This window comes from Sceloporus occidentalis, unplaced genomic scaffold (genome assembly GCF_023333645.1).
Source record: "Sceloporus occidentalis isolate IW3139 unplaced genomic scaffold, rSceOcc1.0.p SCAF_437, whole genome shotgun sequence".
Taxonomy (NCBI): Eukaryota; Metazoa; Chordata; class Lepidosauria; order Squamata; family Phrynosomatidae; genus Sceloporus; species Sceloporus occidentalis.
The window spans coordinates 70,465-192,612 of NW_028317417.1; the positions used below are offsets into that span (position 1 = coordinate 70,465).

Below are 122,148 nucleotides of genomic sequence, written 5' to 3' on the forward strand. Positions count from 1 at the left end.
ATTCCTAAAAAAGTCAAATTGGAGACTTTCTTTTTTTTTTTTTAATGTCTACCATTTACAGAATACAGAAATCTTGTTTTTTTTTTACTAAAATCCCTGCCAAATTAAATGCAGACTGAGAAAGTTAACCCCATAGAGGATGACAGCAGGGCGAGTACCCAGGGCTCGGGTGCCGGTGGGGATAATCTCCCTTGGTAATTCCGCATTAGGTAGAGAACACGCGTGTTACATTGTTACCAAAACACAATTTGCATTTTTTTCATTAAGCGTGTCACAGGAAGCCCGATCTCCCATCGATGCGCCAATTGAAGCCTCCGCCAGCCGAGTACTTGTGATATTAATTAACATCAAGGATGACGGAAAGATAAAAAAATAATAATAATGAAAAAAATAATAAAAAAAATAAAATATAGAACAATCTTCTTGCTCAGAGAAAAAAAATGACCTTTCACAAGTGTTTGTTCTGCTGTAAGAACCGGTCATTACGGGAAATTACGGAGTATTTGCAATAAAGCTTCAATAGCGGAGTCAATTTGTGATTTTAGACACAGAGATATGTTTTGTAATGAACAATCTGCTTTTATCAAAGGCCTGACTTTATCGCAGCCAGGAGCCGGTAATTCTCAAAGACAGATTAAAAAAACAAAAGGAGAACGGATTCAGCCGGCTCACCCACCACCGGTACTTGCGTTTGATATTTGGAGCTCTTTACATGAATAATCTCAGCATCGATCGTCTTAATAGTGAAATGTTTCGGGGGCCGGGGCGCCGTAAAGAAATGATCAGGGTCTGATTAATCTCCGTGGGGACGGGGTTGATTCCGAAACGTTCTGTTCTAATTGAAAGGCATGATCACGTTGCAAATAGTTTGAGGCATGGCTGTATGGGGAGGAATTATTCCACTGCGCTACGGAATGTGCTGGCGCTATATAAATTAATGTGATGCGATGAGGAAGCGATGATGAGCCCAACTTGCTCCATTCTGTGTTCTCTCTATGAAGCCCCCTTTTTAAAGGTGTAGAGAAGCTTTAAAACTTCAAATTAAAGCCGAGGACGTAGAAACATAGAGCCCCCCTCTAGACGCCCGGTTTCCTGTCGTAAAGACGCAAACCTAATCAGTACTTTGTCTTGTCTTAGATTCAGGAGCTGTATGCCTATCCCACCCATGTTTAAAACCCCTCACTCTACCACTTCTGCTGGGAGGCTGCTCCACTCATCTTCCACCCTCTCCTTACATTACAGATTACGGCCTCTTGTTCTAACATCTCTCCTCCTTTGAAATAAACTTTCCCTTTATGTATTCAAAGATTTCTTTGAAGAGAAAAATAGCAGATCCCCCCAGGAGATTTAAGAGGAGACAAAGGTCCTTTTAAACCCCTTTAGTGGATACTGATGGCAGCCTGTAAGGACCAAATCCGTTTTAAGGTCTTTGCGTCGTATTAAGTCGGACTTTATCTCGTGGGGTTCGATGTTGGAAGCCTGCCCCCAAATCCACCGGCCCTGGACCTCATTGTCACATCGTCGACAGGTTATAATGTCTCTTCTGCACGAGATCAGGGGCGGAATAATTCCATCAGCGCCAAAACAGGCAAATAGATGCAATCATATCTTTATTTTGAAACACTGCTGACTACTTCCACCTTTTCGTTTGAAGTAATTATCACAATTCCATGAGATTAGGCTGAACTTGTACCCCAAGCGCCAGGACTCTGTTTTAAGCGAGTAATACGTAGGCACAAAATTGAGACATAAGCTGTGGCCATTAGCGGTTATTAACAGACATTTCATTTCAGTGAATAAACCTTAAGAGGCACTTTTAAATCCCCCCTGCAACGTCCGCGTCGTTATCATTCATTGTACGAGGCTCCGGCTAAACGTTCCTTCAACTTGAAGTCTTTTTCTGATGTGCAGGAAGGACAATGAACAGATTTAAGAACAGGGGATAAAGACTTCTGATAGAGCGAGGCACGGAACCTCTATTGGGTCCTACGGTTCTTCGTAGAATTAAAGATAATCGATTGGTTATTGGCGAACGAGCCGGTTAATTGCGCGTTTGCGTAATATCATGTTGTGAAGATGGCCCGATGGATCCTCGGGTAGAACGGCTTTTCATTAGACTTGGAGCTCCGGCAGAAAGTTTGTGTTTATTTTTGGGGGAAAATGTTTCTTCGTATTCGGCGAAATTTGTCCATCTCTGTCTTCTGCTCGGACGAAAGCCCATTGGTCCATCCAGGTTGCCATGGAAACAGGAAAAACACATAGAAACAAATGTGCAAGTCTACTATTCATACAACGGTGAGTTTTTCTTAACAGGCCCTTGCTAGTGGGGTCCTACGTCAATACCTGTTAGAGGATATGACCTGTTAAGAGTTTCCAGAAGAAGGGCTACAACCATCTCTAATGGGCGAAGTCCTGACGAGTGGACCAGGCGACAAAGCACATTTCATCTATAAAGTAGGACCACCATAACACACAATGGTTGTCAAGATTTTTTAACATGTTATGATGGTGTTGGACAATACCGAAAAACAAACGTTCACTTGTTCATTCATTCCATATGGTGCACACTTAGATAAAACCCCATACTACTATACAATACAGCGAGGGAATTTAAACATGCATATGACTCCTGAATCTAAGACAAGACCAACGACTGATTAAGGTCCAAGTCCTAACATCAGGAAAACAGGGGGGGGGAATGGGGAATGACAGATAAATTCTTTATTTCTGTTCTATATTCATTCACTCGCATTACTTTGTATGATCTTGGGAACCACCATAAACTGGTTTCCAAAGCTAAAGAACATGACTTAAGTTTATTGGGCAAGGTTGTGCTGCTGTTAAGTTTCCCCACTGCTACAGGTCCATCTAGGCAATACATTGAGGACTCGGTCAAATTTATATTCCCATTGACTACCACACCGTTGCCCGCATCCAGTGGGCAAAAAATAAAAGGTTTTGGAGAAATTGGGTAAGCAAGAGCAAGAAGAGACTGTAATTGAACGTAAGTGTGGTTAAACAGAAAAGTGAGAGCCGTGCCCTGGTGGCTACATGAGAAATCACTAAAAACAAAGCTTTTAGGTGTTCCCAAGAACCTTTAAATGAGAGTTGCCCAGGGGCAATTGGTAAATTATCATATTGCTTCACACTAACTCTATAATAGCCTATAACAGGGGTGTCTAAGTTTTTTCTGCAGTGGGCCACTTCATCCGTGCGAGGGCCGCACTCGTTTTTCACTGTGAGAATATATGGCCTTTAATAAGATATGCAGATTAAAATAAAGTAAATGACACAAAACCTTTACTTTTCCTCTCCCTGATTTCTGGGCCTAGAAAGTTTTGTGATTACAAATTCAGGATTCTGGATAAGTAAAAATAAAATAGTTCTATTTATTTTAGGGATGCACTAAAATGAAAATTCTGGACCAAAACCGAAAATTCAGGGTTCACTTAGCCAAAACTGAAAGTGACCCCACATACACTTTTAATTAAAGTAAGTTACACACCAAAATTGTACAAACATTTTTATATATTATGATCAGCAATCTCAGGCATACCCAGATTCCAGCATGTACTGGTTGGCTGGGCATTGTATTTTTTGTCCAATTTTAGTGTGTAACCATGCTTTTATTAAAAGTAACACGCCACAATTGGACAAAACAAAATCAACAATATGACTTGGCATGATAGGAGTGTGATTGTTAACAGCAAACACACTCTTTTCATACCCAGGCAACCAGTAAATGCTGGAACCTAGGCATGATGGGACTGTGATTGCTGTTAGCAATCACACTCCTATCATGCTAAGTCAGCCAGTACATGCTGAAACCTGGCTAGCTGCCCCCCTCTAGGTTCCAGCACTTACACATCCATGCTATCACACACACACACACACACTCATTCATTCATATACTCATTCATTCACACATTCATTCCCTCACAGACATACTCATTCAAACAACCTCCCCCACCCCCTTACCTACTACAGCTCTCGATGCCACTCACAGACTTCAGTAGGGGGCGCGGCCTCCCTCGTTCTCCCCACAGAGGAGGCAGGACAGGAGCAGAGAATAGACCCTCCCACAAGTAAGCAGCAGGGCGTGTGATCCTGCTGATCTATGGACTAGATGCGAGAAAAACATGCTATATTTATATATAACAATTTATCGTTGAAAATAAGAAGTACCGGTGTATTAAATTCAAGGTTTTACCTTGTTATAGGCCAGGGGCGTCCAACATGCGGCCCGCGGGCCAAATGCGGCCCGTGTGAACTCGAGGTGCGGCCCGCGGGCCGCATGTTGGACGCCCCTGGCCTATAACAAGGTAAAACCTTGAATTTAATACACCGGTACTTCTTATTTTCAACTATAAATTGTTATCATATATAAATATAGCATGTTTTTCTCGCATCTAGTCCATAGAGACCCAACACTTCCCTTTTAAAGTTGTATTTTTAGTTTATTTCGCAAATTGAGTTCTCGAATAATTACTGTTTCCTGATTTACATTTAATTTCTTGTCCTCAGTCTTCAGCTCCTTAATAATGATTTCTAGTCTTTTGTTCCCAAACCAGCTTTTCTGACAGCAGAGCCCAGAATGCATCCATTTAGGGCCATCATATCATTTCATGTTATTCACAGTTTTCAAATCAGTGAAGCCAGAACACAGGAATGGGGACAATGTGACCTTTTATTAACCAACTGAACTGTCAAGTCACCACAGGCACAGAACTAATGGCGACTCAATGGTGTTCTGGAAATCTGACATCTTAAGGAGTTGTGTCCAAAACACTTTTTTTTAGCTTTTTTTCCCATTGAGTGTTGAAAAACGCTGGAAAAAAAGTAAAGATTTTGGATGTCTGAAAGTCTGAAAACCTAATTATAATATGGTCCTTGCAGATGTTCTTTGTCTTCTAAGACACAAGCTTCCTCATCCCTTGGGTTCTACTCCAGAAGTGGAAGGGCTATGACATCCTATCCCAGAGTCCTTTTTGGTTCCTAGTACCTAATAATTTATCTGCCTTATTATTCGGCTCCTGAGTTCAGTTACTGATAATATTCTGAGGAACCTGCTCATAGATGGGTCTACAAACTTGGGAAATAGTCAATTTGCCCAAATAAGCCCAATACCAGGAGTGCTTGTCTTGGATGCGTCTAAGCAGGGACATCCCTAATACACAGAAGAACTAGTAGGTAGCTACCTGGGGCACTTCATTAGAAAGGCCTTTCCTACGTTAACAAGAAAGTATACTCCGAAGGAGCCACCAGAAACATAGTTTGTTTACACCGGTGGGAGCCATGGCGTCAGAGGTATGTTTAGCAGCATCGTGACATTTTACAGCCAATATTTTTAATATTTCCTTTTTCTCACAATTGTTTTAAAAGAACACATGGCTTGAGAAATGAGGCGATTACCGAACAATAAGATTGGCGACTCTCACGTGTGCTCGCCGTAAGCAATCGTGACAGCTACAAAGCCTTTCGATGGAATTGTCGCACCCGAGAGAAAACATAATGGCGTGCATCCATGTACAAACGCACGCCTGTAAGCGCTGCTCTTGTACTGAAGTCTATTAAACATTTTACACCTGAAACGGTCAATTTGGGGATTTTGGAAACAGCATTTTTCATTCGGTCTGCTCCATGGGACCAAGAGTCATAGTGCAACACGTGGAGTACACGCCATCACGCCAGTCGCCATCTTATGACCCACTTTGCACTCGGACCCAAGAAAAGTATAGGGGATTTGCCAATTACAACCACATTAGAGGGACTTTGTCTTGAAAAAAGCTTTACTTTTAACTTACATTTAACATGAAGGAGTTAAGTGTGCAAATAATAAAAAAAATGTTTACCTTATTTTTCCTTGCCTTTCTTTCGCTCAAACCCATTTGCTTCTTTAGAGCCTTTACACGGAGGTCAGAGGGGCATTTTGTATTTAAATTAATAAAAAACAATTAAAAAAAAAAAATAGTGATTTGAATTATTTATATAATTTACAGCAATGAACGCAACAAGACAATTCACTAAAGTCTGACATATACTGACTTTTGGAGTAACATTAAGGTTCAGTTTAAATGGGGGGGGGGGAGATGTAAACAGGAAATTTCTCAAGATATTTAGAACAAAGACTTGTGTGCAGCTTTTTTTTTTTTTTTTTACATATCCTATATTAACAATGACCACTTATAGGAACATGTGACCTTCGGAGATTTTAAAAGCCCCCTAAGTCCCTGATTTTTTTAATTGAATACTCAAACCACAGCTTTTTGTGCTTCCGCTCATGACTTTTTACACCCCATCCCAATTTGCTGAAGGATTCTACCCCTTAAAACCATCAATATATACCACAAGCACATCTAAACACATGTAATCCTCATTAAATACTATATATATACTTGTATATCAGCGCATTGTAAAGAAAACCCCAAAAGGAATTGATTTCAGGAGAAGCGGGTCCTTACAGGGCGCTCTGCGTGAAATGCGTTGGATGCGCTTCATTTTCTGACAAGGCCAAGTTTCTTCCTGGAAAAAAACTGGAATTGCCGTAAACCCAACTTTGGTTTGTCATCGAATTACTTTCTCTTCATTTAGAGATGTTTTAGCGGACCAGCAATCGCAGAGTAATCTGAAGGTCTCATCATCGGTTGGAGCCTCCAAGGTTTTCGAAGCTTAAGTTGGCTTCATGTTGCACAAACTTCTTTGGGCAATCTCGACGAAGCGTGAACATGATTGCAACACGTGAACAGCGCACTTGATGAAAATTAGATTGTTTTGTTGCAAACATCTTTTTTTAAAATGCATATTTTGGAAAATTTCTCCGCACTATTGAAAGTCGGTAGAACTCTCCCACGGCGCGACTCCGGGAAGGATACTTTTGGGTCCTGATGTTCAATTTGTCTTAAAACAGAAGAAATTCCATCCATCTAGAATGGAAATAAACTGCGAGATGCATCCATTATTTTAAGCAGTTAATACGTTTCGAGAGCCATCAAGAGTTCTTTATCAGTCTTATCCGGTGAGGAACTTTCACACTTGAAATCATTGCTACAGCGGAAACGAGGTAGAAGGTCCTTAAAACTAAAATAATCACACTTCACAACAATATTTATGACATTGGTTAGACCTCCTAAAAATAACTAGTAGACGAAGTAAAATGTTTTTCAGTTGATTAACCAACAGAAAAGTAAGAAGTCTTAAAACTTCTTGCATGGCCCATTAGCATTATAGAGATCATTAGTGAGATCTTAAACCGTACCAAAGAAGTCTGCCTCGTGTCATCGACTAACCCAGGGCCAGACTGGGGAGGAAAGGGTGGCCCTGGCACGTTAGGACCGGTGGCTGCTGGAGCTGATCGGGGTAAGTATGGAGCCATGTCGGCAGCAGCCCACTGGTGTAGCCAGTCCGGTGACAAATTGGCGAACCGACGAGGAGCAAAGCAATCAGAACACGACAACAAGATAATTTACGTTTCTTTTAATGAGGAATTAAAAACACGGGGAGCCGAGGAGCAACCTTTTTTGAAAACAGTTTAATGCCTATGGTTTCGGAGGTTTTTTTGTAAAACGCTGCCAAGCCCCCCAATACTGATGTGGCTAAAGCTTTAGTGCAAAACCCGTAAGCCTCCGAACTCCCAGTGACCGGCGCTGCCTACGAAACAATGGTAATGGTGAAGACCAAGGGTTGTCCAACCAGCGGCCCTCCAGCTGCTGCAGGACTACATCTCCCATCCTCCGCAGCCAGCCCCTTCGCTGAAAGAGCATTATGGGAGATGTAGTCCTGCAGCAACTGGAGGGCCGCCGGTTGGACACCCCTTGTTGTAGACCCTCTCAAAATATTTGCACTTCAATAAAGGGTTCCGCGTTAAAACGAGAAAAGGCCGACCTCTAAAAGAAACGCCTGCAAACATACCAGCTACTGTGCGTTTTTCATCTGAAAAATAAAACGTAACCGAATTGCCGTTGTGCCGTCTAGTTCTCTTTTGACCTAAAAGGGCCAAAAACGAAAGCCGCCGAGGGTAAAACCAGAAAGATTACTAAATCTAAAGAGCTCACCAATGGCCCATCATTGTAAACAAACCAGAAAAAAAATCCATATTGGATTTTTAGGGGGGCTTTAGCTTCTCTTTTCTGTGTGTGTCGAGCCAGCCTCTCCGAAACAGAAATGTTTTACATTGTAAGTGAACTAAAAAAAATAAAATAAAAACAAAAGTCATAAAAGCAGCAACATTTTTCTTTCTGCAGAAAAGTTAACAAGTTTACAAGGAAATACACTGACGCCAGCGCGCGGTTTCATAAACTTCTGTTTTAATCTCTTTTTGAAAGTCCTGCTTATTTTCACAATTGCACTTTTGCCTCTTCGGTACTTTCTGAAGGAAAATCTTTGGCGTTCTCGTTTTGCGTGGCGTTTCTTCCCGCGAGGACGTTCTCGTTCTCGGGTTTGGTCCCGTTGGGTAGACAGTCCTTTCCGTTCACTAAACCGTTCTCGGAGATCTGGGAGATGGCGATGGCTTCTTGGATCTTCAGATCCCCCTGACCCGCGTCTCCCTCCTCCAGATTCCGCAGCACCAGAGGGAGTTTGGAATCGCTGTTCTCGAGAAACGCAATGTTGCTCTCCTCGTATTTTGGGAGCGGAATTCCTTCCTCAGAGTTCTTAGTAAACAGCTTCCGATTGTCAGACGCACTTTTTACGGCTTTTTCTAAAATCTCCTTCTCCACCAGACGCAGCTTGATGGCCATCAAGGAATGAAATGTCAAGTCTCCCTGCTTCAAAATATATTTATCATCCTGGAAATAATGAACAGATTTGAGAAACTGCCATTTATCCCCAGTATTGCAATATTAATGGAAGCCGATACCTTTTATTGGGCCAACAAAGAAAAACATGGTATACCTCATACGATGGAACAATAGCTACAATATAAAATACATGAGTGAAACCCAGCAACGACTGCATAAAATAACCGGCCATTCCATGGGAAGAAGAGACCTTTGTGGTCCTGAAATCTTCTGTAGCTTTATATCTTCTTCTATGTCAGCCCAATAAAAAGAATAAACTTCAACAAAAGGCTCCGGTTCCTCTTTGGTCAATATGATGAAATCTATGGTTCTCATGGACATTACAATTAGCAGTACATTTATTCCGAGAGATAGATACATATATATTATATATAAAAGCAGACAAGCAAAGCCTTGGGGTTAATGGGAGGACAACTGCGCAGGCTAAGGGTGTTTAAAGATACTGTACTTCTCTTGATTTTTTGGGGTGATGCCACAATAAAAGATGGATATCCTTGCAGAACATAGAATTCAATTTGGTCTTTTGAATTAGAAATTGTGTAGGAAACGGCTAGTTTAAAGGATATTTGTCACATTGTCTAACACAGCGTGGCAGCCACCAAAGGCGCTACTTCATCCCCGACTCTGTTACCCAAGGACAAATATACTTTGGAGGATGTTGCATATGGTCTGGCGGTTAGGATTCCTGGTTTTCACCCAGGTTCTGACGCCTGGTATTGGAATTATTATGGGAAATGATTGAAATAAATGCATCACTTATTAAAAAACGCATGGGATACGCATATGAGTATCCCGACTATAAGCCAAGGCCAAGGGCTGATTAGATGGGCCCAGTTGTCCCTAACAGAAAAAAAAAAAAAAACAGACATGGTAATAGAAGAGCAACATGACTGGGACCCAAACCATGTATAAAGCATTACCTCTACTGTGGTTTTATATGTTTTTAAGAGGAGAGAAGCCCTGGCTTCGAGGAATGTCCACAGCTTGATCTCATTATCCCAGCTCACTGGAAAGTCGGCATTCCCAAGGGTGAAGATTTTATCGATGGCGTGGTCTCCTATCAGATGTTCTTTCAATTCATCTGCAAAAGATTCCAAACAGCATGAGGGTCCCTGCAACCCAACAAACGGCGCATGGAGAAAAAGCATTCACATGCAATAAACCCTGACACGGCTGCAGCAAAACGCATCCCCTTGAAACATAATTGATAATTGTTCCTAACGTGGTTCAGGATCTCCTCGGATGAGCCCTGGTGGGTCTGCTCAGGGCTGCCTTAGGACCCCCCTGCCCACGTGAACAGAAAACAACCTGCATTGTTGGAGAAGCTTGAGGGCCAACGTTGATCAACTTCTCCTCCGGTAACTCAAACTCGACCAGGCTGGAGATCATTGTTGGGTAGAAGCAGTATATCTTTGGTCATTAAAGCAGCGCAGGTGCTCAGAGGATCGTGGCAGCCTGATATGTAGTATTTACCCGACGGAAGGAGAGCATGATCTTTAAAATGAGTTATTGATTATACGTTTGCCTGGCACAATGTGTAGGTGGAAAGTTACCTCCTACAAATATCTCTGGTGTCTGAATGACCAGACAACTTTCTACGAGTGCCTTACCCTGAATAATTGTCGGGGGGGGGGGGGTCACACGGCTTAGCCGCTATTTAGACTGATGCCATATTCGTGCCCCATTGCGACAGATGGATGCCAGGAAGGCTCAATCCTCAACGCCGCTCTAGGGAAGAGTACTTTGGGGCCATGAAAACATGAACCCCAACCACTGTGTACGGGTGAATAGTATTATCGGCACATACTAAAATATAGATTAATCGCCATCTTTTGCCTGGTCCGTGCCAACATTAGCCGACTCTACAGAACCAGCATACTTACCCTCACTCATACAGAAGACCCGAAGGAAGGCCAAGAGCTGGGCCGAGATCGGAGGCTCCGTGATATGCAGGGCAAACACGTTGGATCTAGAAAGATAAAAGCCATTGGAAAATTACCCCGGGGGCTAAAACGCGCTATAAAAGCAGGAAAAATGTGACAACAAACATATTCGGGTACACCGGATCATAGACACTCTTACAAACAGCAATATAAAACGATATTTCTGCTCTTCCGCTTACATAAAAACTTTATTGGCGCTCTCTGGTACGCAAATAAACCTTGGTGGATCTGCCATTTTATTTTTTCCTCATAAATTAGGAATTAGAGGAGGAAGCAGGATGGAGTGATCTGGAACCCAAGAAGGGACTGCTCTATCAAAAGAGGGACACCTGGGAGATATGGCAAACACGATACAGCCACAGAAAATGTAGATCTGCTTGCAGACGTATTACCCAACGTTAGCAGCAGCTACTATATCACGGAAAGCTTAAGCTGTTAACTTTGCTAAGTAACCCCGGTGCGGAGAATAAAGGATTCCGTTGGCGTTTCCGTTGAAGCCGTTATCTGCGGGAACATTTGTGTCTCGATGGTATCGCGAGCCGGTGTTACGGAGCCTGTCCCTCCTCTATCACAGAGTGTGTGACGTTCCTCCAGACACGATGTACACGCACACCGTGGGGCTTGATGGATGAGCGGAGCTCGGCACAAGAAGGATTAGTAACTGCGCTTTAACACAGAGCTGTGCTTCTCTCTAAGCGGGCCGAAGCCCAGCGCAGACGACGGATATCAGCGGGGGGAGCGGGTCGCACGCGCTCTGCTCCGATCCTGGAAGACTTCATTTTATTTCATTATTGTTCATACAGTGAGGGGGCATAAGAAGCAACCGGCTTTATGGATGGAGGGGCAGAAGCGCATGGCTAAATACAATGTGGGCAAGTACCCCACAGCGTATTCAGGACGCAGCCTCGGGGTTCGCTGTCCACCTACAGAGCCAAAGAACGCACAGTTTGGAAAGCAGACTCGCCTGTGATGTTTTTCGTGAATGGAGCCTCAGCCAGGGCTAGAAACATAAAACATAGAATTTGACAGCATTTAGTAACCAAGTCCGATCTCAGTCCTTGGACTCGTCTTAGACTCTCGAGGTCTTCTCGTGTTGGATTAAGGGTTCGTATAACCGCCAGTCCTCCGACGGCCAGAAATAGAAAATGAGCAGAACGTTTCGACCATGTGTGAAAATGAGTATTACTTCCAGCTTCTGACATCATAAAGCACGAAACTTCTCAACTTTTTAAGGGTTTTGTTTTATGTTTCTGGTGGTCTGCGGGGGGAAGTTATTGGTTTCTCTCCCCTTTCCAGTTTGTTATCTCCCACAGGAGTATTTTTCAACTTTTCACCGAAAAAATCTTTTTCACAAGTTAATAGCCTCTCTTCAAAACAAGGAAACGTGTTTTGTTTTTTTTGATCACTTGTGCCGACAGCTCCAATAAGACCCCGGCCGCTGCCAATTTTTTTTTATTAAAAAGCCTCAGTATGTGACACTTACGGGGGGATGCCAGCCCGGGCGAGGACTTCGGCCTTCATGGCATACAGCCTGTCGCTCTTACTGACGCCCAGCTTTATTTTCACTCGGTCGTGCGAGTTATTTTCAAAGAAGAAGCCGTTGTGGATCACAAACTCAGCGTTTGAACGAGTGCCATAAAATATGTAGATCTGCGGAAGGGGAAGAGGAGATGCCGTCCAAATTAACGTTAAATAAACAACCGCACGAAAAAGGGCTAAAGCCTTCCACTAAAAATGGGCTCTCTCGTGTTCTCTGGAATGGAATTAGAACTCCCCGCAGCTCTGTTTATCCAACTGTGATAGCAAAATAACAATTATCTGCCTCCCACCCCATAAAAATGATTGTGCCGTTTACGCATTACCGCTCGGCCGTTTTTTTTATTCCGTACATGGCTACCCCTGCAAGGGAAACGGCGGCCAGCGAGATGTCTGCGCGCCGTGCCAAGTGGGCAAGCCTGCTAGACGTGTAAATAATGACCCTGGAACACAGGATCAACCCTCACCCGCGTCCCACAACACATCAAAAACCATTAAACTTATACATGAGCTCGGAAACGGCTTCTCTCCTGCGGGCACAGAAAATAATCCCACTTTACTTTAACTGTTTGGACGCCGTGCTACTCCCTTTAAAACGTCCTATTCAACAGGCAGACAATGAATAATATATATATATATATATAAAAAAATACACACACAAGTATATATATATATACACACACACACACACACATATATAAGATATAATAAATTACACACAGCCAATACATGAACAGCGTGCGCCCGTCAGCAATACGTCGTCAGTAAGTGTCGCAGCGGCTCTTACCTGTTCGCCTTCTTTAAAGTCCTGCAGCGCCACGCACTCACATCGGTCATCCTCTAGATTATAACCTGTAGTTATCTAACAGGGGAGAAGAAACAAAAAAAAGGAGCAATAAAGATCTCAACTCGTTAGACGCTTTTACCTGAAGCAAAATCATAAAACATTCACGAAACTCATTGAACACGCGGGTCTGTTCCACCCGACAGGTTTCCAGCTCAATATTTTATGAAACCCACCGGAGAGAACAAGTACCCGGGACGTGAGAGCAGCCGAACCGTACCCCATTCAGCAGCTGCCCCCCCATCTCACCGAAACGCCGATATCAAATCAGCGAGAAAAGGAGCGCTGGCGATACAATCTATTCCCGTCGAGGTATTCTATCGCTCGGCAAAGTCCGCATGGTGGGCAAGTGATGCCTGTGAGCCGCTGAATGGATTCTGCACGGTTTGGGATCGGTTTGGGTATTGTGCGAGACCCCGGGTCAGGTGACCGCGTGGAGCGATGCGGTGGGCGGCAGTGAGTCACGCGTGTTATATATATAAATATATATATATATATATATATACACACACATACACATATACATACATATATACATACACACACATATACATACACACACATACATATATACATACACACACACACACACACACACATATACATACACATATATATATATATATATATATACACACGCACACACACACACACGTTATTCGCCATATTATATATTAATAAAAATAGCCTTTTGACTTCTCCGCAACCCTGCGGGGGCCGCGAGAAAGCCTCGGGGGATTTAAATGGCAGGCTTAGAACCTTGTAATTAACACATTTTGATTAAAGAACACAAGAAGAGTCCCAAAGCTGCCTCAATTCTGTGTCAAAAGACAATTCGCAATGGGGAGAAGTGAGGGGACCGCGTGTTAACCCTCTGAATGCCGCCTGTGGATTTACAGATATGATATATGATGGTGGGGTGGGACGTGTTACTATTTTAAAGGCATGAATACACTCCATAAAGGTAAATAGGGCAGGTAAGGGGGCGCTCGCTTCTTATTCCGAACGCCCGCCACTTACCAAGCCGTTGGTGTGATTGCACATATCCCAGAGCGGGATCAAAGCCAAGGTGACCCGACTGCCGTCCTCCGTCGGGATCTGATTCTGCCGCGTCATGACGGAAGAGACGGCCCACCTAGGACAAAAGACACGGAAATCCAATAAAACATTCCCGACCCGCAGGGGACACGCAATACATTTATTCCCACGGAACGCGCTTTATAACAATATTATTAAACGAGACACATTTCCAGACTACGTGAAGGTGAGGAACAGCTGAACCGTTCCAAAGTACGGCATAAACCGATTTTCACTTTCTTATATTTATATAGTTACGTCTTTGTATTCTCCGTGTATAACAATACGACCGTGGTTATATGTCACGGGACGGTTCAGAGACTGCAAGCAGGGGCCGGATCCTATTATAACAGAGATGGTTCCGTAACTGCAAGCGGGGGCCGGCTACTATTATGGCGGAGATGGTTCAAGCGGGGGCCGGCTACTATTATGGCGGAGATGGTTCAAGTGGGGGCCGGCTACTATTATGGCGGAGATGGTTCAAGCGGGGGCCGGCTACTATTATGGCGGAGATGGTTCAAGCGGGGGCCGGCTACTATTATGGCGGAGATGGTTCAAGCGGGGGCCGGCTACTATTATGGCGGAGATGGTTCAAGCGGGGGCCGGCTACTATTATGGCGGAGATGGTTCAAGCGGGGGCCGGCTACTATTATGGCAGAGATGGTTCAGAGACCGCGAGCAGGGGCCATACGCTAATATGGCGGAGATGGTTCAGAGACCGTGAGCAGGGGCCGGATACCATTATGGCGGAGATGGTTCAGAGACTGCAGGCGGGGGCCGGATACTGTTATGGCGGAGATGGTTCAGAGACTGCAGGCGGGGGCCGGATACTGTTATGGCGGAGATGGTTCAGAGACTGCAGGCGGGGGCCGGATACTGTTATGGCGGAGATGGTTCAGAGACTGCAGGCGGGGGCCGGATATTGTTATGGCGGAGATGTTTCTGGGCGGGAAATGTGCTTAATATAGAAATTTAGGAAACACAAAATCTGGTCCAACCTGTAATCGTCAAAAGTGAAGGAATCCTTCAGCGGGAGCTTCGCGGCGCTGGGGTGCGTCTGTGGAGGGAAGAGAGAGGAGAATAAACATCAGAAAACATTTCACTTCCGAGTAAATCCTAACAAGGGGCCAAACGAAGCAGGGGGGCCCCCGAAAACGTTACACGGGGATCATCGCGCCGTTCCGCTCCCATCCATCACCGTCACTTTAATTTGCGGTGCCCAGCAGCTGCCATTAATCTGTGTCTTCGTAGTCTGAGGCTGGGGGCTGCAGACATCGGGGGCTTTCGCGATATAACGAGGGGCAGCCATCATTTACACACGTCTGGAATTAATTAGGCAGCGAGCCGCGCTAAACGATTTGATCGGAACGCCTGACGATCGCTCGGCGGCGGCGGATCGGCACCGTTTAGCCGCCACCCTCCGTGTTTAGGGCTATCTTGTTCGCTGTTGTTCTGAGTATCGCCGGGGGTTAATGACTTAACCCTCTCGGTGCCAATGGCTATGCACATGTGCTGGAGGGCGGACGCAAGGGTGCCGGACGCCTCCGCTCGCCGCGGGAGGATTTGCATCTGAGTGGAAGGTGATTTATCACTCACTGTAATGTACTCGCTGGCACCGAGCGCAGGACAGTAGGGGACGAGGCAGAAGTGGCTCAAACTATAAATCAATTAGAAAACAAAAGCCTGGGCTCTGTGCGCCATTTAAAGGGAAATTATACCCTGCAAGGGCTGCCAATTGGGTGGGAGATCTCGGCGGATTCCCCCCCCCGTTCCTTCCCTCATTACTTAAAGTATTACAGAGAGCCTGGTTATTATCTGTAAATTACCGTACCTTGTATTTGCATTTACCTAACTTTAGAGAGAGTGTGGAAGGTAAGTGGAACAGCCTCCCAGCAGAAGGGAATATAAACATGCATGTGATAGGCATGCAGCTCCAAGGTCTGTACAGGCAGACTAGATGGGTCAAATCTGCCGGCATTGGCAGGTAGAACTGGTTTGGATGTTGGTCAATTGGTAAGGGGGTTAAAAATGGCTGCCTTATACAGTACGAGGTGGGGGGTGCATTGGCTCTGCATTCACTGATAAACAATTACAGCTCGATGGCCATTTAAATCCCAGACAAAGCCCACGCTATTTCAATTTAAACATATACATAACCCACAGGAACACCGACAGCAGATAAGACCCATCGCTATATTAACGTGTACCATTTCTGCTGGGAGGCTCTCTCGCTTATCCACCACCCCACCAAGAAGGAAACATTGCATTTCCGTCTGAGCCCGACGGGCCAGATTTAGACCACGACCTCTTGGGTGTGTATATTTAATACATACAATACGCCACGACCTTTGTGAGAGTAGAAAACCTTTTTTGGAATTATGTTTCAGCTAGAAATGTCCTTGTTTTCCATGAAAACAGCGGAGTGACCCCAAAACTTATAGAAAAGGGAAAAGATAGGATGTAATTTTATTTTTTACATTTAAATCAATCAAGAGGGCTGGAGTAATCAGCAGGAAAAGGGGTGAAATAGATTGCAATTACACATTGGTGGTGTTCTAGCGCCCTCTAGTGGGATAATATTACAGCAACAGCACCGTAATCCACTTGTTTATCACGGGGACGGATTGAAAAACAGCCTATGGACACAAAACAAAATCAAACCGCGTCTGTTTCACTCAGATCGCATAAAAAGTTTCACATGTAAAAAGGTCGACACGTGTTTTTACCAGGTGAAAAAAAAAAATTTCTATTAAATTCACACCCCGGGGAAGTCCCAGGTTTTTAGGCTTCCGTCCCTTTAAGTGTACATCAGTCACTTGAATTCTGTAGCAGGACTGGAACAATGACGACAGGACAGCGAGTTGCAGAGTACAATATGTAGAGCTTTGCAAAATGTGGCAACGCCAAGTTAAAATTATAAATTACACGAGCGTTTTCCATACAATTCATTTTTTTTTTTTTTTTTAATACTATCTTTTCTTTAATAAGACTTTTAGCCATTATTAATCTAATTAAAATCCTACTCCTAGAAACCGCCTGATAAAACTATACTGACCCAATACTGCCGATTTCTAGTGGGAAAAGCATTTACCCTTTCAGTGCCAATGGGGGCAAAATGTATTGCAAAAATCCACCGGCCCTCCGAGCTCATGGAGATTTGATTTAGTTTTTTGTTTTTTTATTTATTTATTTATTTTTATTACTTGCGCTGTCGCCAGACGCACTCATGTAACATCTCAAGACTGGGTTTGGGAGCCGCAGCTGAAAGGTTTATGAGACGATAAATCCATTTTTTATTAAACGAGAGCACCTCTACAACGTCGGAGAGTAATTTGGTAAACACGAGCCGTCTGCGGCACGCAGAGACCGGCTCCCCCGCAATCGGCATATTAAATGGATGAGCTTACGTCTCGTAAACAGAAAAACACACATCTCGGGGCCGCGTCTGCAGACCGCGACGTACCGCGCGATGCTACATGGCTGGGTATCGATTCATGGAGCGCAATCATATGCCACGGCGCTGTACAACCAGTAAAGGAATATAAAGGCGACAAACGGTGCTGCTCCAATAACCTCTATATTTTAACAAACGACCAAATCACCCACATATGACGCTCAACGCCTGGCACGTATACGCCATGGCCCGTCCATACATAGAACACGCTAGACTTGCGCATTCGTTTTCATACAAATGCGTTTTCAAGCTGAATTTTACAGTTTTGGCCATTTGTCTGAAAAACAAATAAAGAAATGCAACATTCGACGAAAAAGAAACAAAAATCTTCATTCGTTTGTTAGCCGCCGCGGCCGCCACTTTATCTGCACTAAGAAAGAGAATCTCACCCTTTTAATTCAACTTTTTCTATGCGTTTATTTCTGGATCCCATGGCAACCGGGACGGACGAATGGGATTTGCCAAAACAAAAAGGTTGGCGGAATTTCGTCGGAAGAGAAGAAAATTATTTCCCCCAAAAACGAACACAAACCTTCCACCGGGGCCCAAAGTCTAGAACAGGGGTTCTCAAACTGCGGCCCTCCAGCTGCTGCAGGACTACATCTCCCATACTCCTCAGCCAGCCCCTTAGCTGAAGGAGCATTATGGGAGATGTAGTCCTGCAGCAGCTGGAGGGCCACAGTTTGAGAACCCCTGGTCTAGGACATACTTCTCAACGCAGCTCCCAATCGCGTCGGAAGCCAGAAGACTCGATCAGCTGGGAAGGGAGTTACAGAAATTCCTCAAGCCCAAAAACAAGGAAGCATAACGGGCATTAAAACCCACAAGAGCTTTTCCGGATATAAACGGATAGGCCGAGGAAACGCTCTGTTCCGGAGCACCGTTCTGATGACTACCTAGAACTCTCACAGATACGCCATGCCTGGGGTGCCGTCCATTATATCCAGGAACGGGAGAGTCTAGACCAGGGGTGTCCAGCTCCAGGACAGATTCTCTGGATATCCCAGCACGAGCTTTTTAAAATCACTTAAAGATTTATGACCCCCGGGGAGTAGATAAAGCAGCATATTCCATCCTCGTGATCAAGAACGCGAGCGGTTCTCGATAAACGTTTTAAAGACTGTACGTGCATAAATAATACCGACTATTGGGATACAGCATGTCTATACCTATTGATCTGCCATGGCCGAGTGTTGTACACAGGCCAAGAGTCCCTGTTTAAGAGGGATAGTCCCTCTTTTGGAGCCGCTCAGAATGTCTGCAGGGTATGAGGGTATCCCAGGGCGCTGCAGCCACCCAGACCCCTTTCTTTAATGTAGAAATATTGATTACAATCAGTGCTTGCATTTACATCAAAACGACGCAAGCCACGTCCTTATGTTACACAGAAATATATAAATATATCATTTATTTTAAATGACTTAAGGTATGACGACAGCTGAATAAATCTGAATATATGGCGAGCGCGGTATGGAGTTATGGAAGCCAGGACCCTTCGCACAGGACACGCGGCGGAATGGGGTATTTTAGATCGGGTATCAAATGAAGACATGGTGGACTTAGGAACGGATGTAATACGGGCGCCGCTCAATCGCCTTCATTCACGTCCTCAATGCTACAGACATCAGAGAACGGGCCGCTACTGTCGGAAAATGGTTAGTCTGGGGGGGCAGATTTACCGTTATAATCTCTATTATTACATAGCGCATAGGGGTATATTTTCCATCTAACAGAAACACTGCAAAGTCTTGCATTTACATAAAGTGGCACTTAACTCTTCTTAACAGACTAATCGATGGCTCGGAAACAGACGTATATAAGAGGAAAATGCCCGTTTACCACCGACGTCCAGCCAAACCACACCGTGACGAGGAGACAACGGAAGCAGCTTATGATTGCAGGCGGTCGCCCGATCTCGGTGCCGCAGAATGATAAATCAGCCATCCCTGGGAACGGCTGATCATGTCGTTCCTCGGCCTACGTTACTTGGAGTGAACGCTTGTTGATGACGTGACTGAATACCACAACACGCACTCCCCAAGCGGGATGTTCTGTTCCTTTTCTGGCCATCGTGGTCTATGTTGGCAGCTATTCTCATCGATAACTTTTTTGTTACCTTGTTTAGTTTACCAGCTGTCAGGACCTTCACCCACAAGGCAGCCGGCCACCAAGCCACCAAGGAAGGAGCCAAGGAGCTCCGCAGAGCATTTCAAGAGGAAACCCTTCTTTACTGATCCTCTAACGCATCGCCCGCAATAACTTGTCGATAGGGGCCTAGAATTAGCCCACGCTGGTTTCGGAAGTGAAGTGAAAATACTCCCTAACGCTGAAGCCAGGTAGTTGCCCCCCCCCCCCCGAGCCGTGAGTTTGATTTCTCCGGTGCCGTTTCGCACATGTTTTTTCTCATCGCCTCGAGCTCTGGCAGTGCTTCGGAACAGCAGGTGAAGGATAAACGCCGCGCCGGGGCAGTTGACATCCCGTTGAGGTTTTGTCGGCGCTCTCTCCCCGCTGAATACGGCCATTTATGGGCAAGTGGAGAAAACAAAGCCCAGAGCCGGCTGACTGTTTAGAGGAGAACAGCATCTGGAGCAGGACGGTCTAACCTCTCCAGACCACAGGCTGTCACATTCACATAATGCAGCTCGAACGCAGCGCTCAAAATCACCGACACGCAGAGAGAGGGGCGCATCGCTGGATGACACATACGCGGGTGCGTGTATACGAGGGGCAACCTCCCCGAATTAAGTACGCGGCAGAAAACTGTTAGTTAAATTAACGCTGGCATCGTTTAAGGATTCCAACATATAACATTTGATCAAGCAAATTAACCATATGCTGGACTAGCAGAGTTTGATATAAAGGGTTGGGCCGGCCCTGTATAAAGCACACAAAAGAGACAGCGTATTTTTAATCGTTTAAAGTAACGAGGTGCATCTTCTCAGACACAGCCCATTTTCTGTATCCGTCCGACTGTCAGCCGAGGGGCCGCATACCCACGCTGACATCATTAGTTCACTACCCAGCTGAGATCGGGGGGCTGATCATCTCGCTCTGTCCCTCTGTCGAGGGCGGCTCGCAGAGTGGATCTAATTAAGATCCTCTCCCCCTTTTGAAAAAGCCCAAATTATTTTTATTATTTTTTTAAAGGTTACCGGCACTTTAATAATTGAAAGGTTCTTGAAACGTATCTCACTTATTTAACTGGATTACGAAGGGCCTGCTGAGCAAGCCTCGTAAGAGAAGCATGGAGGACTACGCCATACAATATATATGACTGTAGGCATAGAGCATTGCTCCATAGTGTTAGAATGACCTGGCCGCTAGTGACAATATCTCACAGAGCATTGCTCGAGTCCCCTGTCTGGCAGAGAGGACTAATATATATGCACACACACACTGTCTATACACACTATATTATATATATATATATATACACACACACACACCGTATTGGCACGGATATAGGCCGCACCCTAAAAGTTTGGTGCTTCTTTAAAGAAAACATTTTTTTCTTTAAAAAAAGCACCAAAAAAACATGCTGCCACTCTGTCTCCCCCCCCCCCGAGATATGCTGCCACTGTCCTCCCCCCCGAGATATGCTGCCACTGTCCTCCCCCCCGAGATATGCTGCCACTGTCCCCCCCCCCGAAATATGCTACCACTGTCCTCCCCCACCCCGAGATATGCTACCACTGTCCTCCCCCACCCCGAGATATGCTACCACTGTCCTCCCCCACCCCGAGATATGCTACCACTGTCCCCCCCCCCCCGAGATATGCTACCACTACCCTCCCTCCACGAGATATGCTGCCACTGTCCTTCCCCCCCCCCCCCCCGGAATATGCTGCCACTGTCCTCCTCTGCCCCCCCCCGACTTACCGGAGCAGACTCCCGGGTGTCTTGCGGGGCCGGCGGGGTACATCTACGCAATACACATATACAACTTCCGGTGCGCACGATGCGCTCAGACAACCTCCCGTGCCGGCACCCCCCCCCCCCCCCCCGTGGGAAGTGCTGGCAGGGGAGGCTGTCTGACCGTATCGGGGAGTAGGATGCAGGTCCCCGAATATAGGCCGCACCCCCACTTTAAAGACTTAAAGTGGGGAAAAAAGTGCGGCCTATATTCGAGCCAATACGTTATATATATAGATAGATATATATATATGTCTTAGGGTATATAAAGAAGTCCTTTCCTCTATACCTTGATACAAGATCTACATTGCAATACATGGAAATAGAGCTAAACAAGGGAAAATCCACAATAAAAGTTTTGGTGTATTCTTCCAAACAGTGTATTTTTTACAAGGCCCTACAGAGTTGTAACTAATGCAGTGAGATGAAATTTTCAACTCAAAGTAAACTTCTGGTTTATTAGATATGATCCTAAGATATAAATAGTAAGAATTATTATACAAAACCAGTGTGTCCGAGACTGGGGTGTGACGCTACTAGATTAACCATCATATATTCAGCATCGGAGTACCGACGGTGTTTCGCCTTCCCATCAAATAAAAATTTTGGGTCGTTTTCTGAAGGCATTTTGAATATTGTGCCGATCGTGTGATTAGAATATCCAGTATGTGAAGCGCGATGGGTTATACCAATTTCACAACCCGATTCTCTTGATTTGTATAAGGTTTCTGCCGTACAATAGTCGATCTCAACATACCTGAATGACCTTGTAGAAGTAGGCATACTGGCGGGCTGTGTTCTTATACTGACTGAATACGTCGTGTATGGCTTGGGTCGACTGGAGATGCTGAACTTCGTCTTCCTCGAAGTACAAAGGGGTGTCATACTCGCTGGGGAGGGTTTTAATGTAAGGAAGCCAGAAGGAATTGGGGTCGGCTCGCTCACAAAGGAGGTGGAAAGCCAAAGTGATATTTCCCATGGCCTGCAAAATCCGGTCTTGAGAATAAAGGGAACCTACACACACAAAATTAAACGGTGTTAAGGAGCAACCACAGCCGTTTAACCAAAATGAAAGCTAAACAGTCTATTTAACTAATGAGTTAGTAAACATATTAATTGCTTCAGTCCATGATCTGTAAATGCCATTTGGCGAGTTAATTTAGTGTATAGAGCAGGTTTCTACAATCCGTTTTAAAACATAACAAGAAATCATTGGTAATAAAATGTCACATGCTGGAAAATATTAAAATGTTAATATTACTTTTACTTTTTGGGTACGCTTTAATTACTCTTGAGACAGAAAGGTTAAAGAAATCAATCTGAGGAGCCTTACCCAACACCGAGTTTTTAGCAGATTCAACAGTCATCAGTATTTTCCTGGGGACCCAAAGAAATAACTCTTCAGCCTGGGAAAGAAGGGAACATAAACTCAACTTCTTCAAGAGGAATTCTCACACACGGACAAAGAAAGCAACAGGAGACAGTCCCAGTTTAAATAAGAGGGGCTGCATCATGTAGAGAAAAGTATCTACTATATTATTGTTATCCTTAGTGCTACCTGTCTCTTAAAAAAACTGTTTAAGAGTTTATTAAAATCCTACAGTTGCCTAGAAATAAAGTCCTGTCGTTTCTCCTCTATGTATTACATCACGTGCGTGCGGAATAGCAAAGCTTTACGGATCCTAACAGTGATGGCCAGAGATGGGGAGTGAGTGCGATTGGGTTAGTTGTCTTGTGTGATGGGTGTGGTAAGAGTTATGTGATTTGTGAAAGGTGTGAGGTGTTTTATGTGAGTGAATGAATGAATGAATGAATGATTGAATGTGCAAGGTAGTCTACCAAGGCTTCCTTTAACATACAAGCAGAAGGTTACCTTTTTAGCCCTTTCTACAGATCTTATAAAGAAAGGCATTGTTAAAACATCATACATCTTAAGGTAACATTTAGCAGGCCGCGAACATGGGGGAAAAGCGAATACAAATATAAATGTCTTGGGATGAGGATTCCAGCTGTTGTAAAACCAGACAGCCAATGTGTGCGGCCCCTCTTTACATCGCAAACCTCTTACCTTTATTGCTTTGGTAGCTTTCAAGCCAAAGCCTTCAGCAGGAAACTCTACTAATTCAAAGCCATCTGTCCAAGAGCCGTTCTTTTGGGCCCATTCCATTAGTTCTGGAAAATAATCCTCCCTTTTACCTTCAAATACAACAGATAAACCTGGAAAAATGAAACAACGAGCACAGGAGTTAGCAATCACTAGCATCTTCTATATATATACATTGTACTGGGATAGGTTTATTGGAGCAGATTGAATGCAGTGACTTTTCTGTATTAATAACCTCTCCTAGCCTCCCAATCTGCCCGTGTAACCCTCCATTCTCTACCGACTTTCTTTCATGTAAATTAGAAAAGTACGTTTTTGTTTTTTTTATATAGCCAATAATTTCCAGTGCTATATTTTACTGGGCACATTTTCGTAAACCGGGTTCCACAAAGTGAACACGGTTTGTTTCTCTGAGGTTTGTTCGAACTTCGAAGTCCTGATTTGAGGCAGAAAACAGCTTTTGTTAAGTGCAAATGTGCAAATTATTGTTTTAGACTAAATGTTAATTTAACCAATTCTTCTGTAAGTCTCTAAGTGCGGTCACTTCGGCAGCAACCCATAATCTATATTCCTATGTTTGATAAGCAAGTGCTTTACTATTTTTATTTTTAGTCCTTTAATGGATGTGAGTATAAAGCAGTTTGCCGAATATCACCTTGGAGTATCTTAACCTGGGCGCTGTGTTTTAACTCCGCGAATATATATATATATATATATATATATATATATATATATATATATATGGCATGGATTTAAATATTAGGATACAAAGAACAGGTAGGAATGAAAACCTGTGTTGTAGCACCTTTACGTCCTTTAAGTAAAGGCGTGAAGGCGATTTGAAAACAGCTAAGACCCAAGAACCACCGACCTTTCTGTTTTTTGCGGATTCGGTCCACAAGTCCTCTGATCTGCACATATTCCTCCCATTCTCTCCCGGGAACGGAGTTCGGGTTGGTGCACTCTACAGGAAATACAATGTATGAAAATATGTATTAAAGAAAATTCTAAATAGAAAAATAAGCAGAACATACACATTTCCAGATATATGACCCTGGTAGAAACTATTGTTTATTTTTTTTGTGGTGAAGGGAGTTGTAGTCCAAAACCATTTATACGCCTGCTTTTTAATAAAACATGGCTTGGATCAATCAGGTTTGTCAAACCTTTCTCAGAACTGATTGTTGCGTGATGCGAACACAAGGCATCTATAAGGGAAGTCTTGCACGTACGCAGGTGAGATGTCTGCACCCCTACATGGCAGAAACTATTTAATAGCGATTGCCATCAAGCCCTGGCTCCCAGCTTGTGCACCGTATGCTGCCGATACTCTACGGGTTTAGACAGAAGTCTCTGCAATAAACATTGGCTAAGACAGATTAGTGTTTCCCGTGGATCACTTACTCTGCAGCAGTTCACTGACCAGGTTGAGCATTTCTTTTGGTGAAACCTGCGCTGTGGCTCCGCTCCCCGACTTCTGCGTTTTCACTCTGCTTTTCACTCTGCTTTTCTTCCCCATCTCGGAGTGCTGGCTGAAACAAAACAGGCTTTTTAATGCGAGTAACTAACGAGACAGTACGAATCCACCAGCGCTCACCACACACACACACAACTGGCTTCAACAAATAAGAAAAAAACACGGTAAAAGCATACAAAAAATACGATGAAACGTTCCGTAAGACCCCAGTGTTATAGACCATCACACAGCCGACGTGTTATTCCGGTCTAAGCTCGCGGACTTTAACACATCAGGCATTAAAAAGTTGTGACAGAGGGCACTGGATTGGGAAATTCACAAATATAGGAATAACTATTTTCGGGATCTGCGCAAAAAAAAAAAAAAAAAAAGGCTTTTTTTTTTTTATAGAAAATATAAATTTGTACGTTAGGCGTTTCGCGTTAGATACAAGAACCCCGTTTAGTTCCAGCTTAGAAAAGGATAATTATTGTGTCGCCAGCTCCATGGAAACAGATGAAGGGGATTATTTAAATATGACAGAGCGGGTCACAGCATATAACGCTGAAATAAGGGAGAGAATTGGCGTCTAAATGGGGTTTTATTTCTTTATAGAACAAATTCTCAACCCCCCCAAAACAACCGATCTGTGTATAGGCGGATTAGGATATAGGCCATTTCAATGCACACAAAGTAAAATCCCTCACTGTATTGGCCACTACCACTTCTACCGAGAGGCTGCTCCGCTTACCTACCACTATCCGTAAAGTTAAACTATGTTACATTACATCTAAGCCTCTCGCCCTCTAGATTTGGATTATTGCCTCTCTTCCCCTGCTATAGTTTTGCGACACCTGACAAGATTTACCAAACACTCCTGATCTGTTTACACCAAAGGTTTAAATATTTGGACAGATTGTTTTATTTTCCTCAGTAGCAAAAAAATAACAGCGACGAAACCAAGTAAACTATAGGAATGAGGGTAGCTGGGCTTATAGCCACGCCGGGAGGCTACCGGCCCGCCATTACCTTGGGGGGAAACAGCTCAGTTTGACTACGGGGCGTCCACCCAAAAGCCGCGTAACGTGCTACGATAGGAGGGAAAACCTTAAACTGCACTCAGAGGGTTAACGTGAACGCCTCAGAGAACCTGAACTATAAATGTATTGGGGAGAAATCTACTAAGCAGCTGTTCTCATCATTAAATGCCATAAAGCGGCGTGGGGTGAAACGTTGTTCCCGGGCGTGTTCACAGCTTCGAAACCCTGAACATGTCAAACATTAAGCCGCATTTATTTGGCGTGAAGTAGCCTCTGCGGGACTGGTAGCTGCCTCCTGTCATCACGCGTTCAGCATCGAGGGGCCGAGTGGGCCAGACAAATGAAGCCACTGCCACGTTATGCCACCCCCCCCACAACCTCCTAAAAGGACACCAACCGCTCAGCCAACTCATTTCCAAATGCCACAACGATGCCTTGGGGAGTAAATGTGAAAACAAAACCTATCATCATGAGCCACACACACACACATATATATATATATATATATATATATATATATATATATATATATATGTACGGGTAACGCTATAGTAAATTCAGTCTTTGGAGTTTATTCACTAAGAGGAGAGTTGTCGGGAGAGTCAGGGCAGCCCCCATTCACTGCATTAAAAGCTGCCACGTGCCTTTAAGACATGAGGACTGGGATATGCTGGCACAGAGTGTCTGTGCGTAGAACCGGCACAGGGTCCATAATGTACACGGGCTCAGTGACCCCCCCCCCCCCCCAACTGGCAGCGGACCTGGGGGGACCTGATCACCCAAGACGGCGATCTGCCCCCCATCTATCGCCTGTAATATTTTGTAATTAAAGGTAGAGTTGTGAACATCCAGCGTGAATGACTGAGCCAGCCCTGTATAATGTATAATTTAAACAGGGGCAATCAACTTCCTTCTGAAACTCTAGCTCAACCGCCCTCCTAACGTATAGCAAAGCCAGTCGGAAATACAACTCTCCAGCTGGCCCTTCAGCGACTAGACCTGGACGGGCCAAGCTTGCCATGTACGATGAATAATTCAGAGTCTTGCTGATTTAAGGGCCCTTTACGTAAAATCGGTCCAATCCTTCCACGGCAGAAGCTCATTGGCTTTTTATAAGGAATAGTGAAGTCAAGAAGCTGAAGCATAAACCACTCCCGCCTTTAGTTGATGAACCCAACGTTCAGATGTGGCCCCTGACAGGGATAAGAGCCCTTGGCTAGCTGAGAATGATGGGAGTTGAGAATCCTTGGGTCATAGCAACTAGTAGCGATGAACATGCAACCAGCTATCCAGCCCTGGCCCCTGATGGCAAAATGGTGCCAAAAGCTAAGAGGAAGGAAAACGGTTCTCCTCATGAAATCACTACAGACATGTGCTGGGTTTAGTGTTTGACAGCCGGGTGCAGGCATGACACAGGGCACACGCCCCAATTAGACTGCAAGCTCCTGGGGCCCAGTCTATGCCACACTGCGTAAGCGCCAATTAAAGGCCCATGAAGAGGGAGGGGAGGATACTTACCTCCCGGCTCCCTCCCCTGCGACCCTGTTGCAACACCAGCTCTTCTAAACCGTTACCGGCGGGGGAGAAACCAACCGACTGCGTCTAACAGAAATGAAGAGAAGCTGAGCACAGTCTAACCTCGCACTCCCAACGTCTTTCGCCACTTACGGCTACTCTGCGCCAATTGGGCAGCAGGCGGGAGACGCTGGCACGCTATTTGCTATCGTCCCTGTCACTCCCCTCATGTGTCCCACCTCCCACGCGAACATGCAATGATTTTGCCATCACGCTTGGTTGTGCCGTAGTGCTCCCTCGCGCCGCCTTATTCTGTGAAGAATTGCTCGTCCATTGGCTGTCCTGTTTCTTTCTCCTTTTTAGACTAGCCGGAGGGGGCGTGGCCAACTTCGCGACGTCACTGGCTTTGCTCACTTCCCAAGATGGCTGCTCTCGGAGTGCTGTGCCCGTAGTCTCCCGGAGGAAGAGTCTGTGGCCCCCTGGGACGCAGTGGGTAAGCGTGTGGCCCCTCAAGGCCCTTCCTTATGTTCCCCGCTCGATAATATACCTCAGCCCGGCCAGCAAAGCATTTTAAGAGGGAAACTAGGGGCCATTACCCCAATGTAGTCGTGCCAGTGGCAGAGGCTTTAAATTAACACTTTATCCACCAGGGGGGTAAATAGGGTAAATAACAGGTGGCTGTTAAAGGGGTAATGGTATCTGTGTGACTCGTTTCTAAAGAGCTTTCTGCCATTCGTTCCTTTCTGAAGTAAAAGTACAGATACAAAGGATGCGAGCTTTATTTAAAGTTTTGTCACATGGCAGTGTGATCATGTGATATGAGGAGATTCCCCTTTAATGTGTTCCTAGGTGACAATGCTTGCAAATCGAATTCATTTGGGACGAAATCTAACTTTTTTACCCCCCCCCCCCCCCCAAGGTTTGTTCTCCCGAAAATACCAAAGCTTTGTGGTTGTATCTGGTAGTTAGATGCGCTTTGCTGGGAGGGTGGTAGACAAGTGGAACAGCGTCCCATCAGCAGTAGTAGAGAGTCAGCTCCAGAATCTATGATCAGACTGACTCATTCAATTGTATTGTAGAAAATGATTAAGAAGTTACTATGGACTTCTGATGGTCTATATAATGCGCTAATCTATTTCCAGATGAGACTTAATTTGGAAGCAAAAGAATCCAGAAGACGATCCGGCCTCCATGAAGGAGAACAAGGAAAACTCCAGCCCTTCTGTGCTGTCTGGCTGTCTGGACCATGTAAAACCATGCTGGTATTGGGATAAGAAAGACTTGGCTCATACCCCGTCCCAGGTGGAGGGGCTGGATCCCGCTACAGAGGCAAGATACCGCAGAGAAGGAGCCAGATTCATATTCGATGTGGGAACCCGACTTGGGCTGTATCCTTAAGAAATAAAAACTTGGGCAAAGATTACGCTTGGCAAAGCTGGCGATCTTCATTACTTGTCAGGAGTTACCGGTGCGGAGAGACCTGACGCCTAGAATAATCAGGGGAGGGCATACCGGGTGTGCACAGCCATGTTTTTGGTGTCTTGCCTCCCACGATGCTCTGCTGAGGATCCGAGGCGCACGTTATTAAGGTTTTACGCTCAGCGTTATTGGGGTGTTGGGTTCACATCGCCCGGAGCGTTGTGCGTTACCACGAGTGGCGGGCGCCATTGTGTGACACGTTGGTATTGTTTGTGTTCCTTAACGCAGCCTCTAGACACTATGACACGCTGGCTACCGGAATTATATATTTCCATCGATTCTATATGTTTCATTCCTTCAAGCAATTTGCTAGATATGTGAGTATCTCCTTCTATATCAGAAGCAATGAAGGGTTATACAGATCTATTTATCTTGTTAAAAAAAAAATTGGGATAATAAAATGAAATCCTTTCTGTAAAAAATGTCTGTCTTTGCCTCTGTTGCACCCAGTGCCTCATGTGGCTCATTGAGCTTGGACTCAGGGATCCTAACCAAAAAAACCTGCCCCCTCTGAGCGTGATATAAAGTTTCTATAGAGCTGAGCTGAAAGTACTTTACGTGGCTGAGCAAAATCATTCATCAGGCACAAAGATAGAGGAGCCAAACCGTCGCCAAGAGCTACTTTAGAATTTGGCTTGACCTCTGAGTTTAACAAATGGCCCTCTTACCAGGTAACGTAGGCCTTTGATGTCCATAGAAGACTCCAGAGCCATATTTGAATCACCAGATTTGAGTCTGGGGTTGTAGCGATGGTGAGGGTCACTAAGCACGGTTTGAAAAAGCACTGTGTGAAGGTGGGGTGTCAAAACCCCCCTAAAGCCAGCCCTGCCGCATTACAGTGGGTCAGCCTGACATTGGATAGTGCGATCCGGTGTGGAGTTAAGTACCTGAGAGTATTTTATAGTCTGTGAAGGGTAATCCCTCTAAACCACTAACCTTCTCTCCAGGTAACCGGCGCCTGCTGTCTTTTCCTGGCCGGGAAAGTGGAAGAAACGCCCAAGAAGTGTAAAGACATTATAAAGACGGCCCGGAGCTTACTGAATGATGTGCAGTTTGGTCAGTTTGGAGACGACCCAAAGGTAACAGTTTTAATGATTGTGGGTGTTCGTATCGTTTATTTTTCAGCAGGTGTGGTTTTTAAGAGTTTTAAAGATACCGTTCTGAAAACTTTAGCTTAATCTGATTTATTTTGACCTGTTTTGCCTTCCAGGAAGAAGTCATGGTGCTTGAGAGAATTCTTCTTCAAACAATCAAATTTGACTTGCAAGTAGAGCACCCGTACCAGTTCCTTCTCCGATACGCCAAGCAACTGAAAGGTCTGTCTATGCACAGCTAGTTTGGTTTTGTGAATGTATATATAAATAATATATATAGGGTAAAGCTAAAAAAAAAAAAAAAAGCCATATCATTGTTACAGATGGACCTTAGTAAATGTCCCTGTAATATTATACAGAGGTGAAGAACTTTCACTCGCTGATTCACAAGACCTGGCTTTAGTGTCCCTTCTAGGCGCTTTTCCACTTAAAACCGGTAGCTTTGGGATTACTTTTTCTCTCCCCTAATTCTTTAATTTTAAGATTTGGTGCAAAATATAGGATTTACTAATATAAAATCTGTGTGTTTTTCTTCTGTTCACTTTTTTGTGTTTTTATTTGTTTTGTTATGTCTCAGGCGATAAGAACAAGATACAAAAATTGGTGCAGATGGCGTGGACGTTTGTAAATGACAGGTATGGCCGAATTATTCTAGACCGGATGCGTTGGCGGTCCAACCAGTCGGAAGCTCCTTCCTGCGACGCTGTCAGGGATAAGCCTGAGACATGAATAATAATCTTTACAATTCAGAGTTTGCTTGTTGTGCCCATAATATATATATATTTTTTATGGAACCCGCCTCTTACACGGCTTTATCTGTTCCCATTAGCCTATGCACCACGCTGTCTCTGCAGTGGGAGCCTGAGATCATCGCGGTGGCCGTAATGTACCTGGCTGGGCGTTTGTGCAAATTCGAAATCCAAGAGTGGACGTCAAAGCCAATGTACAGAAGGTGGTGGGAGCAGTTTGTCCAAGATGTGCCTGTAGATGTCCTTGAAGGTAAATGCCATATTTCACAAATCAACGTCTTTTCCTTATTTTTACTGCGACATCTGAGTAGGGCTTTAAATAGACGTGGCTGTAATTGTATTTATTGCACGGATTTGTATCCTGGGGTGTGCAGTTTGTGGTGAATGCTGTCTGTGTTCACAGAAATACCCAGCTTCATACTTACCACTGTTCCTCATGGTTTGCTTTGTTCCCGTCCTCAGATGGGTAGCTTTGACTCTCGTAACACGTTGCTTTTTGGTCCGCAGACATCTGTCACCAGATCCTTGACCTGTATTCTCAAGGAAAACAGCAGATGCCGCACCATGGAGCCCAGCAGACCTCCCCGCAAGTCCAAGCGCAGATCGCCTCGGTGCAACCGCAGCAAAGTACAGACTCCCAGAGCGCTCAGCAGAAAGACCAGCAGCCGTCTGCGTCTCAGCAACCCAAGAAGCCTTCTCCTCATTCAAGCCCCCCTAAGCCAGCAAAGCGACCCCTGGTGTGTTGGTATAGGCCGCTCCCTTGTATAAGACACACCCCCATTTTTGGGGGCCAAAATTAAATAATTGTACTGGCTGCCTGGGCATGATATGAGTGTGATTGATGTTGGCTGCTAGCAACTGTTAGCAATTGCACTCCTATTATGGTCAGGCAGCCAGTACATGCACATCACTTTCAGCCTCCTTGTGCCCCCTACACACGGATCCATGCTAACATACATACATACATACATACATACACACATACATACATTTACTCCCCAACCTTACCTGAACTGCTGATCTTGTGCTGCCGCTCGCCGACTTCCGTGGGGGCCGCTGTTTCCCCTCTGCCTTGCTCGACGCGGCTGCACAGGAACAGGAACTGAGCGGAGTCATGTGGATCCTGTGCAGCCGCGGCGGATGAAGGTAAGCAGCAGTAAGTTGGTTTTTTTTAAAAAAAAATTAAAAATAAATTTTTTTTAAAAAAAATCTACCGCCACTGTATAAGACGCACCCAATTTTTAGACCCCAATTTTTTCTAAAAAAGGTGTGTCTTATACATGGGGAAATGCGGTAACTGGTGAAAGGTGCTTATGATGTAAATTGCTTAAAAGGCAATATGATCTGGATACTGTTATCTTAACTACCTCCCGCAAGGCTACCATTTTTGCATCACATATCGGGGCTGAGTGTAAGTCAAGTATTCCTGGTGTGAGCCCTTTATTTGATGTTACACAATATTATGCTATATAATAAATATACACATATATAATATATTAACAATGTTTGTATTTCAGCCTACTTCGCCAAAGGATGACATGAAGACACTGGGTAAGTGCTTAGGTTCTCTCTTTTTATTTTTGTCTAGCATTATGCTGTGAAGTAGCATTATGAAATTTGTTATTCCGTTATATGAGCTGGTAGGGTTTGGTTTTCTGTGTTTTTTGCATGGATTTATTTGTTGAATTCCGAATGACTTGGTGATTGCTCTATCAGGATGTGCAGCCAAGGAATCCTTTGCTTTGAAGGATTGTGACAGACGTATATGTTATGTTATAAGGGTGTTATAACGATTCTGGTACTTCACACGTAACCGGTTACGAAACTGCACCATCAGGGGACTGCAACTAATGGACTTTTTTTTTTATATTTGCAGATCAGCCATCTAAAATTCCTAAAATCGATGCCCCCCTCCCACCGCTGCCCCCAGTCCCTCCACCACCAGGTGAGTCTTATTTACTGTACAAGTTATCTCTTCTGACCTTCTATTTCTAAGCTTCTACTCCATTCTGTTACCCAGTAATAGTCAGTAAGTGGATATTCAGCATCTATTGTTGTCTGAGGATGATGGGAGTATCATAGGTGCAAACAGGGAGCCACATATTTTTTTTCTTCTGAATGTAAGTCCTAAACATGTTTGTGACGGGGAATGAGCACCTTTTACTCATCATTTCTTCACGATTACAAGTTTGTTTGTTTGTTTTTCTGTGTTTTTCATAGAGAGAAAATCTTTGGGGTCTGTAATGACATCGGCCGAGGGAGAGACCACCGGAGTTTCCGAGTCGTCAGAATTAACAAAAATTCCGATTCCTCCTCCTGCGCACCCAGCCCCGGTACATCAACCTCCGCCGCTACCACACCGGCCTCCACCTCCTTCCAGCTACATCACGGGGATGTCCACCACCAACTCCTATATGTCTGGGGAAGGTTATCAGAATCTACAGTCCATGATGAAGACTGAAGGGCCATCCTATGGGACTCTGCCTCCAGCATATGGGCCTCCAGCTCATATACCCTATCACCCTCATGTCTATCCACCCAATCCTCCACCTTCCGTCCCACCACCTCCATCCTCATTCCCTCCTCCCAACATCCCACCTCCTGCACCCGTCTACCCACCTCCGCCTGCTTACAACCCCAACTTCCCCCCACCTAGACTTCCTCCTAGTCATCCGCCTCCAGGTATTGGTATACCGCCAACCAACTACCCCCCTCCCGCAGTGCCACCAGGTGGGCAGCCTCCGGTTCCCCCACCAATTCCACCTCCCGGCATGCCGCCTGTCGCTGGATTAGGCCGTGCCGCTTGGATGAGATAGCATGGGGTACGCAGGCTGATATCTGGGGTGCGTGTCATCTAGGACACAATGCGATAAAACACCCATTGAAACACGTTCAGAGCTTATAGTTCGAAATACGTAGAATAATATGCAACGTTCAGTATTCTATCTCCAAAAAAAAAAAATCTATGCCGGTCAGAACAGTGAAGAACTTCAGTTCACCCGGCGTGGAAGGAGGATAATGCTGAGAGACCAGTAACAGACCTCAAGACTAATTGGAATCTGTGGCCTTTATGTCTTGATATACGTCGGCAAGTGTTCCCTATACGTTTCGCTTTATGAAATCCCACTTTGATTTCCGCTCACAGAGAGAAAAAAAAGAATTGAGGGCCATATTGGCCAAGCTGCGGATTTCCTGGTCAGATCAAACATTAAACTGGCCTCGCTTCTGACTTTTTTTTGTTCTTTCTTTCTAAATACCATAATAACTTTTACGAACGCTTGTAAATATTTTTTAAATAGAACGTTCTGTGGCGCTGGCTGACATGAAAAAACTGAAACGGAATTGTCACCCTCTTGAATAAAACAAACATTCCCAAGTTACTGTGTGTTTTGCGTTTTTTCCCCCCCCATACTGGTGCTAAATGCTACAGGTCGAAAATTTCTAAAACGCATCAGAAACGAATGCAAGTAAATGAAATACTGTCTGAGCGGCTAATCATCCAAGAGGGGGGTCTTTAATATCTGGGAAGTATAGCCTTGTTTCATCTTACTGAAATGCCTGCGTTGTACACAGGGGGGCAGTAGTGTATCTGCGGTTCATACATCTGCTGTGTTGCGCATAGAACACGTTATCTTCATTTATGAACTGGATCGAGGATTATGCGAGAGTATAATATTTAGGTTTTACAAGGTTTTTAGTCTGCAAGTTCTCTGCTCCCTTGTTGTTTTCCTTGTGATGATCGTGTACAGCACACTCCAGCGTGGCATACGGTAATGTAGGTCTGCAATTGGGGAAAAAACTTGATTCTGTTGGGTTTTGTTCCAATAAACTTCTTTTATCTGCTGACCCGAAGGCCGCCATCAGTCTTATGATGTTTTGGGTGACTTTCCCAGCTCAAACACCACACTGAGCTGATGCTTTATGGCAATTCTAATGAAGTCTGTTCCTCCATAGAATTTCAGGAGTCCAGCTGGGTGATTAAGACTGATTCATTCTATTATTTCCCACAGCTAGTATAATAAGGTGTCAGGGATGGCAGTGGCATAACCAAAAATGCCATGGACCCCTGGAAGGCATATTGTGGAGGGTCTCCAAGCTCCTCCTACACACACAGTAACATACTAACATACACACATACATACTATCATACTTGCACACAGTAACATACTTACGCACATACATACTAACACATCAGAACACATTTACACAGTTATATACTTACACAGAAAAACACTAACATATTTACATACAGCAATACATGCACATGCAGTAACATACTTATACTCATGCTAACATCCTTATACACACACACACAGTAACATAATTACACATACAATAACATACACATGCAGCAATATATTTACACATGCATACAGTAACAATCTTACAAGCAGTAAAAATGACAGACACACTAACATACTTCCACAGCAAGATATTTACACGTGCACACACACAGTATCATACTTACACTCACGCTAACATTCTTGCACACACACATACTAACATATGTACTCAAACTAACACATACACACTAACATACTTACACGCGTATACCCAACCCCCTTGCCCTCCTACTTTTGTTCTGCCGCTGCTCTTGCGACCCATGCTGAGGAAGGACTTGGAAGGGTTGCTTCCTGCACATGGGACCCCCTACGACAGCTGTCTGAAAATATTATATAATGCCAAAACTAGAACTGTTTTAAAAATAAAAAAAGAAAACAGCTCAATATTTTTAAGGCTACTAGTAACAGAAAAAAAGGTGTGTTTCCCTTTAAGGCCACCGGCCGTCCTATCTGAACGTGCTCTTTAACCTTCCGCGGTGTGTAGTTCCCCAAACTGACCAGCAGGTGTCTCCAACGGCCTAGAATATGTTCATGGGAACACCTTGCCCTCTCTGCCCCTGTTCTGGGGGCTGATTGCATGCAGGTCATGTGACCCTGGCAGACAGTAACTTGTCATTTTTGTGACCATTAGCTTGGCACGATACGCACTGATCATTATCCTAAATGCAAATTCATATTGTCTACATACTATACATATATATATATATATATATATATATATATATATAGATACAGAAAAGCAGAATGTTGCAGAATCTTGTAATACCTTTTTTATTGGACTAACAGTATTTAAAATAAAAGAGAAATGCTTTTGACTTGATAAAGGGAGGACTCCCGAAAGCTCATCTATTATGTTAAATACTGTTAGTCCAATAAAAAAGGTATTACAAGATTCTGCAACATTCTGCTTTTTTGCATTCTTACACACTGGACTAATACGGCTACCCCAAACTACAGTATATAGATACAGTAAATATATATATGTATATACAGTATATACCGGTACATATATCATTGATTGAAATTGATAGAATTAGACACGGAATTCCTAGTGCTGTTGAAAATCCCTCCTAGAAATATTTTTTATCAATTAAAACTATGGATTATTTGATAATGTTTTGCCCGGAACATTTAATTGTCACGTGACACAAAAAACTGGCACCGATAGGTTGTTGCCATACAAACAAAAAAAAAAAAAAAAAAAGTTTATGTTTTATGCGCTTAAAGCTTTTTTATAGGAAAAGGAAACTAACACCTGCTTAGGATATTTTTGCTTAAAGTAACAGAGATTGCAATTAATGGCCAACAAAAAAAAGTGACCTAGAAAATCCTTTATTTTTGAAAATAATAAATTTTGTGCTTTGGTTTAAAAATATAAATATATATCTATATGTGTATTTCTGGTCTCCTGTGGATACGGAGGAGAGGTTAACATTTGCGAGGCGCGGCGTCTGAGTCATCGAACGTCTTGTTCCCAGATCGGCAGAAAATCCTCGCTGTGCGCAAACACAGCAGCGGCTGGATACTTACCGAGAAAAAACAGAATTCTTCCACGGAGAAACCCACCCACGGCGGGGAAAAAGCGCCATCGTTAAACACTGCGAGGGACGAGAGTGCTGAAAGAAAAGTGTTTTTTTTGCTGGTTTTTTGACACATTTTAACTTAAAAGAGAATTTTAACAGCCAGAAAAACTTTAATAGAATCCGGAAGACTTATTTAAGCCACCGGTCCCTACATCAAAGGCACAAAATCTGCTTCTTTTCTTATGACCTCATAGAATCATAGAACCTCTACCACTTCTCCCGGGAGGCTGTTCCACTTATCTGCCAATAAAGTACTTGGGCTGGTTATAACCGTAAGAATTCGGCGTAATTCTTTGGAATCCCATAAGGACTTAACGAGTGCATAATATGTACAGAAAAGATTAAATTCTTTTTTTGCTGAAGAACTTGCAAAGAAGAGGACCGCAACTCAATGGGCAAATATAACATTTTTATTAATTTTTTGTATTCCCCCCCCCCCAACTTTTCCAAAGATATTTACAACACAATTCACTATAAAATCAGGAAATCATTTCTGAACGGGTGATACTTTGATACGGAGCTTCTGGGAAGTCCACGTTTCGACCCGGAGCTTCTGCACCTCCCTAAAGCTGCCACAAACGGGGCGAGTGTTTAGAAGAAGGAAATTCCATTGTTTAAAGAAAAAAAAAAACACAATTTTTTTTTTAGGGATGACTAAGGCTGAAAACTAGACAACTACGCCATGTTTAACCCATTAGTGGAAGACCCACGTGATTCCTCTTGATGGAGCTTCTGTCGCTTCGCTATTATTGAATCTTTTAATATAATAAAAAGGTTTAGCTGTTTCTAGTTCCCCGCGGAGGCTATTAAGCTACGCTCATCCCTTGACCCCCAAACCACAAATTTTGGTGGCAGCTATGCCGATTGTATCATTTACTCGTTAAAAAAAAAAAATGTATACTAAGACCCCCGAACAGAAATCTAGCTTAAGACAAACTTCTGGATACGGTTTGTGATCCGCGGCTGGAGGCCAATATGCTATAATGTGAATTTCCTACAAAATGCTAAGTTTGAATTGTTCCAAAACCAGTTAAATGACCCCAAAATAACGGGGGTATGTGGAAAAAATTTCAATGGTTTATATTTACCGACTTATAATGTCCCTGCATGCTTTCGACAAAGAACTTTCTTACAATTAGAAGCCGTTAATGCGGAAGATTATAGCACGATCGGGCCCCGTTCCGGACTTCCATGTGATCATACGGCAAATATTTTCTGGCGAAGAATCCATTTCCCAAAAAGAACCCGCTCTTTGTTCTCCCCAAAGCCCGGCGGCTGGGAGACCCACCGTAATACAGCCTGCATTCTTCACAATGAAGTCTTTGATATGTGACGACCTGTCAGTGATGCGCGGCAGGGTCTTCAACACCCCTCCAAACCTCCTTCATCAGGGGGGAGTCATGAAAAGCCTGCCTATGTACCCATGTATGCAGCACCTTCTTACATCATGAATGCCGAAGTCAATATACAGCTTCCGCCACAATTCTTTAACAAAATATATATATATATATATCTATACCATGTCTGTACAATCAAATACAGAGATCTTTATATTTTGGCCCGTAGGCAATAAGGTTATTCATAAAAAAATATGTTCGTCGGTAGCTACATCTGTAATACCCAATAAAATATATCGATCATTACCAAATAGGTCATATTCCGAGGGGGGCTTCATTAGGGGCTCCCTCTATTTCCAGATCTACCCAATCAGCGCCTTTAGTTTCTTTGATATTAAAATGATTCAGTCCCCCCCCCCCCGGGAGGAGTTATATGTATGTAGAAGATATGAATCTGGTCTAATATAAAAGAACATTTTAAGACACTCACTTTGTATATGTGCAGAGCTTTCTATACCTTATCGGAACTCATGGTGATTGATGGTTTTTTTTCTCAGTATGGGGGAAGCAGTTTTCGGTTACTCTCATTGCTGCTGAGCCTCACTACAGCTTCCTGCTCACAGAAAATGGGATTTCAATGATTGTAGGTTTTGTTAAAGTGTTAGAACCTTACATCTCTTTCATATAAGAGACAGAGTGGGGTTTCCCTATAGCTTTTCTTTAACTCGGTTGGATTTATGTTTTATTCATGGATATTCCCCAAATGCACAATACTTTCTAGTGACCAATGCTATTCATCAATAAGAAAATCCCCCAAAACTCAGAAGAAACCCCCCAAAATTCAATAAAAATAAACATACCGATTTGTTCCGATCCTCTGAAAAATGTTAGAATTCTTGTTAATTACAAAAAAAAGGAAATTATTTTCCGGTTTCCAAGGACGCTTAATCCTCTCTGGCCGTATCCACCCCCCCCCCCCCCCATAAACATATCTTTCATAAAAATAATGAGAATTTAACTGAATTTACCAAAAATCAGATTTTTATTCTCAAATTGCTGCTCGCCAACCACGGGGAGAAGCATTCGTGAGAAGCCAAGAGCACCTAACTGTCCTGAATCATCCCAGCAGTGCCTGCCGGCTGTATTGTGACTCCGATCACCCGCAGGGCGTTCCGGCAAGGAAACGGCCGAGGACAATAATAGCTCTGAACGTCCCAAACGCTGCTTCTGCTAGATCCGCTTAACATAATACTTAGGAAAAAAGCAAACACTAGAAAATAAGTGTATGTAAATGTAAAAGTCCATAAAACAGTTTATAACGAATCCTCGGGTTAGTGTTTTATTCCTATTTTTTTTTACTTATCTACACAGCCTGTACAGTAAGTGAACTACAATAGAAAATATTCCGGTCCTGTAACCCGATGATTAAACAAATGTACAAGGTAATCGTCTGAGCCTCCGTATTTACAATGGTCACAGTTCGCCCGACGCCGGACTCCCAGCTCACGTCTTCACTTTATTTCTTCACTACAAGGGTCCTTTGAACTGGTTTCCAGAGAGGTGCTGCCGGATGGATGGCTTAGAATTTGCCGCGTCGCCCAACTTTCGCCACACGACCTGCAGGCCAACAAAACCCCCCCCTCCCATACTTAATTACACGTTATTTATTACATAGACTCCTGCTATATGATTCCCCTATAACGGATTGGTCATAAGGGGTTAATTTTATTACCCCCATTGCTATTTAGCCACGCACGTCATGGTTCATCCCCGAAAACCCCTTGCGTTCCACATCATAACTTAACTGATTTAATAAAGCCCATGATCACCTTCAGGAAATCCTCGAACATGTTGATTTAAACCGATGCACCAGAGGTGTTCCTAACCTGCCTTAAATGAAATAATTGAAACGATTGCCCGATGATTTGATTCTGGAAACTATCCCCCTACAGCCAACGGATGCCACGCGGGTCAATTAGCCCAGGTGCAGGAATAGACGCTGACTGGACCACCTGTGCTCAACGGTGAAGATCCTGAAGATGCACTAATAAGGGGTTAAATTGAGGATACAGCATTATATCCCCAAAGTTATAGCTGGGTATAGCGATTTAGCGCGGGTATCGGCTGTATTGGGCTTTGCTTTACGCTCTGCAGCTGGCTGGGATGATGAGTGGGATTTCGAAAGCAATATCTTGGCATTGTGGCCGTCGGCTCTAGAACGTGGTCTTGTAAACACAGTGAAAAACTGTATCGTCACCGAGGGCTTTATAATCGAACTACACCCTACTTTGTAATGTGTCCTTGGCTCAAAGTCCATGGAACGGGCACAGCCGGAAAAGCTGTTTGAAAGCGCTGTCCAAATACTCACGTTGCACATTTCTCGAACGATTGCCTTCTCCTTCTCACTGAGGTCCTCCTCGTAGCTATCAGGAGCCTGTCTGTCCAGATTTTCATGGACTTCAAGAACCTAGGTGAAGAAAATGATGAAAATGTAGAGGAAACAAAGTAAATATAATCACGCACACGCATTCACCTCCGATCTCAACCACGCCAGAGCCGTGATCAGGGGCATGGGGGGGGGGGGGGTCCACTGCCCTGAACTCTCCTTTCGCCTCATTCCAGAATCAACCATCTACCATTGTCAATACATATATTGGTTATTTTCATATTATTATAATAGTATAACATTGGTTTATAGTAAATAGTACGTTAGGAAGTTCGGCATGTGAGATCCACTTGGTTGAAACTGATTAACGTGTCTAATTACTAAAGTGAACTTGACCGCCAACTTGCATGGAGTAGCCATGAAAAGTACAGCAACTCGTCTTACCAAAGAAATCCCGACTGAGGCGAGGCAGCAGAATGAACTTAACCGCTCGGGAAGAGCAGAGGTGACCCAGAACTCCATTAAACTCAATAGAACTGCCAAACTCAAGCTTAGGTCAACACTCGTCAAGCTGAACTTGACTGCATCCCCACTAAAGACTCCCGATGTCCATCTCGTCAACAAGGTTCCTGCTTAAAGAGGGGCTCCCACCAAATGTATTTATTACTAGTATGTCCAGTATTATTTTTATTATAATTGCACTATTTTAGCCCTCACCCCCCCCCTCTGACCCAACGCTATTCTGTGTATCGGCATTAAGTCACTGGTTTCCTACCTTCATTGCATGCACAACAGCCTCTGGTTTCTGTGCCATGGAGACATATCCAGCAGGAGATGTGGATGAAATGTCGGGGGCTATGCGTGCTGAGCCCTGTAGGAAGGGACAGACTTAAGATTAGAAGGATCCAGCAAACATGATGACAGTAGCCTTATAGACACATTCTAGGTTATTCAGTGTTAGCTCAACCCTAAAGTTCTCGATTACCGAATAAGCGCCAACTAAATGCATGAGTTTATTGTCATGTTTTCTCTCTCACTTTGGAGACTGAATCGTTACAATACAACGTAAAGATCAGAGCTTACTTAAGCCTGGGTTCCCCTAAGACCACCAAAGCTCCCATCCCGATAGGAATGACTTTTAAAAGCCCATACATTATATATGGGACCCAGTGGTCCAGCTAGTCTCAAAAGGTCCATCTGCATCTGTGACCTAACAAAGTCCAGCACAGGTACAGTCCCAAAAACTGGGCTAATGTGACGTGTTCTGGCGTCCAGGACAGTTGGTAAGTATTTGTCGAGGATTAGTCCTAATTACTCCCCTACTTTTGAGAGATGAAGAGGGGAGATCAAGTAAAGGAAGCAATCAATGTGTTGCCACCATCTGCCACTGAATTCAGCCTCAGTAACGTAAACAAAGATCTCCAAAAAATAATGGCACTTATTGTAAAGCAAAAACCAAGACTGTAAATACATTTAATGAGGCTAAAAGCTGCACGGGCGACACGTCCACTTTACCTTCCCGAAGCAAGTCCCTATTAATACCTGGAGACTTTGTCATTTGCCAGCTGTTGAGAGCTTAGATCATCTCTTAGCCTCAGAGATTAGCTCTCTAGCTCTCGAGCACCAACCGGATTCACGATAATGCCCAACAAAATCATAACATTTAAGATTTAACATAAATAATAATACAAAAAATAAAAAAAGGCCTTATTGCAAATCACATGATTTTGCGTAAGACACGGTTCTAGACTTTTCAGTCCTCCCTGAGGGGGCTACGAGTCCATTAAAATCATCCCTTAACTATTTTGGAAAAAAAATTCCATTAAAGGAGGAATTTGGTAAATAAACATGACGTGACCTCTCGCATACTATGGTATGATCAGCCATCACATGCTGTTTTATCTGTGTAATGGATGAAAGGCAGAGGCCAAACCCTTAAACAAACAATTAGATCCTGCTGTCTTTATGATAGAATCAGCTCCAGAGGTAATAATGGATCTGTCATACATCACTTTCCCTGTAAGTTCAAAGGGCATGGTGCGTTTCAGATGTTCCACTGCCCTAAACTCTTGATGGCTTCACCATGTATCTAGATGTTTACTCCGGGAGATAACGCCGGCAATAAAACTCCTAAACTACGGTGGTTCCATCCATACAGGCTGGGTGGATCCATCACTGAGAAGCATCTTCTACCAGGTTTAACCCACCACCTTCTTCAGGCTTCCATCCTGGACTGAGAACATCTAAACTATCATTGTAGAAGAGTCTATGGTGGAATTTTCAGGACAATATCAAGACGTCAAGGACACGGACACCAGGGCTAGCCTAGGACATCAAGGGGTCTGACCTTCAATGGTAGATGAAGACACCTGGAATAGAATAGTTGATCTAATCCTAATGCCTCGGGGTCTTCTCTACCGATTCAGTATAACTATTCAGCTGGCAGATATCCGCAGTCTCAGGATCAAAAGACAGGTTTCCAGGGTCTCGGGGGTCGACGGGGACATTTCCAGGATGTCAGAATAAAAGGACGGGTTCTTAGGGTGAATTTCTTCACACTATCAGGTTGAAAAGTCTTATTGTAAGGGTGATTCCCAGTGCCTCGGGCAGATCGATGGGCAGGATATTAGGGTAGGACAAGGCAGAGGATATGAAGATCTCCAATATAGGAAGGGATAGAGTGAGGGGTTAAAAAAATCAAACATAGCGAATAAGTGATCACGTTTGCCACCGAAACTCTGGGAGAAAGTGGCAGCGAAGGAAACACATGAACACATTACGGCTTTATCGAGAATAAAAGGAGATTGGGGAACAAAGTCAGGAAGCGGCCGACCTTACAGATGTCCTAAAATTCTGCAGCATTGTTTAAATTGTTTATGAAGTCCTATTAAAAACAAAAACACTTCCGGGCGGACCGGCTGCAGATTACAGACCCAACAGGGGACCTTTAAATTTAAACTACAGAGTGGCGGCTTAACCCCCCCCCCCCAGTATCAGACTATTGTTCAAAGGCCGCTCTGCACAATGCGGCTGGAAGTTCTGGCCAAGGAACCCGGGGGGGGGGGGGGGGGGCCTTTCTCTTCTCTTCTGTATTTATTTAAATGGTAACCAACGAGCGAGACTGGAAACATCTGAAGACCGCGACGGCCCAGAGCTACATTTTATGAAATATGTATTTCTTTATATGGAGATGTCACGCTTTGCCCCAATGAAGAGACCCTCGCACCTGTGTCGCCCCCCTTCCAGTTCCTTCCAGGAGATCAGGACAGAGCCTCGGCATTTAAAGGGACAGTATCTGGGACAAAGGTGCAAAATACTCAAAAAAAATAAAATCAATTTCATCAGCGTTTCATACGGGAAGCAGATTTAGGCAACATGGGCCATTGATGGGAAAAGTCCAACCAACCATTAATGAAGCCATAATGTGGAGGAAGGATCTTATTCGTATTAACGCTGTCCTGTTAAGCGGCTGCAACAATTATTCTTTCCTTGGAGGCCTTTAACCCTATAAGCGCCACGCCAGGGCAATGGTTAATAAGCATAAGAACAATGAGAAGTGCATGAGATTTATGTGGCTCTTAAGGTTCGGGTCATAAATATTCATGGTTTCCTTTGTTCGGGGTGGGTAACAATAACCCCCTTCCCATTGTCGTTGCTTATAAATATTCATGTGGTCTCGACGGAGAGAACGAGGGCCGCTCTCCCGCACCTACAAACATGCGTGTGCGGCCTTCGCCTATGGCTCGTCGTCATGTGTGTGAGAATTAAAGGGAACGCTTACGTTCTGCACGGGCTCCTGGTAGTGGGGTGCGGGCGACAGCTGGGATTCCGAGTGATACGGAGATAAGCCTTTTCTTAACGTCCTCAACTCCCCGTGGCTCGAGTGCTGAAACACAAAACATTCAACGGGCAGCGTGAGCGAGACATGCAAAAAGGTGACACGCGTGACGACGGTCATGGGCACAGATCACACACTGCTTCCTTCTCTCACCCTGAGATAATAAAATAACGTTACATGGTGTGCCATATGAAATGTGTTTTTATCATAAAATCGTTTATTGTGCATGAAATTGAGAGAAAAAATACAGACAAAATAATTAACGGATCAGACAAATCCCCCAAATACTGATTAAAAAAACAGCAGGAGGTGGATGGTAATTCCCCAAAACATTGAGATTGGTCTCGGAGAACAGCTGAGTGTGATCTGGAGCTGTAGCGTACAAGACCAGTTTACGAGTTCATGGACAGATGGGCGCGTGCAGGAAACCGCCTATCAGCAGAGGTGGTACAGGCCAAAAGGTGAAAAAAAGAAAAAAAAAAAAAAAAAAAGATGGGAATCCTTGGGATTAACTAAAAGTTTTTATTATTATATTATTATTATTAATTATTATTAATTATAATATTATCGTTTATTTATATAGCGCCAGTAATTCCTACAGAGCTTCTTACAGTCCCTACTACATTCAAAGGGTCTGACAGATCTAAAACCGAGGGCATGAGTTATATAGGGCTCGGCTCGCAAGTTTACAATCTAGATGCATATTTATGAACTTGAGTCGGAGTGCAGGTGAAGAATGATGTATTGTTTAGTTACACAATTTAATTTATATACACATTATCCTCGGTTTGTATATTTTAATTATTGTGGCTTTTATGGCTGTAGAACCCTGTGATGCCCTCATACCAGGCAAACATTCTGAGCTCCTAGAAAAGAGGGACATCGGGGCAAGAAAGAGGGGCATCAGGGGAGGTAAGTAGGACAGGGGCATTTGGGTCCTAAAATGAGACCTACTTGAGGAATCCATAAGTTTTGGCATAAGTGAGAAAAAAAGGCATGTAGGAGCCTTCAGGGATAGAGAAGACTAAAATGTCCCGATACTGGGTCTTAGATGAGAAGGTTTTGTTGCCGTGAGAAGAACTTCAGACACAAAGTAGCAGAATGAATGTGGCAAACTATAATTTCCATAAAGAGGTGAAATGTGTTCATGTCATAAATATTAAGTATAATAGATGGGCAGAAACGCGTGCTTTTCGGGGAGGAAGAGGCTTGGGCTTTGGCCGAACCTTCCCACGGTCTCCACAGAAGACGTCATTAGGAGATTCGGAGATACGAGTCACACCGGAAAGGATTAAAAAGATCCGAAGAAAGCGCAGCTACAGAAGGACATTGTAAATCATAACTTTGTCCACACTTCAGAAAGCAGATATGTGTAAGGGATGGTCCGGGCTTCCTTGCAGCACATCTACATATAGTCCCTTTGACCAGGATCTGCACCACCTCTGTCTCTCGATCGGGTGGCAGCCAGAGCCGCAGCTCCATCTTCTAGGAGTCTCTGAGGTCTTATTTTAGTAACTCTCATGCTCGTTGTTGGCCAACCCGGCTCACGCAGTCCTTCCCTACATCATAAGCAAGAGGTCAGGGACTAAGCAAAAGTCAGGGCCGGTCCCACCCGAAAGCCTGAACCGCCATTTTCCTTTGTGTTAGATGCCAGCACAAGACAAGTTCTGCCATACCCTACGGAATTCTTCATCCGTTTAAAATATAGGAACAGCAAGGATCCCAGATCATTCTTATTATTATTTCATATAGCACCATCATATTCCGCAGCGCTGTACAGTGGGTCACCAAAAATTATTCCCAAATGTATATTTAATACTTGGGTTGACTGATAAGGGACACTTGGCTCTCTGGCTATGCCCTGTACCTAGCTGGTACTCAAGCCCTGGTTTTAACCCTGCCTGTGCCAATTTGGAAGGGATATATTTCGTACCCACCTATCACTCCGCTGCTAACACACACACAGTGCTTGCTGATCCCCCTGTTAGTCTTCTTACAGGCTATTAGTCTCGTTAAATCCTTTCTATCAAACCGTGAACCGACACAGAGGAAGAATATATCCTTGTAACTCCCTCGGCGGCTGGCGGTTAATTCTTGAGATGCGGGAGAACTTACAGAGTAACAAACGAGAGTCTAAGAGGAACACATGAGGCCTGTGATCAGCAGGAACGCTCCTCGTCTCAAAACAGCGTCACTCAAGAGAAACTTAATGGCTTTGAGCACCAACACCAAGAACCAAACCATAATAAAGGGAAATGCTTGTTTCCCGTTGAGTGCCCGGGATCAAATAGACATGTCTGACTAGGGGTGAATACATTATTTAGGAAGCCGTCACCCTATCCGGTGACGATCAGTGAATATAACGGCACCCAAACTATATCCAGCTGGCTTATAACCAACAAGAAGCAGAAGGCGGGCGATCCCTCCGCCAACACTGAGTAACGCTGGCTCGATGGGCGACCAAACAAGCATCTGTCACTCTGTGCATCTTCTGGATTAAAACCCGCTGCGGTAATCGAGCTGACAAACGCGTGTTAGCACCAGAATCCAGCGTGGGCAGCCTGGGCTGATGGATGGTGGCAGCGTGGAGAGACGTGGCGCTCGGGGGGCATCGCTGCGTTCCTTCATTCTCTCAGCTACTGGTTCTATCACTGATAAGTCACGGTAGAAACCCCGTCGCGGTAGAAGCCCCGTCACGACATATCCCTACAATATTTAAGAGCCAGGCAATTTTAAGAGCTGGATTTTTAGAATTTTGGACTTTGAGAAGCCCCCGCATGTTACTCCAACGATCCCAAACCATGTCTTCCTTCAAACTGCTGCACTCCATACATTGACCTACTTAATTTAACCCCCTGGCCACCCTGATCTATACGTTATGTGTTATGGAAACATTAAAAAGTGTCCTTTGTTCTTGACGAGGCTCCATAACACGTTTTAGTTTCCTTTTCATTATAATATCGGCCCAATTTCTGTTCCGTTAATTTGAAACGTTGCCAAGATGGATATGTAGCCATATTTAGCACTGAAAACAGCTGGATTGACGCATCTCGCTTGGAAATTGTGTAATACTGATTTCTCAATATGTTCTATATGCTACAAAAAAGTTATCCAAGAAAATGTTAATAAAAAAAGAGATTTATTAAAATATTTTTTAAAAAAAACAACATTAAAATAGCAAAATATATTGTGTTTTCACCCATGAAAGGTCAGAGAGATGATTTTGGGAAAGTTGTAATGTCCCTCCGTTCGTACTGAGCGATCGTTTTGTGAGCTTTACTGAATGAAGCCATTTTTTTTAGGTATGGTGCACAAAAAACGTGATTTTTAGCAGCCTCGGAATTGAATCATTCATGATTATGCCAGCCCATTAGGACGCACAACGATTTACATCTACGAGACTCTCTATTCTTCTTCTTCTTCTTCTTCTCTTATTTAACTTCTTTAAAGTTAAAGGGAGATGAGATGATAACAGTGTTATGGTCTTGGATTTAATGAGTATTTATACAGAACATCCAAAAAAAAAAAAATGTCTTCCCTGTGGTTGATTTAAACGAATATACATCACAATTAGGAAGAAGGTTCTGATAGAATGTCCCTGAGGTCCGATATTAATAACCATGTTCCGGAGCAGATAGAAAGAGACAGCCCGAGACAACTAGAGCAGAGACCTCGCGTGATAAACGCGCTTTATTTTAAGTAGTGAGTCTGGCCCGAGAAGGTAAGTGAAGCAGAAGTAATACGCTGCTATGGCAATACTCTAGATTGCACACTGCAGAACTTCGAGTGGGATTAAATCATATTATCCTCTCTGCGCCGGTTAAAGGGAAAGGTCCCTGTATTCACCGCGGATCATATAAAGAAAGGGCTTATGGGGCAGGGATCCTGCCAGCAGGTAGGGAACAAGGTCATTAGGTAGCCAAAGTACCGTATTTGCTCGATTATAAGACGACCCTGATTATAAGACGACCCCCCAAAATCTGAATATTAAATTAGGAAAAAAAGAAAAAGCCTGAATATAAGACGACCCTATAGGAAAAAAGTTTTACCAGTAAATGTTAATTCATGTAAACTATTTTTTTTAAATAAAACCTATGATTGAGAAAAAATATTTTTTTTTGGTTTTATTTCCTTGTATTTTCCAACCTGTCCCCCAGTTACGCACATCTGCCCCCAGGCTTGCTACACCAATATGGCACTGTGGCCCATGATATGCCTTTTAACCCTCTATATGCCTCTGTGCCCCATGGTATGCCTTTTGACCCCCTATGTGCCACTCTGCCTCCAGAAATGCCTTATACCCCCTATATCCCATTCTGGCCTTTAGGGGGTTAAAATGCATATTATGGGGCAGAGTGGCATATAGGGAGGTATAAGGCATTTCAGGAGGCAGATTGCTCTATTAAATGCCCCTTTAACGCCACTCTGCCTCCTGAAATGCCTTATACCTCCCTATATGCCACTCTGCCCCATAATATGCCTTTTAACCCCCTAAGTGCCAGAGTGGCATATAGGGGTATAAGGCATTCCAGAAATGCCCTATGCCCCCATTTAAGCGGTGCGGGGGATCTGGATCTTAGTCTCATAATCAGACCTCTATTTGAGGTCTGATTAGAAGACGACCCCGATTAGAAGCATTTGCTCTGAAAAAAACCTCGTCTTATAATCGAGCAAATACGGTATATTATATTCCCCCCCCTGCTGGCCAAACGGAGAACTGCCCCACACAGTTAGCTGCCAAACCCGAGGGCATCTGGGGTAAATCCAAAATGATTGAACCAGTCGACATGACTGCCTGGGCGTCATGGGAGTTGCAGCCCATTAAGAGTGAGAGGTCCAGCGCTCGCAGGCCCCGGGTCAAAGGATAGCATCTTATTAGCCGTGACACACTTCAGTAGCGATGCTCACACCCAAAGCCATAAACATGAACATGTAAGCACTTCAAGAGAGCGCCACACTTCAAAGGGAAATGAAGGGAGGCTTTCCGATATTAACCCCCGAGTGCCCGCACAGCGGATGCAGCACACGCTGCACTGGTAGTTGGTACAGTGACCGCAGAGATACGCCGGCAGAGCTGGGAACCCCGGACAACCCACTCTGCTGCCCCATAAGAAGAGAAAAGTGGGACATTTCTCAGGGGCGAAAGGGGACAGGGCTGGGGCAGAATTTGTCCGTGGAAGGGTGACGAGACTGGGGGAAATTCCCAGTGGTTAGAAGGGATGGGGTAGTGGGGACAGGGGGTAAGAGATTTTTTTTAATAATTGGTCCAAAGTTCCACGGCACAAATCGATTAATGTTTCTTTCCCGGGGATACATACACGACCGGCCCGTGTCCGTGTCGTCACCCTACATGAAACCGGAGAGCCCCTTCCATACCAGGAGCGCTGCTGGAACTTACTCACTGGAATGGACTAAAGAACACAAGATTTCAACAGAACCTGCCCAATTCCGTACGGACATTTCGTTCCTTCAGCTTGAGAAAAGGTCCCTCTTGAGTTTTCAAGCAGGGTACGATGCCACGTTCTTGACATTTTTTTCTGATTTAGAATTCCTTTGGCTTATTAGAACTTGCCGATTTATCACTGGTTGAGTGTTTCTGTGCCGGTCACATTATATGTATATTTATATATTTATTTATTTTAATAATTAGGGGCTCTGCATCTCTTTTATCTCCCCCATATCAGCCTCACTTTATGGCATTTTCACAACATCAATGCCCTGCTTAACACTGTGTTGAACAATCGACACCGTCGGTAATACATGAAAAAGGATCGGATACTAAGCCTTGAGAACATTTTACCCAAATGAGACATCCGGTAATAAATATTTATCCATCTGGATTTGTACCTGAGTTAAATGTTTGCTGTCGTCTTCGAGAAGTTTGACTTTAGTTTCCAACTGCCTGATGTAGCTGGGAGAAGAATCTGGGGGAAAAAGAGAAAGAAAATGTCAGATTTCTGCGTTTATTACATGCACAATCGTCAGCTGATAATTAATAGGCGTTTGATGTTTATTGCATGGAATGGGTTAAATTCGTTATCAGGAAAAAAGTAAAATCAATACCTTCTTCTTATATATATATATATATTTTAAATATTACCATTTTATGGATTATTGGAATGGGGGAAATTGTTTTATTAAATAATTATTTCTAAATGTCTAAAAAAAAAAAAAAAAACACCTTTTCCCCAAATAAGCAGACATTAAATGTAATATTTTAGAAGACTACCTATTTGTAAATTATAATAAATATGTAAACCTTTTAAAGGGCAATCGAGAAAGTAATTCATTAAAAACCGCAGGATGGTATGACTTGTTAGGGATAGCGACACGTGCCGACAAAAGAACAGCGTTTTTGGAAGGGGAAACATTTGCTGCCAACAAATGAGATCTCTTGATAGATTGGAAGCTCACAGGACAAGGCCCTCTTTTTCTCTTGTACCTCTTAATAGTTATGAGTGCTGTTGTTCATTTTAATGTTTAATGTTCCGTATAATAGCTCTCTACAGAATCTGCTGGCGTTCTATCAATACATCCAATGTAATTAGAGGGGTAAATGCTATACAAAATAGGAACCTATTAATCCAAGGATTCAGCAAGATCAAGAAGGCTCACATTGGGGCAGACGGCAATGAATGGGCAATAAATATATACATTAATCTTACATTGTTTGAAAACAGCAAAGCTTACATAGTTATTGCGGGACCCTGTGGATCTTTTAAGTGGATCGGTGACAATCAACAAGGTGCAGGGCCGCCGTGAGCCGCCACGTCCATGTAACAGATCAGTCTCATGACATACGTCCGTGGAGATCCGAGAACAGCCAAATTGTGATCAATGGGATCATTTAAAAGGCGCTAGGACTGCCTTCCGAGAAACCGATCTTTAGCAACTGTCCTCGTAAAGAAACAATTGGGGGGGGGGGGAAACTCTGTAAACTTTTTCTAAGTGTAAAAATGATAGGACGTTATGGGAGAATTAACTCAAACAATGGCTCGGAAACTGTAAGCAGAGCCTCTTGTCCTTAATGAGATCAAGTGGGATTATGTTTCTGCCGAAAACAGCCAGGAGGGATTAATGACCATCGCTGGAAAACTGGGGCAGGGGATGCCGATTTATCAGTTAAAAAAAAATACAGCTGATACCACAATACATACTGCTGTTCAAAAGTTTGGGGTCACACAGACATGTCCTTGTTTTTAAAAGAAAATCAGATTTTGTCCATTAAAAGAACATGAAATGGATCAGAAATCCAGTCCAGACGGGGTTAATGTTGCAAATGACTATTGTAGCTGGGAACGGTTGATTTTTAATGGAAGATCTTCATAGGTGTACAGAGGCCCTTTATCACTCCCATCACTCCTGTGTTCCAATGGCCCTTTATCACTCCCATCACTCCTGTGTTCCAATGGTGTTAATCTGTGTTTATTTTTATCATCGACCCATAGAATAGGATCCTGCCACATCTCAGTCTAATCGATTAGATTCAACCCCAAGAAAAGTATATTCTGCTTCTCATACAGAGATTTATTTTACTTATTAGTATTTTTAATAGTATTTTTATATATATCGTGGATATTTTTGCTTGAAAACATAAAACCAGCATCAGCAAAACATTGCCGGTTTGGAGAACAGAAGTCACTGGTGCAGAAGCATGTGAGTCTGTGTCAGGCTTTTAACACCTTCAATCCTCGTGACAACTACCCCCACGCCTTTAAAATCCCCACAATCTCCAGTGGTTCCTCTGGGACGCCTCTCCCTTATCTTATCCTCCTCCCAGGTCTCCTTCCTCCCTCTCCACTAGACCCCATTTCCCCCATAAAACCAGAGGTTTAGATGTAACGCAAGGACGTTTTACTTAACTGAGTAGGTGGTAGATCAATGGAACAGCCTCCAGCAGAAATGGTAGCGGTTAATACAGTGAGGGAATTGGAACATGCGTGGGATAGACACATGGCTCCTGAATCTAAGACGAGGCCAACAACTGATTAAGGTCTGAAGTCTTTACAGCAGGGAAAAAAGAGTGGACTAGAGCTAGCGAGTGGGTCTTATCTGCCGTGAAATACAAGGAGATCCAGGGCAGAAGATGTTTTATTATGTAACTGCCATTTGGAACCTCGTAACACGGCGCGTTCCTTGTCATTTCTTTTAAGAATAATACAGAGAGGTTGAATATATGTATTGATTGCGGCAGAAAAAATGCAGTAATTTACTAGGGTTTTAGTAATCCATGGTGGTAATCCATAATCCTCGGCTGAGTCCACCATACGTTCAGACACATGTCACAGCCAAGAGTAATCTGGTTAATTGGCTCCCTTACAAGCAAGACAAACGATTTTGCTCATAATCAATACACAAGCTGCATAAACATGGCTTCCCATGATGCGAGGTGGAGTCTGACCGACAACAGGTAATGTCACAGCGTATCTTCTACAAGTTGAAGAAGACAAATAAGTCATTAAAATCTTGGGTTGGTTCAGCATCTTTAAAGCCATGGTCTGGAACACAAAGGTTCGCCATGACCGCCTCTGTGCTTTGTCCTTTAATCTTTTTATTCTTTCAGGCCACCCATTCTGGTCTTCAAAGCAAGAATGTCAGATGCCTGCACACCCTCCACATTGATAAATTGTCTCTTTCAATGAAAATTAAACTAGACATCCACATCCTCTGCGTTGGAACCAAATGAAGAACGAGTTAAAAATCTAATTATAGAGGAAAAAATACCATGCAGTCAGATGATGGTGGCCATTGTTCAAGAACCCGCACCCTGATACGCTTCTTCCTTATTCTGGAGAACCAACTAACCCATCTCATCTGGCTTCATATCTCCTAAAAACTGCTTATTTTTCAGGTAATCCTCCAAAATGTATATTTTAGTTTCAAGAGGCGATTCATTGAGCTGTTCCTGCATTCTCTGAACTGTTGGGAATGGAGCCCCTTTGCTTTTGATGGCGAAGCACACCTTCAGGAACCACAAGCCTCTCAAGTTGCCATGGTCTTCCCATGGGCCAAAAGCATGTGCCAATTCTGTATATTTTTATGATGGGGTCTCTGGAGCCTGAGGTAGGAAGGAACCCTGGTAGGTTCATTTTTGGTCCATATAGATGGCCCTTCATATTGGTTAACGACATCCCCGAGATAGTTAATCTTGGACCAGCAGACCTATGGGGAGTGGAGGTCCTTGTGGGATAAATTAACTAGGTAATGTACCCCGATCTGCGATCTTCTCATTAATGAGATGAATGTTTAAATACGAAGAGTTAATATCTTGAAGGACCAATACTAGAAGAATCTAAGAGTCAGGACAATTTTCCAGCTATGGCAAAAAAAAGTGTAGTTGCTACATGAGAGGACGCTAATCGTGTCTTGTGAAGCACCATCTCTCGCCTATGCCAATTAACACTCAATTCCTCTTCATTAAGTCTGTCTTCATACATTTCAGAGTCAGCCTGTGAAACATCAGATAAAACCTCTCCTGTGATTTTTCTACCCTTCAGAGGCACGTGAAACCACCCGGAATGTCTCATTCCTCCGCAGGATCTCTGAATCTCTCCAATGTACTAAACCCACAGGGGTCGGCATCAACTGCCTTCCCTCTGGGTAAAGGTCTGAGATTGGCAAAAGGTAAACAGTCATATTGTTTTTACACCTATAAGTAAATATAATAAAAATGCTGAGTGTTAGTGTGCAAAAAATAGCATTGAAAAAGAAGTATGGAATATGTTATATACAGTTAGGGGGTAATTTAAAATTCTTATCGCCATAGCGACACGGGGGCATTGGGGGCACTATCTCCCCTGAATCCTGGGCAGACACGCTATCTACCTTAGTGATGCGTTCAAGTTATATTTAGACAGGAGGTCGTCATGGGAACCATTCAGTACATGAATGACCTTTTACGCATGAGAATGAGTTCTGATTCTCCCTCCGGTTAGTAAAATGTTTTACTTAAAATACCTCAGAAGGTTTCACACCATCTGAGCTATAAGCAGACGGTGGATTCACTGAGGACCAAAAATGGTGTATTTTAAATAAAAATGTTTTAAACTCGTTGGAAGGGTCGCGAGTGATATATGCTGCAGACACAGGGGCTGGGGAGGGCCAGACGAGAAGAAGTTGTTTGCCCTGGGTCCTTGTGATCTCAACATGGTGGGCAACTGGCAGCGAAAGGATTATAAACTGCAATAAGACTTGTGACCCCCGAGCTGGTCTAGAGTCATTGTCCACGTTCCTTCCATATGGTTTCCATTGGTTAACAAGATTGTCAAAGACCCGATGGCACTCGAAGGGTTAGACGTCCTTCCGTGAGAGATACCGGCACACGCAGACAAAATGAAGAAACAAGGTAGATGAATTACATGATCAGCTCCATGACTGTTTCCTATAAACAATGACCTGGGAGACAAAGCTAAGTCTGTTCACGGGCTGCAGTATAAACAGGACACAGATCTGGGGGGAATCTGGGAATTAATGGAGAAAAGAAAACCATGGAAGATCATGGATGAAGAATTCTAGTCCAATGTTTTACAACGGTGCAATCATTCATAAACCAGATGAAGACAATCATTCTTTCTGATCTTAACATCTACACACCAGAGCGTTGAGTAAAGAACCTAAAGCTCGCCTCTCTTATTCACGTACAGGATTCCTTCCACTGTATCGGCGGCGCGGGGTGGTGGTAAAGGCACAATCGCTTTTTGATTTACCCCGTAGAGGGGATACTGCAGCCCTTCCTAAACCATCCACCACCAATGGTCCAGGAGGTGGGGGTTTACCCGGTGGTCTGTAAGGACTGTTGGTGGTCTGTAAGGACTGTTGGTGGTCTTTGACAAATTCTTTGCAAAATGCTTTCCAAAAAAATTAAATTGGAGACGGAACGTTCATAAAACCAGCTCTGCAAGAGTTAAAGTGACCTGCGGGGTGCCCTCGGCTTTAAGCCTCTTTTAATTCCTCGTGCTCCGTTAATCCAAGCAACATGCGGTCATTCGTGGTCACATGACCTGGCGGCACAAACAAGCCGATTACTGGCTCCCACAAGCCAAGCTCAGCCGTACCTTGAATTACACGGCGTGATTGATTTGCATTGGAAGCGGCTCCTTCGCCTCCCAAAAAACAGTAAATACCATTGGGTCTGTAAGAGTTAAACGAGCCCCCCAGCTGAACAAACATATCACACACACGCGATATAATTACCCGTACACTTCATGGGGGGGGGATCCTGAAGAAGACCCCCCAATGTACTAGTTTATGATGTAACTTTAAAGAGACCTCTCATCATAAGCATCAAAGTGCCCAAGGGGTAAAGTCTGTATGACCGGCCCCTTTAGAGCTCCCCGGGTATTTAATTCGAGGAGACGGGCAATAACGTCAAACTAGATCCTGATTTCCTAACTAGTCATCGAGAACCGCGCCCCCGGCGGACAGAAAACTTTCTCCATCGTATAATTAGCCGTGCGTTTTGCAAACAGTAAATCGGCGCGGCTCTAGAATCCGGGCCCTCCGGTTCTGGATTTCATCATTTTAATCCTCGGGATCCTGTGTATTTCTAACTTTAGTAAATGAGATTTAATGCCTCGAAAGCCGAGAAGTCCCTTTACATGTTCATGGGGTCCCCCTTCTGCAGAATCCCCCCCATATGCATTTTGCCCCCTCGTGTGCTCGCCCACCATTCTGTTTGGCCACAGACATTCGCCGACACGTGATAAACGTACCGCTAGTCAGCTCCAGTGCTTCCTCGGCTACCCCAGTGGGCCGGGGGTCTATGGAGACCCCCGTGCGCATGTGCGGAAAGCGTCCCTTTAATAAAACATGTTGTGCAAATGTTCTCTGCTCTAGTGAATTATTCACGAGCCGGCCCCGGCTGCATGTTGTGTAACATTATATGCCGTATTGTTACACGGCGTGTTTACACAGTGTGTGGGAGACGCATTCCGCACCCGGCCCCTGACACTCCCTATGATCAGAGGAATAAAAGAGTTCCCATCCAGATCATGTCGTCTACTGAGCATCCCCGAGCCAGGTGGCCAAGTTATAAACGCAGCACTAACATACGTGGGGCACAGACAAAAGTCAGCCGGGCCAACAAAAATGACACAGAAAGACTGAAAAGGGAACACAGAAAGGATCCACTACTGGGGGGAGTGTGTCTGAAAACGACTGCAGCTTCTGCAACATCGCCCCCTATGGCTACGAGTAGAACTGCTGCTGACATTCATCAAATGAGAGGAGTCCAGAAACAATACCCCATGCCAGGTCTCTCCATTATAGCACAAACTCTGATAGGATCCATGGCCCCCTGGGGTCTGCTTTAAGCTTCCTATCCAGCTGAAAGGGGGGGACATTATTTCCCCCATTTACTGGAATAGTGTACACTGATGGGTTTTTGGAAGAGCCATCTGGTTACCCCCAGGTTCTTCTATGTGTGGTTATGGGATAAAGGTAAGTAAACAGAGGAACACGAGATGACCACATAGGACATTATTTCCAGGACACGCGTTGCTGACCAGCGGATGGAAAGTGCTGCCCCCTGCAGGATGGGATGTATGAGCGCACGGAAGGGAACTCATCACTCAGCTATACAGACAATATGTAGGGGGCAGCACTTTGCCCCAACCGGTCTACAACATGTCAACGAGCCCTTCTCGCCAGCCAATAGTGAATAACACCAATTCTTTACACGTCTTCTCACAGCCGTCTCTGGCTCTCCATACCCTCTATACGACGAGACAACAGATCATCAAAACGTAACCATTAGCGTCGATACATATCTATTTCTACATTATTACGCTTTGAATGTAGGGACTGTAAGAAGAGCTGCGGAAATTGTTGGCGCTATATAAACTATAATAATAACAGTAATAATAATATTTACAATGATTGCCATTAGAAGATGCCCCCCCCCCCTCGTGGGAGGGATCTCACTAAATGATCTCATTAAGATTTTTTTTTTACAGGTGATGCATAAAAAAAGCTAAACAGGTAAAACATTAATATTTACCGCAACCTACAAGGCTGCGCTGTCCCTTTAAATCCTAATATTTAAGGCATAATGATTATTTTTTAAGAGGCGCCATGGAAATCACCTTTATAATAATAATAATAATAATAGCCAAATCTCTCGCTAATTACTACTAAGTTTCAGCAAACAGCCTCGCAGGTAATTAGGATTTAATTCAGAAAACTCACAACCCCCTCACCCCCCCACCAAGGCTTGTATTCAAATTATTTTCAATGCAAATCCTGGGAATTAAAAAAACTGTGGGAAGGAAACAAATTAATCTAAAAGTACTCATTAAAAATATCATTTTTAGCTGAAAAAAAAAAAAAAAATAAAACCTCAGCTTGGATGCTGCATCCACTTTCTATAAACGCCAGCCTCAGCATTTCCAGTGTTGGCAAAAACACACACTTCTATCACCAATTCGTTCACGTTTTATATATATATATACATATATATAGTTACACGGGGTGCCAAATTGCCACTTTAATAAAGAGAGATAAAATAAAACATGTAACGCTGCCAATATAACCCTGCAGTATCTATATTTCTGCATTTAACCCTTTCTAAACTATGTATAAGCATGCGCAGAGGAATGGATGTCCGTATGATTCTTCATGGGGGGGGGGGGGCTTAGGAAGGAGGACAAACTCATCCAGCAACATATAGAAGTTGTGTTAAAATTGGCCAAAAAATGAAATTGGCTAACAAGACAAGGTCTACTCCGGGAAACAATCCGGGACGGGGCTCGACCTCTCCACCCCAGCACTGAATGAGTATAATATACAGCAGCTTCCCTAATAATGGGCCAATGTGCACTCTATTAATGTTTTTTCCTCCCCGTGATACTCACTCTGGGCCTCATCAACCAGTTGATGATAAATGACAATTTCATGCACCAATTAGCACAACATGGGGACTTCTACTTCTTTTCTGCTCCGTACAGCTGTGACCCTCAAAGGCTTCTTTTTCAAAAGAATTCACTTTGTGAGCCCTTCTCATCCCCATATAGCTTTACACGGTTCCCTGCCAAGTGTCCCTCTTTAAGGGGGACAGTCCCTCTTTGGGACCCAAATCCCAGTGACCCTCTTCTCCAAGGGCTCAGAGTGTTTGTTCCTTAACCAGAATGTATGCAGAAAGGGCAAAAACCAAACAAACTTACATTCTTCTTTTCTGTGCCTTTCACTGAATAATAGTAAATCCGTGCCCCAAGCCATACCTCTAATCACATCCATATCCAGTGTCTCTCCGTAATCTCGGAAAGTTCACGGGCTGAATTGTACTCATCTGCCATCAAATTCTATGTCCCTATACAACAGGCCAACATATTCCATTTATATAACTATATATATATATATAATATATAATAATATACAATTATTATATATATATATATTTATTATATATTTACATATACCTTACATTTATATATTATTATATACCGGTATTTATATATATATATATATATCATATATATTTACATATCTTATAATTATATATTATTTTATACCGTGTATATGTCACGTACAAGTAGTTAGGAGACACCGTGGTCAGGTAGGACTCCAGGACAGAACAGGTCAAACAAGCCGAGGTCAGGTTTCCGGAGAGCAGGATAGTCATATAACGTAGCCGAGGTCAGGATTCAGGAAAACAGGATAAACGTAAACGTAGCCGAGGTCAGGAATCAGGAACACAACAAAGTCAGACAAGCCGGGATCATACACGAGAATACAGGAACCAAAACGCTATCTGGGTGCTAGCACAAGGCATAGACGACCATCAGAAGGCAAGGTGAAACTGGTCTGAGGGGTTTAAATGGAGAACCGCAGAGGAAGTCTGAATCTCCCATCAGCCCCTCATGACATCACTTCCGGTGTCTGTGACTCGCGGCCATCTTGTGGATGGCGTAATCTCCCTTCATAAATTCCTCTAGTATGCGAGTTCGCCACTAGAGGTCGCGCATGCGCAGCAGCTGGACGCCGTGTACCAGGAGGTCTGCCTCTCCTGCGCGGCACTTCAGAGGAAGGCAGCGGAAGCGGCCTTGCGGTGGAGGGGGGTCTCCCTCTCCCTCGTGGCGGCTGCTGCGGAGGTGAGCGTGCGGTGGAGGGGGGTCTCCCTCTCCTTCGTGGCGGCTGCTGCGGAGGTGGGCGTGCGGTGGAGGGGGGTCTCCCTCTCCCTCTTGTCGGCTGCTGCGGAGGTGGCCGTGCGGTGGAGGGGGGTCTCCCTCTCCCTCTTGTCGGCTGCTGCGGAGGTGGCCGTGCGGTGGAGGGGGGTCTCCCTCTCCCTCTTGTCGGCTGCTGCGGAGGTGGCCGTGCGGTGGAGGGGGGTCTCCCTCTCCTGCGTGGCGGCTGCTGCGGCGACGTGGGAACCGAGGACGGGTAAGTAACAGTATCCCCCCTCAAAAGGGCGCCCTCAGGGCGACCACCAGGACGCGACGGGTGTCTAGCGTGGAATGCACGTATCAATCTTGGCACAGCGAGGCGTGCCGCTGGTATCCAGGAACGCTCCTCGGGACCGAGACCTCTCCACTGCACCAGATATTGTAGGCTGCCTTGCTGCCGCCGGGAATCGAGAATGACCCGCGGAGTGCGTCTCTCGGAAGCCCTCTGGGCAGTCTCAGTCGTAGAACGTTCGCCTCGGGTAAACTGGTTACAGACCAAAGGTTTCAGCAAGGAGGTGTGAAATACTCTAGGAATGCGAAGAGTCCTGGGCAGCGAGAGTTCATAGGCCACTGGGTTGATCCGACGCAGAACCGGAAAGGGTCCAATAAACCTCGGAGCCAATTTCATGGAGGGAACCCGGAGTCTCAGGAACCGCGTAGATAGCCACACCCTATCGCCAGGCCGATACGATGGGTTGGGTGAACGCCTCTTGTTGGCCTGACGTTGTTGAAGCTGGGCAGCGCGTTCCAGTGCAGAATGGACAGAAGCCCAGGTGGCACGGATAGAAGCAAGTCTTCCCTCCAGGTCCGGAACAGGCGATACTGGTACTGTATCCGGAAGAGACTGTGGGTGAAGACCATACAGACAGAAAAATGGAGAGATTCCGGTGGACTCCTGGAGCGTGTTGTTCCTGGCAAACTCCGCGAACGGCAGTAGATCGACCCAGTCATCCTGGTGGTCATTAATGAAGAGACGCAGGTATTGCTCTAGATGTTGATTAGCCCTCTCAACCAGACCGTTCGTTTGAGGGTGATAAGCCGAGGAGAAGGCTAAGGTGATGCCCAAGGATCTCGTGAATTCGCGCCAGAATCTTGCTATGAATTGCGTCCCCCTGTCTGACACAATTTCCGAAGGCACTCCGTGGAGCCGCACAATCTCCCGGATAAAAATGTCTGCCAAGGTGGAGGCGCTGGGCAATTTCCGTAGCGGAACAAAGTGAGCCATCTTTGAGAACCGGTCGACCACTACAAGAATCACGGTATGTCCCCTGGACGAAGGCAACTCGACAATAAAATCCATGGCCACATGAGTCCAGGGGACAGAGGGACAAGGCAGAGGCCGAAGGAGTCCAGCAGGCCGAGTGCGAGAGGACTTGTTAGCTGCACACCTGGTACACGATTGGATGAAAGCCGTAACATCCCTGCCCCAGTGAGGCCACCAAAAAGTCCGAGAAAGTAAGTCCTTGGTGCGCGCCACTCCCGCATGTCCCGAGGTTCTGGCGCCATGGAGTGTGCGAAGGATAGGCACCCGCAAACTGGGAGGGACGTACAGTTTCCCTGGAGGCCTGGAATCCGGAGCTTGACCCTGAGAGCGAGTGATGCGATCCAGGAGAGGTGCATAACCTCGTAATTGAATGGCTGCCACGACCTTGGTAGAAGGGACAATCGGTTCAGGCTCCCTGCTCTCCTCCTCTGGTCGTACATGCATGCGGGACAAAGCGTCAGCCTTAGTGTTCTTTGATCCGGGACGGTACGTCAGCACAAAGGGAAAGCGGGAGAGGAAGAGTGCCCATCTAGCTTGACGTGGATTGAGACACTTGGCAGATTCCATGTATTGGAGGTTCTTATGATCGGTCAGGATCAAGGTAGGTACCGAAGCCCCCTCCAAAAGGTGACGCCACTCCTCCAGGGCCAGAATAACCGCCAACAGCTCCTTATTGCCGATATCATAATTCCTTTCGGCTGTGGAGAAGTGTCTGGAGAAAAAGCCGCAAGGATGTAGTGGACCACTGTACGAAGCACGTTGCGAGAGCACCGCTCCAACCCCGGATTCGGAAGCATCCACCTCGAGGACAAACGGCAGAAGAGGATTGGGATGCCGTAACACCGGAGCCGTCGTGAATTTCTCTTTGAGAAGGGTGAACGCAGAAACGGCCTCAGAAGACCACTCGGAGACATTGGCCCCTTTCTTGGTCAAGTCCGTGAGCGGTGCAACAATCCTTGAGTAGTTACGGATAAAGCGCCTGTAGTAATTGGCAAACCCCAGGAAACGTTGAAGAGCCTTGAGGCCCATTGGGCGTGGCCAGTCTTTGATCGCCAGTACTTTAGATGGATCCATGTCGAACCCCTCAGGAGTGATGATGTACCCCAAGAAAGTCACTTTACGGGTCTCAAAGACGCACTTGTCTAATTTAGCAAACAGTCCGTGTCGTCGAAGACAACTCAGTACTAGACGAACTTGTTCGCGATGGGTGGACAAGTCTGCAGAGTAGATCAGAATGTCGTCCAGATAGACAACGACAAACTGTTGGAGAAAGTCCCGGAGACAGTCGTTAATAAACTCCTGAAACACCGCCGGGGCATTGCACAGGCCGAACGGCATAACCAGGTACTCATAGTGTCCGGACCGTGTGTTGAATGCTGTCCTCCATTCATGGCCGGCACGGATACGGACCAAGTTGTAGGCCCCACGAAGATCCAACTTGGTAAAGATCTGGGCCCCACGTAACCTATCAAAGAGTTCGGAGATGAGGGGAATAGGATACGAATTGCGTCTCGTAATTCTATTCAGGCCCCTATAGTCGATACATGGCCTCAACTCCCCGTTCTTCTTCTTGACAAAAAAAAACCCAGCGCCAGCCGGGGAGGTAGACCGACGGATGAAACCCCGCTTCAGATTCTCCTCTATGTATGTCTCCATGGCCTTAGTCTCAGGAACAGACAAGGGGTAGACTCGGCCTCTGGGTGGCATGGTACCCGGAAGGAGATCAATAGGACAATCGTAAGGTCTGTGCGGGGGCAACTTCTCAGCCTCCTTCTTGTCAAACACATCAGCAAAGTCTCGGTATTGACTGGGAAGGGCTGTCGCGACGATCTCCGACGTAGTAGACACCATGGCCAGCCTGATGGGTTCGGTGCAGTGCTCCCCACAGGTATGACTCCAAGAAGTGATCTCTCCTGTCGTCCAATTGATGGTAGGATTGTGTGTCTGCAACCACGGAAACCCCAAAACGACTGGAGTAGAGGGAGAGCAGATAACCAGGAACTGAAGTCTCTCATTGTGAAGCATGCCTACGGAGAGTGTCACAGGTATAGTAGTCTGAGTAACCTGAGCCGGGTGAAGCGGTCTGCCGTCAATGGCCTCAAGTCTGACAGGCGTGTCTTTAGGCATGGTGGGAATGAGCTGCTGTCCACAAAAACGGGCATCGATAAAGTTCTCTGCAGCTCCCGAGTCCAAAAAAGCCTCTGTGCAAACGGATCCCTCAGGCCAGGATACTCGAATCGGCACCGTCATCCGAGTGCCGCTAGAAACAGAGGACAGACGCAGCATACCCAAAGCAGGTCCTCTCTCACGTGCTCTCAAACTGTCCCGTTGCACCTGACGCTCGCGGAGACGAAGGTCGATCTGAGTTACGTAAGAAATTACCGAATCCAGATCAGAGGGAAGATCTCGAGCAGCGATCTCATCCTTCAAAGTCTCTGATAATCCATTCAGAAAAGCTGCAATAAGTGCCTCACCAGTCCAGTTCACCTCTGCCATAAGGGTGCGACATTCAATAGCATAGTCCATTAGAGGACGCTCCCCTTGACGAATGTTAAACAGAGAGGAGGAAGCGGTAGACCTCCTGCCTGGCACGTCGAATACGGAGCGTAGTGCAGAGACAAATTCCGAGTAGGAGCAAACTACTGGAGTACTCCTCTCCCATAAAGGAGATGCCCATGCCAGAGCCTTGTCGGTGAGGAGCGAAATAATGTACCCAACCTTGGCCCGGTCAGAAGCAAAGGCGTAAGGTGAAAGTTCGAAATGTATTTCGCACTGATTCAGGAACCCCCGACAAGCAGCAGGATCTCCTCCGTAACGTTGTGGCGGTGGAAGATTCATAGGAACATGAACCACAGGAACTGGAGTCGGAGAAGGAACCGGTGGGGGCGCTACTGCTGGAGTGTGCATCTGTAGTCCGGGATCAGTGCGCTGAAGAAGTGTCTCGAGCGCCTGGGCAAACTGATCCAGACGATGATCCATCTCATCTAGACGATCCTCACAGGAACCTTGAAGTCCCACCGAAGCGGGTCTCATGATGGCCTTCTGATTCTGTCACGTACAAGTAGTTAGGAGACACCGTGGTCAGGTAGGACTCCAGGACAGAACAGGTCAAACAAGCCGAGGTCAGGTTTCCGGAGAGCAGGATAGTCATATAACGTAGCCGAGGTCAGGATTCAGGAAAACAGGATAAACGTAAACGTAGCCGAGGTCAGGAATCAGGAACACAACAAAGTCAGACAAGCCGGGATCATACACGAGAATACAGGAACCAAAACGCTATCTGGGTGCTAGCACAAGGCATAGACGACCATCAGAAGGCAAGGTGAAACTGGTCTGAGGGGTTTAAATGGAGAACCGCAGAGGAAGTCTGAATCTCCCATCAGCCCCTCATGACATCACTTCCGGTGTCTGTGACTCGCGGCCATCTTGTGGATGGCGTAATCTCCCTTCATAAATTCCTCTAGTATGCGAGTTCGCCACTAGAGGTCGCGCATGCGCAGCAGCTGGACGCCGTGTACCAGGAGGTCTGCCTCTCCTGCGCGGCACTTCAGAGGAAGGCAGCGGAAGCGGCCTTGCGGTGGAGGGGGGTCTCCCTCTCCCTCGTGGCGGCTGCTGCGGAGGTGAGCGTGCGGTGGAGGGGGGTCTCCCTCTCCTTCGTGGCGGCTGCTGCGGAGGTGGGCGTGCGGTGGAGGGGGGTCTCCCTCTCCCTCTTGTCGGCTGCTGCGGAGGTGGCCGTGCGGTGGAGGGGGGTCTCCCTCTCCCTCTTGTCGGCTGCTGCGGAGGTGGCCGTGCGGTGGAGGGGGGTCTCCCTCTCCCTCTTGTCGGCTGCTGCGGAGGTGGCCGTGCGGTGGAGGGGGGTCTCCCTCTCCTGCGTGGCGGCTGCTGCGGCGACGTGGGAACCGAGGACGGGTAAGTAACAGTATATGTATATATATATATATATATATATATTATATATATTTACATATCTTATATTTATATATTATTATATACCGGTATTTATATATATATATATATATTTTATGTATTATATATTTACATATCTTATATTTATATATTATTTTATACCGTGTATATGTATATATGTGTATATATATATATATTATATATATATTTACATATCTTATATTTATATATTATTATATACCGGTATTTATATATATATATATATATATATATATTTTATGTATTATATATTTACATATCTTATATTTATATATTATTATATACCGGTATTTATATATATATATATATATATATATACTTTATGTATTTTATATTTACATATCTTATATTTATATATTATGATAAATAATATTATTTATATATTATTATATTTATATAATAATATTCTTTAATCAGAGGTACAGCCTCCGGCAAAAAGGGACACTTGACAACTCTGCGCCTCTATTGTTGGAAGATATTTTATTCATTTGAACCCCAAAATGTAAAAAAAAAATGCCTGACCCCCCCACACCCCTCCGACAAAGCGTGTTCTCTGAATATACACAGGAGGCGCGATATACGCAGTTACACACGGCTCTCTTTTATTTATTTACTAAATATTTTCCTAGTAATGACACGTTTACAATCCCAGCAACAATGTTACACGCTTAAATATACATGAATACATGAATGCATATTAACCCTTTGTGAGTACTTTCATCTTCCAAGCAGCGAGGATTACAATCCTCTTCTCTCTATAATAATTCGTGGAGGGAGCCCTATTTGACCCTGAATCCAGTACAGATAACGTACCGCTCTCCATACATTGCCCAATCTCTCAGCAAGGAAATGGTTAAAGTGCTTTTAGGCTGTGACACGTTGCCGGCCCCCGGCAGATGGGACGCCTTTGGATGGTTTTCCAGAATCTGCCCCGTTTTGGGTTGGTTTGGCGGCTGGCGCATATTCCCCTCCATGGGGGGCATTTACAGCAGGCTGCTCGCGGGATCAGGTTTTGCGCATGTTTGCCAAGAAGCACCAGGACAGCTCTTATCTCTTACATTTCCAATATAATTAAATTAAAAGGAAAATAAAAAAGGCAAACGTACCGACTGTATGATGTCATTAGAAAACTTTAGTAAGTGTGATGTGTGTCAATGTACGCCGGATGAAAAGAGACCTTTTTTTGCCCCAATAAAAGGTATCAAGAATCTGAATGCCATGTATATTGATTGCCGCGCATGTACTGATTCTTCGCGGGCGTTGCCGTAGATATCAGTCGTAACGTCTCTGTTTCAAAGCTATGGTTGACTTAGAATGATGTGAGTTGGATTCTACAGCCGTTGGCATGTTTGCCGCGTTCATTAGGTGGACATTTTTAGGGATTGATTGAATTAGCAGAAAAGGTTAGTATCCGGATATAACATTTTCCCGATATGTCCCATTTGTGTGTCTTTCTTTTTAGATCAGTGATTCAGAAGCACGTTGGCGAGGACCCCCATTACTGGATCCAAGTGGCAGTTTGATTTGTTCACGTTGTCAGCCTGTTTGCAGAGTCGGGTGATATTCTCAGCGCTGACTCGGACTCCGCTGATCCCCGGATCCATTCAGATCCATTGAGGGAGAGGCCCCGTCACCCCGAGTTAATCGCTGCCCTTTTAAAAGGCGTAATACCCTTTGTCTGCTAGACAATGGCCGCTCGCAGATGGCAGGGATGTGAGAATCGCGTCGCCCGCGCTAATTGTTCATCCCGGCAGCAGGGATCTAGGAGACACGTAGCCGGATCAGGAGCCGCGCGGCCACAAATTATCCAGAGACGGTCGCATCTGCTACCCTCGCGTCTCCAGACCAGTCCCAAACCACAACGCCCCGGAGCCGCGTCTACATCTTATTAACAAGGGGCCATAATCTAACACTACAGGGTCAGAGGCTTAGTTGTAGTGTATGGAAGTCTTACTTTACTGAGAGGGTGGTAGATAAGTGGAACAGCTTCCCAGCAGCAGCAGCCGTAGATGATATTACCGTGAAGGAATTTAAACGCGCCATGGGACGGGGATACGGCTCCTGAATCTAAGACGAGACTAACGACTGATTACGGTCTGGGTCTTTAAAGCAGGGGGAACGAGAGGACTAGACGGGGTCTGATCTGCCATCAAACGCTGTAACGATTTCATTGGCTTATTTAAGGGATAGAACTGGGACACAATGGAAAAAAAGCAAGAAATCCACTATTATGCGTCACCCGCCGAGTTTGTTTCCAGGAGAAACCTCGCCTTTAGCTCAAAAGGAACATTCCGAAATCAAGTGCGAACAAGAAATCCTCATACTCAACCTATAATTACATTAAACCAGATTTATATTATATATACTATGCGTGTGCGTGTATATTATATATATATATGTATCATAAAATAAATGCCTATTCGTGACCTTAAATATCCTACCAATACTGAGCGCTGAATGTTAAATCAGTTGTTAACCATTTGAATGCCACGAGAACCAATCCCCTCGGGAGATGTTTTTGAACACCATTCAGCGCGTGTTTTGCCCCGGAGACTCCAGGTAAAGCGTTGCGTCTCCGGTTCGGGGGAATGCACTCTGAAGGTCGAGGGAGCCGTGTTTAGCCACGCCTAATCTCCGCCCATTTCCCCCGACCACCCCCTTACAAATGCTGGGATTTGTGATTAGCCCCGCCCACATGTACTGATAGCCCCACCCACACAGGCAATCAGTCCCACCGCTCATGAAGCCACTCTTCTCTGTAGAGGGAGGGCTCCGGGAAGCAGTACAACAGCCAATGAGGATGTGAGTTTATAGAGGGGGTTATTGGTAGGACACATCCTGCTGGAATTTCAGATCCTGAGAAGAGGGACCTTCAGGGATAACCACTTGCCAAGGGGAATCCTTATAATGTTCTTGTGTGATCTGAACCATGCCATCCCTCATATCATATCTCTGGATTGTATGTCAACACCTGACCAGCTGGAGACCACTAGAAACATTTAAGGCACCGAGGACCATTTCGAGGTCTGATGATCATCAGTGGTCTTCTGAACCTTCAAAAAAGTGACCTAGTCCACCAAAAAAAAAAGTTAGAACCTTTTGAGCACCTCGGCATTTTCCTTGGAATTTCTCGGCAGTTATCAATACAAATAATTTCGACACCAATTACATTTACATTTTTTTGGCCACAGCCATTTATATCCATGACCTCCAACCCAAACCGTGACCACTCTGGCATTCCCAGAAGAGACAAGCAAGACGGTTACCTGATCGTATAGTAAAAAGTTTTAGAGGTTGCCCCGTCTTTGAGCGGGGAGGGAGAATCGGGTAAATGAACAACGGGATCTGACTTCAGAGTCTTCTCCGTGTCTTAGAAGGATTATGTTTTCCGAGTGAATGGAATAATAACATTGTTAGGCTGAGCGGCTTTCAACTCTTCTGTTTCCTCCAACAACAAAAAAAAAAAAAGGTCCTAATTCATCTCCGCATCACGAATGACCTGGTACCCCGGGGAGTTTTTTTGATTTTCAATTACCAAAAAAAAAAAAAAAACAGATTGAGGGAACTGGTAGAATTAAATGTGTGTAAGATGCGCGGAGACTCCGGGAACGGAAGCCCGGAAAGGAATAATGAACGGCGAAACATAAAAGGAACCGGAAGTCCTTTTCAAAATACAATATGCCAAATCCATTGTTCTCCAATAAAGGACTCAAAGGTCACTTGAAGGGGCGCTCCATCCATCATAGGCGCTTTAATGCAATGATATTATAGCGGAGAGGGCCCTTTAAATATTCCTGGTGTTCCCCATGAAAATGCAATGGGGGGGGTGTTCTACAGAATGTTCCGTGCAGGAGATCTGTTTAGTCATGTGATATGCTTACAGCCAATCAGGTCCACAGAGGGGGTAGTGGGTGCAGCTCTGGGTCTTTCTCCGTCATAATTTTTTATTATATATATAATATATAATATATATATATACACACACATATATCGAATATATAAAGCTTTACATTTTTTGCGCAGGAATAGCTGACGAGGCGTGTTTTCTTTACTCCGTGTTGAACGAGATCGTTTATTTGGTGTAAAGAAAACATACATTCCTCCCGTGATAAGGAAGAATGTCCAAACTATTCATGGCGTGAATGTATATTTATGTTTCAATGGACAGAAAGGGTTCGGTGGAATGTAGCACTTGGACATTAATCACTTCCAGGCCGATTCACCCAGACAGATGGCCGTCATTAAACCAGACCCCCTCCCCCCCCCCGGCTTAATCTATAATAATTTATAAAGTGAAATATATAATATAATCATATTTCATCTATAAAACACTAAAACATTAACAACGGGGTTCTATGGCAGCCTAGATTAAGCCAACACGGATGCTTCAGTTCATCTGCCTCTAGATTGTAAGCTTGTGAGCCGAGCCCTCTATACCCAATGTATCGGTTGGTTTTAATCTGTCTAGTTTTATCAGACCTTTTGAATGCATGGACCATAAGAAGCGCTGCGGAATGAAATATATAACATTGATATAAATGGTAATAATAATAATATAAACAAAAATAATAATAATAATTTGCCTGATTCCATGATTTTTATAATGTGTTTTAATACATTTTTAAAAGCCCTTCTAATAAACAGCTTTTCCTTACCGTAATGATTCCTGCACCAGTAAGAGATAATCTACAAAGATGCTTTTTTTCAAAGATGCAGATAATAATAATAATAAATAATAAAATCATTAAAAAATATATTTATGGTGTAAAGATTATATGCTCAGGGGATGAATGTTTAGTATGTTAGGAGACAGGCGTGTTGGAATACACGGCTCTAAACGCATGCTGGTTTTCAAATGGAATCAGTCATCTGACCAATCAGAGAGGCTGTCCCGCGCAGGCCGGGGGGTGCCGTGTGTGAATGCTAAGAGCCATGGGGTATGGAGGACGTTCTGTGTTTACAAAGAAGGCGATCGGAGGACAAAGAAAGGTGACGGATAAACTGGCGATGGGGGTGAAACGGGATGGGAACGAGCAAGCGCCTGAAGAGCGGAGGACTCGGCCCCCCACAGACTCAAAAGTCTCCAGCACAGAAACAGTTAAACGCAGACCCTCTTTGGAAAATGAATTGCTTTATATATAGCGCCATCATATTCCGTAGCGATGTACAATGTGAAAATATAATGTACAGTTAGCACCTATCAACCTCAGCAAAGGCTTTGCAAGTGCATCTAATACGCAGACGGACAGACGGACTCTTTCCAAGCCTGCGATGCATCGTCCATGGCTGCCTGCCCCCGTGGGAGTTGTTAGCCCACACGTGGAAGCGGCCACGCAAATTACCTGCACCCCACTGTCCACTTCTGCAATGACGCCAGTGGAACACGCGTGTAGATTGCAAGCTCTTTTGGACCAGACTGTCAATTTCTTAAAAGGGTGGTAGATAAATGGGCCAGCCTCTCATCAGAGGTGGTAGGGGCAAATACAGAGAGAGAATTTAAACATTATATGATTAACTCGCGTTCCGTTCCCCTTTCTGATATCCGAGAGACGTTCCACCCGCTGCTGATATTTCCGCATCTTCCCCCAATCTCACTTACAAAATAAGATTTTCAATTCCGTCTATTTTTGAGTCTATTTTTGAGCCGGCTGGAGGAGGATAGATCAGAGGCGGCACCCGGCTGTGAAGCACTTAGATAAACTTCACAGCCTTGGAGTTTCACAAGAGCAGGGATCTCATCCTCCAGGATTAACCATTTCCCAGCCAGAGCCCCGCACACCACCTATCCCATTTTAATAACAGCATACATACAAAGCAAATGTCTAACATACAATAAACACCCCAGCGGGTAACGGGGGCCGAACAGGAGGACACATTAACGGGTGTATATTAAAGTTCCTCGATTCCCTGCACCATGCATTTTTTAATAACGGTCCCTGGTTAAAGGGAAACCGTCACAGCTTTGAGCATACCTACCTGCGCTTATCCGATGTTGGCAAACAACCCCCCTTCCCCGTCACTCTGTTTGCAGTCCCACTGATTACGGTGTCAAAGTGAAGTCAAAATATATAAGCAGAGGGACTTCTAATAACCGCGTTCTATGAATTACCCTGACAGTCGCAGCCGGGGTGCAGCTTTAATGAGTTGTAATTAAGCCGGAACAAATTATAAGGCAAGAGGGGAAAAAAAAATGCGATGGAAGAATACGTGAAAACAGTCATTGTTCGTATAAATGAGGGGGTCTGGGAATAATGGTTATGCTGCGTTTACTGGGAAATAACCAGGGATGACTTTCTAATACCCCAGAACGTGCCAGGTCTCCCGTCAGGGTCACTCCGGCCATCGTGTGCCCACCCAGCCTCCTTCCACCGCCCGATGACGTTGGGGCCATTTCTGAACCCATCGGGATGGATCTCCCCAGCTCTGCCGCAAGGGAACCTATTTGGTTTGAATTGCGAACCATTCGTTTTGAAGCTCAGTGTAATCTGTATTTTCCAGCGGTGATAAGGATCGCACTCAACACGTCTAGAAGACAAACGACACACAAGAGCGGTTCATGCTCTCCGATTGTATCTTATCCCGAGGCAACTTCCCCGCCGCACGTAAAACTCACATCCAGAACAATTTCCCTTTCTTGAGACCGAGCTCTAATTAGGAGCAAAATACTTTCCTGCTCAACCAGTCGCGTTGGATTCTTAATGAACGTGAACAAGTCTCTGACCGTGTGCACAGTATCTCACAAACACGAGCACGCCGACACCCCTCACATTTCTGTAAATATTTTATTATATCTTTTCATGTGACAACACTGAAGAAACGACACTCTGCTACAATGTAACGTAGTGAGTTTACAGCCAGTAAATTTGCTGTCTCCTCAAATCCAAATTGGGCCCAATTAGCCATTTCCCCTCCCCGGTGTCACCTGACTCGTTAGGGGTCAGAGAAAATTCTTGCGGAGTCGATGAAATAAACAATAGAAAGTCACCTCTGGCAGGCATACTGGCACCAGCCTGGCCAATATCTGTAGGAAGAGCCCCTCGGGGATCGGTCGAAACGCAGGTAGGAATGATTATTGCGAGTTATTAACCAAAACATGGCACCCGTCCCAAAGGAAAACCCGTCAAGATAAATGGAGCCATTCATTCTCCTTTCAATGTTATTAAGGGTTAGCAGAAGGATGGGAAGCGTCTCCAGAGGCCGTCACACGCAGCTCAACGTAATCGACGTGAAACATACTCCTCGTGAGATCAAAGTTTCATATGAAATTAGCTGATTTAGCCCCAAAAACCTCTCGAAATAAGGCAATACGCTCAGCTTCTTGAAGGGGCTAGCGGCCTGAAGTGTAATTAGTGAGATGGCTGCTGTGAGACGAAAGCCTGATTTGATTTATTTTCATTGCCCTTCAATCTAGTTGTGACCCCCACGTGTATCCGCTGAAGACCACTCATGTCTCCGATCAGCAATTAGCCGAATCGGAGCGCCTCTCTTCGAGTTCTTTCCTTTCGCACAGGATTAGCCGGTGGCCACGGTCCTGCCAAGTAAAGATTATGCAGGACAGAATTCCCCGACTAGAAGGCTTTTAATAAAAACTCACAGCCAGCACTGGGATTTCGCGTGGCCTTCATGGCAATAAGGCTCTGTGGGAACGGGATAATGGGATTAAAAATTCACATCCACGGGAGCCAACAGCCAGCCCTCAGGGCTAATGATGACCGCCATCCAAGGCTCCACACGGGGGAAACAGTTGGTGCGTCCTGTAAGCTCCTGCGCATGGACAGAGCCTGTTAAAAACGCCAATATTTAAACGTCTTAATGAGAAAAATCTATAAGTTTGAAACCACAATGAATAGCTCATTCTTGAAATGTCATGAAAAATGAAATTGATTTAGAAGACAAACGTCTTCATCCAGGAGACACTGATCGGGGAAACCAAATCCCCAATGGTCACCACGGCTAATTTCCCACAAGGCACATTATTTAAAAGGGACTGCAAAGAGCAATTTGAGGTGACTGCATGTCTATCCTGCCCCCCCCCAACCCCCAACCCCACATCCACCTTAAAAATACCCCTTACTAACTTTTGGACAGACGCGCATGGCTTCTGGGTGTCAGTATGTGTTACTGTGTGTTCATGTTACCGTTCGTTTTGCATATTGTCAGTTTTAATGTTTATTGTTCATTTACAATTTGCTGGCAGATAAAACCCATTCGGCCCGCCTAGTCTGCCCGTTTTCCTGATGTAAGACCAAAACCTCAAGTCAGCCTCCACCACTTCTGATGGGAGGTTGCTCTATTTATTGACTCCTCTTGCACACCATGGAAAACGCTGGCCCTCTATAAACCAAATGTATTGTAATATGAGAAGAGTTTAGGCTGATATGCTAATTAAGTCCATCCTCCACCGACTTCCATTAGTCAGAGTGCCTTGCTGGCGATTAAGACTGAGTAATTCTATTGTTCAGCCCAATAGGTAGTATGATAAGAAGGCAGGGTGTTTCTCTAGTAGACTGAGCGAAGATAACAATATCAAGTCATGTGTTTTTATCTGATCCCCTTTAAAACCTCACAAGACTGGGGGTTAACCACACACGTCAAGCCCATGTTTTACTCACTTTAAACAAAGCCCCATGTTTGATGTTTCTCTTTCAATCCAGGACATTTTCTGAGGTTCCAACAAAAACACACAAGACGGGACATCAAAGAACATGAAGACGCTTTCTCAGGGACTCGGATTCCATCATCTATCGTGGAGGTGAATGGATTCAGGGATGAAAGTTACAGTGAGAATGGGCCATGGTGACCCTCCATGATGATGATGATGATGACGATATTCCCGGAGCGCTGGGGGACTGGAGGCTGTCAGACTCCGCACTTTATTTATGTGGAGATAACGGAATCTCTCTGTTTTACAGGCCTTGGAGGGCTCTGGGTCCTCTCAGCCTTACATTTGTTTCTTTAACCTCTCCGCAGACAGTCTGGAATGACCCCGAACACTCAATGTTTAGCCAATTTTATGCCTGTAGGGTTTCGACTCCAACACAGGTCAGGAGGTCGACCACGGTCTTCAGATAACAACATCTGGAACCTCCATTTGTTCAGCATCACCTTGCCGAAAACTTTGACATCTGCTTGGAACTTTTTTTTCCCTCCCATCTATCGATTACTTCAAAAAACGGATGTTTCTCAGTAAAGGCCGAGCTCTTAAAATGTATTTTTAAACAAAAACGTATCAAAAAGACCAACCACGTCGGAAATTCCTGTTTTGGGCCTCGATCCGGCCCAAACGTTACATTTTTATAACATTCCAGTTGCTAAAAACTGTGTTTTTTTTAATTATTTTGAATTGCTTTTTTGGAGGTGATTTTATAGCGTAAGATAGCAAGCAAATGGTTAAACAGCTAAACCCTTACATATGGATTCCCTACACGCAGGCATTAATAAGACGAGCAGATTAACTCTCGGTCGGTTATTGATTCAGAATAAGTGAATTTTAGAACGATGATTCTCGTAAAGATCAGCGCGATGATCGTCGGATATGAAATCAGTTGTTTACTGCCTTCAGGTAATTGGTCCGTCAATTCTAGTTTTGTCAGACCCTTAGAGCGCATGGGCTGTACGGAGCGCTGCGTAGATTGCTGGCACCATATAAATAAAAGATAAGAAGAAGAAATTCTATGGAAATGTTTTTGGTTTCGTTAAATCAAAGCGAGGGGTCGCTTATTGGTTGGAAAAAGCAGAGACCTCATTAGTTTAATGAATGTTTGCTCTGCCGTGTTGTTTAATAGACCCTAAACGCAAAGGCTTGCATACCAAGCTATTCGGTCACAGGGAAGGATAGGTTCACACGCTAATTGCCCCCCCCCCGTTCCGTGTGAGCGGGTTCTCCTCTCCCCGGCGTTACGCATGGTGACATTTCGACGGGCCGTCGTTTTTTCCGCTGGTTCTCGCCGCGTAAGCAGTTTCCCGACGACCTTACTCGGCAGTCGCCTTCCCAAATCGCTGGAAAACCAATTAATGCCACAATGGGCTAAGGCCAGGAGGACGCCCCGAAAGCAGCAGCAGAAGCCTTTGTTTTAGTTAATCTCCTCCGCATCCCATCACGAAGGACATGAAGAGGATGCTCAGGTTTATGGATGAGCGTCGGGAGCATCAAGCGGACCGGATTAACCATTTCAGCTCCTGCTCTAATAGTGGACTTCTACCAACATCTTATTTCCAGTAACAGACAGAGAATAATGGTTTCAGCCACAATCTGTGAATTCCCTGCTGATTAGTAAATTGATGAGGGTGTAAGAGACCCAATGACATCACCGGCAAAAAAGATAACAGAATCTGTGACATCGTTCATCAAAATGGGCTTCCCATAACGCGCAAAGCTCTATCCATCTTCCACCCACCTTGTCCAATGCTTGTGACGCGTCTGGCGAGTCATTTAATCTCTTCAAACCTCCAAATGACTCCCATTTACTTCAGGCTGCTGCTTTATATAAACGCGGGAAGCTGGCATTTAGAGCATGTAAACAATGTGAAGATTCTATGGAGCTGGACGGGACCATGAGAAATCCGGGACGCCACGAGACAGGACGCAGAAGAGAGGGGTCCGGGGTAAACGCTTCTAAGGAGGGCGTCATGATAGCACGGTATTAAGAGACAGATCAGAGGCTGCTCTTATGGGCTCGGTGCGCGGAAACAAAGAAAGTTTATCGGGGTCCTCTCCTATTATTCCTCCTCATCAATTTGCCGTGCGCAGAATGGATTTACAGCGGAACGCATGCTCTTGCTCAGTCCATCAGAGGGCCTTTCCCAATCTTTGATACAGGCCCTCAGTCATTGTCATCCCACCAGCAGACCTACGTCTGCCTGTATAAAGGTATACATACATACATACCAGTATATATATGTATATATATATATATATTAAATGTAAACCAAAATATAATTCCTGCAATGTTTCAAATACCCCTATAGAACCCACCAGGGGTAAGAAGCAGCCGTGAGCTGGGATGTTACAGACTTGCGGGGTAAACCCATCCCTTTACACCATACAGAGAGCTGGGTTTCTTTTTCCGACACAAGGTTCTGTATAATTTAGTGCGCAGCCCGATGACCTGGAAAGTCTACCGCAGAAGCCTCTTATCCCTGGAGTAATTATTTAACAAGCGACCTCTCTCTCACCCTCCTAATACCTGCTCTCGCTTTCTTATTTTCCTTATATTACTCTGACCACAGGATTTTTTTTTTCAAGTGTTCTTCCTAATCCACCACTGAAAAATGTATAATATAAACCGATTTCATTTTTATTTTGTGTAAAATAAATTAAAAAAAAATAATATTTTTTTTATTTGAAGGTATTTATTGCTGGAAGGACAGTTAAGATCCGGAATTCACCATTAAGCTTGTAGATTTCGTTTCTAGCTTCAGACAAAGGGTTTGATGCTTTAAATGCAGGCAGGCACCGAAATGGTTAATCAAATTGTGTAACGCATATAGTGAATATTTAAGCTTTACGTCATCGGTAACAATACTTATATCTCTGCCAGCATGAGCTCATAGTTTACATAAAGGATAAAGAAGTCTGTTCAGAATGAAGTCATTTTCCTGACTGGTAGTGCCCAATAAAAGTGCCAAGATGTCGGGGACCTCGTACTTCTCAGGGAAACGGTATAAGGAGTTCCGTGTCGGCATAAATTATTAGGCGATGAGATCATGGCTCCCTGCAACTTACACTTGTATATGTGCATTTATATGAGAGAGATGAGAGAAGAGACAGAATGGAAAGGAGAGAAGAGAAAGAATGGAAAGGAGAGAAGAGAAGAGAGAGTGGAAAGGAGAGAAGAGAAGAGAAAGAATGGAAAGGAGAGAAGAGAAGAGAAAGAATGGAAAGGAGAGACGAGAAGAGAAAGAATGGAAAGGAGAGACGAGAAGAGAGAGTGGAAAGGAGAGAAGAGAAGAGAGAGTGGAAAGGAGAGAAGAGAAGAGAGAGTGGAAAGGAGAGAAGAGAAGAGAGAACAAAATGGAAAGGAGAGAAGAAAAGAGAGAAAAGAGAATGGAAAGGAGAGAAGAGAATGGAAAAGAGAATGAAGAGGAGAGGAGAGAAGAGAATGGAAAAGAGAGCAAAAAGAATGGAGAGAAGAGAGAAAGGAAAGGAGATAAGAGAAGGTCATTCAATAGGCAGCTTGCTAGCTATTGGTAGGTTCTATAATACCCCTGTGTGACCCCTACGTCTTTTTTTAAAGCCCTGCCTTAATTCCGTAACTTGCACCGTGGATTCCGTAGCCCGATTACAAAAGAGAATGAAAAAAAAACGTAAAAACACTTAAAATTCACAAAAAAAGTGTACATTAAGACACCCGGGTAGCAGAAGAGGGCTCTGCTCAAGAGCTTACAATCTAGCGTGCGGTACGCATGGAGCCGCACGTAGTGTATGAAAGCTTCCTGAACGAGTTTTCCCATCACAGGCGCGACTCCAGCCGAACGCCATTTAGGAAGCGCGAGAAGCAGCAGACTGTTTATCCCACAACAAGAGGCTTTCCTGGCAGCGACGGAGGCACAGACGCAGAAATAACAGAAAAAAAGCCTTTCCGAGACGCGGCGGCGGCAGGCGCTCCATCCTGTATCCCACCTCTCTAATGTGACTCACAGTATCCTCAGCCGGTTACCTTACTGTGCGATAAAGAAAGGAGTTCTACAGGCTTGTGGAGCCCCGAGCCATGATACACGCCACCGCTGGAAGGCGGATTTAAAGGGAAACACACATAATAAGACAGAGGGTAAACCTACCAAACGCGGTCGCTGCTATAATACACATCTCTCCTGCCTACAGACAGCACAGCATGCGCGGCCACCGGGGACAGACGCAAGGGAGATGAATCATGTTATCGCGCCTCGCTGTGTTATACCGCCGGCCCGTGAAGGAAACCAAATATAACTTCCTTGTGTTGCTCGCGCTGCATTTTGCCTTAAACTCCGCCGATACCAAGCCGAGCACCGCATGCCCAACGTCTACATCTTAACTATACTCCGAAAGCTAAAGAAACTCACAGCTAAAATGCCGGAAAACAGGTTCCATTGTAAAAATATATGTGTTAAAGGTGCTGTTCCACCTACTCTTCGGAATTGAACACCTTCCCTCTGTTATATTTTTTGTCGGGAACAGTTATTAGTCATGTGATACAAACATAAGCACAGAAAAGCCGACGTCGGAACAGAAAAGGCGTTCTTTTTTTAATATTAAGCAACAAGGTCCCTAAAGGGGGCATGAATCGGACACTTCAAGAGGAATCTTGGCTTGCTTTGTTGGTCTTTGTGCGTCTCGCTCCGTCTCTCCGCAGCTCTATAAATCCAGATGTCTCTCGGCATCGCAATCAAAGGCTTTGGAACAGGTGAATGAATGGAACCTCATCTGCACGGAGATCACGGCGATGAAAGAAAAGTCAAATTATGGAATCATTTACAGTGAAATAAGAGACCGTAAAGCGATGAAACGGAAGATCCGAGTAAGGAAGCGTTGCTCCGATGGCATGTACGGCTACGAGCGAGCTTTGCTTTGAAACGGAAACAATGGGCCATTGTCGCAGCGCATTATGCCCGACGTGTAACAGTTCTTAGCGGAAATAATATTTCAGGTTGTCACGGTATGGAATGCTAAGCTGCATCTCCTGACAGGGAAGCATGTGAGATAAATGGATTCTAGAAAAAAAAAATCCAGAGTACCCCAGAGTGTCGGAGGATATCTCAGAACGCGGATCGTGTATTCTACCCAACGGTCAATTTTCATGTCCATGGGCTCGTTCCGCTAAGTTCTTCCAGGCATTGGCTATTTCTAACGGGATTTCGGGATCGACTGAAACGTGCACAGGTGGAATAACCTAAGGACCGGCGGTGACTGGTCTACCTGTGCGGGTTTTCATAAATTGTGAATACAGCAAAAGGCCAAACACACCATGAGCACACCAGTACTGAGTGGACGGTCCGTGAGAAAGGATCCATCCAGAGGAGAAAGTCTGCCTTCAAGTGTTTTATTCCATAGGATCAGAACGAGGAAAATTCTGCTGATGACCCAAGTTTTTCAAGACCATTGGTTGTTGGCCAAAGTATCAGGCGGCCAACGTAAGCTAGGTAAGGACTGGGTACAGCTCAAGAAGAATACAGTCCATGAAAACCTGTACATACAATGTGACAGGCAGAAAACGGCTAACGTTTTGAGCTGCCATGAGGCGGCCCTTCCAATAACTTTCTGGCTCATTCAAATGCAGAACCGCTTGGAACTTCAACTCACACCGGAGTAGAGACAACCTGTGGACATTCTCAACGGAGCTTCCGTGAGACCAGCAGGACCCACAGTATCCATTCTCCTGGGAAGTACTAATCTAATACAGTCTAGTTGGCCAATAAATGTAGCATCTTAGCCAGGATTGTTGGGATTCAAAGAACGAAAACGCCAAATAAATCGCTAAAACATACATATCAGGGTTATGGAAAGAGATGGTAGGACAAGTACCAGCGCGTGGCCTCATCATGCCCTGGCACGTATTCTCCACCGAGCCCTTTTCTCTGCTACAAAAGTCAAAAGCACATCTCAGCAGCTCTGGAACTCGGGATAATACTTGTGAAAGATTAACATGAACACCAGCAGGACTGTCCTGATCCAGTCGTGACAGTTGGCACCTACTGGAAAAAAAAACTCTCAGCAAAGAACGCTCCAGGGATTCATTCCTGTGCCGCGTCGGAGACAACAGAGAGCCCCGTTCCCTCATACATTTTACAGGCTTGATTTTCCTTTTCTTTCGCAGTAGACAGAACCTGGTAACGGTAATAGGAACAGACAGCTCTCCCCGGCGTTTAGAAGGCAGGGGAGCTCAGATAAGAATAATCCTGTTGCTATGGAGGAATATAAAATGGTGGCTGCGCGTACGTCCTTTGCCATGGTGCGGCGTTCTTTCGAGTTTAAAATTCACTTAGACAATGCCGGGCTTTCTCTACCAGAAATCTATTTATAAAAGTGGGTCGGGAACAATTCGGTCAGGAACGTACAATAAAAAAAAATAAAAAAAAAAATAAAAAAAAAGGATAAAGAAAAAAAAAAAACCACTTGGAAAAGCCTGGCAGCGGCACATGCCCATCCATGTACAGTACACAAGTAACACGCTATAAACACGTGCTTCTTCGTGGAGTCTCTGTTTTGCAAACAGCAAAGAGCTTGCCATCTGGACGCTCCGCGCAACACCCAGAAGTCACGAAGCTTTTTTTTTTTTGCGGAAAACGATATAGGACCAGGGGTGGTTGATATGTTCCTCCAGCATAGCGGTCGCTGGTCGATCACACTCGGCCAGAAATAATCTAGAACCATTGCAGACACAGACTGAGGGAACCCACGTTCCACAGTCGTAATAGAACATGGATACCTAGCGCTGGTGCTCTAATATAGATTCCATTGCCCTTTAAGTCCTGGTCGCCGTTGTCCTCTCCCAAGTGTACCCTGAAGAATTCCATCTATGATTCTGGTGTGACCAAGTAAATTCATTCCAGCAGCCGAAAGGGTTAATTTACAACCTGTGGATTCTATCAACTAAAGCAGGTTAAATATTGAGATTTGCACAACGAAGCTGTAAAGAAGATCAATAAAAACCCGCGGGAACGAGCGTCTTTTTGTGCCGGTGATACCGCGTTGGCTGGGAGGCAGATATGGGTCAGCACGGCGGGGAGCGACTGTCTTAGCAGCTCTTCATCGAAGTCGGAATGCATTATGTCAAGGAGAGAAATCAATTACTGATGATTACCGCTTAACTCCTCCATTAACATCCTCCCCGGAGCAAGCTGCCTGCGATGGAATCCAGCGAGCTTCCCGCTGATCTAATGGCTTTCCGCAGGGATCTAGGTTTCCATCGGCGCTGAAAATTAATTTGGGAAATAAGGAACCCACTCGGTCCTTCACTGGCCTGAAGCACTCGAGCCGTAATTCCGCAGAGCACAGGCTGAGGCCGACTTTTATACCTGGTAGCCATCGCCTGCGGTGTTCAGGGCTTGCATCCACTGCCCTTTCTAGGTTTAGTGAATAAGCCCCTCTGCGGCATTCACAGACCTGCGTCCATATGTTGTCACCCAACGTTGACAAGATTAACTCAACGCAGAGAATGAGCGTCCTGGAGGAGATCCCACAGAAACAGCTGTGATCAATTAACCCTTTACGTTCTGCCTGCGCATGAATGCTACATTACATAGGTCTGCATTATGGAATTATATTTTAAAATAAGAACCGGAGCCGTTCGCCGCTGCGAGACTAAGGTCTATGATGGTGAAAAGAGGTCCAGCAACTAGAGTTTCAAAGTTCCTCTTCTTCCTCCATGAAGCGTAGGCACGTGAGCCCATCATACGGATGCCTTATATCTTTCATAGCTGGCTCTTATCCAAAATGTACATTTTTTTTTTTAACCCTTTGGGTCACAGGCTGTTTAAATTATGAGCAGAGGTCAGGGCAGGCAAAATGATCCTCCAAATTATTTGCTTAAAAAAAGTCTTTTGATCTATACATTTGACAGGCAACTTGGTCAGCACAATGTTTAGGTCTGATAATATGCTGTACCGGGGGCCGTCCCACATGGTATGTTAAGCAAAGACACCTTAGCAGATCCGTCACTTTTGTTCTTTCATCTAATGATTTCATCGCACGGAAACATTTAATAAGCTTTTCCGTTTCCATGGTAACAACCTATCAGCGCCTGCTTTTGAGTCACATGACAATTAAGTGTTCCTGGCAAGAACGCTGCATAGGCGTGAACGTTTCATGACTGAAGAATTATTTCTGGGAAGGGTTTAGGTGCTAAAAGTACCAGGAATTGGGTTTAACGCTGCAAGAAAAGTGCTAAATTCCGCAGCGAAGGCGGATCAGCGCTTTAAAGAACAGCCACGCGATTGCTTCAAACAACCCGAAAACAGTTCCCGTTTAAGATGAAAGATCACGGCCATTTTAATAGGGAAGCCATCACCATTCTGCATTCTTTACATAACTTCCCTCTTTTTTAACCCTTTCAGTGACAGGGCTATTGCACTTCCTAGAGACTTTCTCCTGGGTGACCTTTTATTTGCACGCCATCAGTTTTTTCAAGGCTGCATATCATCAGCATTTCGACACTAAATTCCACAGAGGAGGAGTCTAAATCAGGGGTGTCCAACCTGCGGCCCTCCAGCTGCTGCAGGACTACATCGCTCATAATGCTCTTTCAGCTAAGGGGCTGGCTGAGAAGTATGGAAGATGTAGTCCCGCAGCAGCTGGAGGGCCGCAGGTTGGACACCCCTGGTGTAAATAGTGATTGGGCTGTAGGGTCCCCTAAGCTAGTTTCTTAATATTACAACATTTTTATTAAGACAAACTCAAATTAGCAAATCTACCCGCCATCACTGACATCTGGGGATAGGAGTGTTCTATATGGGTAACTTAACCCTTTGAGAGCCAGGGGGATAACACTTCATCGGTATGTGTGTATAATTATATATTTGCATGCCACGCTATGACAATCCAATATATTCGTAACAATCTTTCCATAAACAAACAATAACAATGACGATTAGAATACTTTTCTGTATAACAAACACACTTGGACATATGTACAAAACGTGTATTAAACCTGATCGCAAGCATTCTATACAGGTGGGACGAAATGCCTCTAGGCCAAGAATCAGGCCAGGGACAAAATCAGTGATTGTATTAACTGTGTTCAAGCAGGGATTCCGTCCAGTGCTCGGGAAGTTGAATAAAGCCTCTATTGTTATGAGATCGGTGTGAAAGAACAGGCGTGTAAACCTAGAGCCCACGACCCTGAGAATCTGGCACTGTACCCAGAGGACGAGACGCATTTTGGGACTTTTAGATAAGGTATGTGAAACATTGTTGCTATTTTGCGGAATCCGGTGAGAATGATTCCCCGGCGTTTTTCATTTCCTGTCGTGTGAACAGGGGGCGGCTGTTAGATGGAAGTTTGGAGATTTGATCGGAGGCTCAGCAGTCTTCCAATATATCAGATTTGCTCATCTGAAGAAGAAGAAAAAAAAAAACACCTCGCCTTATACCCGAGGCCATCTTTCATTCAGACCTCAGATCCGCAGCATCGCCGCACACCCGAGCAAGCTAGGGGTCGACAAATTCGGTTTGGATCTAGGAGCTTTTTTTTTTTCTTCAATCATGTTTTGATTTTTATATATTACCCAACCCGGGTTTGTTGAACCTTGCCATACACTGACATGCATTTACACACTCTAACACTATACAGTAACAGACACACACAAACATCTAATGCTCACAAACACACTCCAGTAATACACACTAACACTATATACATACACACTATATACATATATGTATATATACACACTAACACTATATGCTGACATACACACATGCTAATCCTGTACTGTAACAAACACAATACACTAATACACACACTATATGCCATACACACTCATGCAAATGCTGTACTGTAACATAACCACCATACACACTGGCTAACACTACATATATACAAATACACACTCTAACCCTATGGACACATACATAATGACACTGGCACTATCCATTTACACACATACACACTGACTCCATAGCATATACACACTCACAGACTGACTCTATAGTGTACACACACATACTCACTTCAGCACTATACAGATACACACTGACTCTATAGCATACAAACTCACATACTTACTCCAGCACTATACATATACACACTGACTCTGGCACTATCCATTTAAACACATACACACTGATCCTATAGCATATACACACTCACAGACTAACTACATCACTATACATATACACACACTCACATACTGACTCCAGCACTATACATATACACACTGACTGTGTATCACACACACTCACATACACTGCTCCCCCTTCTCACCTGCCACACCGCTGCCTATCTTCTTCCATTCAGCATGAGTGACGTGAGGTACCCAGCATGGTTCTGTAGCGTGTATTATGTGACCCCACATGTGCCGAGCCCTGGACTAAAGGCTCCTACACGCTCTCTCACGTTCCTCCTATCAGGGAAGATGGTGCGCCTGGCCCATTTGCGGAAGTAGCTGGACAACGGAGCTCATACAGGAGTTATACACATTTTGTTATAAAATACACGGGGCTTTCCGTTTATATCGTTAAAAGTGAACGCGACTGCAAGCCGAGCTATAAATTCTTACTTATCTTACTTTCCACGTTTTATTACTTTATGGAACCGGCTGACTATCGCTTTACAGGCGAGCAATAATGATATTAACCCCCGCATTGTCCTCCAGCAAGAAGAAAGTTTATCCAGGCGCTGTAAGTTCAGTGATTACGGTCTTCGTATTCCCTGCCACAATGAAGGTATTTATCCCCTACCCGACTATCCGGATTCCTTGCACGCCACCTGCACGTTGGCCTGCAACGCACAGAGGTCACCGAGCGCTTCCTGGAATCCTGTCAATCAAAACTTGTGTGATAATCCCCATATACAACCCTCCCGTCTAAACACCCGTCACGAGAACGGACTCTGGACCCTGCTGGTAATTGCTGTTTATTCTAATGCACAGTTCTCATAACTCTCATGTAAACATATTATTAAATGTAGACGTATATATTATATACACATACACACGCAAGCACGCACGCTCTTCCCATTAGGTTTTATAAGGCGCTATCCTCATAATCTTTCAGAAATTCAGCATGATCGGGCAGGCACAGAGGTGCTGTGTATGGTCTACGAGAGGGTGTATTTGACACCTGACAAAAAGTAAAAGAAAAACAGGGCAGGAACTGATCTTACGTAGAAATCGGATACTTGACAGCAGATAGGAACATCCAGGCCAATCTAACGCACACCTAGGTCTTCACTCATACACCTAGGTCTTCATTCATACACACTAGGTCTTCACTCTTACACACTAGGTCTTCACTCTTACACACTAGGTCTTCACTCAGCTCTGATGAATGACTATCCCAGGGCTTCCGGGTTTCCTCATCTGTTAAACCAGCGTTTATCACAGCTGTCAGACATCCATTCCGCCTCTCTAATGCTTCCACTGGGATGCTAGTGAATGTACCTAGTCCTACTACCTTTTGTTACACCTTGTCTCCCAGCAGTAGGCATAGAGGAGCTCTGGAGTGGCATTTTTTTTTTTTTAAACTAAATAGTAGAAAAGGTGAGATTCCATCCACAGACACTTGCTGACTTCCCAACACAATAAAGACTATGTCATAGAAACAGTGTCTGATTAGATGGCGACATACACCATACGAAACTATCCCAGCACTCTGGAGAAGAAAGAGTCCTTCCAACGGAGAGCCATCTTTCCGTGCCATTCCTGAAACATTTCAGTCCTTATGAAATCATTAAAAAAAAATAGATCATTTTGAATGAGCGACTCTGTTATTAGAGCGCGCATGTTATATATTTCCCAGCTGGCAGCAAGAATAATGTCAGGCAGGAGCCAGGAGAGCTTCCCGAAGCTAAACAACCCAAGTGAGTCCAAGAGGAATGAACTGAACCAGCTACTTTGTGCAGAAGATCTCTGCCTGGAAAAATGGCCAGCACTGGTCCCCACTACTACCCAACCGGTGCTATGAGCAGAGACGGGAAAGGAGCGCAGGACGCCAATAGAGACATCCAATGTTTAACCCTCGCACTGAATCATGAAATAGAGTTTAATCAGGAGTCAAACTTTTTTGTGAAAGCGTTGTTCATCCTTCTCGGACACGGCGGTTTTATGCATACAATTCTGGTGCAAGGTGCAGTCACCGTGGCAACCAAAGCAATGTTTCTGGTGTCCAATCTTTACCACCTTGCACCAGAGCTGTGCTTTTCCTAAGGGTTAAAAAAGCAGCGACTCTTTAGATCGAGAGAACCGCGTGTGCCAGACTCTAAAGACTCTCATTACACATACACCCAGTACTGGACTCAACCCAGCTCCAAAGAGCAAACACTCTGCGCCAACTGTAAATATTAACCTTGCACTGGGGCAACGATCAATGCGGGCTTCGCGTTGACTGCGTTTACACGGGAGACGCTGGGGGAATGTGTCATCGTGTAATAAACACGAGCGCTTTCACTGATTCACCATCACTATCCCATCAGGGTTGCGTTCTGCGGTTAGCCAGCCATTACGCACCTTAGTACATCAGCTGAACAACCTAGCATGGGGACTGGCGAGGATCCTCTGCGCTGGCAGATGCCCACCATACGCGATACCCCTTTAAATCCATCTTGCATTATGCAATCAAAGGCGCATCTGCATACAACCATTGAATATTACTATAAGCACCAACAGAGACAGAAGTGCGGTACAAAGGGGGAAGTAAAGACCATCAGCAGGTGCTGAGTACATCCTTCCTCAATCTGTATTAAGACCCCCCCACACACCACAAATTAGAAAGAGGATTGGGGGCCAGGCGTGGTCCCTAGGTAGGGATTTTCATATAAAGGCATGATTTCTGATCACACAAGAAAAATTGTTGCACAGCAAATGCCATTTTTCGCCACTTTAGGTAAGGCATATGGTCCCCAAATCCAATGGGTCCGTAACAATAATATATAACACATAATACAGAATACAGACAAACAATTTCTGTTGATTAGTAAAGATTCAGTGGAAAAAATCAAGATCATCTACTTTTATTAGCAAAGATCTCCATGTCATTAAAAGTTAACCTAAAAAAACCCCATAAATCGAATGAAGTTGGGTTAAAAGTATTTATGTTCTTGACATGCCTGGAAATCTCATAAACTGTCTCCTTCACATGGTTATTTTGCTGAGAACTTCAAACAAGAATCACCAGGGAAACCCTGATGACAAAGCAAGCGCCGCACACACTTACCATTCAGGCCATTTGGGATGCTTCTGTGGTGGGGTGGGGTGGAGAGGTCATCGGCTGATCTTCTTATAGTTCCAGCTTTGTTCTCCAATGGTTTGGGGTGAGGAGGATGATGATGATGATTGTGGTCAGGACTCCCTACACTCCCAGTGCTGGAGGTGCTACTCCCATCACCTACATCCCTGGTGCCAGATCCCCCATTCAAATTGGTCAAACTGGTCTGGCTGTCTATGGAACTCCTAGACCCAGGTGCATTCCTCTCCTCGTCCATCATAAGGACTATCTCCTTGAGTTCCAGGTTGTCCCTCAGGAGGGACTCCTGCTTCATCTCCAGCTCCTTCAGCTTCTGCTGATAAACTGCAACCTCCTTCCACAAGACACTGGCAGTGTGTCTACCAAACCTCTGCCATTCCCTGGACAACTTCTTGCCCTTTTGCCTGTCATCATCCAGAAAGCAGCAGAGTTCCCTCAGCTCCTGGTTATCATCCTGAAGTTTTTGGTTGACCTCCTTCAAGCCCCTGATCTCGTGCAGATGGACCTGCAGCCTCCTGTTCACATCTTTCATCAGATTCCCGTGTTCCACCATCAGATTAATCTTCTCCGTCTCCACTTTCCTCAACCTCTTCACAATGTCCTCCTTGCTCCATCTCAGCAGCTCCTCATCAGAGATCTTGCCGAGATCTTCCACAGACCCTCCTAGGGAATGTTTGGCCATATTAGTAAAGGGTCACAAGAAGAGGGGTGTAGATGACCAAAAAAAATCCAAAATCTCCCCTCAACTACACCTTCCAAACATCCCTTCGCTATAAAATAAAACGAGCGATGTTCCAAAAGCCAACGGGTAAAGGCTCATTCATTGCTGACAGGTCCTCATGTCCCAGGAACTTGTGCAGAACAGACACGAGAAGGTCCCATGGAGTTTCCCCTCCCCTCTATTAATATATTTACGGCTATTTGCCCTTCTCATGTGCAGAATATGTCCGGTTTGCATATAATCCCCGCGCGAAGCCGCACCAACGATTCGCTCCCTCCGGTGTCTCTGACACATCTGAGCCTCTCTGTGTGTGTGTGAGAGGGAGAGATTTTTTTTTTCTATATCCCTCTCAACAAGCTTTATTGAAAACGACACAACACAGAGGTTTGAACAATGCTCACTCTCTCAAACTAGGTCAACGTTCAGTTCTAGTTACAAAAACAATAACTACAGCTAACAAAAGCAAAATACACCCGGGGAGGAAAAGGGTGGCCGCCACATAGTAAGCGAGCTGGCGCCTGTGAGATGATGGCTGAGTGTTGTGGGGGTTGCCGGCTTTTAAGACCACACGCAATGAAATCAGGATTTCCACTGATTGTTTCCTTTACGGGTTTGCGCCAAGAACTGGGGAGATGAAATCTTCTTCACTTCATTACAATTCCCGCTGGGTTTCTGTTATCCTTTTGTACTGCGCTACAGAACATATTGAGTCATACAATATACTATAAAAGATTCCTATGAACAGGTTAGATGCTGCAAAGCGGAAAGTCTTGAGCTGCTGTACGCGCGCCCATTGGGGTACTTCTCGTCATCCAAGGGGTTCGTTTCTAAAAACAGAATGGTTTTTGGGTTTTTATCAACAGATTAAGTGGCTGTTTAGGACCCCCCACTGACACGGAGCCCCCTTTACAAAGTGAAGGGGAGAGACCTATGGAGGGCTGACACAGATTCCATAAATATATATTACTATAATGTATTTTATTTAAACCAAATTTGTAATTATTTAATTGTGATAAAGACAGGACCGCAATAATCAATTTGGCTTAGAACCCCCAAAAACCTAAAGCCGCCTCTAACTATGGGGCACTTACTAAACAAAAACACCATTAGCAGTATTTTGTGATAAATCAGTTAAACAGGGTGGGAATAGTTTGAGAAAACGCTCTTCTGGACTATTGTGTTCATTTATGGTCATTGTCAGAGACGGTTTTACTAAAATGTTGGGAAATTGGGGCTGTAAATTCCTGAATAGCCCCTGCGTGAAGGGTGAGAAGATAAATCTAGAAGTCTTTTGTTGGAGTTGAATTGGTTTTCAGTTGGGGGTGTCCTGCTTAGTGCGACCCCCACCGAGCAGCGAAATCTTCCCATTCACATTCTGCTTCTGTTCCCACCTATTCAAGGACTGACCAAAACTCCCACCCGATGAAGTCCAGGTTTATAGTCCCTTTCAATGAAGGTCACATCATTAAACCCTTCAAATGTCCAAATTTATGAGGGCCAATTCCTCTGTGGGACCCAAATCCTTCTGTCCTTAATTCCTACCATGTTGTCGCTCTTGTCTGAGGGGTGAGAATGTGGAGTGTTTATAGAGCCAGCGCTGGAGCTGACTGGTGATCATACCTGAGATCTTTTGGGCACCAGCTAGCCAGAGCCTACCATATTGGGACACGGCCAGGAGGACTACCTGCTGATGTCGCAAGCAAAGGGTCCAGGTGTCAACCCAGAGGACCGGAGAAGCCGCGTTTCCCCTGGAGTCTCGGGGCGAAACCCAGAGAGTTCCCAGGTATGCTGGTGGTGAGCATATCACATGTGAATAGCAGGGGCACCTAGCTGTGAGGGGCATATGGGGGCTCCTACAGAATCCCCTATGCATGTGCAAAAGGGGCACAATGGAAATATAGAGCGACCTCTCAGCTATCACATATCATATGTCATAATACTCATCAGGTAGGCTGATGTCATCGGTAGGAATTGTTAATGACATCAATGGGAGGAGCCAACCTCATCGTGGGCAGGGCTAGCCTTGAACACTTTGTATTTGAATAGGGCTGGATTGGGGCACGTCAAAAAAAACCACTCCCGCGACACCGAGATTTCAGGCCGTGACCCGGAGAAGCGGCAAACCGGAGAGTTCCCAAGTAGGGCAATAAATAAATGTTAAAAATATGAAGCTCATAGCCGCGCCTTTTCCCACTCTGAAAAAAAGTGTCCCTTTTTGGGCTGATTTGTTGAAAGATATGTTAATATAAAATAATCCAGTAAGGAGAGCTCTACGGCCTTTATCCAAAACATCTGAAAATAATATATGTTCCTCATTAAGTTTTTATGGCTTGTGGTGATGTTTAGCTGCACTAACGCAATTTCTTAAGTGCTGGCTCGGAGAATAGCAATTCCAAATGTCAAGTTATTCTACGGAAATTACTGCCGTCCTGCAGAGAAACTCTATATTTACAGCGAGAAAGCGCATAAACCTAAAAAAGCATACACATTCAGATTCCCGGGTTGCTGCTGGAATAATAATGACCAATAAGTACACAAAACAAAGGGAGGATTCAGCGCATACCCAGCGAACGCCTATCTGCGAAATAAATATTGGGGATCCCGTCACACTATATGGCCGAGTCTTGCTTAGCCGGCCACTACGTCAAAGTACCCCAAGGTTAACTCAGGAGAACTCTGGTGTTTGGATTCAGAGTTTGGGTATTATTTAGAATGATGTAAGTGTACATTTTATATGAAAATTCCATTGTGGTCCCTGTGTTACTCTCTGCAGTCATGTCGTGGTGAGTCTGCCCCCTAGTGGAAAACCCACAGATTGGCATCTCTCTAAGATAATATAAATTGTGTCAATCTAGCTTTTATTATTATTATTATTATTATTATTATTATTATTATTATTATTATTATTATGTATTGTTTTATACAGCTGGTCAGTTCCACTTATAAATTATTATAACGAGCCACGGAAGCGATTTCAGAGAAACCACAATTTCAGAGAAAGAGGCGCAGTAAACCTGATGGGACCTTGCGGTAGAGTGACCATATTTCTCCTCTTAAATGAGTCCTACCCTGCAAGAAGCGTACTTTTAAAGGAGTCACTTTTGTGCATTTGGGAGTTATGTAGAGAAAGTGATTCAGGTCCTAACATTAGAAAATGGCTGTATCCAGGGCAGGCCCACCAGGATACCGGGAAATTTCCCGGTGGGCCGGCAAACTAACATTGAAAACAGCCGCTGAGCGGCTGCGAGCGGGATTGGAAGCCTCCTCCGGCGCCAGGGGCGGGCTGGGCAGGGGGACAATTGCCCCCCCCAGGCCGCCCGAAATCTAGCAATCTGACGGCCGCATAGTGATGGGAGGAGCGTGAGGGGTGAAAGCTCCGCCCCCTCGCACTCAGACTGCTGGAGCACCGGATGACGGGTCAGTGACTTCCTGTCAGCATAGAAAACGGCGGCCTGCATCTACCAGAGGACGGAGGTCAGGATGAAAAAGCCCCCAAGTGGAAGAAGTAGAAGGTCAGTAAACGAATTTAATTTTTGAACAAACTGTATAATATTTTTTATGTAAAAGCCTTATGCCACTCTGCCTCCCTGATATGCCTTAAACCCTCCTATATGCCACTCTGCCTCCCTGATATGCCTTATACCCTCCTATATGCCACTCTGCCTCCCTGATATGCCTTATACCCTCCTATATGCCACTCTGCCTCCCTGATATGCCTTATACCCTCCTATATGCCACTCTGCCTCCAGATATGCCTTATACCCCCTATATGCCACTCTGTCCCATGATATGCCTTTTAACCACCTAAATGCCAGAGTGGCATATAGGGGTATAAGGCATTTCTGGAGGCAGAGTGGCATATAGGGGCTACAAGGCATTTCTGGAGGCAGAGTGGCATATAGGGGGTTAAAATGCTCATACAATGAGCAAAAATGCTTAAATATATAATTTCCATATTCCTAATATATAACTTAATAGGGATATTCAATGGCATTTAAAGTGGTAGATACACATTTAAGACATTCAACCCATTTAACACAAAGTAGATATTTTTTTAATTGGTTTAACGATGGTTCGGAGGAAAGTCTCAAAGGTCAGAAGTCTTAATAAAGAGACTGTCCCCTAAAAAGAGGGACACCTGGCCCCCATCAGCAACAGGTTTATGTTAGTACAAGGGCCGAAAACTCAAATTCCATCCACCCCATTGTCAATGTAGATCACGATCTGGAGAGAAATCCACCTGGTGGCATCCAATTAATCCTGTTTTCAATGAAAATGAAAGCGGCGGTTTTCTTTCTTTACCTTGGGGATGATTCCGGTTTCTCTGTTTCGGTTCAACAAACCCCTCTGTGTTATCCCGTAGGTTCTAGAACGGGCTGGCGCTGACTTGTAGGAATGCGGGAGGTTAGATGACATAATGGTGTTTGTCCTTTAAAGAGATGGGACATTAAGATAAGCTAAATGCCTGTGTTTAACACGGCCATTGTCTCTAAGAAGCGGCGAATAAAGGATTTCCTTAAAGAGATTGATCTGTAAGGTGAAACTCAGCGATTGCAATAGATAGACTATTCATAGGTAAAGTGTGGATTACCACCAAAAGATACACCTGAAAAGAACGGAGAAATGCCAGGAGGTGGACTTTCACAGGGAATGAGTGATTTTAAAGAGGAACTCCAAATATTTGCTTTTTTTTATTGTAAAATACTGTTTTTTTAATGAAATTCCATTGTTGCGACTTGCGACTACCATAGTTGTTTCCTTCAGAATCTGGATCTTGTGTAAAGGGAATGCTTTGGGCATGGACGTTTTGCGCTGCGGTCGCCGACCACTGTTTTAGGGGATGATTACTGTTGTACAGCGCTGCAGAATACGATGGCGCTATATAAAACAATAAATAATAACAATAATACATTGTTTACCTTGATGCAGTACTACGCGTCTGATCTGAAACTAAAAAGTACATATCCTACTACACCATGTTAAACAAGGAAAGTATTGTTATTAAGAAAACAAAATAATAATAATAATAATAATAAATACATGGTTTTCAGGCTGGGTTGAATTCTGCTTTTATCTCGGATGTGATGATTGCGCTTTGTGTAATGGATACATTGTGTTCCACGATCTGATGTGTTGTGCTTGCTGTGGTTAGCGGGAATTAGGTGTTGGCTTATTCAATAAACGTGTCATGTTTATTGGGGCCAAAACCGGCCCGGATAATCCTGTAACGCCAAGAGCGCTACAAAACATTGTGGCCAATTCAGCGTTTTGCTCGAGCCTTTTCCTATCATCCTCATAACTAAACAAACGATGGGTTTTAGGAGATGCCGGTGCGGAGATTAATGCTGGTTAACCCTTTGTGTGTATTAAAAGTTTCAGCAAGGTCTCGTCGGCACCTCTAGCACATGGGCGGTAAAAACACAAACGGGTTTATGTATAAAAAATGGTTCTGGCATAAAATTTGAAAAGTGGTCTTGCTTCCATAACACGCTACTATTCCAGTGGTTACTATGGTGATAAATCCACTTTTGGACGTTGGACCCAAATCACTTTTTAGCTGTATATAATGCTGAGGATTATCTGTCTTTCTAGAAACATTCTATTTATTCCTACACACCCCGCCATATAGGTTCCTGGTGGCCCTTTTACCACCTGAGGGGCTTGACCAAGAGTCTTAAACCACATGCCTATTCCATTAATTTAAAAATTCCCATACCACTTCTGCTGGGATGCTGTCCCACTTATCTACCACCTTCTCAGAAAATTTGATTATTAGCAGGGCCCTCCTCACCTGTTGTCTCTGTAAGTCAAATATTACTTGTTATGCCCTGTCTACCCATTGTACAGCGCTATGGAATTTGATGGCGCTATATAAACAATAAATAATAATAATAATATTGCTGTAGAACACTGTGATGCCCAGAAATTATTCTGAGCTCCAAGAACAGAGGTCCATTGTGAGACGGAGGAGGGACAGAGGGATTTGGGTCTCAAAAAAGGGACTGTTCCTTCTAAATAAGAACACTTAATAAAGCGCAAAGTGGAACATTAACCATTCGTTTGACAGGAGGGAACGAAGCCCGTACATTTAGTGTGGGTCTCTGTGGAATATAATCAGATGTGTCAATTAACAGTTTTTGCTCACATCAATCACCCCGTCTAATAGACACAATGAAGCAACGGACACTGAACTGATCTCTTTCTATTCGGAGAACAAATGGAACGTCAGGAGCAACATTTTCTGGTGCAAATATATAACCCGTTGTTTCACTTGATGCCCGTCGCGTGTTCGTTGTACCATCTCCAGATACAGCTTTACTTATTCTCAGTAAGGGGAACCCGCTATCCTCAGGCTCATTAATCATGGCAACTAAGTGGAAACATGGATTTAACCCAACAGTGCAGCCTCATAACAAACTGTATTTCATGTTATATTTGTACGTAAGCGTGGCCTGCAGCTCAGCATTCTATGCTATGTAATGGTGATGTATTAGGGAGACCACCATGTTTTTCACCGGTTTCTGTTAGTCAAATTGTTATGTTATATACTACTTGTTATGTCCTGTTTACCCATTGTGCAGCGCTGCAAAATATGATGGCGCTATATAAAACAATAAATAAATAATAGCACAACAATATCATTTTTACATATTGCCTACCAGCATGGGTAAAGTGCTGCCCCCCGCAGTGCGTGAGATGTATAACAGAGGAACAGATTCCCTTCCATGGGTTATACCTTTTACATACTGCAGGGGGCAGCACTTTACATCAATATTATGTGTCCCGGAAAACACAGCCCATGTGCATATGTGGGAGCTCTCCGGCTTTCGCACCGAGTCTCTGGTTCGACACCCGAATCCTACGGCTTGCAGGGGCGGGGTCCTGACACACCCCATTCTCCGCCCATTTTCTCCTTAAATGGGGATGTGACCCGTGACAAATGCCACTGACGTCGGCAGGATCACCCACTGACGCCAGTAGGTAGCCCTGGCTACATCCCGCAAGGGGGGGGGCTCTGGGTAGTTATCTCACCCCCTTTTACCCCAGCACCTTATCTGCCATTAGTTTGAATTGGGCACGGCTGGGGTAAAAATGCCCTCTGCATCTGGATGGTGGAAGTAGACTATCTGACGGTCGGCTAGCTACGTTCCTCGGTAAGCAGATGGCCACGATCACCAGAGCTGATGCTGAACATAAAGACGGCTGCAACATTTTCACATTCGTACCTTAGTGATGTTTCAGATATCACTATTTCACTAAAGTCATTTCACGATGGAATAAACATTATCTGCTTCAACCTTATTACTGCTCAGCAGCCATCACTGAGGAGACAGGCGGCTCAAGGAGGGCGCTGAGCCGGGTCCGGCAGCTCGCTGAGAGAGCTCACCGATAACTGCTAGATCCATCACACGCTAAGAAACCGACAGCTTCATGGAGACGCTAAACACCTTCCTAGAGATGGAAATGCGGGTTAAAGAAACATTTTATGTTTAAAAAATCTGATTTTAATTGTGTAAAAAAAAATATAAAAGCCATAAAATAAATTCATTTTTCCTATTTTTGTATTTGGAATATTTTTATTGTTGTTGTTAATAATAATAATAATAATAATAATAATATTATTATTATTATTTATTGCAGTGCTGATTCAGAGTAATGCTTTGTCCTAGGGATGATATACCGGTATATATGAACTGGAATAGAATCATAAATATACTTCTAAAAAGCTTGATTATTAGGACTATTAGAGTTGGTTTCCATGGAAATAGGTAAACTATAAATACCATAGGCACCCCGAATATATTGATTTACTGTTGATCACACATTAAATCAATGATGTGAACCCCCTACATTGACCAGTGGCCCGCAGGTGGCCATATGGCGAGGTGTGATCTCCTTCCAGGACATATGCCGTTCCATGTTATTCACTAACACATGTAAAGTGCCGAGATGTCTAACCAAACAGCAGAGGATCAGAAACCTGTCAAATGTGTATGTGTGCTGAGAAAAATGGCAAATATTTTCACCTGAATACACCCAGAATTAGGCCAGTGACAAAAATCCCCAGTGTGGCCGGGGTTATGTGAATATGGGCTACTCATAGCCATTTGGGACATTTGTGGGTTTTATGTTCAAACATTCAGATCTCCTATAAAAGAGGAATATCTGGGGATGAAGAGGGGGACTGTCCCTACTAAAGGGGGGGTACTTGGGTGTTACGTGATTATGAAGGGCTAACCCTAGCAAACTTGTCACCTTGGCCATTTCTATCTTCACACCAACAGAGATGACCAGGGCCGGCCGGGGATGACGAGGCCGTTTTGGCACTTTAAGGACGGTGGCTGCCAAATGGTGTAAGTGCGGCAGATGGCTGGACACGAGGGGCTGCTCATCCATCCAGTGGCAGCAATGTTGGCCATCTGGCCCACCGAGCATTTGCCTGGTGTGCCAGATGGCCAGTCTAGGCCTGGGGGTGACTGGGTCTATAACTTCCGGTAAATAGACATTTAAAACACACACCACAAATATATAAACTCCCAGAAAGGGAATTAGTTACTCGGTTATACATCCCCCATACTGCAGGGGGCAGCACTTTCCATGCGCTGGTCAGGAACACGTGAAATGCGTGTGTCCTGGAAATAAATGACTGATAAGACAACCTAATGTGCGCGGCACGTCGTCTAAGCTTTGTTTTAGTTTGAGGAACTTTTAAGACAACAAGAAACAAAGCCTCGTCGTGTCTCCTAACGCTGCTTCTGTTCACAAATAAAAACCTTTTATTGTTTACTACAACTTAAAGGGTAATAGGTGATCTATTTACTGTAACGGGGAGACTTTGCCCCGGCTCACAGTGGATTCTAACCAACAGGAGTCAATGAACCACAGGTGTTTCTCCCCAGCAATAAATTCTAACAGGGAGGACATTTAGGGATATTTAACACTTCCCCCCCCTTAGAATCTGGACTACATTCCAATGCAGCCATAGTTCTGCGACGCAGCGATCTAAATATATATATATATATATATATATATATATAAATTAATTATCCTAATATATATATAAATTAATATATATTATATTATATATAAATCACATAGGTCTGTAACTGATGGGAGATAATGTACTGACGCCCTTATAAAGTGCTGCCCCCTGCAGTATGGGTGGTGTATAAACTTACAGAAGGGAATCGGTTACTCAATGGTACATCTGCTGGTCAGCAATATGTAAAAAAAATAAAGGCATCCTGGAAAACACAGCCGGCTCGGTCACTCTGCCGATACGTAACAAATTCACATAAAAAGTGTTCGTAAAGCTGTACCCCCCCTTCATTCAATCCTCTGACATCATCCTCTGATGCAATAGTGTCAGTCTTGGGCTATTTGGGGGTTAAATCCATGAATGGTTTCACCATTTTTTTGTGCAATGAACATATTTTATCCAGAGTTTCGGTGTTTGATTTCGCAGGAAAAATTGCCATTTTTGGGCAGTACGTTTTGGCCCTGATCAAATATAATGCAGAAACTAAGCCTGGTCAGCATTTAATCTATCATAAAATTCAGGAATGTAAAGGAGACAAGTGACACTAAATATTAACCTTCCATACTGTTGCGGACACAGCAGGGGGGTAATCCATATAGTTTAACGTGTAGACAGTAAAATGTCTTATTTACGATGCAAATTTATTTTCAGTTATATTAGTGAAACTCCATATTCTGCTGTTTGAAAAATTGCCAAAAAATTATGATTTTTCCAGAAACTCACTGAAATCATGCACTTCTATTGTGTATTAAAACGATATGTTCCCCGACTGAAGCACACAGTAATGATTTAAAGTTTGCGTTGCAATAAGGTTTTTTTTTTATTGCTTGCACATTTTTAGGCTTTCATTTTTTTTTAACGTGGTTTCTCTCTGGGACTGAAATAGTTAAATTCCAGTAATTGAGAAACTCTTACGAAAAGAGGAAAATGTTTTTTTATTACCTAAAGTGTGTTAATGAATGAAATACAAGATATCAGAGATCAATTAGATTTTTTAGCAATAGTTAGCTGGTTTGAATTAATGGGTCGGGGGGGGGGTAGTGTGTGCCATATATGTTTGGCCAACTTTGGGATCACGGTATACCGCAACATTTTGTACAACGGCAAATCCTTTCCGGGGTGGTTTATGTTATGTTTGGTCTGCATTTAAAATCAATGTCCTTTGAACTCCGTGGCCTGTGGCTTGGCACGCAACCCACAAACCGTATTACGCAGCAACGCGAGCCATTTGCATCATGATGGACTTTGTCGTTGCTGATTAGCGGTTATACAAGCAGAAGGACATTTGCAGCTACAATTCCCCCCCAAAATATTAATTTAGACGGGCCGATTCAGAGACAATATTTATTGTATAGGGTAAAGTCACCATGCTAATCATGGTAAAGGAGAAGGACACTGACACAGCAGTAGCAGCAGACCCCACCTAAATTGTTATGGATGATATGAGATACAAGTGGCTATGGTGTAGGGGTAGGTTTACCACCCAAGTGGACATTGGGGAGCGTAAGGTATGGTTTGAGTACGACTTAAGTTCATTTGTCTGCCATATGAGTTCTTCACAGTCCCTTCTGACTGTTCTGATTGCCTTCAGACCAGAGGCGTATATAGGGTATGGCAGCCATGGCACGTGCCATGGGCGCCATCCCAAGGGGGGCGCCGGTGAGCGGCTTTTAAATGCCGCTCACCGGCATTTTTTTTTTTTTTTTTGATGCGGAGGAGAGAGAGGGGCGCCTAGCAACCGCTCGGCGCCCCTCATTCTCCTCCACGAGCCCTCTACCCCCATCCCGGTGCCGGCATTTCATGCAGAGCGCCGCAATATGTCGGCATATTGCGGCGCTCTGCATGAAATGCCGGCACCAGCGAGCGGCTTTTAAACACTGATGCGGAGGAGATAGAGGGGCGCCGAGCGGTTGCTAGGCGCCCCTCTATCTCCTCCGCATCAGTGTTTAAAAGCCGCTCGCTGGTGCCCGCTGCTTCACTGCTGGGCGCCGAAATATGACGTCATATTACGGCGCTCAGCAGTGAAGCAGCGGGCACCAGCGAGCGGTGCAGGAAGACAGCAACATCCTGCTCCCGTCGCTGGACTTCAAGGTGAGAGGGGGGGGGGGGTTAAAAAGTGGTGAGTGAGTGAGGGAGGGAGGGGGGTTAAAAAGTGGTGAGGGAGGGAGGGAGGGAGGGAGGGGGGTTAAAAAGTGGTGAGGGAGGGAGGGAGGGAGGGGGGTTAAAAAGTGGGGAGGGAGGGAGGGAGGGGGGTTAAAAAGTGGTGAGGGAGGGAGGGGGGTTAAAAAGTGGTGAGGGAGGGAGGGAGGGGGGTTAAAAAGTGGTGAGTGAGGGAGGGAGGGGGGTTAAAAAGTGGTGAGTGAGGGAGGGGGTTAAAAAGTGGTGAGGGAGGGAGGGAGGGGGTTAAAAAGTGGTGAGTGAGGGAGGGAGGGAGGGGGTTAAAAAGTGGTGAGTGAGGGAGGGAGGGGGGTTAAAAAGTGGTGAGTGAGGGAGGGAGGGGGGTTAAAAAGTGGTGAGTGAGGGAGGGGGGGGTTAAAAAGTGGTGAGGGAGGGGGGGGGTAAAAAGTGGTGAGGGAGGGGGGGGTAAAAAGTGGTAAGGGAGGGAGGGGGGGGTAAAAAGTGGTAAGGGAGGGAGGGAGGGGGGGTAAAAAGTGGTAAGGGAGGGAGGGGGGTAAAAAGTGGTAAGGGAGGGAGGGGGTTAAAAAGTGATGAGGGAGGGGGGTAGATATAAGTAAAGAGTGTGCATTAATGTGTGGATGCATTGAGTGAATGAGAGAGAGCATGAGTTAATGTGTGGATGAGTTGTCTGAATGAGGGCAAGCATGAGTTAATATGTGAATGTATTATCTGAATGAGGGAGAGCATGAGTTAATGTGTGGATGAGTTCTCTGAATTAAAGTGTGAATTAGTGAGTGACTGTAAAAGTGTTTGTGTATCATAGATGTATAATTGTGGAAGGGCAAAGATGGCACTAGCAGGAGGTTTGAGCCTTGGGGACCAAGATGGCACAGGCAGGGTGTATATGGGACAAAGATGGCACTGGCCTGACTGTTTGGGGACAAAGTTGACTTGTGGTGGGCTATTTGGGGACAAAGATGGCAAATCTTATGTGTGTAATCTGGGTGCTGGCCAGGTTCTATGTCGGCAGTGTGGACGCCAGGGCTGGCTTTGCGGTGTGCAACCTGTGATCTATGCCTGTAATTTAGGGGGTTTTAAATATACATTTAATGCTGTGTTTTTATGTGAATTCCAATTGATCTTTACCTGCAAAGCTGGGTTTTTGTGTTATGCTGTAGATCCATATCTGCTATGCTATGTTTCCATACATTATTTATGTGTACCTGCAAATACAGGGTTAATATGTCTTATTCAGTTGATCTATACCTGCGATGCTACGTTTCATATATTATTATTGTATACCTGCAAATACAGGACTTGTATGTCTGATTCTGTTTATTTGATATATACCTTCAGTGCTGAGATCACAAGTGAATTTCAATTGATCTGGGTTTGCGTGTTGATCTATACCCGCTATCGACAGCAGGGACAAATATATATATATATATATATATATATATATATATATATATATATATATATATATATATATATATATATATAGGCAGCAGGGGCTAGTAAATGGGTTTTTATTTGGACAGGGGCGCAATTTCAGTGCTTGCCATAGGCGCTATTTTCAGTAGATACGCCTCTGCTTCAGACCTGGATGAAGAGCACCCACTTTATTTTACACTGACCCTGGTTTTGAAGGACCCCCCTGTATCAAGATGACCCCCGAGATAATTTAGTAAAACTTGATGGTTCAGTGAACAAAGATGTCTAAATATGAGTTCTCTGTATATGAATACAGTATACAACCATGTGTCCGCTCAGCTACCTTAGTCTGTCAATTCTAGATTTGTCAGACCCTTCTAATGTATGGACTGTAAGAAGTGCTGAGTAAATTGTTAGAGATTGAAAATTTGTAACTAAAAGAGAAGGAGGAGAAGAAGAAAAATAAGGAAAATGAGATGATGAAGATGGAGATGATGAAGAACAATGAATGAGAAGAATGAGGAGAAGGTCAAGAAGAAGGAGAAACATTAGAAGGAGAAGAAGACGAAATAGACTAAGAAGAAAGAGAAGTAGAAGAAGGAGAAGGTGAAGAAGGAGTATTAGAATTTCTTCTCAATTTGTCCCGTATACTCTTGGTTTGGAAGCTTGTTGCTGATCCTTCAGGGCAGTTCTCTCTATCTATGAGCATGGAGTTAAACTCCTGTCCACTGCTCACCAAATTCTTGCCCTTTTCCTACCCACCTGTAGACAGCCTCTCCTCCCATCATGTGGCTCCATCCTTATCTACCCTATCCAGATATTAAGGAGGTTTCCCTCTGAGATACTATATGTTCTACCACCCAGCTGTCTCCACGCTTCCCTTAATGTATTTAATATAATCCTTCTTTTGAGTTGGTCGACAAATAAATTGTTAATTAGTCCTAAACACAGCGATCGTTGTATGTTCAGACTTTGCAGCAAATCTGGAGCTCAGATGCTTCAGCAAGCACGTGCCAATCACATGGGACAGCGCTTTCCAAAATAAATATTTTCTGTAAGCCTTTAAGTATCAGACGTGTGCCACGATTTGGCTGGGGAATTACAAACTAAAAAAAGGCAGCCTTACAATTTTACAAATATGTTTGGTTTATCGGAACTTATTCAACAAACTAACAACATATTGTTGTATCCCTTTTTCCAGCGGAAACGCAAAACATTTCCAAAAACAGTAACAATTTCAGATGCACTGATACAAATGGGTTAATTCTGGAACCCCGACTGCAATTCCCATAAAGCTAAAAAAAATATGTAGTTCTCTTTTTTATACAAAATTAAATTAAACTAGAAAAAAAAATGCTTTGTTTTATCAGCCAACAGATCCGAGATTTTTGGTTTTCTTTTATGTTACAGGTGAGGGGGTTCGTCTAAATGTTCAGGCCTGATCCTGACTCTCTTTTTTTCCCCATTAATGTGTGGCTTATAGGAAACCAAGTCCTGATATAGTCCGCCCGTTTTTCTGATATGAAGACTCAGCTCTTAATCAGTCGTTGGTCTTGTCTTTGATTCATATTAACCTCTACCACTTCTGCTGGTAGGCTGTTCTAGCTGCCTAATCCTCTCTTTAATTCATTTTCCATCTGCTACATTGAAAGGAGCTACAAAAGTAATAAAGAAAGACACAATGGGTTCTTTCTTGAAAAAATATGTACTATGTTTAGTATACTTTTGCATCACAGAAAAGTTTGGCAATGTGGGACCCTCGCGAGATGAAAGCGGCGAGACAGCCAGAGCTTTCCACACCCTACGAGAAACGCAAAGCAGATGTTTACCATGATTGGGAATATTAGAAATGTAAAATTGGATTATATCCGCTGTTTGTAAGGCTCCAGGCTGCAGGGGGTTGAAAGTCCTTACATTTTTGTCTATAAGGGCATGTCCATGCGCGTCTCTCCCCGGGGGAACTGGTCCTACTGGGCCATCATCCCACTGGGCATTTGCCTGGTGTGCCAGGTGGCCAGTCCAGACCTGATCTTCGCCCTCTATGTTACTGGAACCCGAAGACGCAGTGACCTTTACACACACAGCATAGGGTTATGTTATTTTGGGATAAAGCTCTAAATGTCGCGTATTCTCCGTGGCCACCGCTGGACGATCTCTGCTGATCACTGCACACTCTGCTCTGGAATTACTACTATAACTAGTAATATTACTATTATTACTATTATAAATACATTATGCACCAAACGGAATCAAGTCGAGACGCAATCCTACCCCAAGACTGCTCCCCAGGGGCAGATCAACCTATCCGAAAACATTGGAGGCCGCTAAGTACTGGGACACAACTTATGCGGGTTTTAAGACGTGTTACCCATCTACGGACCAAAACAAATCTGCACTTAGCAAGGCCAGTGTCCCTAATTCACTTGCAGAGTGGAGCACAGGCTGGGCAAGGTTAAGGCTGGGTGCTGAGGGGCTGAGGCCAAATGTTGAGGGGGGAAGAGGTTCAGCACTTAGTGGCACACGGTTTTGGGCTGAGTGGAGCAGATGAGGCTGGATGCGCAGGGGGAGAGGCTGGGTGGTCAGGAGGCAGAGGCTGGGTGCCCAGGAGGCAGAGGTTGGGTGTGCAGGGGGCAGAGGCTGGATGCTCAGGTGGCAGAGGCTGGGTGTTCCGGAGGCAGAGGCTGGATGCGCAGGGGGAGAGGCTGGGTGTTCCGGAGGCAGAGGCTGGGTGCTCCGGAGGCAGAGGCTGGGTGCTCCGGAGGCAGAGGCTGGGTGATCAGGGGGCAGAGGCTGGGTGCTCCGGAGGCAGAGGCTGGATGCTCAGGTGGCAGAGGCTGGGTGATCAGGGGGCAGAGGCTGGGTGATCAGGGGGCAGAGGCTGGGTGCTCCGGAGGCAGAGGCTGGGTGATCAGGGGGCAGAGGCTGGGTGTTCCGGAGGCAGAGGCTGGGTGATCAGGGGGCAGAGGCTGGGTGCTCCGGAGGCAGAGGATGGGTGCTCCGGAGGCAGAGGCTGGGTGCGCAGGGGGCAGAGGCTGAGTACAGCCCAGGGGCCGGCCTGCTGTTGATGACATGCCTGGGACAGTTCAATGTGCAGCTGAAGTGGGACGGGCAGCTGGATGATCCGGGGAGGATCGCGGTGATCGCGGACACTCAGGATGGGGCTGCTCGCTGCATGGCTGCCCCCCCGGTACGTGCTGCTCCTGGGCGCCCTGCTCTGCCCCCCGCCGGTCCTCACTCACCCCCAGTGCCTGGACTTCAAGCCGCCGTTCCGCCCGGTGCAGGAGCTCGCATTCTGCGTCCAGTACAAGGACTTCGGCTGCTGCGACTCCGCTCGGGACCTGCAGATCATGGACGCCTTCTACCGGGTCATGGCGCACCAAGACGGCAAGGGCTACGAGCGATGCGCTGCCCATGTGCAGGACATCCTGTGCCAGGTGAGCGGGCCGGAGCCCGGGCCAGATAGACCTTACATGAGCGCTACCGAGAACACCCGGGGGCAATTAGCCGGGGGAGTGAGCCGCTCTGAGGGTACCACCAGGAGCACCCAGGGGGGGGGGGCAATGGGCCGGAGTCGTGGGGTTAGAGTCAGGGATGCAGCAGAAGCCCCCTAACACCCAGAGAACACCCCATAGGACCCCAGTGGATAGGAGATACCAGGAGCCAGGGGGCAAGAACCAGAGATCCAGCAGGTAGAAGCCAAGGGGCCAGTAAAGGCAAGAGACCCAAAGGCCTAGAGACCGGGGGGGTATCAGGGGCATCTCATGTGATTTATATCAGCTCCAGGGGTTCTGGGGGCATCCTCTGTATAGTGAGAGGCAAATTCCCAGCAGCAATAAGCAGTCTCTGGCTTCACGGCACATGTGTTAATGGTGTGTTCCCCACACGTAGAGTACATACTATACACGCCACACACTGTACACGTCACACACTGTACACGCCACACACACTGTACACGCCACTCACACACTGTACACACCACACACTACACGTCACACACACTGTACAGATCACACACACACACTATACACGCCACACACTGTACACGCCACACACTGCATGTTTACAAACACACATAGTAACAACAAAACATAAACACTCAAATACATCACATTTACCAATGGCAGGTCGTTTTAATTTGCTCTCTAAATAAATTTGTTGTGCGTAAAAAACAGTAATATGACACGTCACAGACACATGCATGTATGTTGGTGTGTATAGGGGGTAGAAATGAGATATGTGCATTTGCCGGCACTTTTACATGTGTGCTGTATAGATCATATACATACGTATATACAGCCAGGTCGTGAGTATAGGATCACACTGTCATTAGGACTTCTCTATGTGACTATTATTAGAATGTTTAAAATGCCCCAAAACAGGACTGGTTCTTTGGCTTTTTGATGTTTCTGATATTTTAGTAATTCTCAGAACAGTTTCAACACGCCCCCCCCCCCGACCTCCAAATATTTGCGGTGTGTTCAAAGGAGTCAGTAAGCCCTAAAGACATTTATTAATCATAAACCCTACGCAGTGCACGGCATATCAGCCACGAGGCCGCTGGTTGTACACAAGCCTATTTTATTAGCGTCTTATCAATAGAACACTGATTCTCTGATAATGAAACGGGTTGGGATTATGGGGATTGTAGTCCTGGAGTCTGCCCTGCATCCAAGAAATAGTTCCATTTATATATTAAGACGTCTGTATTCTAAGGGTGGAACTGGCCAGGGAATCAGCATAAACATAATTATTGTCAACTTGTGGTCTTTAATTAGGGTTTTTGTTAAATGGGTCACTGGCTATCTCGCACCCCATTCCAAAATGTGTTTAAGTAGTTTCTGCAACTCACCCAGAAGGTTACAGCATCTGGTATGAGTCAAGTTCCTTAGACCAGGTTCCTTTTATCTCAAGGGGAACTCAACCACCGCCAATTTATTAAAGCAGGAATAGCCGGCCGATCTTCAGGTGCCAAAAGTCTTCTGCAAACTCTCCTTCCAACTGTCCCTTTAGTGAATAGATGAAGAACCAACACAAAGAAGTGTCTCCAGACCGAAGGCTGGCCAGTGCAATGTATAATTCAATGGTTGAGGAGATCTTGAAGGAATCTCATTGATGTAACTACACATTATTTAGGGCAAGCCAAGCTCTTCCTACCGCAGAAGCTCACTTGGGTTGGCTGTTCATTGTATATAGTGAACACTGGCATAACTACGGGGGTCTCTCTAGGGGGTCCTGACCACCTTGGCGACCACTTGTTCCTGTCCCCCTTCCGACCTAGACTGGGCCACGAAGCCCCATTTTCTAATGAATGCATGCATGCAATAAAACCCACTTCAATGTCCATATGACGTCAAAGTAGGTTAGAGTGTTCATTTAACAATTAGTGGAAATAATGTACAGGGAGGAATTATTCATTCGCTTTAATAACTGAAGTCATAGTTCTACCTTTCTGAAAAATTATTTTATTTTGGCTCACATTATTTAAATCCCTTAAACACTGGAGTTTGATGTCCTTGTGTCTCCATCCTAGGAATGTTCTCCGTATGCCGCACATTTATATGACGCAGAAGATCCTTCAACTCCGGTCCGAACAATCGCAGGGCTCTGCATGGATTACTGCGGCGACGTCTGGCAGACGTGCAGGACTGTTTTCCAGCACATGACGACCGATACAGAATTATTAGCGTTGGAAAGCAACATGGCAAAATTCTGCCGCCGTTTGTCACTAGATGACACAGACTATTGTTTTCCTCGTTTGTTGGCCAATTCAAACCTAAACCGGAATCTGGGGGTGGTTATAGCTGATTCAGAGGGCTGTCTACAGCTGTGCCTTGAAGAGGTGGCAAATGGTCTACGGAATCCGGTTGCCATGGTCCACGCAAACGACGGAACGCACAGATTCTTCGTAGCAGAGCAAGTGGGCTTAGTTTGGACCTATCTCCCCGACCGATCAAGGCTGGAAAAGCCATTTCTAAACATCTCAAAAGCTGTGTTGACATCACCCTGGGAAGGGGATGAACGAGGGTTTCTAGGGATTGTTTTGCACCCAAACTTTAAACATAACGGCAAAGTCTATGTTTACTACTCAGTGGAAATTGGCTTTGACGAAATTATTAGAATAAGCGAGTTCAGAGTTTCCTCACATGACATGAATACCGTCGACCACAGCTCTGAAAGGTAACGTTTTCCAAATCAACCCTGCCAAACCCTCTAAAATATTAACAAGGGTAATCTGGGCAGAACGCCATGTGTAATTGGCATCTACCGTACAAAAAGATCTGACTCGACTTTGAAAACAACGTTCTGATGACTTTTCCCAGAAAACGTCCATCTAGAGACCTCCGTGTGAGGTTGGAACTATCACGATAGAATAGCAAGTGTTACCAGTGCTCTGTCATGCGAGATTTCATAATTCCTTCAAAACATAGCAAGTGATGCCTCGATTATTAATGGGCAATGAGACAAGAATGGGAATCAGGGGGCATAACTGGGAATTAATGAGTCTAGAATAAAAAATAAGTAGATATGACCCATCCTCCTACCTACACTCACGGTCATGTCAATAGGGCAAATCAGTCTATGTTTCATTTGACAAAGTGATTATCTTTTTCTTGAACTAAAGGAACTGGGATATTATGGATACTATATTGAGTCCCACGTAGTGACTACCAAGCACTATGCTTAGCCGCAGGGTTACATAGCAAAAAGGGTGTGAGAACCTAGCAGAAGCAGGTCTGTGACCCCATATGTCACAAAATCCAGTTCTTCAGGAACTGGTTTTCAGGAGCACTTGGCAGGAACTTGGAGGCTTCTACAAAGTTCTCAGAAACATCCCATAAGTATTGTAATAAACTCAATGAATTCCATGCCATAGCTGGGTGAGACGGTGTGGGCTAGAGCCCAACGCTCAGCTCAGGTCATCAAATGTGGTAGAGGATAAGTGAAAGTCTTGTTCTAACATTTCTTCTCCTTGAAATATACTCACCTCTTTGTACTACATCAACTCCCTTTATGTATTTTAATGTGTCTATCACATATCCTCTCTCTTCTCTCCTCCAGTCTATACACATTGAGATCCTTTTATCCTCCATGTTTTTTTTTCTCTTGCAAAGCTCCCCATGGGGAGGCATGCAAGGCCCTGCATCTCCATAGGTGAATCTGCCTAAAGACCAAGCTGTCCACCTCTAGATCATGCTCAAAGTGATCGTGCTAGCATGATCAGCGATCATTTGTTGAGTAATAACTTTAAACCAACAGGTGTATTTATTGTAGGTAATATTTCCATTTTCATCAAAAAATATAAGCCTTGGTTGTTTTTCGGGTCTACTTCTTGGGTCAACTCGGCATTACCAGCTACAGACAGTGGCTTTACCATTACATAACATAGTATGCTTTTATTTTAAGTTACTTCCTTCCGTGCCTGTGTTGTCCCGAGCTGAATATTCAGAAATTCTTTCCCAATGCAACCCTGCACCATGTATTTTTCACTTTTTACTGGGCTACTCACCTCAAAGAACACATCAACAGCTTCTACACAATATAATTTTTTAAATTTTAATTATAGGATAATCCTGGAGGTAGAAGAACCAGCTTCAAACCACAATGGAGGGGAAATACTGTTTGGGCATGACGGGTATCTCTATATATTTATTGGGGACGGAGGAATGGCTGGAGATCCATTTGGGAAATTTGGAAATGCTCAGAACAGGTAAGGACACATTCACGTCTTCCTAACAAAATGCAGCTCCTTTCCTGCATCATGTTGAAGAATCTGTATCAGTGATTTAGCAATACTTTTAGATGGCTTAACTCTTTACATACCAAGAGAGTGTATAATAAAATAAGAAACCTCCGTCTATTGAAGATTCTTGACCAGAATGTCATCAGTTATAGGTTGGCAGATTACGATCTACATTTTATAATGAAGTAATTTAATGCACTTTATTGTATCCCGTTATAAGTATAGTAAGACTTAAATTCCATTATCTATCTATGCACTAGGCTTTGAAATGTTTCCTAGGTGTTCCAGACGTTTGAGACTTTTAAAAGAATTTTTTTTAAACTAGAAATGTTATCCAAAGTAGGCATGGCGTTCCGTTTCATTCATGTTCCAAAAGCATGCTTTCCTTCATCCTCCTTTACTCATCTGCAGGTCAGTGTTGCTGGGCAAAGTATTGCGTATTAATGTCAACCACAATGACCATGGCCCTCTGTATCGAATCCCACCGGACAACCCATTCATCAACGACCCATCAGCCCGGCCTGAAATCTATGCATACGGGGTGAGGAACATGTGGCGCTGCTCTTTTGATAGGGGAGACCCGGTCACAAAAGACGGGAAAGGACGTCTCTTCTGTGGAGATGTAGGACAGAATAAATTTGAAGAAGTCGACATAGTAGAGAAAGGAAAAAATTATGGCTGGAGAGCGAGGGAAGGATACAGCTGTTATGATAAAAAACTTTGTGCCAATTCCTCTTTAGGTAATGACACATTGCAACATGTTTTGATGTAACTTAGATTCATTTGAGTGTTTTTGCTGTCTCCAAGTATTGTAAAAGCAGACAGGTCAATTTGCTGAGTACTTAGATTTATCGGTAGAGTAACAAAGGAAACCACTCAACAGCAATTGATTAAAAAGGACATTGTCTAATCATAAAAAGTCATCAAGAGACTGTCGGTGAAGTTCTGTCAAGCTGCCTACTACTATTGTTGAGTTGCACGTGAATGCTGTTGCATTGATCGTAAAAATCGCTTCAGTCTGTTGTCGAGTTTGTTGAGCTTGACAGCCTCTTCACTTTAATTGAGTTCTGGGTCAACTTGTTTCTTTCTGAAAAGTCAAGTTGATATTGTTGGGTTGGAACCCTCTTTCAAGTCCCACAGCCAACTGTACTCAAGTCATATTTCTCTGGGTAGACCACTTGCAAAGGCTGGGAGTTAGCGATTGAGTCAGCTTGAATCAAGTTGACCCCAACCGGGAGTAAAAATCACTGTAATGAATAGACAGTTTGTTTTTTGAGGCAATATGGGCGAGTTGGCCTGGGTAACTCAACTGAATTATTAACTCGACACAACTAGAACGGCAACAGTAGAAGACAAATTCTAAGATCCTAGATCAGGGGTTCTCAAACTGCGGCCCTCCAGCTGCTGCAGGACTACATCTCCCATAATGCTCCTTCAGCTAAGGGGCTGGCTGAGGAGTATGGGAGATGTAGTCCTGCAGCAGCTGGAGGGCCGCAGTTTGAGAACCCCTGTCCTAGATAATAGGGACATCCCATGGCCTGCTTCTCCTGATCGGCTACTCATTTTGTATCATATTAAGTCTTTATAACCTTATTTTGTCTGAATACACAGTAAGAAGTTTATGTATGTGCCCAAAATGCTCCTGGAACAAAGGGCTCTGCTCTTTGTACCAATACCATAGAGAATTAACGCCACCGGCAGACAATGGGAATGTAATGTGTTTATTGGCAACACGTTCTGTCTTTGGAGTAAAATGACAAAGATAAAGCAATACTTCAAAAGAACCGATAGCACCGCACACATCAATATTTATAAACTATTTAATACATTAAATACAGAGCATTAGAGAAGCATTTTCAATTCAATGATACCCATATTATATCATATTACATATATCGTATTACATTATATACATATTACATCTAACACATAATGCTGCTAACCTTTTTTAATCCACAGATGATGTTCTCCCAATTTTTGCCTACCCTCACAAACTGGGGAAATCTGTCACGGGAGGTTACATTTACAGAGGTTGTGAATATCCAAACTTGAATGGACTCTATATTTTTGGAGATTTCATGAGTGGGTAAGATTTTAATAAAATATATTTATTTACCCCAATCACCAGGGTTTATTTTGCTAAACGATAATAAAAAGCAGCGGTGTGCATGCACGGCCCTAAATTAATTGCAAAACCCCACACCAGGGTACCTACATTACCGCAGCCTTCCTTGTGATAGCCCCCCTACAAGCAGAGAGTGACATTTCACCATTGAGGCCCTTTTGTGCCATTAGATCACCAGACATTGCCAGGCTCCTTTTCTCAGCCGCGTTCTGCATTACCTCTATTGTTATGCCAACAAATAAACCCTTAAGAGAAACAGCTATTATTCTAACAATACTTTTTTCATGTTTTACCTGTAATTTTTCTTGCTTAATAGGCGTCTAATGGCCCTGAAGGAAAACCGTGACACAGGAGAGTGGCTGTACCACGAGATCTGTATGGGAACAGGACAGACCTGTATGTTTCCAGGACTAATTAATAACTATTATCAGTACATCATCTCATTCGCCGAGGACGAAGCAGGTAATCAGAACACCCATACATGGCTTTATTATCAGAACGAGCAATAACTACCTAACAATTACCTTTTTAACAGATTCCGAACTGTATAATTAGAAAAGAGAGAGGATTTCCAATACAACGTCTTTATATTTTTATGAATACATTGTACATTGCATAGGCGAATGAATTATGGAGAGTTAAGGTGCATCTCTTGAATTACGTCTACAAAAAGAAGGGGCAGGTTCTGACTTGTATTCTCTAACAATGCAGAGGTCTTGCTGCAGGCAACTAAAGTTGACCCGTTGCCTACAAACAGTAAGCATGTATTAGTCAAAATACCATCGTGAGATTATCCATCTTTACTGCTTGCAATAAACTGTGCAGGATTATTCCTCCCCGTTAGGAAACAGCCTTCTTTAAAAGCTTTTGTCTTAAAAGAGAAGTAGCGGTTGTGACAAGGATCATATGTCAGTGAAATCAGCTGTGCTTCCACCACTTGTGTAATCCTTATGGTGCCTTAAAAATCATTTGGCACTATTTGCATACATGGGCACATGGCTGTGGAGCTAACTACAGGTTGGGGGGGAGAAGACATGATGAGATCAAAGTAGAGTAACCATACTGGGTGTCTCCTGGAAAAATCCAGGTTGGTTCCAGGTATGATTATTGGTGGTCCGCAGCTGCACTGGATTGACTTTTGGGCAAAGCGATGTATAGGGGCCCCATGGCATCTCCCATGTACATTTGCTGTCGCTCTCCATCGTGCAGCATTTATTGGCCAATGTACCAAAGCCGATTTGAATCCCCAGTCTACAGACCCCTGTTTGAAAAGTATTACCATAAATAATTATAATAAGTGAATAAACTAATAACTATAGAGGTAGTCTTGATGAATACATTTTATGACCAAAACAAGTACAATTACGTCACTTATTATCCGCTTACATTTCACGTCTGTATATTGGGAAATAAATATTCCACGATTCAGACTGTTAAAGGTTTTTTTTATGTTATCTGTAAAATGTTCTTTATGCATGTCTGTTATGTTATAGATTCAGGAGGCCGTTTTGTAGGATATTGAGTGACAGATATTGCCGGTTGGAGATCCTCCGCGGTTTCTGTTCATGCTCGGCTGCTTCATGTCAGACTTTCAAAAAAAAAAAAAACGTAGGCAGCGTGCTGAATATTTTAATAAAAAGTCAGATTCCATGGTTAAATTTCAACATCGAATAAGCAAGATGTCCAGTTATTCATTGAGAAGTGATTCCTGCTCTTTATACGAGCTAGAAAAAAACTGTCTCATTCTCTTCCCTTTCTGCCTAAATCTAAGTACATTAAGCAAGCAAGAGCAGGAGACGAGGAATGAACACTCTTGGTGAGCGCTACGGAATTGGGAGGGAGAGTTGTCAGGAAAGTTGTATTTCAGCTCCTTGACTTCAGCATTCGTCATGAAGGGTTATCACTGGCAGGTTTCTCCAGCAAGAAGGGCAGAGCTGGCCCTGTATAATGTATAATTCAATGGGTGAAGAAATCTCACTAACTATACATTATACTGGGCCATTCCTGTTCTTCCTGCAGCAGACACTCACTGTGGTAGGACAGTCAAGGAGCTGAAAACTGAACAACTCAAGTCTCCCTTTAGTGAATAGACCCCATTGACTAGACTTGAGCCTTTGGGTTCTTACAAAATGCAAATTTACTGAATTTTGGCAAATTCAGCGAATAATACACAGCCATGAAAACAGGCCAGACCAACCCCAAAGTGAATGAAAACAAAGCAAAAAGCTCAGAGTTTTCATCTGGAAATCACTCACACTCGCTCACACTCTCTGTCTTGTTCACTCTCACGCTCTCTAAATGTTTCCCTACCTTCTCTGCTGACCACTCCTGCCTCTGCATCTTCTATCTTCTCTCATCTCCACGGACATAACCTGGCACAAACTTCTGCTTAAATAGCGGCGCTCCCATTGACGTCCTCTCGCTCGATCCTCCAACCAGGGGATAGGACGTCACCGAAAGCGCCACCATTTTGCCCAAAGGTGAACTTCCGACAAAATTGGGCAGGGAATGTAATTTGTTCCCCCGAAAAACAAATAGGCCAAAAACAAACAGAAAAAAAATGTCCGAATCCTTTTTGGCCCATTTGCACGTGTCTACCATTGGCTGTTGCGTATTTGCTTTATCCGGTTAGCATGTTTATTTCATATCATATCACTGAGCGTTTTTAGCAGACAGACTTATTTAAACAAAATCGATGTCTGAAGTTATTGTCGTCTCTATATTTCCATAGCGTCTCCGACGTAGAGTGTCATGTCAGCCACCAACCTTTACGTGTCGACACAATGATAGGGAGCCCGAGGAAGGAACGTTTCTTGGGTAACAGGCTGTTCTTTCAGTCTGAATCAAACGAAATAAGAAAATCTTTAGGGAGAACAGTTTTCTCGGCAACCTAAAAAAAAAAAAAAGCCTTAGGCAGCCGAGTGGAATTGATGTCATGAGTGGGAGTCAAAGGAAGAACATTTTATTAAAGTCGTTTGTTCACTGAGCTGGTTTTTTCCCCCTTCTGTATTTAGCAAAACTGACACACAGATAAAGTCTACGCTTTTTCGTTTTTTTGGAGTGATTTTGGCTAATTTTCTTGCCGTTACAAAACGTGCGTATATTACCTTTTTTTTTTTTTCTTTCTTAATTCCACTCAGGGGAGTTATATTTCATGTCAACTGGCTTTCCGAGCGCCACGTCCCCAACTGGCGTGGTGTACAAAATCGTGGACCCGTCCAGGTGAGAAAAAAAATAGAACTGGAAAAAAGTGTTTAATGTGGTCTATTATTAAATACATATAACATTCTTTAATATGCAGAATGTATCTCTGTTACAGAAATGTACAATAAAATAATATTTTAATATTAATATATATATATATATATATATACTAATAATATATTGCTGGATTAGAATATAAATAATGATCAGTAATTAAAAATGTAATAAAGAATGCATTTTCCCTTTTTATAATAATATTAATGTTTACACTAGTACATAAAGACTTTATTTATATGAGTTCTGGTTCATTCGTTGTGCAATCACAGTAACATCTCATGATTCCCTCTCCTGCCATCGCAGAGGGCTGTTACGGCTCAAATTGCGCATGGATAAGAGCCCTAAATCATTGATGTTTGCTAATTATGAATACGCAGCAGATGAATCGCTCTCATATTCTGCTTCCAGAAGCTCATCGCTTCTCAGATCTAAGCTCATCTCGGTCCCCACAGCCTCCTTTTACCGTATCCGCGCTCCCACCGCTGAGATCTCCTCTGTTGTCTCCGCAGGAGAGCGCCGCCGGGCAGATGCCGCTTCCATCCTGCGCCGGTAAAAGTGAAAGGTGACGTCATCAAGTTCGTACCGAAAGAAAGTAAGTTGTCTTTGAGCTTTGAAAAAAATGTTCAAATGGAAGAGACAGGTACAGCGGAAGATATGTCGGTAGCCTGGGTTTGAGAAGAGACTCTTCGGTAAAATAATACCTGTGAATGAAAAGGGAGTAAAAACAGGTGTCTTAATGGTTCAAGATACCTTCGATAATACTCTTAATACCCAGTTAATACCCAGAGTTTATTATATCGTGGGCATTTGAAGCACTTTTTTCTGTTTCACGCATCAGATATAATACAAGTTAGACGGAATTAGAGGGAAGGTCTTCCTTTTTTATATAAAAAACAAATACATATTTATTAGTCCAAAAAGCATCTATACTCATATCAAGATCTGCCAGGCAACAGCATGTTGGACATGTGCAGATCCAGATGTGGAGATCCAGAAAAGAAAACCCTCTTATTTAACTGACTTAATACCAATTCTCTTGACAACCTGGTGCTGATTACTTGAATTATTATTATTATTATTTTCTGTTAATCAAAGAAGACAACCTCCATGTACCAGTTCTCGTTCTGCCACTAACCGTCTAAGCTCATATGCCAGTTCATTTTGCCGTCTTCGTTTAACAAGGTATTAGCCCTGTCAGTAGTATCGTAATTAATTTCTCCTCTCCCTTTTGCGGAGAGGATTCAGCCAATTTCTTCTCCAATTATTATTGAGAAGAAGAAGAAAAGACGGCTCCGGAACACACACACAAAGTAATGGCCGTGGTGTATGTAGGTCAGTGCTACTGAAAAGTAAGAATAGCTGTATTTGTTGTCTTGGAAACACATTTTGTGGACGGGAGTAATTTTTAGGCACAGAGTCATCAGCGTGAACAATAAACCAGGTGCTAAGCTCCAGCCAAAAAGCAGATGCTGCTGAATATGGCAGGCCAAGTGACTAACGTGATTTAAATGTCTCTCACATCCACGTTTTTAAAATCCATTGCTCCGTAAATGATTACAAAAATGTCTAAAATAAGTGCATAAAAATAATATTTTAAAACTAATATGTCTAGATGGGTCCTTATACCACTGCAGGGACCATTTGCAACGAGTAGGATACTTTTCTGCAGGATGGGGGACGATATTATGCCCTGCACGCTCCACTTCCTGCTGTTTGCAGACTGATCATGGTCAGAAAGTGCTTGTAACAAGTGCAAATGAAGATGGCTTCTCAAGTTGGTGACAGACAGTAATATAACCATACATTTCTGTTTGTCCTTTAAATATTGATTAAAGTCTCCTAGGACACCATAGAGTATGTCGGATTAAACTATGACTATGTGCTTAACGCACAAAAGAGCAATTTTAAGACGCCATCTTGCTATTTCCATAAATAAACAAGGATTTGAGCCAGTTGTCCTTTACTTTTAGGCCAGATTAACCCATCTGCCCATCAAATATACAACCATGTGAGGATCCACAACATCCCCCTCTCTATTTCCCTGAAACCCCTATAATTTATTCCTCATCACTTCCCGTTAAGAATGATATGACTATATCAGGGGTGTCCAACCTGCGTCCCTCCAGCTGCTGCAGGACTACATCTCCCATAATGCTCTTTCAGCTAAGGGGCTGGCTGAGGAGTATGGGAGATGTAGTCCTGCAGCAGCTAGAGGGCCGCAGGTTGGACACCCCTGAACTAAATGATAATTTTTCATCCTCTTAGACATTTAAATAACCAAATTTTTCCACTCCTCCTCGAAATCCACCTTTCCTTACCCTATATACCTTTTTTTTAATATTGCCTTTTTTTTTTCTTGTTTGGACTGGCCCTCATACCCCACGGTGTTGCCTTGAAACCCCACTAGGACTACAGTGCAGCACATTATAGCAGTCTGTGTTTTTCCCCATATCGGTATGTTCTCTGCCTGTCCGATTTACCACTATCCAGAGAGCAATCATTCTGAGCAAAAACAGATATTTAGAATTTTGACGTTATTGTTCTGTTGATTTATAGAGTTTTTAAAAAAAACGGCTACCACAAAGCGGCCAAAGGTGAAACCAACAACCAAAGCACCTGGAAGGACCCGAACTACAGCGCAGCCTCCACCCAGCAGTACATCTGACTGGGTAGAAGAACTTCTGAAGCTACTGAGGTCACAAGACAAATCAATCCCTACTACTGCTAGGCCCGCCACAACAAAGCCTCCAAGGACTAAGAAAGGGGGAAAAAGCAGTGAAAAAAGATCCCAGAGAAAGAAAGGCACAAAAGCAAGTTCCTCAGAAATCCGTAATGGAGCTGTGAGGTTGGTCAACGACCAAAACAAGGCTGATCGTGGAAGGGTTGAGATATTCATTAATGGAGAGTGGGGTACGGTATGTGATGATTTGTGGAATACAAAAGCTGCAAGTGTGGTCTGTCGCCAGTTAGGGTTCCCACACGTTATAAAGGCCAGCAAACAGGCTGAATTTGGAGAAGGACATTCTCTTCGGATTCTTCTTGATGACCTCGATTGTACAGGAAAAGAGAAGACTTTGCTGGATTGCAAACACAAAGAGATTGGGAAACACAACTGCACCCACAAAGAAGATGCCGGCGTTATATGCAGCCATAAAGAAAACTCTGGAACCGAAAACTGACGGCTTTCAAAAAAATGGACCTTCCTTTTGTAATTTGTTGGGCAGTTATTAATAAGAAATATGGATATAACCAATAGAAGATGGAGTCTTTAGCTAAAGACTATTTATTGGGACATCAGAGAAAAAAGTAGAGTGACATAAGCTTTGGGAAACTTTTTTTAGATGGAATTGGGCAATAATTAAACTAAATTTCTAAATGTTCTAAGGTTTGTTAGGCAACAATTCCTATCGCATTGAGATGCAATGAGAATTCTGTTCCTAATCTTGATCTATACGCTTGGTGAAATGGACATAATGATTCAAGTACAACAAGATTTTTTTTAATAAAAATATAGGAATCTTTTATAAACTTTACATGCAGATCTTTTGCACAAGTATTTTTCTACATTGGTAGCACTATTGCCAATTCCCTTCAACTTCTTCCGATAAAATGTATATACAGATACACTTTTGTTTGTAATTAGTGATGATAAGATTAGTAATTTTGTACTTTAATAAACATTATTAAGATGAACTTTTTAAAATCGGAACACTACTTGCAGATTTTTGAAGTAATCTAAAAATGATAAAATCTGGAATTTTGGGATCAAAGTGGCTCTATCTGTTATTTATTCAAAAAATACTAATAATTAAAGGAAAATGGCATGGAAATATTGAATAAATACATTAAAGGAGTCAAAATTAGAGATTGTGTGTTTATGTTTAAACATAGGCACAACATAAAAACGCAAAGCGTGGCGAATTTGGCCAATAAATTACAATAGATTTGGACTGAAATAGTCATCTAGACATAGAAATGTTAGCGACTAATCATCAAGCGCCTTAAGTGTGCTGTTCCAGCTTTTCTCTCAAATGTCACACTTTTATAATTAATTAAGCATTATACACATCACTTGCACTGTTAAACACCCAAACCCTTAATAATTCCTTGTAAAACCATGCCCCGTAAATAGCTTGGCCGGAACGATTTATTGTCATGTAACAGAAAAGCATCTACTAATGGGTTGTTGCCATAACAACCAAAAAAAATTTCTGAAAGTTCTGGTGTTTTGATTCCAGAGAGCTCAAGGTACTGCCCTATACTTATACCCAGGTACTTGTGGGCTCCAGTTACCCAGAGCTTACCCTTGCGGGACGTGGCCAGGACTCTCCCGCTGATGTCGGGGGCGTTCCCTCTGGTGCCATTGGGTGTTCCCGCTGACATCGTGGGAAACACCCCCATTTCAAGGAGAAATGGGTGGAGAGTGGGGCGTGTCAAGACCTCGCTCCCGCGACCCGGAGGATTAGGATGTTGACACGGAGAAGTGGTGCTTCTCCCGGAGTTCTCCTGGCCAAACCCGGAGAATTTCCAGGAATGCCTATAGTACTGAACTTAAAAAGAATACTGTCAAACGTGTTTCATGGTTAGCATTCAGGATGTGTAACCTTTCAACAAGTGCTGATGAAGAAAGATAAGATTAAGATGCACTGCTACTTCTCCTGGGGAAACGGTTAACCGATGAAGGTGCACATGGAAGGTAATAAGCGTTTGGTAATAGTACTGATGGAAAGCAATCCGCGCGGCCAGAACGACGACGTCTGATGATTGCCGCAGTAACCTAAAATGACCTGACCCTGGCCGCCATAAAGCATGTTTAATGTGATGATAAAATACCCCATTGGTTTGAAATAATACCAGGAAACATTATTAATGAGACAACCCTGAGATTTTTTAAATATTCACCGTTTAGTCCAACACAAAGAGGCTCCTTATGAAGGTCTTTATGAAAATGAGTTGTGAAGTGGTTAAGATATTCTGACCTTAGTGACCTGTATTCAAGCATGGTCTTCAGCTGTGATACCCCAGGGAGGAAATCACTAATTGGGAGGCTCAGATATCATTAAATCATAATAAGAAGACATCAGATCCAGACGGTGTGACCCTGACAACCACCCCATTCAGCCTCAAACGCAGAGATAAGGATATCACCCCTGAGAGTTCCCAGTTGTGCAGAACTTTGATTGTCTCCTATTGATAAATAGATTATATCAATGAAAATATTGTTACTGGAAATAATAATATTTGATTATACAGAGACAGGGGCTGTTTAAGCAATGCTTTTATGTTTTTCATATTCGTAGAATTTAAAGATAAGACTCAAGGGCAACACCATGTGCTGAAAAGAGGGATAGCAAAGCTTTCTGAGGACGGAGCATATTCTCTGCGACTTTATCAGTACATACAGTGCCTCCCAATGGATTCGTTTCCAATCGCTGATTGTAAATATGTCTGAAGATCATATTTCCTGGAGACATTTAGGATATCAGTTGGCTGTTGGATGCAAGTTATAAAAACAATATAATTTTGCCTATACAGATTAGTGAGGCTTCCTACCTCACTGATTTTTTTTTTTTTATAGGTTTGTTGAACATTTATTTCAGGAAAAAAATCGTAAGGTCCACAATCAAGGTTTTTCCGTATTTCGGTTGACTGAAAGAGTGTGTGAGGAGCTAGATGTTGGATTTTCTTTAAGGTATGGAGCATTTTGAAAAATTCCTTTTTTTGGTATACCTTCGATTCCAGTTGACTGGAATGGGAGGCCTGTTTTGAATGGAGCAGGAGAAATTAAAAAACCTGGATCTTGCTGATGCCCAAAACCTAGACCACAAAACTTGGCCTAAAAAGTAAAAATTTTTAAAAAACCTATAGGAAATTAACATTTATCCCCTCACATCCCACAACATCTTAGTTCAGGAGCTGGACTGGAGGCCTGTTTTGAAAGCAGCTGGAGGATCTCTTGTGCCCAAAACATGAAAATTCTGGTGACTTACCTCCGACGCGATTGGGCATCGTGATGATCCTGTGCTCCTCCATCACATCACGACTAGGTCCAGATCAGGCCTTTCTCGCTAACCGTAGTCACAGTTCTTTCTATACATTTAGAACATTTCCCCATGTCCAAATGATGTCACGGGATGCATACCATTGATGGAAGGGAAGTGGCGGGGAGTGGGGCATGAGGCTCCTGCGACCCGGAGTTTCCCTGTATTGACCCAGAGAAGTGGTGCTTCACCCAGAGGCAAAACCTGGAGAGTTCCCAGGTATGACACGGGTAAGTGTCTAGACTCCGCCTGCTCTACCTAGTTCTACCTCTGTAAGAGGCGGAGCTCCAAGATATGACATCATATCGAGCTCGGCAGCAAGTACGGCAGCCACAGGATGGAGGCTGTTGGTACTGTCCTGGGTCAGGTCTAGGGCAGTGCTCAAAATAAATACATTATACAATTATAGGATACACTTTGTTTAGGACTTTCTTATTTTCTCACCCTGGAAATTGTTTTCTTAAATGCATTTCCTCCTTCATTCAAGTGGAAAAACATTACTATGCTATAGTATTATATACTGAAAAAAAGAGGTATCAACAACCACTAAGAATGGCAAGACAAAATCCTAAAGGAAAACTGTTGCAAAACAAATGTATTTTTGTTATCATTTTCATAAACCTTTTATATTTGAGTCCTAATAAATAAAGTTTTATATGTATGACTATAGCTGCAAAAGAAAGCAATACCTGTCCTGGATAAAAGAAATGATAGAATAAACACTTTAAAAATGGCAGAGAAGGTTTGGTGTTTAGGAAGAGAAATATGCTGGCCGTTAAGAGGTTAACCAGCTATAGAATGTGACGGCAGATAAGACCCATTGGGATCATCTAGCCTGCCCGCTTTTTTCTGCTTCAGACTCAGATCTTAATCGGTCATTGGTCTCGTCTTAGATTCAGGAGCTGTATGTCTATCCCATCCATTCCCTCGCTGTATTCGCCGCTGCTACTTCTGCTGGGAGGCTGTTCTCGTACTTGTGAACTTTACCCTGCATGGGGCTCTGCCAGAATGTTTCCTATGTAGGGGGGGCAGGCCCGGACTGGGACAAAAAATAGGCCCGGGCATTTAAGCCTGAGCAGCCCATATTTATTTATTTATTTATTGTTAAAGCCCACCCTTCATGTACCATCTTTGCATTTAATCATTCACACAAATCATTAACACATTCATTAATGCAGTCTCACAAATCATTCAAGCAATTCATCCACACATGAATTCATTAATTGTCATACGCATTCACACAATTCATCCACACATTTATTCATTCATTCATTCATATACGCATTCACACTACCCCCTCTCCACATCTTATCTGCCCCTTCTCACTATGTAACCCCCTTCCCCACTTCTCACTGCACCCCCCTCCCTCACCCTACTTACCTTGTTGCCGGAGCAAGCAGCAACTGCGACCGCGCCTGTGGCAGGGCAGGATTGACTTAGGGGCTGATGGAGCTGCAGCTCCAGGCCCCCACCTTAAAATAGGCCCAGTCAGGACCAGACTGGCTGGTCCTATATGGCCACATTAATGCAGAGCCCCTTAAGCCCGCCGCAACTACCCCCTCCTAACTATCTACCCTCTCCCTCTTTGAAGTTCACTTACCTTTCAGGAGTCCTGCGGCGGGGGTTCAAGGCCTCTGCCTCCCAGCTCTGCCACTGTATGGAACAGTATAGAATGATGGGAGTTATGATGTACTTTTAGAGCATAATTATATAATGAAAAATTCATTGGAAATGGTACAGCATAACACCCATCACTCTCACGCATTTACCAATCCACACGTACATCAATCCACACGTATACACCAATCCACGCGCATACACCAATCCACACACATATATACCAATCCATACATATATACCAATCCACCATATACCAATCCACACATATACCAATCCACACGTACACACCAATCCACACGTACACACTAATCCACACGTATATACACCAACCCACACGTATATACACCAACCCACACACATATACACCAACCCACACACATATACACCAACCCACACACATATACACCAACCCACACACACACACACACACCAATCCACACACACACACACACACACACACACCAATCCACACGTACACACACCAACCCACACGTATATACCAATCCACACACATATACCAATCCACACACATACACCAATCCACACACATACACCAATCCACACGTATATACACAACACGTATATACCACACAACACATATATACTAATCCACACACATATACCAATCCACACACATATACCAATCCACACGTATATACCACACAACACGTATATACCACACAACACGTATATACCACACAACACGTATATACCACACAACACGTATATACCACACAACACGTATACACCAATCCACACATATACACCAATCCACACATATACACCAATCCACACATATACACCAATCCACACGTATATATACCAAACCACACATACATACCAATCCACTCTCACTTAATGCTTTCCTACCTTTCCTTTCTTCTTTCCCTCTTCTTCAGTTCTTCTGTCTTCTCTGTCTTCTTCCGGGTCAGAGGGCACGGACAGCGGTGGGCGCGGCTTCAGTGCTGTGCGCCGGGATCTGACAACAAACCCCGGCGCACAGCAGCTGTTGCCGCGCGGCTCACAAGGGAGCGGTATCGGAGGTCATTAACAGACCTCCGGCTCCCTTGAGTGATTATTCAAGGGAGCCGGAGGTCTGTTAAAGACCTCCGATACCGCTCCCTTGCGAGCCTGCTCCTCCAGCGGCGGACATTACTGTCCGTCTCTGGAGGAGTGCCGGGTGCCGCAAGTCGGCACCCCCTGATGAGCGGCACCCGGTGCGGACCGCCCCCCGCCGCCCCCTGGAGTGTGGCGCCCTGTGCGGTCGCACACCCCAAAGGTCGGCTCTGCCCTAAGGGGCCGGGAAGCCCCCACCAGG

At 44.3% G+C, this 122,148-nt stretch overlaps 4 protein-coding genes across 5 annotated transcripts; 2 read left to right on the top strand and 2 right to left on the bottom strand.

The window, feature by feature from the left end:
- Nucleotides 1-8,333: 8,333 nt before the first annotated feature.
- On the bottom strand, nucleotides 8,334-25,184 carry LOC149272580 (actin-histidine N-methyltransferase). Its single transcript, XM_089506920.1, has 12 exons — nucleotides 25,070-25,184; nucleotides 24,537-24,629; nucleotides 23,630-23,778; nucleotides 22,895-22,967; nucleotides 22,319-22,575; nucleotides 15,194-15,252; nucleotides 14,139-14,253; nucleotides 13,062-13,136; nucleotides 12,222-12,388; nucleotides 10,679-10,764; nucleotides 9,716-9,876; nucleotides 8,334-8,783 (listed from the first exon to the last, which is right to left on the bottom strand). Exons 1-12 carry the CDS (start codon nucleotides 25,182-25,184, stop codon nucleotides 8,334-8,336), a joined length of 1,800 nt encoding a protein of 599 aa, XP_089363046.1.
- A 3,683-nt stretch (nucleotides 25,185-28,867) lies between these two features.
- Nucleotides 28,868-33,814, top strand: LOC149272581 (cyclin-K-like). 2 transcript variants are annotated; one of them, XM_089506928.1, is made up of 10 exons: nucleotides 28,868-29,064; nucleotides 29,391-29,472; nucleotides 30,103-30,240; nucleotides 30,366-30,471; nucleotides 30,827-30,884; nucleotides 31,079-31,248; nucleotides 31,506-31,735; nucleotides 32,516-32,549; nucleotides 32,875-32,943; nucleotides 33,219-33,814. In XM_089506928.1, the coding sequence occupies exons 1-10, from the start codon at nucleotides 28,868-28,870 to the stop codon at nucleotides 33,812-33,814; spliced, it is 1,680 nt and encodes a 559-aa protein (XP_089363054.1). The 2 variants fall into 2 exon arrangements, with proteins under 2 accessions (XP_089363054.1, XP_089363055.1); XM_089506929.1 differs by having other exon boundaries at nucleotides 30,103-30,234.
- A 5,974-nt stretch (nucleotides 33,815-39,788) lies between these two features.
- On the bottom strand, nucleotides 39,789-87,411 carry LOC149272582 (coiled-coil domain-containing protein 85C). The gene is made up of 6 exons (XM_089506927.1): nucleotides 86,700-87,411; nucleotides 50,333-50,409; nucleotides 44,429-44,533; nucleotides 41,423-41,518; nucleotides 40,630-40,728; nucleotides 39,789-39,878 (listed from the first exon to the last, which is right to left on the bottom strand). Exons 1-6 carry the CDS (start codon nucleotides 87,409-87,411, stop codon nucleotides 39,789-39,791), a joined length of 1,179 nt encoding a protein of 392 aa, XP_089363053.1.
- Nucleotides 87,412-102,004: 14,593 nt separating this feature from the next.
- On the top strand, nucleotides 102,005-116,348 carry LOC149272583 (HHIP-like protein 1). Its single transcript, XM_089506921.1, has 10 exons — nucleotides 102,005-102,060; nucleotides 103,275-103,476; nucleotides 105,573-106,219; nucleotides 107,607-107,750; nucleotides 108,195-108,523; nucleotides 109,743-109,869; nucleotides 110,225-110,370; nucleotides 113,049-113,130; nucleotides 113,679-113,761; nucleotides 115,726-116,348. Exons 2-10 carry the CDS (start codon nucleotides 103,390-103,392, stop codon nucleotides 116,346-116,348), a joined length of 2,268 nt encoding a protein of 755 aa, XP_089363047.1. The 5' UTR covers nucleotides 102,005-102,060; nucleotides 103,275-103,389.
- Nucleotides 116,349-122,148: the final 5,800 nt, after the last annotated feature.

Coding starts and splice junctions, on each gene's coding strand:
- LOC149272580 (XM_089506920.1), bottom strand. CDS start 25,184: ATGGGGAAGAAAAGCAGAGTGAAAAGCAGAGTGAAAACGCAGAAGTCG. Junction 24,630..25,069: donor GGTCAGTGAACTGCTGCAGA/GTAAGTGATCCA, acceptor TATTTCCTGTAG/AGTGCACCAACCCGAACTCC. Junction 22,576..22,894: donor TGCTAAAAACTCGGTGTTGG/GTAAGGCTCCTC, acceptor TTGTGTGTGTAG/GTTCCCTTTATTCTCAAGAC.
- LOC149272581 (XM_089506928.1), top strand. CDS start 28,868: ATGAAGGAGAACAAGGAAAACTCCAGCCCTTCTGTGCTGTCTGGCTGT. Junction 30,241..30,365: donor GAGACGACCCAAAGGTAACA/GTTTTAATGATT, acceptor TTTGCCTTCCAG/GAAGAAGTCATGGTGCTTGA. Junction 31,249..31,505: donor GCCTGTAGATGTCCTTGAAG/GTAAATGCCATA, acceptor TTTGGTCCGCAG/ACATCTGTCACCAGATCCTT.
- LOC149272582 (XM_089506927.1), bottom strand. CDS start 87,411: ATGGCCAAACATTCCCTAGGAGGGTCTGTGGAAGATCTCGGCAAGATC. Junction 50,410..86,699: donor CATCCCAAATGGCCTGAATG/GTAAGTGTGTGC, acceptor TTTTTCCCCCAG/ATTCTTCTCCCAGCTACATC. Junction 39,879..40,629: donor TCGTTCGAGAAATGTGCAAC/GTGAGTATTTGG, acceptor GTTGGCCTGCAG/GTCGTGTGGCGAAAGTTGGG.
- LOC149272583 (XM_089506921.1), top strand. CDS start 103,390: ATGGACGCCTTCTACCGGGTCATGGCGCACCAAGACGGCAAGGGCTAC. Junction 109,870..110,224: donor TTTGGAGATTTCATGAGTGG/GTAAGATTTTAA, acceptor CTTGCTTAATAG/GCGTCTAATGGCCCTGAAGG. Junction 113,762..115,725: donor CAAGTTCGTACCGAAAGAAA/GTAAGTTGTCTT, acceptor GTTGATTTATAG/AGTTTTTAAAAAAAACGGCT.